The 144,179-nt window shown below is 39.6% G+C and overlaps 2 protein-coding genes and 1 long non-coding RNA gene across 5 annotated transcripts; all 3 read right to left on the reverse strand.

Moving 5' to 3' along the window:
* Positions 1-13,658: 13,658 nt before the first annotated feature.
* LOC149220155 (uncharacterized) lies at positions 13,659-117,210 on the reverse strand. Of its 3 annotated transcripts, none has more exons than XM_089384682.1 (8): positions 116,707-117,210; positions 114,029-114,153; positions 113,456-113,546; positions 112,780-112,904; positions 112,414-112,510; positions 112,025-112,134; positions 111,702-111,776; positions 13,659-14,224 (listed from the first exon to the last, which is right to left on the reverse strand). In XM_089384682.1, the coding sequence occupies exons 3-8, from the start codon at positions 113,523-113,525 to the stop codon at positions 14,174-14,176; spliced, it is 528 nt and encodes a 175-aa protein (XP_089240808.1). In that variant the 5' UTR covers positions 113,526-113,546; positions 114,029-114,153; positions 116,707-117,210; the 3' UTR covers positions 13,659-14,173. The 3 variants fall into 3 exon arrangements, with proteins under 3 accessions (XP_089240808.1, XP_089240807.1, XP_089240806.1); XM_089384681.1 differs by lacking the exon at positions 114,029-114,153 and adding an exon at positions 115,742-115,853 and having other exon boundaries at positions 116,707-117,209; XM_089384680.1 differs by lacking the exon at positions 114,029-114,153 and having other exon boundaries at positions 116,707-117,208.
* Positions 117,211-124,893: 7,683 nt separating this feature from the next.
* Positions 124,894-127,735, reverse strand: LOC149220156 (glyceraldehyde-3-phosphate dehydrogenase GAPCP1, chloroplastic-like). The gene is made up of 9 exons (XM_089387013.1): positions 127,509-127,735; positions 127,302-127,412; positions 127,156-127,263; positions 127,053-127,117; positions 126,793-126,890; positions 125,929-126,071; positions 125,597-125,680; positions 125,315-125,356; positions 124,894-125,074 (listed from the first exon to the last, which is right to left on the reverse strand). Exons 1-9 carry the CDS (start codon positions 127,733-127,735, stop codon positions 124,924-124,926), a joined length of 1,029 nt encoding a protein of 342 aa, XP_089243139.1. The 3' UTR covers positions 124,894-124,923.
* A 160-nt stretch (positions 127,736-127,895) lies between these two features.
* Positions 127,896-128,865, reverse strand: LOC149220157 (uncharacterized). The gene is made up of 4 exons (XR_016248737.1): positions 128,441-128,865; positions 128,233-128,300; positions 128,047-128,085; positions 127,896-127,928 (listed from the first exon to the last, which is right to left on the reverse strand). It is a non-coding gene; the product is annotated as an uncharacterized LOC149220157 (long non-coding RNA).
* Between the last annotated feature and the right edge of the window lie 15,314 nt (positions 128,866-144,179).

Below are 144,179 nucleotides of genomic sequence, written 5' to 3' on the forward strand. Positions count from 1 at the left end.
GAATGGCTCCCATTGATAGATGCAGCAGTTAATGCAATGAACTAGGCTCGAATTTTATTAGACAATTTGGCAAAGGCCATTATGGAATATAGAAGGAAAAGAAGTACTTCTTTAAGGATTTTTCCCCCTTTCTTTATGAGTGCTTTTGTTATGGATGCAATTTGTTTTAATTCTTAGTTTCTGAATATGGGATGGAAGTGGACTGTACAGAACCCGCTTCCCATCCATATATACCATAAAATTTTATGGGAATCCCAATTCCACCTCCATTTTTATAAAATCTGTCAGGGTGTTATGTTTCCTTTTCATAAAGCAATTTTTTATAGAACAACCCCTAGGTTTTCTAAAGAGGTCGAAGTAGATATCTTTTCAGTAGCCAGATGGTTTGGGGAAGATACATTCACCTACATTAGAGTTTTTGGGAGCATTGTTTCTCCGCATGTCCTCCCATATTATGTCCCCGACAAAATTTTAGCCAGAGAAATAGCCTACCAAACAGCAAGGGAAGGCGGTTTAACCAGAGGAATGAAAGAGCAGAAGAAAGCCATTTGGCCAACTTTCCCACTACAATGTGGTGCTTTCGCACTACACGATTATGGACATGCAGCAAAGGAAGCAGAGATTATTATGTCTCTGAAATTAGCGACAATTCCAGTAAGGCGATACGACCCAAATCACATTGTTAAGGAATTTACTACTATGGTAAAAGTCAAACAATTCACCCATGAAGAGGATGCCTTTGATGACCTCTTCCTACAAGCAAAAACATTTTCACAAGTTCTACATATGGCATCACTATTGTTGACCCCGAAAGATATTAATGCTTTCCATGTGTACAGAAATAAGAGATTGTCAAAGGTCCCATTGGACCTATTGCAGATTGAACCAATAAGAGAGCCAACTCCTAGCGTAAGCTTGGAGGGAAGTTCTAAAGAAAATTTTGAAGAAGAAACCCAAGAGAAGTCGACTCATGAGTCAGAGCACTCAGAGCGACAATCTCAAAATGGAGGAGGAAACACAAATAAAGAGTCTAAGAAAGACACAACTGGAAGTACAGAGGAGACAGTCGAGCAGGCCTTGGCAAAGAAGCAGGCAGAGGTTACTTCTACTTCAACTCAGTCAGGTAAAGCTCCAGTCATTGACCTGGAACAAGAATGGGAGTAGTTCAATAAAAAGCTCCATACATACATAAATCTTGAGCAAACATCTGAGTTGCAAACTCCCAAGCAAACCCAGCATAAAGAAAATCCAGAAACAACAGGGGAAGGAGCTACAGGTACCCAGGATATTGAGATTATTCCTGTTGTTCCTACTTCCGAAATTGTCTTAAGAATTGAGGAAATACCTCCATTAGATATATTCTACAGTCCTACCCACAAGGCTGTAGTGAAAAGACAAAGGAAGAAAAGGAAACTGGACACCACTGCTGTTACGACTCCGAAAAATGAACCAATGGATATTGTGTGGAAGGACACGCCTATCGACCCATTAAAGAATCTCAAAAAGTTGTCGCAGTTCGCAGGAGCTTATGCCACAGCCACCATTGACAAGGCGACGGAAGTTCGAATGTTGTTGAAGGAAAAGGAACAGAAAATTCTGCTACTAGAACAACAATTAGCCCAAGAAAAAACTAATCAACAAGCAGAATTACAGGTAGCCCAACTTCAAAGGGAATTCGAGCAGATGAGAGTACAGCACCAGGCCAATTTATCAGAAAAGGATGCGCAAATTCGTCAAATGCAAGCTATAGTGGATAAACTCAGAGACAACCCGCAAATTGACGAATTCATCAAAGAAGCAATCAGCGTCAATTCCCTACTAATGCAGCAAGAAGTATTCTACCAGAAAATCTCGCAAATAAATCCTTACTGCGAGACCAGTGATAAATTGACGAACCAAATAATTTATATGAGGTTTGAGTACAAAGAAATCCACAAAAGGGTTTCTGACTGTATCACCTGGCAAGAATCTGAGAATGGAAGAAAGGTTGGCCTACCAAAATTGGAAGAGTCCCACAAAGATATTATGTTTACAGATTGGGATTCTCGGTTGAAACAGGCAAAAAGGGAAACAGCGATAGCAGCATGAGCAACAAGCAGCATAATAGAGGCCGTAAATGAAAACCTTCATGGTGCCAACCTTGTCAAAGAGTGTGTACCAGGGTTTCTACCAAATGTCAAGCAACTAGAGCAACAATGGAAATAGACAGCGCAGGAAAAGGAAGAGGCTATTAAACAGCTAACCAGCCTGAATTGGGAGACATACTGGCAGTTTCTAATAAAACCACACAGCAAGTGGATGACTCTGAGGTGTTTAACAACCTCTACACAAAAGATGGTGCCAGCATTGACAGATGCCATATTTGTTGGGTAGTTAAAATCTACAATCAACCAGTCGCCTCAGCTCAAGTTAATGATTGATATTTGTGACCTCAAAGTTCAAGTTCAAAGGAGCTAGTCATTAATTTATTTTAGTTTTAATTTTATTTTTGCCCATTCTGAAGCAGGTTGTCTGAAACCTCCTCGGCGATTTTTGTAATAATCTATTTTGAGGCATATATTTTAGTATTTAAACCCCTCTCATGCATTTAAAAAGAGGTCCAGAAATTTTATTAAAAACAATTTTCAATACATTACACTTTTCTACTTTTGAAGAGGTTTTGATGAAATGAATGGAACATGATCTATTTTTCTTTAAATATCTAGCATGCTCTACTGAAATGCACTTGTTCACGGGATGAGGAATCTGCGTGATGGTCTGGACTTTATCCGGATCTACCTTGATCCCACTCTTGGAAATGATGTGCCTAAGGAGGTTACCCTCAGACACTCTAAAGACGCTCTTCTTAGGATTCAAGGATATCCTATACTTCTAACATCGCTCAAATATGTTCTTGAGATGGCGCAGGTGGTATGACCAATGTCTAGAGAATATTGTCATGTCATCGAGGTAGACCACTACGCTCTGTCCGATGAGGCCATGGAAAGCGATGTCCATTGCGCGTTGAAATATAGCACTTGTGTTTACCAACCCAAATGGAATTATACGGTAAGCGAACGTACCCCACTTGGTATGGAAAGTTGTTTTTAGTCTATCAGGCTCTGCTACCAGAACCTGATTGTATCCTAAGAAACCGTCTAGCAAAGAGAACATCTATGCTCCAGATATTATCTGTAGTATGTGCTCCATAGACAGCACTGGGTAATTATCTTTGTCTGAGGCATGGTTCATATTTCAGAAATCAACGCACAGGTAGATCTCCCCGGAATTGTTTCTGACAGGGACTAAATTTGAAACCCACGTGGAATGACAAACCTTGTAAATGATTCGAGCATCCAGCAACTTAGTCAATTTTTTTCTGTATGAGAGGCTCAATTGATGGATGTACCTTCCTTAGATTCTGTTGAAAAGTCTTGGCCCCTTCTTTGATTGGAATGACATGTTGGATTATTCGTGTGTCATATGTTTTCAAGTCATCATTCATCCACGCGAACACATCACGGTATTGTCTAAACATGCAGACAAAAGGTTGTCACTCTTCTGGTGTGCAATATGTATCGAGATTTGCGAACTTCAGATCTTTGTCCGTTCCCAGGTTGATATGTTTGTACAACACTGTGGAACTGTGGGTTTTGGCATTCACCGGTCCCTGAAAGCGGTTCTGCAAGTCATATAGCTTCTCGAGGGATACCACACCCTTGGGGATGAGGTTGCCTTTACTGTCATTAGTTGTGCTCTGCAGAGACTACTCATGTGTGTCTTCATCTATCGTTGCGTCTTTGAAGACGTCAGCGTTGGCCATGAAATGTATTATGTGTTGATCATCATCAAAAACACGTAAATTAGTGATGTTATCAGGGATAGATGGCTTATACAAAATTTCAACTGAAAATATATCCCTAAGTGGTGTCATCCTAGCAATTGCATTTGCCAGAGCATCTACAGCTACATTACGCATTCTTGGTACAGACATAATGTTGAAAGCTTGGAAGTTGGAGATAAGTTTCCATCCCTCTTGTTGGTAACTCTTAAGACGAGGTGAAACATAGTGTATGGTGTTATGTACCTGACATACCACAATCTTTGAATCACCTAACACTTTAAGCACAGCAACGTTGAGGTTGAACGCTTTCTGTAAGTCCAAAACGAGTGCTTCATACTCGGCGGTGTTGTTCATTCACTCGAACTCCAAGCAACTTGAGACTAAATGTTTCCTTTGCAACAGGCCCATCAAAACACAACCGGCTCCAGAGCCCTCTTGTGTCTTGGATCCGTCAAAATATAGGGTCCACATATTATCTATACAAGGACTACTTATTGCGCTAATACTACTGTCACTATTGTTGTTATTGTTACAATCTATGGTACAAGTTTCATTTTTTCCAATTGGGTAAGGAAGGAGACCCAACTGTGTGTCTGGTGGAGTTGGGGTTGGTTGTGCGAGATAACATCCCAGCTGCGTTTCTAGAAAGCAATTTCCAAACATAAGTTCTGCAAAAGCCAACGATTCATTTTGACCATCCAAGGGAGTAACATTATGTTTCATGTATCTTTCTGAAAACACCTAGATTGGTTGTTTCTGCCCTTGTGCGGAAGCCATAAGTGTGACCAGTGCATAGCAAAGTATCTGTTTAGCTTGTTGGACCAGTGTTTGTTGAGCAATAAGCCATATGCTTCTGGGATGTCCACAATCACAATGTTAATGCACTGGTGAACTCGTCCATCAAACGATAACCAGATGATCATATCTCGAAGTTCACCAATGGTTGGCACACATGTTCTGTCAAGTTGGGTGATTTGCGCGGTTGTACTACTCCATTGAGCATTGATCTGCTTAGCAATAGAGAGTGGCATGACATGGATTGATGCGCCAAAATCAACCAAACAGCTGTGGACATTGAAGTTAAATATTTCGAATGACAACAGAAACGGTGGGCAAAGCGAGTTCGCTTCCTCCAGGCGAAGCGTGTTGAGCACAGATGCGAGTGAGTCGGGAGACTTGCTTGGTCCCTTGCTAGAAGAGGCAACACTATTAATGGAGGTTTGCCCCAGTGCGTGCAAAAGAATATTCCGTTGACCTGTGATCTTGGTTAACTCATAAAGAGAGATGTTCACACAGGTCTTCTTCATGTCTTCAACAATGTTGTAATCCAGAGCGAAAAGATTCACCGAAATGTCCAGGGGTAGACTTGTGTTCGTGTTGCTCAGTGAGATGATTTTGTCTTGGCTGCTCACGGACGTACCTTTAGTTGTAGTTGTCTTCCCAGACTTGCTTTGTGTTTTCTATGTTGAGCTGACTAGCGGATCAATTGCTCTGAGCAGATGTTGTCTTACTTTTTCTCTCAGTATCTCAAAAACAGTGGAGGGCCCTTGCATCCTCAAACTGTATCGATTGTTTTTCTTTGGGGCAGGACAGTCGCTCGGAGGCTCCTTCTCGGTGGTTGTCTTCTGGGCAGTGTTAGCACATTGATACATGTTGATTACATGCTCAGCGATTGGAGCTTCATTAGATGCAGCATCTTCTTCGTCTTCATCCTCAGGCCAAGCCTGCTCACTGGTTACGAATTGGTCAGTCAACTGTGTAACCATAGCGCTCATTCCTTGGTTAGATGCAGCATCTTCTTCTTCGTCTTCATCCTCAGGCCGAGCCTACTCACTGGTTGTGAATTGGTCAGTGAACTGTGTAACCATAACACCCATTCCTTGGTTCCATCCTAGGCAAGTCTTCTTTGAATGTCGTTTGCCATGGAACTTGCAATAATGATTTGTTGTGATTGCATCCAGGCTGAGCACAAGGTTAGAGCTTTGCACAGTTTTGGTCGGGTGACTGTTGTTGTTGCTTGAAGTTGAGTTCTTCTTCTGCGCAAATCTGGGAGGCCTACTGTTCACAGTTGTCTCGTTCATCCGCTGCTTGAGTTTGGAAACTTTAGTTGTCAAGGACTTGACAAGACGAATAAGACTTTCAATTTCACTTGCTTCCTTTTCCTTTGTCTTACTCACAGTAGTCTGAGACCTCATGCCCGTGTCTTTGGAGTCCTTCACTGATTCCTCATCTACAATGACTCCAATAGCGCGCAGGTCTTTCTCCACGGCAATTGCCTCTTGGAAATTTTACAAAAGTGTTGGTTTCACAGCTCGCTTGGCAAACTACACAACGCTGGTAGGCAGTGCAAACGTGTAGTAGTTAACTGTGATGGAGTCATGAGGTTTGGTGTTTGCAGTAAACCTCTGGTTAAAATATTTCACCTTTTCTTTCTACTCCATCTTGAGACTACCCAACTCTTTTAACAACATGGCAAGGGTTTTGTCTTCAGCAAACTTCTCAAGGAAAATTCTCTTAAACACCGCCCAGTTCTAAATGGAGTTGACAGGAAGGTTGTGGTACCATACAGCGACTCTTCCATCCAAGGTACATGGAAATAATCTACATGCAACATCATCATAACGTACCTCGAGTGTCTACAGATGTAGGTAGAACTTGTCTAGATGATCTTCTGCCTTCACTACTCTATCGAGGCCATACTTTGTTAGCAGTTTCTCTGCGTGTCTTGGCATCTTGTGCAAGACACCAGGGAGAGCCAATGGGCCCTGTGTCATCTTCTGAATCTGACGGTTCAACCTCCGAATCTATTGGTTCGTCTCCACCTCCTCCATTGCCTCCGCCAAAACCTGAGCCCAAGAGTAAAAGGTTATCTTCTTCTCCTTCTCGGAAAATTGGAGGTTCCTCTTCGTTTTCAACATCTTCTATCAGCGCTTCAAGAGTGGGGAGGATTACTTCTTCCACAGATGAGACTACCACTCCTGTGGGAGTAGTCTTTTGCTTCCTCTGCAAATAGGGAAGAGTGTGCACTCCTGGAATCAGTGCAACAACTTTAGCAAACTAACGGCTGATGGGATGGATAGCGTGGATGTGATGATATGAAATTTCTTGTTTAGGTCTAAGAGGTGAGGAATAACCAACTTCAAAGTTGTGCGTGGGAGAGAGGGAGTTCATGTTATTGCCTTGACCAAATGATAGATAAGTGAGGTTGGTAGGTCATTCAGCGATGAACTGTTGGCGGCCCTCCTAGCACCAGAAAAGTTGACGGTGTTGAACCCGCCAACATTCAGGGATCTCCTCGGTATGAAGTCCCAACTAGACCTTACACCGTTTGGTGTAGGAGTCTCATCCGATACGATGATCTGGTTGCCATTATCTTAGAGATTTGCCTTAGCTCTTGTAACACATGAGAGTGTTATTCTTGTATCTTCAAAAAGCAAGGTGAGTATGTCTGGTGAGTGCTTAATGTGACTTGTGTCTGGGTTCTCTTACTATAAAGGAGAGGGTAAAAGTGAGCCTCTAGATGAGAGGTAGTAGTATCACCCAGGGAGAGACAACGCGAAACAAGGGTCTGACCAGCATCCAGCGGAGTAGTCCACAGCGGATGCGGCAATCGTTGAAACCAAAGGGCAAGGGAAAACACTTACACCATCCAACAGAGTAGTCCACACGGAGGTGACGGTCGTTATAACCAAGAAAACAAAAATGGTCTATCTAATGTCTTGCGGAGTAGTCCACACAGACGAGACAACAGTGATAAACAATACAACACATCTTCAACAATGTAAGTACTAAAATAACCAAAGTAGTTCAACTATCTTAGTACAGGTTAAGAAAACATGCATTACAAATGTTTAAAGAGTAATCTTACAAACATCTACAAAACATGTGTGAAAACATGATGGCTTGAAACAGGCTTCTGAATTAAGCAAAAGTCCCAAGACACATCTGTACACCATACATCACTAGTCCTAGTAGTGGGACATTGGAGCCACTCCTCACTCCTCAAAGAACAGACTACAGACTCTCAAGGCTATGTGGGAGGAGCCAAGGTGAAAAGTCATTTTCTCATACAATGGGAGGGGTATATATAGCCAAGGGTGATGCTTGACCCTTGTGACTTTTGGACTACTCTCGTGACTATTCAACTTCCCATGACTTTTCAACTAACATGACTCTTCAACTTCTGTGTGCATCCATTGGACTTCACTTTACATTATATTCAGTTACAACGGATATGGCCCATAATGGTGATGTGGCTGAGACAGCTCATGACACAACTCGACATGACACCATTGAGATGTACTGGAGGACTGTGGTGTCCATGTCAAGTTGTCACGTTGTTGAGTGATGGATGTACTCTTAGTGTGCTTTGTCTTCTCCTCTGCATGGCATAATCCTACGGGGTCTTCAATGGTCTTGGTCTTGCTTGATGGCTCAAAACATGTGTTCATTTTGCTTGTTGCTTGATATGCTTGGTATGTCCGTTCAACTGCAAGTCTTCTAGCATGTGCACTCATTTTTCATCCGTTCATCGTCTCACCATGATCTACCAATGTACATGTTCCTGCAATTCACTCATGACGGGACAACATCAAATCCAAAACCTCCTAGTCTAGCATGTTGCATTGTTCTCGTGTTCCGGGTGATAGGGAGGGAGGACAACTCACTAAGACAGCACAGAGCATAGCTTAGGCTAGAATGAGGCATTCCGAGAGAACCTACATTGCCGAGAAAAACTGCACAGTGATCCTAGGAGGCAGGATTGCGCAGTGAGTCACCAGTGTCAGTTGCAAGGTGGGACCCTGAGTGAGGTAGCGTCTACACAGTTTTCAGAGGGAAGACAAAGCGAGGCTGCAGAGGAAATGTTGGCTAGTTCTACGCAGTTTTCAAAGGGAGGACAGAGTAGGGCTGCAGAGGGACTGTTGGTCATGACTGTGCAATTTCCAGAGGGAAGACAGAGCAGGGTTGCAGAGGAACCTATTGATCATGACAACGCAATTTCTGGGAACAGTGCAGGACATGCAGCAGGGGAACTGCCATACATGTCTGCGCAATTTCTGGAGGCAGGGAAGAGCAAGGCAGCAGGGGTCAGTTGGGAAGCTCTGCGCAATTTTTGGGAGCAGTGCAGACCCAGGTCTCAGAGCAGTGTAGGCTTCTGGCAGGCAAGGAGGAGGGTTGATCACTGTGTTGTAGAAATGTGCAGTTCAGTTTGACAGGGAGGCAGTTTCTGCGCAATTCTGGGAGGCAGACAAGCTGCTCACCTCTTCGATTGCGCAGTGCAGCCGACCTAGAGGACAAACTCAAGTATTGTGTAGTTCCAGGCAGCAGAGCAGGGTCACTGAGGGCTGAGATTGTGCAGTGCAGCTCAAACGAGGTCCGGTGGAAGAGGGTTGTCCAGTCGGGCAAATTTTCAAGAAAATGGCTAAGTATGGAAAGGAAGAAAACTTCTGCAGACTGACATTGTGAACATACACTTAGCATACTCGACGACGAGACAACATAGACCACCATGACAACAAGACAAAACATGCCCTCAGTGAGACTATCTTGGAGTTGAGAACGACAAGTGCGACACTTGTGATAGACCTTCGGACAATCGCGATGACACTTGTGCGACATTGCTTACAACTTTGTGAGTGAGTACGACAGATGTTTACATAGCAAAAACAACCCAACACATAAAGACAAACCTACAAACTCACCAAAACAAGATCACAAGCATGACAAAGTAATCAACATGTCGAAAGATGACCGCTAGTTAAACAAGCAAAAAGGTGAAAAATACTTCACAACAGCTCATGGGGTGAGCTCAAGTGTTTGCAACCACCGAAGGAAAATCCAAGGAAGGCTCTGAAATTTGGATGCAAGCCAAAATTTTGGAGGGTGTTGCAGTCGTTACAACACTTTATTATATTAACAAATTGATAATACAACTGCCTAGGGCTCCCATACCCGGGATAATGGCCCTCATACATCCACTGATACAAGACAACAACAACTAGGGCTTGGTGTCAGTCCTTTTACAACCAATCTACCTTGAACAAAGTACATTGACCATCTAGCTGATGTAGAGCTCTTCACAGCTACTTTGGTCATACCCTGTACACATTTGTCGAGTCCTTCGACTTCTGATCTGCGGCAACACAACTCTACCTTTATCAATGAACAAACTCCATTAGGTCACTGAAATCGGCTCCAACTGCTCTCTCATTAACCGTTAGTCCTTCAACGCATCAACACATCGAGACTCATGTTGAGTTGTTCACAACTTCGTTTGTGAACAACTCTCAACTGCCCACTGTTGCTCCTCAACTCTTTTGGGACTTTCTTCCCACTAATTCCTTCCTGTGTTGCCCGATGAAGACACACTTAGGGTCAGAGGGCTTCCCACTATCATTGTTGAATGTCCCTCTCCAATAATGAACTTAGGGCATGGAGAACTGCCCAACCTCTGTTGTAGATGTCCTTCTCCACAAGACAAGTTTAGGGCTACAAATTGTTCCCAGCTAATCAGACCTTTGATCTCTTCTTCTGCCACTTCTAACAATCCCTTAGTCCTTCAAGAGACTTGTTCCTTAGGGCTTGAAGCAAGCCTCTACAACCCTCCACAAGTTGTTCTTTAGGTTGCTCCAACTCTGTCACTTCTAACAGGCCAAAAGTTCTTAGCTCACTACACTTAGGGCCAACTTGGTCCACTCTCACGATTCCCTCCAACAACCAATGAGCATCCAATCCAAATTCAATCAAATTGTTCAACATGAACACTATCCACTAGCAACCAAACATCAACAAGAGAACACAAACTCCAACACATTGTTGGTCTCCTCTTGCCCTCGAGATCTGTGTTACTTAAGCTCTAGTTAGGGCACACCAATAGCCCTAAACCCTGCTCTAATCACTATATTCTCTTGTCCAACTAGGTTGCTCCCTTCACTGTCCCTTTTAGTCATCTTCATGCATTGTTTTAGGCCTTGGGCACCTCCACAAGGCTCTCTACAGCCCTCGAACTTGCTACAACAAAGGATGTGGCCTTCTAGTATAAGAAAACACCTATGGTCCTCCTTCGCTACCCTTTGCACTCATATCGCTAGCTTCAGATTCACTGCACTAAGGGAGAAGGCCCTAAACTAGGCCTCTTGGCCCTCAAACAGTTCTCCACTTGTTGTTGTAGGTACAGTTCCTACCTGCGGCCTTGGAATAGAGGCAAAAGCCACACAAACATGCACAAAATATACCCTTACCTCATTTCAGACCTGTGGCCTAATCCAACAAAGAATTCCACACCAAAACAGTGAGAAACTCCTCCCAAATCTGTGCCAACCTCGTCCTCTTTATCTCCCTCGCTAGCTACCTCAAATCCGCACCTATTTCAAAGGTATCTTGATGTTGGATGCACATTGGATGCTCATCTTATGAGCCTAAATTGACTCCAATATATAGCCTTCATGTGGGTGACATAACATCCCTTGAAAGGGCACTTTGATATGTTGGTCGACCTGACCTTAAGGTCTTCTTCATCCACGTTGACCTTCATAAATTAATATCTTTCGCTTGACACATCATTTTTTCGTGGTTGAAGTGGCCCCTAGCTCCTTTAGGGCTGCCCCTTCTTCTACATGTGCCAAATCATCAATTTCCATCATGGTTTTGGCTCCACATCCTTGGGTACAAAACCCCTAGGCTTGGGTTCTAAGCCCACAAAACCATTTTTTGTGCCCATTCCTCCAAAACCCTCTAGCCTAGGGTTTGGAGCACATCCCAAGCTACAAATCTCAACAAAAACTACCTCTGAATATGTCACATCAACATACTTCAAGTTTGATCTAAAGGGTAGCGAATAGCCTTAGTGTTATCACATCAAATGTGCCTGACCCAAAAGAAAATAAGAATGCCACATTAACCCACTAATTGATGCCCTAAGAGTGCCAACCTGTGTAACAAAAGGTGCTTCATATATATTAATAAAAAAAAGTTCAGAAGATCCACAATCTGGTTCAAACTTTCCCTACTACAGGGCTGAAATTTCACAGTAAGCCTCGGGACATAAACTAACTGCCTCATATGATATGAAGTGCCAAGCAAAAACCAATAAACCAAAGTATAACCATAAGTCTAAAACCCTTTCAGACATTTGACCTCCTACTCAATATTTTCAAGACTGGTCCTGGCCTCAAATTGTTACAAAGAGAATTAGCACAAGATGAATGTTGAATTCTTGCAATTGTGAATGAGACAAGTGCCTTTATATATATTTTGAAGAGGTATCCTTGAGGGAGCTGACTTGGACAATTTGGAGGAAAAATAGATTGACATTTGAATTTCAAATTTCATTGGAGCCATAACACTTTTAGAACCAAATTAATTTATAAAATTTGAAACTGGTCTTTTGATGAATATCCTTCAATAAAATAAATTTCAACAACCATTAATTTAGTAAAACCTCCCATGAAAATCCTTCTAGGCCCATGAACTAATGATAAGATGCCACGTCATCTTATTTGGAGGCTTTGACCACATAGAGGGGGGCACTAATTTTTGATTGACCATATCTCCTCAACCGTGAGGATTTACAAGACGTACCATATATTGTTGGAATTGGCATGACGAGGAGCATGAATTGATGAAGGGCTCTAGAGAAACTTCACTAATCTTCATCCTCAAAATCTTCAAGTGTGAGGCATCTAGGGCTTCCAAGGCTTCTTGACCATTGCAGCTTCAATCAATGCAATCCAGACAAATATTAAGAGTGTTCAAGAACCAAAATTGACATCAATTACAACATCATTCAACATCGTACACAAATTTATGTTTCAATTTTCAATGCATAATTCCAACTATAATGCTGGCTTAAAACTTGTCTTGTACAACTTTCATCAAATAGAATATTTTCAATGCCTTAACCTCTAATAAATTATAGTAGCCATTCATAATGTCTTTAAATGAGACCATTCAGGAATTCCAACCAATAGAAAAACAACATATTTCAATTAGCACGGCATGAGACTGTTATGTTTCTTTGTTAGCTCTTCTTCACTTTCTAATGTCAGTCTTTTTTATATAACCCACTTCTACAAATTATAGCATTTCACGTGGCTTATTTGCACTCATTTTTCCTTTAACTACACTTCTTTTATTGCCATGTATTATCAATAACATTTCAATTCAATTTCAAATTTTAAAAATGGCTTATCAAGATCTTATGTGAAATGCACTGCTAATAAAATTGAAACCTAAACTCGTTTAACTAGCTAGTATTGAGACCTAAGCTCATTTAAGTAGCTAGTATTGAGGAATGGTCCACATAGACATAAGAAGACTTCTATCGTTCTTGTACTTTGCTCATTTATCATTGTTAATCTTTTGCCAAGGTGTATACAATCATTCGGAACTTAGAAGCAACTATGTAAACTCTCTCGAAAAATAAATTGTTCAATCTGCTTAATATCTAATCAAGCATTTAGATGTTGCAGATTCAATGAGAAAATTGGGCAGGTAGAACATAACAAACACAATAATTGCATGTTCAATATTCCATTTTAAGGTTGATTTTCCCAGCGCAGTCAAACATATCTTCGATATAATTTACCAATTTATAAATAAAAAAGAAAACTAACCTACATCTACTTGACAACTATGGAAACGCCAAACACCATTTATTTTCAAATTAATATGGTGTCCATAAATAAAACATCAAATTTGATTATAATGTAGTGACGTGAGTAGGAAACGTATATGAAATTGGAAAGCTTTATATACCTAAAATACCAATCAATATTGAGACAATCGTGGGATCATGAACAAATATTCTAGTTAAAAATGTAATCTGCAATCAAGGTAATATAAACAATCAGAAATTTAGCATATACTTCTCAACAGAGGATTTTCTGACAAGGTAACTTGGAATGGCATGTCAATTATCATGTTCGCTACGGAAACTTTAGGCAGGAAATATAATGAATTGTGAAGCATAGGTAATGTAACTATTCTCTTCATCTGAAAGCATGAACATCTTATGCCATAATTGCAATTTACAACCTCCCCTTCATGCATATTATTATTTATATCCAATGCCCTGATCGTGTAGCATAATATGTGGATTATAGTTCACATGAATCTGAGATGGATACTTTATACATTATATTCAATTCCCTCTCCAACAAATGTAGGTAACCCATCTTGGACAAAATAAAGAGGTTTTAGTAAGGTTGGGCAGGCATCACGCACACCTATATGCAACTTTGAAAGGAATTACAGTTTGCATAGATGCCAAAGCTGAGCTTCCGATTACAAAGTGCTAAAGAGACAATAAATGAAGAATATATGGAGCAACGTGGGCATGGCCACTGAGCTTCAATCCACCGGCACTTCAACCTCCATCTTCAATCCGGACATGCCAAGAATCTGCATTGAGAAAAGGCACCTTCGGGTTATTTAAACTAGTCCTCAGTAATGGAATAGGTATTTTCTATAAAACTATTATACCTAAAAATGGTTTCTTTTCTGGTCAAAATCGAAGAAAAACTCTAACTCTTTTCAACATCTTGGAAATAAAACTAGCCCTTAAAACAGTGTAGACACAACAGATGTGAATAAAAAAATGGCGAAGGATACAAGAGAAGCAAGCCAGTAATATCAATGAACTCAAAGTTCATAAGAGCAACTTCTCACTATTGACAAAGGCAAGAATCTAAAATGCTAAGTTTTTATTGAAATCTTCAGTTCACTGACAGTGCCGTGGAAATTTTAAGCTGTAATGGCCACAATCTCTCCTCAGTAAAACTTCAAGTAGGAAAATTGCTCTCCTTTATTTTTGGTTATAAATGTTCACATGTTCAGAGTTCTTGGTATTAGACCCAACCTGTCATGTTCCTACTTCCGCAGTTCTGGCAATAAGCAACTGGAATATTATATCTTTTGCATGTGGTTTCCAGAAATATCGATGTCCTCAAATTGATACTAAAATACAGTCAAAATGGTGTGAATGGTGATTGAATTGTTTGGACTGATAAAAAAATAATTTAGTCCAAAATATTAGTATCTCAAATTTCAATTATTTAACAACTGATAGAATTCTTGTGGGTTAATGAGATTCCTTGACAATGGGAGTTCCTTTGACAGTACATTTTCCTGTGTAGCATATATAGTTTAAAAACCAGAACCAGATTTTGAACCAGACCACCTATCAAACTGGCATTCGAACCGGAACCAGATGGAACTGGATTCAATGAATCAGAATTGAAAAAAATACATAAAATAATTAATTTGTAATGAAAAAAATTACTTATAAAATTTCAAACCATGGCCCATGAGGCATAGAATAGACAGTGACAAGGTGTTCTGTTAAGAGACTCCGTGGTGAAAAGGTCACCTGTTCAAAACTTTGTGGGCAAAAATCTAGTCATGCTAAGGACTGATGTGGCCTAGGCTGGGTGCGATCCCCGGGTGATTTTGACAGCTTATATGCCCTTAGGTTGCGGCTACTCAAGCCATCAATTAGGCATGCCAATCATCTCAGGACTCACATTACCTAACAAACAAACAAACAAAAAATTCAAACCATGATTCCAAACAATTAGACAGAACCTATATAAGGGTGCATATATCAAAATGGTTTAGTGCAATACATATCATCAACAAAGTACATAATCAATAAGACTCTAAAAGGCCTCTAGAGTCCAAAAACAATGTTACAACTCAAACTACTAGGTCACTGGCCTACTACAAATCACTGACTAACATGATCACTCATCAAACTTCTACTTGTATATCATTTTCCCTAGTCCTCACCTCAAACTTCTCAAAATTTTCAAGGTACTCTGCCCTAATAGACCTTATCACTTTATCTAATGATTAACATGGGGTTACTTGGCCTCTTATACCAGCCAAGTGTTGTTTCAACCTATTGATACCCACCTTCCCATTGGGTGCTTGGAATATTTGCACAACATTTTGCCATCAACAACATCGTGTTGAAAAGTAGCGAAGCAATGGATTGCTTGATTTGTGCCTTAATTCAAGGAATCGATTTAGTGATCTTCTTAATCATGCACGAGATTCAGTGATGTGCACGAATTCAAAATGCAATTTGACTAGTGCGAGTTTGTGGAGGACCGAGTTATCTGTCCTCTAGTGAGTTAAATTGGGCACTGAATTCTCAAGTGGAGTTAGCCTCTTAAATTTTAGGAGGATCCACTTAACTAAGTGTGTTGACTTTTGTTAACTAGAAAAGCTCCAGTTCATCTCCTAATTTAGAAAACTCACTAACAATAGCAAAATCGAATTACTTATAAGGAGATTGAAGGCATACTTGTTATTCATCATTCTTGAGCATGAGTTTGTGAGCAAGAGAGTTTGTGGAGGAACGAGCCAAGAGTTTCTTGTGCGATTTATTGTGGAGATCATTTCTTCTTGGAAATGTGCATAGGAATAGGGGAAATCTCTATTTAATAGGAGCTCATCCAACTCTAGGAAATAGGGGCCTATTTCCTAAGGATTTGCGCTAGGAAATAGGAGCATCTAGTGTGCATAGTGGGAGGAAGAAGGTCAGCATCTTGCAGGTTGTTTCAAGCCTAGAATAAGGCTGAGAGATCAGATTGTATCCTCTATTGAAGCAGGGTTATTTGTAAGAGATCTATTGCCAAAATTTTCCTCAATAAAATTCTAAAGCAAGCGTGGATTTTCCCTCTTGGGTTCCCTAGAAATTGTGTTGTTTCTTGTGTGAAATTGTGCATCTTATTTCTGTTCTATTCCACTGCTATTTGGTAGATAAATTGTGTATGTGAAAAGAAAATTTGTTTTCAGATTGTTCATACTAGAAGATCAGAATTTCATGGATATTCTACACATCACCATGAACCCATGCAGTGTTTTTTTATGACCATGGTAGATGATGAAATTTCAGATTTGAAGGTAAAAAGATCTGTAAGTAGAAAGAAAAAAATGCAACCAAGTAAAATGCAAAACTATGATAAATTTGAAAACATAAAAAGGCAGATTTAGCCTATGAAGAGGGCTCGTCTTTTATTTGAAAAGGGAGCAAAAAAATAAAAACAGGGACAACAATCAAATCTGGAATTTTAAAAGAGAGAAATCATACCCAAGGATGAAAACCAGCTGCCAAAACCTCCTCCCAAATACACTGACTCCACTAGACAGCTCCAAACCAACCCCAAGATGACAAAGAACCTCTAAATTTCTTGTTATTGCTGCAAAACTTAGTGTTATTGCAGAAAACTTGAAATGAGAAGCGTGAGGCAAATAAGAGCTCAAGGCTGTTTTTATAAGTTAAGGGGGGCACAAATTTTGGAGGAAAGCTACCCATGGTTTCCATAGAAACCACCTAAAAACACAACCCATAGGTTCTTGTCCTCGTCACATGCGCCATTAATGAACCAGCCAAGTTTTTAGTAGAACTGGTCGGTTTGGACCGGTTAGGTACCAGACCCACCTATGGGTCCACATCGTCGCCATGTCCACCATTAATGAACTGTCCCAATTTTTGTCGGAACTAGCCAATTTGGACCAGTTGGTATTGTTGCCTCAAAATATAGCAGGCCTTGTCAGGGGACTCACAAGGCAAAGCCCAGATCCTATTACAACAATGATGTAACAGCCCTAGTGAAAAGTTCATGTAATAAAAGTTGATAAAGCAAAAATAAGACCACGGGTAAGGGACACTTGTTCCAGGCTGAATGTTGGGCAAAGATATCCTAGTGGGCATCACTGGATGTGTGTTGGATAAGGAAATTGGCAAAAGCTAAGGCAAAGGCATTAAAAGGCAAAAAGGCAGTTTTGGCACATTTATTTATGAAAATAAAGAAAAATAGGAGAAAAGTAAGGTGAAAGGTCACAAGTTGCATGTGAAGAGGAAATTGAAGGAAAATAATGGAAAATGAAGAAATTAGAGGCCTTATGCATAAAAAGACTTCTGAGGATCTGTTCATGGCTTTTGCCAAGTTCAAGTTTGGAGCTCTCTCATTATTCTCTCTCTCTCTCACTCTCTTGGTCACTTAGAGTTTTCTTGGAGCACTCAAGCAAGGATCAAAGAAAGGAAAGCAGGATCAAGCAACTTCAGCGGGAATACTTGCAGGTAACCTTTTGCATGTGTGATTTCCTAGCTGGTTTGGACATGCATGGCTTTGCATGTTGGTGTATGGTTCTCTTGCTATCAGTGGCATTGTTTTGCCGGTTTATGACAGTGGATTTTAGCCTAGCCTATCCTTTTTCTGGATACCATGGTATGTTGGGATGTTATTTCGGTTTTTGAGCTATGGTTTGCCAGATGGATTTTGGAATCCAGGGCGGAGGTGGTCTCAAGGTTCATTCCCAAAGGCCCAGGAATCCCTTGACCGGTTTTGGTAGGATACATGATAAAGCCTGAGGGGGCAGTGTCGATTTAAGGCCTAGTGATTCAAGTTGGATTGCGGTAAAGCCTGAGAGACAAGGAGACGGAAAATTCCTCAAGGATAGTGATGGATTCTGGATGGCATTCCAAGTTTTGTTCGTTGTGATCGGAGCACTGATTTTGGTGTGATCAAGGTTTGGTGAGTGTGGAGGTGGTTTAACCTCTGGATTCCCTTGGTTGTCCTTGGATTGGTTGTTCTATGAGATCCCACATTCATGCTTGGAATATGGCATGGGGGTGACTGGCTAAAAGAGAGATTTGGTTCAACCATGTCTATGGTCTGGTGGTATGCGGAAGTCCTGAACCTGGTCGGATTTGTCTATGATTAATAAAAGCTAAGTTCCCTTAATTTTGCATTGATTTATATGTGGATTTAATGGTTGTGATATCTCTGAGATTTCTATGGCTTTATGCTGGTTATAAGCATTGTTGAATGATTGATTCATGTCATGGTTATTTCATGTATTTACTTGTAACTGTTAAATGGATGGATGCAAGACCTAATTGATGATGTATTAGTTCAATGGAGAAGGAGGTGATCTTTCTAGTTATGTTTCATAAGTTGTTTCAGTCGTTTATACTCTGTCTTGTAACCTAAACCTGTAGGTTGTATTGATGCCAAGTGTTTGACAGAATGTCAATCCCGGTTGGGATGCTCTGGCCTAGTCCTGAGGGTGATTTTTGTTTGATCAGAATTGTTATTATGTTTTTAATGAATTCTGGAAGTTACAACAAGTTCTGGGCAGAGGACAGGATCCTGGGCTAGAAAAGTGGCTTAAATCCCGAGGTCACTGGCACAGAACTAGCAATTTTGGTCAAGAGTCGCTGGCAGGTAGGCCTGTGAGGGTGACTTTGGGTTTCTGGTCACTCCCTTGCCCATAGCATGAGAGCAACTATGGCCTAAGAGCTACAGAATAGCAATGGGACCCATAGACAAGCTGTCTGAGTGGATGACTTGTCCCCTGAGGGTTCTGTATTTCCTCTCAGTATACTGTTCTCTCCATGATCACCTGTGCTCTGATACCATATAGAACTTTTTCTACAAAGCTAGCTCTAATACCATGTAGAAATTTCCCACCTGTAGATCACCTGGTAATGCAATGTACTAAAGCAAAACACTTGATCTACTTCTACAACCAATTTAGTGGAAGCTTAATCGAACATGAGCAACATCAATAAGAACACATATAACTGATATGGAGAAATCAAACACACATAACACAGAAGATATAACCAAGGGAAAGCACCAGCCTAAAATCCCATCTCTGTATTATCATACAAGTGGAAATATGTCCGGATTACACAAAGCCTTAGCTCAGAAGCTATCCAGCTCTCAGTACAATCCCTCTGTTGCTCATAGACAGTCAAAGGCTTCTCACAAACCTTCTCCTCTGCCCTCCAAGCCTCCTATTTCTATGCACAGTTTTCCTGGGTCCTCCAGCTGCAACCTGTGTGATTCTCACCTCACACACAACACTGACCTTTGAAATAACTGCACAAACCTGAAGGAGATAAATCCTCATCATGGATGAGCTTCCTTTATAGGAAAAATATTCATCCAACTGATAGTACATTGTCCCTTCTCTGATCTCAACTGGGTCTCTGACAGAACTGACATGCATCAGTTATCCATGAGTGAATACACAGTTATCTGAAAATAATAGTTGTCACATGCATGCAAGCATCAACAAACTATATCTCATTAATTTAACAACTTGTTAAATTAATCTAACTGAACTTGACTAAGTTAAACTAAGTCAATTGATCCTCTCAATATAGAACTCATCCTTAATTCCTCAATCAGTGGAGCAAATCAAGGACACATTCCCCAATTAGTGGAGAAATAATTATATGTTCTCACAAAGACTTCAAGTTTGCTTTTCCTTAACTAATTAACTCATGGAGAATTAATTAATTAATATTCCAAACCGCTGGTAAGACCAAATTCGAATTTACTTCCTATAGATAGACCAGGGACTGCTATAAATAGGAAGGGACCCAGAAATGCTATTTTCAGAAGATGTTACTTTTCGCAGTTTCACCTCTCACCCAAGGTGGCCAAAATGCTCATTGGCCAAGCTGCTATTTTTAGAAGTGCTATTTTTCGCAGTTCTATTTTTAGCACTTCCTAAATTTAGCATTTCTTGTTGCACACTTTTCAACACTCCCTCAACAAGAAAGGCTTCCTCTCGAACCTGATCCTGTAACTCTAGAATGTTCTGCATGCAACACATCTACCAAGTGTGGTTGCTCTAGCAACACTCGGAACAAAAAAACTCCCACCTGACCACTATATTGGGCTAGAAACATACTCTAATGCTGAAGCTCTACCTGCTGCTGACAAGTGCTCCCTCTCTGACCTCTGCGCTACTACAACATCTCCATGCATCTCGCACCGTTGCACCCTTCTCTGTGCTACCCAGCACTGTGCAACACACTTGTGTCTCTCGCATTGCTGCAGCCTGCATGCTCTGCGTTGTCCTGGGATTCCCTGCACTGTAGCTCTCTATGCCACTCCATCCGCATCTGTCTCTACCCAATCAGTCAGTTCCTGCTACTCCACATTGGGGCTCTCGTAGCAAGGTCTCATCCAAGAGGTTGGGTATCTCAAGAATCTTGCCCCTCCTCCTTGGGACGATCACTCTATATTGCCCCACCTCCTACCTGGAGGTATGGCTGCATGTGATCCCTCTGCCCACCTGGCTCGAAGTTTCCCCCTACTGGAGGTCTCTGCATGAGTAGATGTCTCTACTCGATCTCCACTCAGCTTTCCATGTTGTGGCTGCTCCACAACCTCATGAAGTTGCTGCACCAATCGTGGCTCCTCCACAATCGTCTGAGACTTCTTCTGGCGCTGCATGTTGAGAGGTAATTTACTCTCCCTCTCAACCACCAAGTATCTAACCTTTGCCTTGCTCCTCAAGGCTTTGCATGCATCTTATACCTCAAGTGCATACAGGTTCTTGGCTAGCACACCAATTTATTTCCACTTTCTCACCGTCACGAAATTTTCTAGAAAAAGAGCTGATTTTAAATCAGCGATATCTCCCTGATCCACTCTGCAAACTCTCAGCCCAAAACTCAAAACTTTGAAATCTCCTCTCAGTATACTGTTCTCTCCTTGATCACCTGTGCTCTAATACCATGTAGAATTTTTCTACAAATCAGCTAGCTCTGATACCATGTAGAACTTTTTCTACAAATCAGCTAGCTCTGATACCATGTAAAAATTTCCCACCTGTAGATCACCTGGTAATGCAATGTACAAAGCAAAACACCTGATCTACTTCTACAAACAATTTAGCGGAAGCTTAATCAACCATGAGCAACATCAAGCATGAACACATATAACTGATAAGAAGGAATCAATCACACATAACACAGAATATATCACTGGGGAAAGCACCAACATAAAACCCCAACACTGTATTATCATACAAGTGGAAATATGTCTGGATTACACAAAGCCTTAGCTCGGAAGCTATCCAGCTCTCAGTACAATCCCTCTGTTGCTCATAGACAGTCAAAGGCTTCTCACAAACCTTCTCCTCTGCCCTCCAAGCCTCCTATTTCTATGCACAGTTTTCCTGGGTCCTCTAGCTGCAACCTGTGTGATTCTCACCTCACACACAACACTGACCTCTGAAATAACTGCACAAACCTGAAGGAGATAAATCATCATCATGGATGAGCTTCCTTTATAGGAAAAATATTCATCCAACTGATTGTACATTATCCCTTCTCTGATCTCAACTGGGTCTCTGACAGAACTGACATGCATCAGTTATCCATGAGTGAATACACAGTTATTTGAAAATAATAGTTGTCACATGCATGCAAGCATCAACAAACTATCTCATTAATTTAACAACTTGTTAAATTAATCTAACTGAACTTGACTAAGTTAAACTAAGTCAACTAATCCTCTCAATATAGAACTCATCCTTAATTCTTCAATCAGTGGAGCAAATCAAAGACACATTCCCCAATTAGTGGTGAAATAATTGCATGTTCTCACAAAGACTTCAAGTTTGCTTTTCCTTAACTAATTAACTCATAGAGAATTAATTAATTAATATTCCAAACTGCTGGTAAGACCAAATTCGAATTTACTTCTTATAGATAGACCAGGAACTGTTATAAATAGGAAGGGACCCAAAAATGCTATTTTTAGAAGATGTTATTTTTAGCAGTTTCACCTCTCACCCAAGGTGGCCAAAATGCTCATTGGCCAAACTGCTATTTTTAGAAGTGTTATTTTTAGCAGTTCTATTTTTAGCACTTCCTAAAATTTAGCATTTCTTGTTGCACACTTCTCAACAATGTTCCGACGATTCCACTTCCTTAAGGTGACATAGGAGGTCGAATCTGATTGTAGTAGCATCTCTCCTCATGTTTACCCCGGTTGGCATGGTTACTTTGGGTAGACCTGGGAGGGGGTGTTACAGATTGGTATTAGAGCATGGTTACACTCTCTTTGGGTCATATTTGGTGCTATAGATATGGGTGAATGTGTTGGTCATGCATGCATGTCAGTTGTGTGTGTGGCTCTTACACTTGCATTCCATGTGCTTGTTGCACTGCATCATATTGATCATGGTAGTAGTAAGGTTATCATGAAGAACTTGATGTTGATTTTATGGAATGCATCGTCATGAGTATATGACTGGTTATACAATTATATGCAGCTTGATTACATCTTTGTACGTTGGGTTGCATTCTTGGTTATTTGATTACATGCATCAGTCTTGTAGGTTGATTACAAAAATTGATCGTTTATGCTCGACTACATGCGGTTATGCATATGTGTAGTTGATTAGACATTGCTTATGCAGGTGGATAGTTGCATGAGGCAATGTGTATAATGGAGTAATGGTTGTTGTCATGCATGAGGTCATAACATGCATTGTTGATATGGCCTTGCATTGATGACTGGACCCTAGTTAGTATGATGGTTATGCGTTGATGCACTTATTGATATATGTCTATATGTTATTATGGTTATGTTGTACATGCATCACGTTGATTTGATGATCTTGCAAACAAGGTATCCTCCCAAGTATGCTAAGGTACGTTGATTTATGGTGATTTGGTTTAGCTGACATAGTATGCCTTGTAGGAAAGAGATCAGATGGCTAGCAAGGTGGTAGACTACATAGAATCTCCCTATGCATCAGATGGGCAGCGTGGTGTGGGGCACTCTTCTGACTTGGTAGACACATTGAGAAGCCTAAAGGAAGAAATAAGGAGTTGCAAAGCAGACAATGACAAAATCATGCAAGCACAAGAGAAACAAGCAGAGGTGAATGCAATATTACTTCAGAGTTTGTCAGATTTGCAGCGACAGGGACCTCTTTGGATCAGCCATGGACATGAGGACAGAACTAATGGGGCATATGGCAGCAGGTCTCATAGTAGACATAAGTCAGATAGATCCAACACTGTCAAAGATGGCAGGATGTTGGACACTCCGGATAGGAGGGGTGGCAGACACAGATATTACTCTAGTTCTGGTTCTGATAGACATCATGATTGTCATCATTATCATCTGTACAGGAGGAATGATAGGGGATATTCGTCAGATGAGTTCAAAAAGGCAAAGCCACCTACCTTTGATGGAGAGATGAAGAAATCGCAAGATGCGGAGACTTGGTTGCTTGACATGAGGAAATTCTTTAGATTGCATGATTACTCAGAAAACATGAAAGCAAGGATAGCTCTTTTCAGTCTCAAAGGTAAAGCGGATATTTAGCGGAAAGACGTGAAGAATTTCAAGGACATACATGAGGATGATTTGACTTGGCATGTGTTTGAAAGGCTCTTCAAGAAGAAGTACTTGTCTGAGAGGTACTATGATGATAGAGCTAAGGAGTTTTATGAGTTGCGGATGGGTTCTATGACAGATGAGGAGTATACTAGCAAATTTTTGGAGTTGTTGAGATATGTGCCTTACCTCAAAGAGGAAAAGGCCAAGGTTCAGAGATTCATCAGTGGATTGTCAGTTGCATACAGAGACCAAATTGAGTTCGATGAGCCTAGATCGTTGGAGGAGGTCATCCGAAAGTTGAAGCACTGTTATGAGCAGTCGAAGCGCAAAGTTGAACCGAAACATGACTTGAAAAGAAATGACAAAGCTAAAGGAAAATGGCCACCAAAGAGAGGAAGACCTCAAGATGCAAGTGAGAAAGAAAATGCAGTTCCTTACAAAAGATTCAATACAACTGAGAAGGGACATGGAGAGAAGCAAGCTAGAGGCGGTGGTAGGGAACCATTGCAGTGTTGGATATGTGGTAAGGATCATCGTAAGAGGGATTGTCCGCAATATCAAAGTGGTGGTAGACCCCAAATCTACAATGCTCAGGAGGCGCATACAGTTGGTGATGTTGGTCATAGCATTCCTCGGATTTATGCAGCTATGGACAATAGGCAGGCGGATCATCAGGCATCGATCATTGAGATGGACGGTAAGCTTTGTGATCAAGTTGTTTCTATTTTGATTGATCTTGGATCTAACTATAGTTATATTAATCTTGACTTGGTGGATAAGTGTGGTTTGAGAAAAGAAGTGCATGCAAAAGCGAGTTCACCATTCGGTAAGAGCTTGTGCACTTGAGTTAAATGGTATCCCTACAGCAGCACATTTGAATGTATTGCCATTGGGTTCGTATAGTATGCTTTTGGGTATGGATTGGTTATACCTTCACAGAACCAAAGTGGATTGCTTCGACAAGGCCATTGAGTGTGTGGATGATAGTGGGGAAAAGATGACCTTGCAAAGAAAGAAGAAGCCTACATCAATGAGAATGGTTACCGCTATGCAGGCTAAGCGTAATTGCAGAAAAGGTTGTGTGATGTTTGCAGTACACATTTCCAGTGACAAGGGTAATGAGGTTGAGGATGTCGATGTGTTGAGCAGGTACTGAGTTTTGCAGCAGTGTCAAGATGTATTTTCAGGACATTATAGATTTGTCACCTCACAGGGAGGTAGCCTTTTCTATTGAGTTAGTGCTAGGGTCAGCTCCAGCATCGAAAGCACCTTACAGGATGAGCACATCTGAGTTGGTAGAGTTGAAGTTGCAGCTAAAAGAAATGTTGAACAAAGGATACATCAAACCCAGTGTATCACCTTGGGGTGCACCAGTGTTGTTCGTAAAGAAGAAAGATGGTACTCTCAAATTGTGCATTGATTACAGGCAGTTGAATAAGCTGACGATTAAGAACAGGTACCCATTGTCGAGGATTGATGATTTGTTTGATCAGCTAAAGAGAGCAGCAGTGTTCTCTAAGATCGACTTGAGATCGGGATACCATCAAGTGCGCATCAAGGAAGAGGATATCTTCAAAACTGCGTTCAAGACCAGATATGGGCATTATGAGTTTGTTGTTGTTCCATTCAGTTTGAGTAATGCTCTAGCTACATTCATGTGTTTGATGAATAGTGTGTTGCGTCTTTATTTGGACAAGTTTGTTAATGTATTCATTGCTGACATATTGGTATATTCTAAGAATGAGGAAGAACATGTCGAACATTTAGCAGTAGTGTTGAGATTGCTAAGAGAGCATCAGTTGTATGCTAAGCTTAGCAAGTGCAGCTTCTTTCAGACTGAGGTACACTACTTGGGACATGTTGTCTCCAAGGAAGGCATAGCAGTAGATCCAGAGAAGATAAGGGCCATCATGGAGTGGGCAGCGCTTAAGAATGTAGATGAGGTGAGATCATTCATGGGATTGGCAGGTTACTACAGGAGGTTCATCAGGGACATCTCACGCATCGCATATCCTATCACATCATTGCAGCGGGGGGTAAGAAGTTTGAATGGACAGCGGAATGCGAAGATAGTTTTGAGCAGCTTAAGCAGTTGTTGACACATGCACCAGTGTTAAAGATTGTGGATCCAGACAAGGAGTTTGTAGTGTGTACAGATGCTTGCAAGAGGGGACGTGGTGGAGTTCTCATGAAAGAAGGACAAGTAGTGTGCTATGAGTCGCAGAAACTGAATAAGCATGAGCAGAACTATCCAACGCATGATCTTGAGCTAGCAGCAATTATGCATGCATTGAAGATGTGGAGACATTATCTTATGGGCAAGAGGTTTACATTGATGAGCAATCACAGTGGGTTGAGGTATTTGTTTGACCAGCCGAATCTAAATGCCAAGCAAGCTAGATGGTTGGTTACCCTTAGTGAGTTTGACTTCAAGATCAGATACATCAAAGGGAAGGAGAACCAGGTTGCAGATGCCCTTAGCAGGAAGGTACAAGTAAACCATATAGCAGTTATAAGCTCCTATGGGACAAAGTTATAGGATAGAATCTTGCAGACAGGACAGTGGGATGACAAATACATGGAGATTATGCACAAGTTACAGTAGAGCACAGGTACAGATACAAGCACAGGTACAGGTGCAGGTACAGGTACAGGGGATCATGATGCAGACTATCGTCTCACGGAAAATGGCTTGGTGAGGTTTAGAGACATGATCTATGTGTCGAATTGCAGTGAGCTCAAGAAGCTTATCTTGAGGGAGTTTTATGTGAAACCGTATTTGAGGCAGCCAGGATATCAAAAGACATTGACAGCGGTGAAGAAGTTCTATTATTGGCCGAATCTGAAGAAGGAAGTGGTTGAGTTCGTGACTAGATGTTTAGACTGTCAAGCAGATAAAGGCGGAATGCAAGCATCCAAGTGGTTTACTACAGCCTATAGCGATTCCGGAGTGGAAATGGGAGGTCATTTCCATGGATTTCATCACAGGTCTTACGAGGACAGTGAGGCAGCACGATTCTATTATAGTCGTGGTTGACAGATTGAGCAAGGTAACTCACTTCATTCCGGTAAAGACTACATATTCAGCCAGTGAGGTAGCACAAGTGTTTATCAAAGAAATAGTGCGACTATATGGTGTTCCAGAGAAGATTGTGTCGGACAGGGATGCAAAGTTCACTTCCAAGTTTTGGAAGGAGTTATTTGCAGGCTTGGGTACAAAGTTGGGCTTCTGTACAGCGTATCATCCGCAGACAAATGGTCAGACAAAGAGGGTCAACAAGATTTTGAAGATATGTTGAGGATGTACGTGATGCACCAGCAAAGGAAATGGGAGTATCTTCCATTGGTGGAGTTGCATACAATAATAGTTATCAGGAGTCATTGAGGATGAGTCTTTTCGAGGCATTATATGGACGGAGTTGTAACACTCCCATCAGTTGGAGTGATCCAGTGAACAGGGTACTTACTAGACCGGACATGTTGACGGACATGGAGCAGGAAATGCAGGTTATTAAAAAGAATCTAAACGCAGAACAGTATAGACAGAAAAGTTATGCAGATCAGCACAGAGTGTTCAAAGGGTTTCAGGTTGGGGAGCATTTGTATTTGCGCATCAAGCTCAAGAAAAGCTCTTTGAGGATTGGTTCATGTGCCAAGTTGGCACCACGGTATTGCGGGCCTTTTGTATCGCAGATGGAGTAAGAAGGAGAGTTCCAGCCGAAGCCTTCGTGCATATTGCAACGGAAACATCTCATGCTTAGGAACAGAGCCATATAGCAAGTTAAAGTGCAATGGAAGCACTTTGGGCCTGAAGAAGCTACATGGGAGATGGCGGATCAGATGCGGGCCCTATATCCTTCATTGTTTGCTGGTTGAGGCAAAGCAGTTTTGGTTTGATGTTGGTTTATGTTTGGCATATGTTTTGCTGATGTTTTGATATTTGTATATGTATATGTATATGTATATGTATATGGATGTAAATACCTCCATGAGCTAAGTTATACAGCTCCAATAAGCGGTATGGGTGTTATGTTATTATGGTTGTTATATTGTCATGTTGTCATGATGTTTTTCTTTTGACCAGGTTCTTCATTGTAAAAATTGCAACGAGCTAAGTTATAAAGCTCCATAGACAATATGTTTGCTTTTCAGTGGTTTTGCTGAGGTCTTGTTGTGGTTTATCACCGAGGATGGTGTTCCCAAAGGGGAAGGGTTCTGTAACAGCCCTAGTTAAAAGTTCGTGTAATAAAAGTTAATAAAGACAAAATAAGACCACAGGTAAGGGACACTTGTTCCAAGCTGAATGTTGGGCAAAGATATCCTAATGGGCATCACTAGATATGTGTTTTGGCTAAGAAAATTGGCAAAGGCTAAGGCAAAGGCATTAAAAGGCAAAAAGGCATTTTTGGCACATTTATTTATGAAAATAAAGAAAATAGGAGAAAAGTAAGGTGAAAGGTCACAGGTTGCATGTGAGGAGGAAATTGAAGGAAAATGATAAAATGAAGAAATTAGAGGCCTCATGCATAAAACGACTTATGAGGATCAGTTCATGGCTTTTGTCAAGTTCAAGTTTGGAGCTCTCTCATTATTCTCTCTCTCTCTCACACTCTTGGTCACTTAGAGTTTTCTTGGAGCACTCAAACAAGGATCAAGGAAAAGAAAGTAGGATCAAGCAGCTTCAGCAGGAATACTTGCACGTAATCTTTTGCATGTGTGATTTCCTAGCTGGTTTAGACATGCATGGCTTTGCATGTTGGTGCATGGTTCTCTTGTTGTCTGTGGCATGGTTTTGCCAGTTTATGACTATGGATTTCAGCCTCGCCTAGCCCTTTTTCAGATGCCATGGTATGTTGGGATGTTATTTCGGTTTTTGAGCTTTGGTTTGCCGAATGTATTTCGAAATCCAAGGTGGAGGTGGTCTCAAGGTTCATTCCCAAAGCCTAGGAATCCCTTGACCGGTTTTGGTGGGATACACAGTAAAGCATGAGGGAGTAGTCTCGATTTAGGGCCTAGTGATCCGGGTTGGATTGCGGTAAGCCTGAGAGACAAGGAGATGGAAAATTCCTCAAGGATAGTGATGGATTCCAAATGGCATACCAAGTTCTATTCGGTTGTGATCGGAGCAACGATTTTGGTGTGATCACGGTTTAGTGAGGGTGTAGGTGGTTTAACCTCTGGATTCCCTTGGTTGTTCTTGGGTTGGTTGTTCTATGAGATCTCACATTCATGCTTGGAATATGGCACGGGGGTAACTGGCTGAAAGAGAGATTTGGTTCAGCCATGTCTATAGTCGAGTGGTACATGGAAGTCCCGAACCTAGTCGGATTTGCTTATGATTAATAAAAGCTAAGTTCTCTTACTTTTGCACTGATTTATATGTGGATTCAAAGGTTGTCAGACCTTTGATATTTATATGGCTTTATGTTGGTTATAAACATGGTTGAATGACTGATTCATGTCATGGTTATTTCATGTATTTACTTGTAACTATTAAATGGATGGATCCAAGACCTAATTGATGATGTAGTAGTTCAATGGAGAAGGAGGTGATCCTTTTGGTTATGTTACATAAGTTGTTTCAGTCGTTTATGCTCTGTCTTGTATCCTAGACCTGTAGGTTGCATTGATGCCAAGTGATTGACAGAATGGCAGTCCCGGTTGGGGATGCTCAGGCCTAGTCCTGAGGGTGATTTTTGTTTCATCATCATTGTTATTATGTTTTTAATCAATTTTGGAAGTTACAACAAGTTTTGGGCAAAGGTCAGGATCTTGGACTAGAAAAATGGCTTAAACCCTGGGGTCGATAGCACAGAACTAGCAATTTTGGTCCACAATAGCTGGTAGGTAGGCCTGTGAGAGTGACTTTGGGTTTATGGCCTCTCCCTTGCCCATAGCATGAGAGCGACTATGGCCTAAAAGCTGCAGAATAGCAGTGGGACCCAGGGACAGGTGGCTGACTTGTCTCCTGAGGATTTGGTTGATGATGTTGGATGACTGTGTGTGATGTTCCGTCGATTCCACTTCCTTAAGGTGACATAGGAGGTCGAATATGATTGTAGTAGCATCTCTCCTTGTGTTTACCCCAATTTGCATGGTTACTTTGGGTAGACTTGGGAGGGGGTGTTACAGAGGTAGATTGTCATTGTCACCTCAGCAATCTTCCTCCTGTGCTTTAGTGGAATTTCATCACAAGGGAGGCTTCCTAATGATTGATCACCTATGAGGATATTCTAAGTTATAGGGTTCAAGGTGATGAAGGCATAGGCTAGGTGAAGACACTCAAAGATGGACAAAAGGCTCAATACTTCTAAATAAGGAATAGTGTATCATGCACCTAAACTAGCAAGGACTTATATGAACTAGGGTTTATTAAGAGGCAACAATAAAGGAGTACCTAGACACATATGAGTCAAAGAAAGGGTTTACTAAAAGATAAGGTCCACAAAATAATAGATCTAACCCTCAAGATAAGACTCAAGTTGAAGTTAGGCTAGTGTTAAGGTTTCTAAGAAACAAACTTGTTTAGAGAAGGATGACATCAGCATTCAAAGGGGAATTTTTACCATGAAAAAGGCTAGATTTTGCATTTAAAAGGATTACAAGGATAAAAATTAGGTTTTTATTCCACAACCATTTATCTGCAAATGCCCTAAACAAACTGTCCTATGGAAAAAACCCAATAGCTTGCCTTAAAAGGCTTAGGAAAATAGAAAGGAAGAAAAATATTGAGTTTTTCAAGGTTTATGATCAACATAAAGCTTGCTCGTGCCTAATCCTACTCGGGTGATGGATTCTTTGGGTAATTTTAAGAGATAAATGACACATGCTTGGGGTAAGGGGTGGGGAGTGGAGGAACTCTTGTTTTGACTTAAACAAACCCTAACTATCTTTTTTGTGAGGGAATAAATTAAATAGGAGATGCACACTAAGATTTCTCCTATGGATTTCGAGGAAGAAATATTCAACATGAAAAAGTTAACCAAGATTTTCCATAAATAATTTGCATTTAGACATGGATTATAGAAAAACCCTAGCAATAATTCAGATACATGTAAAACAATGAAAAATCTACAATAAACTTACAATTCTTCCATGAAAAGACCTTTCAATCCTAAAAGAAATCTCCAAGAGGCCACTCTCCAATAGCAAAAAGCTCCAAAAAATCACATCTCCACAAGTAACGAGTTACACAAAGGATAAGTTGAGCTCTAGAAAAGAGGTTGAAACTCTAGAGTGTTGATGAAAAATGTCAAGTGAGTGATCCTCAACTTATATTATTATGAGGTCTATCACTTACTTAAATTAGCCTAGAAGCCCTATAACAAGTTTAATTTTCAGTGTCCATCAAGGGGTTACAGACCAACCTCATAGCTCATAATAATAAAAATATGCCATAAAAGCCCACAAGTGTGGGTTGAAAACCTCCATAAGCATGACATCATGCCTTTTTTGGGAAATAAATGTTGCGAAAATGCATGGATGGGCTAAAGGAATGTCCCATCGTCATAATCAACTCCCATCCTTGAGTGGAAGCCCTCAAGAAGCGCCTCAAAATGCCTCCAAGTGTCAAAACCATGCTCTGGGCACAATATGTCACCTTATCTCAAGTGTTAGAAGTATGACGTGGCATCATCACTCTCCAGTGCTGGGACTCCAAGTGCTAGTACAAGCCCTCACTTGTTATCATGGGATGACCATCATCATCTGGACTCCAAATCAAGTCATGCCCATCAAACAATGTCAAGGCCAGCCTGGGGGCATGCCAGGTCCACTGGGTACATCATAAAGAATCTCCAATGCCAAGCAAGATGAGCTTAGTGTTTCAATATCTGGGGGTGCTCAGAGGTGTCAATCATCTGTTGGAGTCACTAAAGGGCCCAACACTTTGCTTTGGATGGGAAATGCTACATCTGCAAGGTCATAAATGCTTTGTGAAAGTATGGAACGACCCGGGTATAATGTGCAGTGGAGACATGAAGTGTGCCCTCAAGGCCTCTATTGTTGTGTGAATGCCTACCTGGAAAAACCATCTCAAAATCAAGTGAAAGTTACCAATCATTAGGGGTAATGACCATAGATGCATCATAGTGGACCATACCTAATTGTGAAGGGCACAATAATACTCCAAACTACGATCACCTTCAAATATCTAACTAGACCAAGTCCCATAAAAGTGTTCCATGTCTGTGTTAGGGATGGCTAGATGGCCAACTTTATTACATGATTCCAGCCCCTAAGGGGAGGTGACATGTCCTAGGTCAACCCTTCAATTCATAGGTGCTTTTGATAATGTCGCAACAGAGGGTAAATGCTTCATGGCAAGGTGCCATGGCCACAGGACCAGTTGATGGAGCATCCTGAGTGTATAGACGTATGGAGGAAGAAATCATGGAGGCATGAGTTACCCCTTTTCTCGACCACTTTTTCCACCTCTCTAGTGCGCCTTTTACTCCTTTTTGATAATGCTTTGTTATGGAGCATAGTTTAGGTGTCCAAACTTTCTTTTAATGATATAGCATTTATTTACCCCTCAATGATAAGACAACTTCTTAGTTCTCGCTCATTAGAGTTGGGACATACAAGGATTCCTTTAATATGTGATGGAGCATCTAGTAAAGTTCCACCAAGACTCTGGGACGGGGGAACGCGGGTGTGGGGTACACACAGGGGGGCATGTGGGAGTACCCTCAAATTTTAGGGAAATCTAGGGGGGGACAGGGGGATGTCGAGGTATATAATTTTTTGTTTATATATATATATATGTATATATATATATATATATTCAAAATCATATTCAATAATGAAAGCATAAATACATAGATTCATAGTTAATTGAATGAAATAATGAAATACATTGATCCATACTCATCATTCATACTACTACATATATCATTCATTCATACACCACAAGATTCAATAATGAAATACATTGATCCATATTCATCATTCTAAAATCTACATTGATTTAAAAATTAAATTCATCATTAATCATTCTAGATTCTAAATTGATTTAAAATTTAAATTCATCATTAATCATTCTAGAATCTAATTAGTACTTAGCAATATAGACTATAGTAGATATTGAAGTCTGAAGACTGGAATAGTAAATTGATATAAATCAAACTCAAAAATAGTAAAGAGTGACAAGTCAAAATATATCTAAGGTCATTAATATCTAGAATCAAGACTCGAAAGTTGAAACTGAAAATTAAAAATGGACAATGAGCATTGAAGGAGCGCCACGGCGGAGGAGAGGCAACAGTTAATTGGTAAGATAGCATCGCATGGTAAGCCGACTAGAGGTAAGCTTGGTAAGTCAAATGAATGAGTTAGGAATAGAAAATTAGTTTAGGTTTTGATATTTGTTATATATTTTTCTTTTCAGTTTTAATTTTTTTATTTTTGTTTTTTAATATTTTTTTTTTTTTAATTTGAAGGGTTATTAGACAGAATTGAGGGGGACGTGTCCCCCCTTCAAAGGGGTGCTTTTGGGCTTGGTGTTGTTGATTAGAGGCTAGTTCCAGACGCTCATACATGATAGAATCTAATGGAAACATTGCAATCCCCCCAATCCTGAAATCCTGAAAACTGTTAAGTCTGTTGTGTTTTGAATGGGATCTAAAATTCTACTTTTTCCATATGAAGGCCAATAAAGTCAGAACCACTCTCAAACATCTCGAGTCAATTGATGGTAATGTTAAAAATTTACATAGAAGGATGAAAATGAATTACTTTAAGAATTTAACGTTACTAGTAGAGTCGAATATTAAGCTTCCCGCTCATAAATTATTGTTTTCAAGCAAAATTAAGTGGGAACTTCTAGCCCTTTCTAAGGGGGGACATCCACAAGCACCCCTTTTGGGGAGATGCATCCCCCGCACTAGGGAAACATTTCCTCCTGTGTCATCCCATGTCTCCCCAAAAGGGGGGCATGGGGAAACATTTCTCCAGGCATCCCCCCATCCCAAGTGCATGGGAAGCGTGGGGTGTGTGCAGCCCACCCCAGAGGATGTGTCCCATGGAACATTGGCATCTATTGCTCAAGAACTAGGTGATAGCTAATGAGGGGGGTTGAGCTCATTCTAGGATTTTGCCCACGCGCTAATTAATATCCCATCCATATTTTGCATTTTAACTTTTCATTTTCTTTCACTGTGTCCATCTTATGCTTTTACCTTTCTTTTAGCTCCATCAACCTCCAAAGCGAAGTTTCTGGACCAAACTCAAGGATGAGGGTATGAGGGTGCCAATCCCAATGAACAAATGACAACAAACCCAAAGGATGGACATCAAATCAGAGGAATGGTGAAAGAGTGGCAAGTATGGAAAGGTTATGGACAAACTACTTCAATCCAATTTTCCCAAGTAGTACCCATCCTATAACCCTAAGGCCTCAAAGGAGGTCCCACTAGACTAGGGCCAAAAACTATCCTCCTTGCTAAGGTGAGAGAACAAGTTTGCAATCAAAATTAGTCAATCATCCAGATCACTCCTTAATCCTTGTTAGAATGCCAAAAACATTAAGTAAAAGAACATGATTGCAAAATGGTGAAAATATATGTTGAATGGTGACCCACCTTCCTTCAAGAAGAATGTTGGACGATAAGAGATGTTTGACCAGTGCAAACGACGAAGGAATATGGCATATCATCATATACTAAGCAATGTAGGGTTGTTGGTTGGTTGGTTGTCCAAACTCCAAAGTAGGAGAAAGATTTCTCCTATGGGGTTACCCACTTTTTGGTCAGTAACAGGTACCAACTAGGTACCAAACCAATCCCCAAATCAGATTCAATGACTGGTTAGATACCTAAAGAGTGTTGACCAACTAGTTTGAATTGATAAACGGTCAAACTAGCCTGTTTCTAAAACTATGATAGCATGTACTTCAAGTATAACACTTATTCATACCTAAATGAAACCCTCTTACAAGGGATCCTATTGCATAAATATGGTTAGTGCCATTACTTTGGGTTGTATGTAGGAATTTTCGTGTTCCATCAATTGATTAAATTTCTTGCTTTTGGTTGGTTGACAGGAATTGGTCAACAGCTAAGGGGGGAGCTTAAATGGAGTGAGTAGGGATCAGAGTCACGGTCCCTACTTTGACCTACTTTGAGTGTTGACCTTAGGTGTACACTTTAGGCAACAACAGGTTGTATGGAAGCATTTTTGTGTTCAATCAATTCATTTCTTTCTTTACTTGTTAGCTATAAGTGCACATGAAAAGTCAAATTCCAACAAAACAATAGCATCACATGCCAAGAAAGGTAAGATTAGATATAATAATTTTATTTATGTCTAACAAACAAAGGACCATAATGGTAAGCCAATGGGATTCAAAAGTACAACCAATGTAAATATATAGTGAATGTGAAAACAACTCTTATCATTAATATAAAAAAACAAAAAAATCATTAAAAAAGAAAAGTAACATAGATGCAAACAACAAGATGCACTAGAACTAGAAGCAGAATTAAGAGGAAGAAGATGAAGAGGGCTCCCCATCCAAATCATCAATTGAAGCCAAGAGAGCCTCAATATATAATCTTGGGTGGATCCCTTGATCAAAGATGCCCATCTGTCCTAACATCTAAGATCAAGAAAAAGAAACTATGAACAGTAAACTTGTTGCTCATACAAGCTTTATTGGGCAATGCTTTGTACAGAGTTGGTCCAACACTAAGACCACCTAGCAGCAACATGTCTACCCCCCTAGTGGGATCTAGAACTAGAGATCCTTGAGAGTCTTTCAAAGTTTGATCAACCTGTCCAAGGGGGGGATTGGGGTCGAGAAGAGATCTAAGGTCTCAGTGACCTATAGTCTCAAATGATTTAGGGCTCACCTGTGATTTGCTACCATAAGCAGGTAGGGCAACAGGGAAGAAATAAGTGATCCTCCTTATGGAATCTAGCTAAGAATGGGTCCATGCAAGGTCTGTGACATATGTCCTAACACCTCACTCAAGAAAAGAGTTAGGCATCTCTATTCTCACTAGAGAAAAAGTGCAATGTTCCATGGGGACATGTCCCCCATGTTTTCCACACTCCTGAGACTAGGGGACGCATGGGAAAACATTTCCACATGTCCCCATTTTGGGAAAAAGTGGGGAAACACAAAAAAGGGGACTTTTGGGCATACCCCAAAAAAAGGGTGCTTCTAGGCATTCCCCCACGGATGGATAACTTCTTGGCATCTTCCCTAGAAAATGGGTGCTTCTAGGCATCCTCCCCAAAAATTTTCCTATGGAGGCTTAAAAAATGCAAAAATTTTAAAGGTTTAAAAAACAAAGTATAAAAACACCCCACCACACTTTTATTTTTATTTACGTTTTATTCACTTTCACTCCTTATGCTCATTTTATTTTCAATGTTCATTATCCATTATTAATTTTCAGTTTTAACTTTTGAGTCCTGACTTTAGATATTGATTACTCTAGACCAAATATTTGACTTGTCACTCTTCACTATTTGAGTTTGTGTAATATAAAGTTACTATTTCAAAATTCAGTATCTACTATTTTTCTTAGTACTAATTAACTTCTAGAATGATGAATTTAAATCAATGCATCAATATTTTATTATTTTTGTTTCATTTATGGTTTATGAATCAATGTATTTCATTACTAATTTTTAATCTGAATTAAGTTTACATCAATCACACATTTGAATTTAGTACTACGTTATTGTTTATTGTTTAGTATTTACATTGCACAATGATAAATCTGCATGGGATGAATTGTTGTTGTTGGCATTTATCATTATTTTTTTTTTTTTTTTTTTTTTTTGAGATGGGACCCCTATGCTAAGTGCTAGGAAACCAACATCCACCCCCCCCCCCCCCCCCCCCCGGTGCCCCCTAAATTTCCCTAAAATTTGGGGGTGCTTCCATATGTCCCCCATGTGCATCTCCCCACTCTTGTGCTCCCCCATTCCAAAAATTTGGTGGAACATTAAAAACATGTGGAGTGGGAACTGTTGATTTATGGGTAGTTGCGGGAAGTATTCCCTAGCTACTTGGGCCAGCTTAATAAAAGATAAAGAAATTAAATTTAAAGTAAATTTTCTTTAATCCGGCTCCAAAAGGGGACTTTTGGGCATACCCCAAAAAAAGGGTGCTTCTAGGCATCCCCCCACAAATGGAGGACTTCTTGGCATCTTCCCTAGAAAATGGGTGCTTTCCTCCCCCAAAAATTTTCACATGGAGGCTTAAAAAATGCAAAAATTAAAAGCAAAAATTTAGAAGGTTTAAAAAAAACGAAGTATAAAAATATCCCACCTCACTTTTATTTTTATTTACGTTTTATTCACTTTCACTCCTTGATGCTCATTTTATTTTCAATGTTCATTATCCATTATTAATTTTCAGTTTTAACTTTTGAGTCTTGACTTTAGATATTGATTACTCTAGACCAAATATTTGACTTGTCCCTCTTCACTATTTGAGTTTGTGTAATATAAAGTTACTATTTCAAAATTCGGTATCTACTATTTTTCTTAGTACTAATTAACTTCTAGAATGATGAATTTAAATCAATGCATGAATATTTTACTATTTTTGTTTCATTTATGGTTTATGAATCAATGTATTTCATTACTGAATTTTAATCTGAATTAAGTTTACATCATTCGCATATTTGAATTTAGTACTACGTTATTGTTTATTGTAAATTTTTTAGTATTTACATTGCACAATGATGAATCTGCATGGGATGAATTGTTGTTGTTGGGATTTATCATTATTTTTTTATTTTTTTATTTTTTGAGATGGGACCCCTATGCTAGGTGCTAGGAAACCAACATCCTCCCGTGCCCCCTGAATTTTCCCAAAATTTGGGGGTGCTTCTATATGTCCCCCATGTGCATCTCCCCACTCTTGTGCTCCCCCATTCCAAAAATTTGATGGAACATTAAAAACATGTGGAGTGGGAACTGTTGATTTTTGGGTAGTTGCGGGAGGTATTCCCTAGCTACTCAGGCCAGCTTAATAAAAGAAAAAGAAATTAAATTTAAATTAATTTTCTTTAGGTCGGCTCCAAATGTTCAAGTCTTCCCAGCAAGGAGACTTTCCCCTTGGGCACCACAAGAACACTATAAAAGGACATTTGATCTCAAGAAAACTTGGTGCATCTAAGGCATAAATATCTAGAGCAAACAGAGCCTAAGGAAGAGGAAATATTGTAGCATGAAGAGCAAGGATGAAGGTTGATTGAACATGCATCTTTCTGATCTAAATTAGAGATTAAATTTCTGTGGAAGCAAATTCTCTGAGTGCAAGACAAAACTTCTTTAAAGATAAATTTGTGGAAGATTAACTCATTGAACAGAGGACGAATTTGAGGCTCATCTTCGCTAATCTAAGGCCAATCTTGGGCTGGTTTGAGGCCTATCCTAAGGTTGATCCAATCTCTGACAGGTCTGAACTTCTAGGTTGAATTTCGGGCCCCTCCTGAGGCCAGTTTCTGAGGTGAAAATTCATCCCTGTTTAGGGCAGACCTGAAGAAAGTTTCAAAGGTCATCTTGAGGTTGATCCTAAGGTCATTTTTTGTGTTATTTTAAGCTTACTTGAGACAAAATGGTTAAGGGTTGGGACAGAATTGGTAACGGTTCAGAACAAGGCCTAGGGAAGGGCCATTGACCCAGGTTGATTTGTAAACTATCAGATTGTACCTTTGTTCAATTGAACAATTTCTCCTAGAAAAGATTTTTGGGTTTTCTCTCGAGTTTGGGTTTCCCACAGCAAAATTTTGGTGTATACTGTGCATGACTATTCTACAATGATCTTTATTGTTTCTATTGCATTTATAGTTAAATTTTTTTAGTGTAATTGCTTAATGATATTCTGGGATGTGCTAAAGTAATATCATACGTCATTGGAAGTAATTATCAGTTGCAGAAAATTGTGTTTGTCTAATTAGCACTAGAAAATTAACATGGTATCAAAGCTTTGGTGAAGAAAGGCCATTAAGTTCACCCCCTTTAAAACACCTATTCTGCAACCTGATTTGTGACCAGATCCTTTGACCATAATGCAAGATAGTTGAACCTCAGGATGATAAGGGAGAAGCCAACTATAAGAAGAATTGGACTCGTTCTAACAGCAAAAGGAAGTTACTCCAGAGCCAAAGGGAGCTAAGGAGAAAGCCTCCCTCACCTACTTTTTGTATAAACCAATAAATTCCAATGATCTTCAAAGGTTCAAGACGATATGATGGCATCTTGTAATGGATTAGTGTCAAATTCTTTTCAAGGGAGAATGATTGGTTCCATGACTATAGCGGGACAATTTGCACATGACAAGTTTGTTGGACTTGCAAAGGGTGTCAATGAAATTTGAAAGTCTTAGGGTTTGTAAACCTTAGAAATCTAGAAGGATGTGACTTGTATTGAAATATTGGTCCTAACGGTTTGTGAAACCATAGAATGAGACCTAGAGTGTCGAATGCCAGTGGAGTTTGTACTTGGTTCATCTTCCTGTTAGCATGAAGATGTCTTAGCTTGCAGTTGAGCCTTTGGTGTGGTTGGATAACTCAAGGATGAAGAAACCCTAGCTCATACAATTCATGCAAGGAAGGAAAGGAAAGAAACATGCATTAGTAGTTGATGATGAGGACGAGGATGAGCATTTCTAGCTTGATGAGATTGTAGATGGATTTCAGTGATTTCTGCAAGAAGGCAAGGATCAAGAGGGAGTTGACAATTCCATACAATCCTCAGATCAAAAGATAAGTACTTCATATCTTTCTTCCTTGATTATTATTACTTCATTTTTGGTCAACCTCTTGTTCTTGTATCTTTTGCATGGTTATAATTGTTTCTTCCATGGCCTCCTAATGAGGTTTGTAGGTACATCATGAACACTACCAAAGCAATGATTTTGGCAGCAAATGGAAGCATCGGGAAGAACGAAGCAAAGTTTGTGGCAAGAGGATTCTCCCAGGATCGAGCATAAACTCAGCAAGAGTGATTTGTGTTCGAGAAGGAGAAATTGTACAGACATCTAGAACAGTGCCAAATGACTGGAAGAGCTTCTAGTTCAGAGGGAGCAAACAATCCTGTAAAGTGAAAGGATGCAGCCTACTGGAGATCCAAAGGGTCTCTGATGATGATTGGGAGTAGGAGGCTCCCAAGGATGTGGGTTCAAGTCCTTTTGTACCTATGGAACATCCTCTAGATCATCAAGGACCCATTGAGCTAGTGGACCCACTTAAGGTCATTGTTCCAAGAATTCAAAGGGAGGCCAGCATGGCTACGATATACAATGCAGGATACAAAGGGGCATGCAACTCCCCATGGCACTTTCATGGAATGCAAACATCTTAAGAAGTGCTCAGGTTACACAGCACTGATGAGTCACATCATTGATTCTGAGCCATCCAACTATGAGGAGGCAGCAAGCCAGCAAATTTGGAAGGATGCCATGATGAGGAAATATTTGTCCATAATGAAGAATGGTATGGAGGAAATTGTGCGGATACCTGAGCGGAAGTCAGTGGTGACTTTCAAGTGGATCTACAACATCAAACATATAGTACATGGCAGCATAGAGAAGTACAAAGCGAGATTCGTGGCAAGAGGGTTCTCCCAGAAAGAGGGAGAGGACTATGAAGAGACATTTGCTCCAGTCGCCAGGTACACTTCTATTAGAACTATTATTTCTATTGCTTCTATTATGGGTTGGAAATTGCATTAGATGGATGTGAAAACCACTTTCCTCAATGGAGTGATTGAGGAAGAAGTGTACATAGAGCAACCTCAGGGCTTTGAGGTACATGAGAAGGAGTCTCATGTTTGCAGACTGAAGAAGGCTTTGTACGGACTCAAGTAGGCACCTCGGGCTTCGTATTCTCGGATTGATGGATATCTTATGAGTCTTGGTTTCACCAAGAGTGATGTTGATCCCACATTGTTTACTAAAAGGTTGTTAAAGGTGAGCTTGTCATCTTCATGTTATAGGTTGATGACTTGTTTTTTACAGGAGCAGAAAATCCCATTGATCAGTGTAACAAGGAGTTGACCTATGAGTTCGAGATGAAGGATCTAGGTTTGATGCATTACTTCTTGGGATTAGAAGTGTGGCAGAAGCCTGGTGAGATCTCACTTGGTCAAGGAAAGTATATTATTATGATCCTTCATAGATTGGGGATGATGGACTGCAAGTCCATGGCCACTCCCATGGTGACCAATCTGAAAAAGTTGAGAGGCTCTGATTCAGATTTCGCAAATCCTTCTATGTATTGACGATTGATCGAATCCTTGAAGTATCTAGTTAGTACCAGACCTGATATTTTCTTTGCAGTGCTTTGAGCCAATTCATGGTGGAACATAGGCATGTACATTGGATTGCAGCAAAGCAAGTGTTGAGATATCCACGTGGTACAATCAATTATGGATTGAGATATGTCTCAAATGGTGAAGTACAACTGCAGGGATACACAGATTCTGATTGGACAAGAAGTGCCAAAGACAGGAAAAGCACATCAAGATGTTGCTTCAGTTTGGGTTTTGTTATGATATCCTGGATGAGCAGGAAGCAAACATTTGTCGCACTCAACACTGCAGAGGCTGAGTATATTGTAGCTAGTCTGCCGAGTTGTGAAGTAGTGGGGCTTCGGAAGCTGCTTGCAGGATTGTTTGATCAACTGTTGGAGACGACCATATTACATTGTGACAATCAAAGTTGTGTAAAGCTTTCTGAAAATCTAGTTTTCCATGACAGGTCGAAACACATTGAGATCAAGAACCACTACATTCGAGGCATGGCACAGAAGGGAGCAGTCAGGCTCCAATGCATTTCTACAAACGAGCAGGTTGTTGACATTCTCACAAAGCCTCTGTCTCGGATGAAGTTTGTACACTTCAAGGACAAGCTTGGAGTGGTTGAGGATGCCTCGGCCTCAGGGACAAGCTGGCAACCATGTACCCGGCCTCAGTGGAGCTCAGTGCCATTGATCTCTACTTCCTACTGAACCAGGAAACAACTATTGACTCAACACTTAAAGCACAACCTGAAGTGCTCTTCCTGTCTACAGACCCCCTACCCAATCTGCGTCGGTGAATCCCGGAAGACTCACTCCATAAACCTACCTATACAACAACCCATAATCTGTTGTGCCCCTAAGATACCTCAACACGTGCTTGGCAGCAACCAAATGCACACTAGTCGGCTTAACCATAAACTGGCTCAACTGGTTAATTGCAAAGCAAATGTCTAGTCATGTGTTCACAAGATACATCAACGACCCTATGAGTTGCATGTATAGAGTGGCATCCACTCGCTCACCTTTGACATCTACCTTCTTCCAGTTTGTGACTAGAGGCGTGGTCATGGGCCTGCAATCTTGCATGTGGAACCTCTTGAGAATCTCCTGCGTGTATCTACCCTATCCCAAGAATATCTATCCAGCACCCCCCATACCTCCAACCCAAGAAAATAGTGCATCAGCCCTATATACTTCGTCTCAAACTTCTCTGCAAGCTCTTACAGTCACAGATGAGTTCCTTGTCCCCTGTCAATATCAAATCATCATCGTACAACACAAGAATGAGAGGCTAGCCCTCAACCACAATATAGTACAAGTTAGGGTCAGCTTCACTGTTGGTGAAGCCCAAACCAAGAAGTTAGTTGTCTATCCAAGCATACCATGCCCCACGTGCCTACTTGAGCCAATAAAGAGCTCTCCTTAGCCTACAAAAATGTGTCTTTGTTGAAAGTCTCAAATCCCTCATGTTGCTCAACATAAATCCCTTCCTCAATAACTTTGTTAAGGAAGGCGGCCTTCACATCCATTTGGTGGATCCTCCACCCCATCTATGTTGCAATCACCAGAATAGTCCTAACGGACGAATATTAGACCACTGGTGCGAACGTCTTATCATAGTATATCCCTTCAACCTAGGAGAATCCTTTGGCCACAAATCTAGCCTTACACGAGTCCACACTCCAATCAACAGCATGCTTGATCTTGTACACCCAACGTGATCCCATGACTAATTTTCCAACTGATCTTGGCAGTATCTCCTAGACATCATTTTGCATGGTGGAAGAGTACTCTTCCACCACAGCATCATGCCAAACTTGCTAAGAAGTTGCCTCCATATAGCAAGAAGGTTTTGAGTCTATCATCTCAATTATAAGTGCCACATACCTGGTATAACTATATAGTTGTTCAAACTGTATGAATGTGGAATTGGGAGCTCCAACTCTCTCCCGAGACTCCCTGATCAACCGGTCTTCCCACCTAGCTCGTCCTCTCCTTGCACTAGGAGTCACTAACTGAGTGGGCCCTTCTAACTCTACTATTTCCTCTTGTTCCTGCACTTTCTCCTCAACTATGTGTTGGTCGTCCTACCCAACAACTGGTTGTGATGAAGCCTGAGAAATTGGTTGAGCCTTCTACTTGAGAGCCTACTGCTCCTCGTCCTATGTTACACCCTTCTCATGCTCCAAGGACTTCCTGAGAGCCTTTTCTTCCTCGAACCTCACATCACATCTAATCACTATCTTCCTGCGTGTTGGAGTATACACCTTGTACACCTTAGATGTCTCATTGTAGCCCACGAAAAATGTCCTTCTCTGTTCTAGGCTCCAATTTCTTTCGGTTATCAAAAGACACATGGCAGTAAACAAGGTTGCCAAAGATTCGGAAGTGAGACACGTCAGTGTTCTTGCCTGTGAAAGCCTCCTTTTGTGTGATTATGCCTAACACTCTATGTGGACCCCTATTCTACAAAAAGACTAAAATGTTGCATGCCTCTGCCCAAAGAAACATAGGTAGCCCCTAGTCATGCAACATAGCCCTAGCCACTCCAACAATGCTTCGGTTCTTATGCTCAGCCAGCCCATTATGTTGAGGGTTATGAGGTGCGGTGAGCTCTATCCCGATGCCCTCCTTGGCACACAAGTCTCTGAAGGCATTGGAGATGTACTCCCCACCATTGTCTGATCTCAACGCCTTGATCCTCCTGCCAGTTTGGTTCTCCACCTAGGCTTTGAACTCCACGAAGTTTGAGAAGAACTAATCTTTCTTCTTCATGAAGAAGATCCAGGTCTTTCTCAAGTGGTCATCAATAGAGGTGACATAATATTTGTATCCTGTTGTCGCCCGAATTGTACAACCACTGCGACAACGCTCACGACAGGGGTTGCCACTTTGATCCCTACCCACTCCGTTCTAGCTATCTCCTAGGAAAGCTAAGGGGGGTAGTCCCTAAAGGTGAAAGATGAAGGGGAAACTTGTTGGGAATCAACAAGTTCTAGGAGATACACTTATTTGTCTTAGTAACTTGATTAAAATTTGGTAGCAAGTTAGATTTACGAGCAATGTGACATGAATTTGATTAGATTATTATGGATCTAAAGATTAATCAGTTAAGAGACCAGTGCCTTAAACAACAATGCTCAATGACTTATAAACTTGCATAACAAATGAAAATAACTTCAAGCTACAAGATAAATAGTGCTGCAAGGGAAAGTTAGATTGACAATTGGAGAAATGAGCAACAAAGGAAGACTGCAATGGCCTGGAAGAATAGCAACAATAGATTGCAAATATTAAACTCACGGTTCCAATTACCAATGGGTGTAATGCAAGATTATCCAATTAGAGATGCCTTAAAGATGTGCCCCAATGCTGACAAGATAACTTGTAACCAATATGTCAGATATCACTTATTAGACCGAGACACTAATAACAACTAGAGAAATACCTCAATGTAGCAATGATTATATGTGCCCTATTAGGATTCCTTTCTAATTTGATGATATAACAATCATAATAAGAGGAATCTAAAAAACATATATAAGACTTCCTAATAGTTAAATGAGATAATGAGATGCAACAAAAGTTTAAACTATGCAATGCAAGTGAGAGATAATGAATGTGAGGTGAAACAAGATCTGAACCAAGCAGCAATTGCTAATACCAATAATTAACCTTCCAAATACCCACCAGACATTTCAGATATACCTCTGTCAATAGAGAGATGAGTTCACTGTCGTAGCTAATGTATAGAAGTCCATTAGATCAAGCATAAGATGCCAAGAACAGTGCCAATGTTTAATTGCTAATGCTGGAAACAATATAAAAATGTCACTGTAATGTCAAGTTAGATCAGTCACGTGATTTGCTCATAATTCAACACCATATGTAAAAAATGGTAGCCAATATGTGCTCTAATGTTGATCACACTCAATGGACACTGTTATGATTATTCCAGTCACTGCTATGATTAACCAGCCACTGTAGATTTCAGATCAGATCTGTGCAACTCAAGATTAGTCACAAAATATAAGAAGCAATTAGGAACAAAGTCTCAGACCTTATGAGATACCACTGCCAACCAAGATCAGCCCTCTGAAATTTATATTAGACTTCTGAAACAACTCAAGACAGTCATTAATAGAAAAGCACAAGAGTTAGATTATGCCCTTGTTTGCTAATGTGATGTTTTTTAAGGCTCTTAGGCTTCTTTGTATTAGCTTTTAAGTGTATTAGGTTACGGCTTAGCTTGATTTCAGATATGATACTTTAATGTAATAGTCAAGAATATAGAGGGAAACAAACCTCAAGGGCTAGCAGCCCTCCTATAATAGCTGATTTGACGAGCATAGGAACCAAACCATAACATTTAGGCTCCAAAGAGCAGCGACGCTCCTCCAAAATGCCTGCAACCACAAGTATTAGTACTGAAATGCAATGCAAAGGTGCCACTGTAAAGTAATATCAGACCTCTGCAATCACAAGTTGTTGGCCCTCACTATGACAACAGTCATAGAACAGGCCCTGAAAAATGGCTTTGGCTAAGGCAAGTGAGGCCTTTAGGCCTTATAACCGCTCAAACTAGCAGGGCTCCTAGGAGGGGATCCTAAAGGGCAACAATGGAGCGATAGCCCATTGTCAACTCAACTAAGGCTCCCTGCTCTTTACGGACTTACACCGATGGGAGGAGACCCGGTATGAAGGGAATCACTAGATGAATGAGTCAATGAAGAGGTAAGGAGTGATTCCTTAGGCCTATTCACAAGAGAGACTCAAATGTATGGTTTACTTGCTTGAGAAGCAAGGTGTAAGGCTCTCTAAGAAGGGCCAAGGGGATTTCAAGGGCTAGGGTTTGCAAATAAGACTTATGAAGGAGGGACCTAGTCCTAGAAACCTTTGTGAAAACTTGGTTCCAAAATGGTCTTTGTGAAATTATCTTCAAAAAGTTGCGGGACCACACAGGACCAAGTGGACCCAAAATTAGGTCAAGTAAGAGGAATTGGTCACTCAAGGAGGGGCTTGACCTAATTGTGGAAGAGAAGAGGATCAATGGACAAATCTTCTTGGAATGGAATGCAATGATCTAGATGAGGTCACTAGCCAAGGGAAACCTAGGGCAAGAAACGGTCCTCGAGCTAGGGCTTGCAATATCTCGAGATCCCACCGTCGAATTTGCTTCAAATTTGGAGGGCCTCTAGAGCAAACTCCAACACAGTTGTGGACCAAAAATCAAAGTATTTGGATGGCTAGATTGTGAGATAATCGATGCCCTAGGTGACCTATGTAGGCTAGGCCTAGAGAGAAAGGTGAGAAAAATATGCTTTTAGGTGATCACCTATGGAGGATCAGTGCCTAATCCTTTGGGGGAAATGGAGTCAAGGAGATTCCAATGCTTGGGATGATTTCACTTAGTCAAGGAGGCCTCTAGAACAATTTCACATGGCAATTAAGACATGGGACAATTGCTTCAAGGTCTTTATACTTCGATATGCAATATATGATGACTTATCAAGATAAAATATATCTCTAGGAATATTCACTTATTCAAACATGGCCTATGACATGATGCAATGCTATAAAAAGACATTTCCACCATTTCACATGACAAAAGCAACAAATTTCAGCCTAGTATAGCGAAAATCCCTAGTAACATGCATGTGACATAAGAAAATGACAAAATAGCATTAAAAGAGTACTTACATGTGAGAACAAGTATATCCAATCATCATTACATGCCAATATAGAACCTCCAAGACAAAATGAAAAGATCCAAACATCAAAATTCATCCATTCATCCAATTTCGTCCTCCAAAAGAATGGCGAAAATCTCACAAGAGAGAATGATCCAATCCAAGTGATGATGAGAGAAATGAATCACCTCTCATCTATTTATACACTTCCTAATGAATTTGATTTAGCTAATTAGGCCTAATTTAGCACCTAAAAGAAAATAATGTGCATAATAACAAAACTTTTGGTGACAACTCGACCAAATAGCTCAATAATGTAAAGATAAGCCTCTCAAGAGGGTTGAATGATCAACAAAGTGAATCCTTGGGCCTTTGAGGAGGCCTGATGAAGTCAATGGGTGCCATGATTAAGGAAAAGACTCCAAACATAGTGGACAAGGGGTTGGCCCCTTGTTATCCAATCAAGAACCTGTTGTGCTCCCAAGTGGGTGTGGGGGCACAAGGACAACCTCATGGGTCTCCAAATGGATCAAATATGCCAATAAACGATCTGTAAGGGTCGGAGTGATGACATACACCCTCCATTTGTAGCAGGAGGCATCCTAGAACATCTGCCAAGTGTATGGTGCAATTGTGGAGTCCGTTGGCCATGGTGGGCCAAGTGCATCATCCTCATCCAAAAGGTGGAACACGAGCAATCAATGAACACTATTGGGGATCCATGAAGTAATATCTGCTATGGTGGAGACGCATGGCTCTCAACGCTCACCCTACAAGTACCAATGTGGCCCTCTAGAGAGTTAGGACTCCGTATAGGGAGACCAAGCCCTAAATGAAGACCCACCTGCAATACTGCATAAGATCCAATGCATCCCCTTGTCCTCCAATACAACAAATCATTAGAATAATCAAGTAATAATGCTTACAAGTTATGGGATCTATTACTGCTCAAACTAGCAGGGGACCTAAAGGGATTTCCTAAGAGGGAAACTGCTAGGTTAAGGGCAACGGTGGAGGCTTAGCCCACTGTCACCACAGCTAAGTCTCCTTGCTCTTTACGGACTTTCACCGATGGGAGGAGTCCCGGTAGTGTAGGGATCACTTGTAAAGTATATGTCAATGGATAGGTGAGAAGTGACCCTGAAAACCCTTTCCCAAGGATGGAGTGAAGAATGGAACTTGCTTGCTCTTTAAGCAAGGGACTTGGTCCACCAGGGGTAAGGGGTGAGGATTGGAGGGTTGAGGGAGAAAGGATAGGCTTATAAACAAGGTTCTCAATCCCTATAATCCTTGGGAAACTTGGATTCCCAAATGGTCCTTGACAAATAGTCTTTATTGTGAAGTGGGACCACACAAAGCCCAAGTGGACCCAGCCCAGGTTCGGGGATGGAATGCAGCAACCAATAATGTTCCTATCCTGGACAAGGTGAGGGGAAAGGACCAAACAAGAATATTTACTTCGAAAGGTTGAAATGATCCTGTTGACGTCTAGCCTTGGGGATGCCTAGGCAAGATTCCACCCTAGAGCTAGGGCTTGCTATTCCCGGAGATTCCAACGTCGGAATTGCCTCAAATTTGGAGGAGAGGGAGGGGACCCACCAGCGCAGTAGCCTATAGGAGATCAAAATTTTTCCTTGGGTCAATTCCCGGGAAATTGATGCTCTAGGTGACCTAATGGTGCTAGACTTGGTAAAAAGGGGGGAAATGGTAAAAGGAAGGTTAAAATGATCACCCTTTTAAGGGACTAGTGCCTAATTCACTTGGGGATATGGAATTAAGGATGGTGATGAGTAAGAACTTAGTTTCTTGATCAAGGAGGCCCAAAAAGTCAACTTCATCCAATGTTGAGAGAAAGAAAAGAAAAGTGACCTTCAAGCATTTATACTTCAAAGCAAATGATGCAAGATTCTCGAGATAAATAATATCTAGGACATTTCATTCATATAACATTGGCCCATACATTAAAATAGTTAAAACATGCTCATTTCCACATTTCAATAATGCAGCGACTAACCCTAATTTTAGCAATATGCAGCAACAAGAATAATAGCAATAAAAGTCACTTACAACATTATAGAGTATATCCAACCAACATTTCGTTTACACAATAAAGCTCCAAGACGAGATATAGCCCAAATCCATACATCAAAATTCATCCATCTCCAAAAAATATCCACCGAGGAAAAGTGTGAAATTCTCTATGATCGGAGAGATCTCAAGTCAAGTGATGATACAAATGAATGTATCTAACATCAATATATAGCCTCCTAAGGAGTTCGAATGAGCCTATGGGCCTACATTAGCCTCTAATGATAAAATAATGTGCAAATAAAACCCCTATTGGTGACAAGCTAACCAAACTAGCTCATAAGTGTAAAAATAAGCCTCATAAGGGGCCAAATAACAATATGTTCATGTCGTAGGGCCCTCCAAAGGCTTAATAATATCCTAAAGTGCCATATTGAGTAATAAATTCCTCGGAATATGAAGGACAAGGTTGTGGCCCCTTGTTCTCCAGGTAGTAGACCTGTGGTGCTCCCAGTGGGTCTGAGGGCACATAAATGACCCCATGGGTCTCCATATGAATCAGAGATGCTTATAGATCCTCTACAAGGGTCCAAGTGGTGGAATGAATGTTGCCATGAATGTACAAATCCTGGGACACCTGCCAAGAGTGTGGGGCTCCTGTGGGAGCCTGTTGGGCATACTATACCAAGCATATCACCATCATCTCAAAAGTGGATCGCTAGTAGTCTCTGAGTATCCATGAAGATCCGTGGAGTGATGTCTGCGGCTATGGAAGCCCATGGATCTCTATGCACACCCTACAGGTGCCAATGTAGACCTCTGGGGGTTAGGATCCCATATAGGGAAACCAAACCCAAATGGAAACCTCTTGTAATCCTGCATAAGATCCAATGCGTCCCCTAGGCTTCCAGTACAACCATTCATTAAAATAATCGGGTAAAAAGCTTACAAATCACGGATAACAATGTGGGCACTTCATAATGGCATGCCCTTCCGTAGTGGGCTCTGGCATGTGCTAATGTCTCCAAGCTCCAAAGGGGGTTAGCCATGTACCTTAATAGGTGGTTTCAGCCCTTAAATGGGATAGTATGTCCAAGGTACATCCCTCTAATGGGGGTGGCAAGTGACAAATAAGTGGAATGGAATAGGGAATGAGAGGGGCAATCTTGGGCCTCATAGTGGGGCATAGGAGTAGCTAGATAAGAGGAAGCCTACACCTGGGTATGTAATGTATAGGAGGGAGCAATTGTGGTACATGAGATGCCTCGGCCTTGATTTTTCCACCCTTCTTCATATACCTTTTGCCTTTTATGAATTTTCTTTATTTAACTACTCGGGGCTCAAAGGACAAGAGCATGGTGTGTAAGATATGATTGTCCCTCTAGGGGTTGGGACAATCATGGGTTCCTAAATGATAGAGGAGGCTCATCTAGGGCCTATGGAACTAGGGTGATGGCCAATGATTGGGGTAGAGCTCATGTAATGGTTTTTTCCCACGTGCTAATTATTTTTGTCCCAGCCATCTTTTGCATTTTGTGGTACAATTTCCTATTAAATGTGGCCATCTATGCTATTCACTTTTCTTTTAATTGCTTCAACCTCCTAGACATCATTCTAGGCCTGACCCAAGGTGTGGGCAAGGGGATAGGGAGGCTAGCCCTATGTTGACCCAAAATGAGAATGTGGACCCAAGTAGGAAAAAAGATGAATGGGAGTATAGTGACTGGAAAGGGAGTAATGTGCGGGTAAAGGAGCGGGACCACGCACCCAAAGTCGGGGTTTCCCAAGTAGTACCACCCTAGAACCAAATGGTCAATAAAGGAGATCCCACGAGACTAAGATCTAAGGGTAGCAACCAAAAGAGATCAAGGGGACAGAAGCACAAACTAAGCCTACCCTTTCTGCCAAATCCCCCCATCAATCCATACCCAGAAGTATTCATGATAAGTAAACCCAATACTTAATTACCAAATGACAAGACATACGTTTAGATTCGGGAGGCCCACCTTCAAACATACTAATACAAGTGGGTGAGGGACCACATGGCGAGCTCAAGTGGCAAAGAAATGGCACAACGAGCTAGTAGGAGGCATCAAGCGATTGTTGGCTATCGGCTGAGGCCCATCATGGAGAAAAAATTCTCTTGGAGATATCACCCACAAAGTGGTGGGTAACAGGATCAATGGAACACTTCATGGTGGCATGCACTTCCATAAAGGGATTTGACAAGTACAAGTGTCTCCAAGCTCAAAAGGGGGTTAACCAAGGACCCTATTAAGGTGGTTTCAACCTCTAAAGGGGATGGCATGTCCATAGTACATCCTTTAAGAGGTAGGTGGCAAATGATATAATGATGGAATGGAGGAGGGGTCAGGGGAATCATCCAGACCACATGTCAAGGTACATTGGGTACCTATAACAAGGGAAGCCCACACCTAAGTATATGAGTGTAGGAGGGAGCAAATCATGGTACATGAGATACTCTAGCCTTTGTTTTTCCACCCTTCTTCATATGTCCTTTTCCTTCTATTGATTTTTTCTTTTCATAAATGCTCGAGGCTCCAAGGGATGGAGAGCATGATGTCTAATATGTAGCAATGAATACCCCTTTGAAGGGGGGCAATTCATCACCCACCAGGGGTTGGGACAATCATGGGTTCCTTAATGATGGAAGGGGCTCATCTAGGAGCCATAGGAACCAAGGTTATGGCCATGAATAAGGGGTAGAGCTCATGTTCGGTTTTTTCCCACATGTTAAATTTGTATGTCCCAACCATCTTTTGCATTTTGCGGTACATTCCCTGTTAAGAGTGGCCAAATTATGCTTTTTACTTTCTTTTTAGCTGCATCAACCTCCCGGGCATCGTTTTAGGCTCGACCCAAAGTGTGGACAAGGGGAAGGGGAGGCTAACCATATGTGGACCCAGTGGACACAAGTGGACCCAAACGGGAAAAGAGATGACTAGAGCTCAAATGAGAGGAAAGGGAGTAGTGTAAGTGGTGTTAGGAAGTGGGACCACGCAACCAAAATCAGGATTTCCCAAGTAGTGCCAACCCTAAAGCTAATGGTCAGTAAAGGAGATCCCACGGGACTAGAATATAAGGGTAACCACAAAATCGGGCAATGGAGACAAGAATACAAACATAACCCACTCTTTATGTTGAATCCCTCCACCACTTCATACCCAAAAGTGCCCATGACAAGTAAGGAAAACTACTCAACTATACCAATGAAAAGTCATACCTTTGGGGTTGGGAGGCCCACCTTCAAACATACATTCATAACAAATGGGCGAGGGACCACATGGTTGGCTCAGGTGGCGGAGAAAAGGGCACATCGAGCAATCTGAGAGCTGCAAGGGGCTACTGGTTTCCGACTGAGAATCATCTAGGAGAAAAAATTTCTCCCATATACATTAGCCACAGGTGGTGGGTAACATCTGGATCCAACTGAGACATGAGCTCTTGGAAAAGTGTCGAAGCCACTCGAATAGGAGGTCATGAGAACACCACCAATCTCTTGGTTACCGTAGACTTGTTACCTGCACATATCAAAGACCAAACACACGAGGCGGCATGTTTTTGCGATGTCTTATGATCACCCATCCTTAGTGTTAAACAGTAAAATCAACACAAAAGTAAAAATATGCAAATTTAATCTATATGCAACTAATCTACTATGAGAAATATCATATGATGTTAGTTCTAATGAGAAAATCGGCATGCAATGCATCCTACCCTAACATGCATGGCCGCATTTCAGAATGATAAGTGCAATCAAACAACCAGTGCAACCAACAAATGATCATATCAATATAAATATGTCGGCATATATGATTACTCATATAGGAAATCTCAAATCGAATATGGACACAAACACATGGGGGATGAAGCGGGTGGGAGGTGAGACAATGTGATCTCCACTCAAGGTAAAAGGAAGATCTAGGGGGATAGGTCAATCTAGAAGTGTGGGGCTTTCCCTCTAAGTATACAATGACGGAATGAACGATCATTATCAAGAACTCCCTATCACAATCATTGCTTGTAGTATTATGCTTTGTGCATGACACAAGGTCATGATGAGAAGAGAAAGGAGACTTGGGACATAGAAAGGGGGAACATATTGGTTGCTCAATGGAGTAATAATGTCCATGATACTGAGGGTAAGAGATGGAAGGAGAGATGCATCTAGTGGATGGTTCTTTCTCAACCTCATACCAAGAAGGTAAACGGGCCCATGGTCACTGAAGATCATATGAAAAGGGGTGAGGGAATCATTTGATGAAGACTCAAGATGATGAACAATCGGAAAATGCAGAAGGGAAGGTGAAATATTGTATTCAACGGGTTTCTCGTCCCCAAAATCATAATCTAAAGGCTCAAGTGATTTGAATATAGAATCATACTAAGGATAGGTGGGAGCCTTATCGATTTCCTTAATATCGAAGATTGGATCTCTCTTAAAAAGAGAATCAATTACTTCCAACTGTCCCTCTTCATGCAAGGGAAAATAATAATTCTCCTTGCCAAGGGTATCAATGGATATGTCATCATAAATAATGCCTAAGAGAAACGGAAGACCAATCTCAGCTTCATCCTTCTTGTTAGTGTCGTAAATGGGAGCATAATTAAATTGAGGACCAACAATTTCCCATTTCTCCTTTTCAATGTGGAAGTAATCTCCAATGTCATTTTCCAAGGGGCTAATGGGTTCACCTTCCTCAAGGCTCTCAAAAGGAGAGTCATCAGGGATACTATCCTTGAGAAAGGTAAGGTTAGTCTCAGCTTCACCATCCATAGACTCATCCTTCCCAACACATGTGCTCTCAAAATCATATTTTTCGTCATGTGGACCCAAGGAGGATTCGTCTTCCTGCTCATTACTTAGATTCTCAATGTCTTGATTATACTCGATGAAGGCGTCCTCTTGGTTGCTTAATGCAGGTTATACTTGAAAATGTCTAAGAAAGCCATCAACGAACTCCTCAATAGATGAGATCCTCCTAGGTTCGTGATCATGTAACCATGAGTTATGACCACCGAGAGATCCCATGAACAACAACATAACGACATCCTGGTGAACCACTTTCTCTTTTGAAACATGTGCATTAAATCTTTCTACATGGTCAATTGTGGAGAGTGAGAAAGGTGAGAAAAAGATGCTTTTAGGTGATCACCTATGGAGGATCAATGCCTAATCCTTTGCGGGGAATGGAATCAAGGAGATTCCAATGCTTGGGATGATTTCACTTAGTCAAGGAGGCCTCTAGAATAATTTCGCATGGCAATTAGGGCATGGGACAATTGCTTCAAGGTCTTTATACTTCAATATTCAATATATGATGACTTATCAAGATAAAATTTTAACAATATATCTCTAGGAATATTCACTTATTCAAACATGGCCCATGACATGATGCAACACTATAAAAAGACAAATTTCCACCGTTTCACATGAGAAAAGCAACAAATTTCAGCCTAGTATAGCGAAAATCCCCAACAACATGCATGTGACATAAGAAAATAACAAAATAGCATTAAAAGAGTACTTACATGTGAGAACAAGTATATCCAATCATCATTATATGTCAATATAGAAGCTCCAAGACAAAAATGAAGAGATCCAAACATCAAATTCATCCATTCATCCAATTTCATCCTCCAAAAAAATAGCGAAAATCTCACAAGAGAGAATGATCCAATCCAAGTGATGATGAGAGAAATGAATCAAGTCTCATTTATTTATACACTTCCTAATGAATTTGATTTAGCTAATTAGGCATAATTTAGCCCCTAAAAGAAAATAATGTGCATAATAACAAAACTTTTGGTGACAAGCCTACCAAATAGTTCAATAATGTAAAGATAAGCCTCTCAAGAGGGTCGAATGATCAACAAAGTGAATTGTTGGGCCTTTGAGAAGGCCTAATCAAGTCCAAGGGGTGCCATGATGAAGGAAAGCACTCCAAACATAGTGGACAAGGGGTTGGCCCCTTGTTATCTAATCAAGAACCTGCGATGCTCCCAAGTGGTGTGAGGGCACAAGGACAACCTCGTGGGTCTCCAAATGGATCAAATATGTTTGTAAACCATATGTAGGGGTCGAAGTGTTGACCTAAATCCTCTATTTGCAGCGGGAGGCATCTTGGACATCTGCCAAGTGTATGATGCAATTGTGGTGTCGGTTGGGCGTGGTGGACCAGGTGCATCATCCTCATCCAAAAGGTGGAATACGACCAATCAATGAACATTGTTGGGGACCCATGAAGTAATATCTTCTATGGTGGAGACACATGGCTCTCAACACTCACCCTACAAATGCCAATGTGGCCTTTTGGAGAGCTAGGACCCCGTATAGAGAGACCAAGCCCTAAATGAAGACCAACCTGCAATTTTGCATAAGATCCAATGCGCCCCCTTGCCTTCCAATACAACAAATCATTAGAATAATAAAGTAATAATGCTTACAATTTATGGGATCAATGGGGCACTTAATGGTGGCATGCCCTTCCATAATGGGCTTTGGCAAAGTACAAGTGTCTCCAAGCTCAAAAGGGGGTTAACCAAGGACCCTATTAGGTGGTGTCAACCTATAAAGATGGTGGCATGTCCATAGTACATCCTTTAAGAGGTAGGTGGAAAATGATATAATGATGGAATGGAGTGGGGATCAGCGGAATCATCCAGACCACATGTCAAGGTACATTGGGTACCTATAACAAGGGAAGCCCACACCTAAGTCTATGAGTGTAGGAGGGAGTAAATCGTGGTACATGAGTTACCTCGACCTTTGTTTTACCACCCTTCTTCGTATGGCTTTTGTCTTTGATTGATTTTTTATTTTTTCATAACTCCTCGGGGCTCTAGGGGATGGAGAGCATGATGTTTAATATGTAGCAGTGGATACCCCCTTGAGGTGGGGTAGTTCATCACCCACCAGGGGTTGGGACAATCATAGGTTCCTTAATGATGGAGGGGTTTCATCTAGGGCCCATAGGAACCAGGGTGATGGCCATGAATAAGTGGTAGGGCCCATGTTCGGCTTTTTCCCACATGCTAAATTTGTATGTCTTGGCCAGTCTTTTGCAATTTGTGGTACATTTCTTGTTGAGAGTGGCCAAATTATGCCTTTTACTTTCTTTTTAGCTGCATCAACCTTCGGGGCATCATTTCAGACCCGACCCAAGGTGCGGACAAGGGAGGGGGAAGCTAACCCTATGTGGACCCAGTGGACACATGTGGACCCTGGCGGGGAAAGAGATGAATGGGGCTCAAATCAGTGAAAAGGGAGTAACGTAGGTGGTATCGGGAAGCGGGACCAGGTAACCAAAATTGGGATTTTCCATGTAGTGCCAACCCTCAAGCTAATGGCCAGTAAAGGAGATCCCACGGGACTAAGATACAAGGGTAACCACAAAATCAGGCAATGGAGACAAGAATACAAACCTAACCCACTCTTTCTACTGAATCCCCCAACCAATTCATGCCCAAAATTGCCCATGACAAGTAAGAAAAACAACTCAACTATACCAATGAAAAGTCATACCTTTGGGTTCGGGAGACCGACCTTCAAACATACATTCATAACAAATGGGCAAGGAACCACATGGTTGGCTCAGATGGCGGAGAAAATGGCACATCGAGCTATCTGGGGGCTCTAAGGGGCTGCTAGCTGTTGGCTGAGGACCATCTAGGACAAATGTTTTCTCCCATATACACTACCCATACGCGGTGGGTAACATCTGGCTCCAACTGGGATATGACCTCTCGAGAAAGTGCATGAAGCCACACGAACAGGAGGTCAAGAGAACACCAACGATCTCTTGGTTACCATAGACCTGTTATCTGCATATATCAAAGACCAAACACATGGGGCAACATGTTTTTGCAGTGTCTTATAATCACCCAAAGCTTAGTGTTAAGCCGCAAAATAAACACAAGTAAAAATCTGCAAATTTAATCTAAATGGAGCTAATCTACTATGAGAAATATCCTATGATGTTAGTTCTAATGAGAAAATCGACATGCAATACATCCTACCCTCACATGCATGGCCACATTTCAAAATGCTAAATGTAATCAAACAGCCTGTGCAACCAACAAATAATCAAAACAATAATTTGTCGGCCTACATGATTACTCATATAGGAAATCTCAAAGTGGATACAGACACAAACACATGGAAGATAAAGCAGGTGGGAGGTGGGAAAATGTGATCTCCACTCGAGGTAAGAGGAAGCCCTAGGGGGATAGGTCAATCTAGAAGTGTGGGGCTTTCAAGAACTCCCCATCACAATCATTGCTTGTAGTATTATGCTTTGTGGATCCCACAAAGTCATGATGGGAAGAGAAAGGAGACTTGGGACACAAAAGGGGGAAACATATTGGTTGCCCAATGGAGTGATAATGTCCACAATCCCGAGGGTAAGAGAGGGAAGGAGGGATAAATCTAGTGGATGGTTCTTTTTCAACATCATACCTAGGGAGGTAAAGGGGCCCATGGTCACTAGAGATCATATGAAAAGGGGTGAGGGAATCATTTGATGAAGACTCAAGATGATGAACAATAAGAAAATGCAAAAGGGAAGGTGAAGCACTGTATTCAACGAGTTTCTCTTCACCAAAACCATAATCTAAAGGCTCAAGTGATTTCAATATAGAATCATATTGAGGATAGGTGGGAGCCTTATCGATTTCCTTAATATCGAAGATTGGGTCTCTCCTAAAAAGAGAATTGATTACTTCCAACTACCCCTCTTCATGCAAGGGAAAATAATAATTCTCCTTGCCAAGGGTATCAATGGATATGTCATCTTAATAATGCCTGAGATAAACGGAAGACCAATCTCAGCCTAATCCTCCTTGTCAGTGTCGTAAATAGGAGCACAATCAAATTGAGGACCAACAATTTCCCATTTCTCCTTTTTAATGTGGAAGTAATATCCAATTTCATTTTCTAAAGGGCTAATGGGTTCACCTTCCTCAAGGTTCTCAAATAGAGAGTCATCAAGAGTAATATCCTTGAAAAAGGTAAGGTTAGTCTCAACTTCACCTACCATAGACTCATCCTTCCCAACACATGTGCTCTCAAAATCATTATTTTAATCGTGTGCACCCAAGGAGGATTCATCTTCCTACTCATTACTTAGATACTCAATGTCTTGATGACGCTCGATGAAGACTTCCTCTTGGACACTTAATGCAAGGTATACTTGAAAATGTCTAAGAAAGCCATCAACGAACTCCTCAATAGATGAGATGCTTCTAGGTTCATGATCATGCAACCATGAGTTATGACCACCGAGAGATCCCACGAACAACAACGTAAGGACATCCTGTTGAACCACTTTCTATTTTGAAGCATGTGCATTAAATCTTTCTACATGGTCAATTGCGCAGACTGCATCACCATCAAACACGGGCACCCCACGTACAATCCTTCCTGTGACATGATTAGAGTGCCCAGGGATGCTAGTGATGTCCAAAACTGGAAAATCATAGAAGAAAGGCACTCTATTTGTGATATACATGTAAATTATGTAGGAGTCACCAGGGTGAATTTAAAGATGCCTAGAAAAATTGCTTGCTTTACCCTACAAGCATCAACCTTAAAGTTCAATGAAGAACTAGGTCTTCGTTCTTCCAATGTAGTCGACAATAATGATATGTCAATATGTCGTATGGGGAACAAAACACACGTCTCATGTCCCCGACAACAACGCCAAAAAGTTACCACTCAAACTAGTAGGGGTCCTAGGCAGAGATCCTAAAGGGCAACTACTAGGTCAAGCGCAACAATGGAGCGATAGCCCACTGTCACTTCAACTAAGGCTTCGTGCTCTTTAAAGACTTACACTGATGGGAGGAGCCCTGATATAAAGGGAATCACTAGATGAATGAGTCAATGAAGAGGTAAGGAGTGATTCCTTAAGGCTTAGGCCTATTCACAAGAGAGACTCAAATGTATGGTTTACTTGCTTGAGAAGCAAGGTGTAAGGCTCTCTAAGAAGGGCCCAGGGAATTTCAAGGGCTAGGGTTTCCAAATAAGACTTAAGAAGGAGAGACCTAGTCCTAGAAACCTTTGTGAAAACTTGGTTCCACAATGGTCTTTGTTAAATTATCTTCAAAAAGTTACGGGACCACACGGGACCAAGTGGACCCAAAATTAGGTCAAGCAAGAGGAATTGGTCACTCAAGGAGGGGGTTGACCTAATTGTGGAAGAGAGAGGATCAATGGACAAATCTTCTTGGAATGGAATTCAATGATCCAAATGAGGTCACTAGCCAAGTGAAACCTAGGGAAAGAAACAGTCCTCAAGCTAGGGCTTGCAATATCTTGAGATCCCACCGTCGGATTTTCTTCAAATTTGGAGGGCCTCCATAGCAAACTCCACCGCAGTTGTGGACCAAAAATCAAAGTGTTTGATTGGCTAAATTGTAACATAACTGATGCCCTAGGTGACCTATGTAGGTTAGGCCTAGCGAGAAAGAGAGAGGTGAGAAAAATATGCTTTTAAGTGATCATCTATGGAGGATCAGTGCCAAATCCTTTGCGGGAAATGGAGTCAAGGAGATTCCAATGCTTGGGATGATTTCACTTAGTCAAGGAAGCCTCTAGAAAAATTTCACATGGCAAATAAGGCATGGGACAATTGCTTCAAGGTCTTTATATTTCAACATGCAATATATGATGACTTATCAAGATAAAATTTCAATAATATATCTCTAAGAATATTCAATTATTCAAACATGGCCCATGACATGATGCAATGCTATAAAAAGACAAATTTCCACCATTTCACATTAGAAAAACAACAAATTTGAGCCTAGTATAGCGAAAATCCCCAGCAACATGCATGTGACATAAGAATATGACAAAATAGCATTAAAAGAGTATTTACATGTGAGAACAACTATATCTAATCATCAGTATATGCCAATATAGAAGCTCCAAGACAAAAATGAAGAGATCCAAACATCAAAATTCATCCATTCATCCAATTTTGTCCTCCAAAAGACTAGCGAAAATCTCACAAGAGATAATGATCCAATCCAAGTGATGATGAGAGAAATGAATCACCTCTCATATATTTGTACACTTCCTAATGAATTCGATTTAGCTAATTAGGCCTAATTTAGCCCCTAAAATAAAATAATGTGCATAATAACAAACTTTTGGTTACAAGACCGCCAAATCGCTCAATAATGTAATGATAAGCCTCTCAAGAGGGTCGAATGATCAACAAAGTGAATCGCTAAGCCTTTGAGGAGGCCTGATGAAGTCCAAGGTGTGCCATGATGAAGGCAAGGACTCCAAACATAGTGGACAAGGCGTTGGCCCCTTGTTATCCAATCAAGAACCCGCGATGCTCCCAAGTGGGTGTGGGGGCACAAGGACAACCTCATGGGTCTCCAAATGGATCAAATATGCATGTAAACCATTTGTAAGGGCCGGAGTGATGACATAAACCCTCCATTTGCAGCGGGAGGCATCCTGGAACATCTGCCAAGTGTATGGTGCAACTGTGGAGTCAACTGGGCATGGTGGACCAGGTGCATCATCCTCATCCAAAAGGTGGAACACGAGCAATCAATGAACATTGTTGGGGATCCATGAAGTAATATCTTCTATGGTGGAGACCCATGGCTCTCAACGCTCACCTTACAAGTGTCAATGTGGCCCTCTGGAGAGCTAAGACCCCATATAGGGAAACCAAGCCCTAAATGAAGACCCATCTGCAATCATGCATAAGATCCAATGTGTCCCCTTGCCCTCCAATACAACAAATCATTAGAATAATCAAGTAATAATGCTTACAAGTTATGGGATCAATGGGGCACTTCATGGTGGCATGCCCTTCCATAGTGCGCTTTGGCAAGTACAAGTGTCTCCAAGCTCAAAAGGAAGTTAACCAAGTACCCTATTAAGTGGTTTCAACCACTAAGGGGGATGGCATGTCCATAGTTCATCCTTTAAGAGGTAGGTGGCCAATGATATAATAATGGAATGGAGTGGGGATCAGGGGAATCATCCAAACCACATGTCAAGCTACATTGGGTAGCTAACACAAGGGAAGCCCACACATGGGTATATGAGTGTAAGAGGGAGCAAATTGTGCTACATGAGTTAACCCGACCTTTGTTTTGCCACCCTTCTTCATATGCAATTTGCTTTTGAATGATTTTTTTTTATAACTGCTCAGGGCTCTAGGGGATGGAGAGCATGATGTGTAATATGTAGCAGTGGATACCCCCTTGAGGTCGGGCAGTTAATCGCCCACCACGGTTTGGGACAATCATGAGTTCCTTAATGATGGAGGGGGCTCATCTAGGGTCCATAAGAACCAGGGTGATGGCCATGAATAAGGGGTAGAGCTCATGTTCGGCTATTGCGCATGTGTTAAATTTGTATGTCCCAACCATCTTTTGCATTTTGTGGTACATTTCTTGTTGAGAGTGGCCAAATTATGCTTTTTACTTTTTTTTAGCTGCATCAACCTCTGGGGCATCATTTCAGGCCCGACCCAAAGTGTGGACAAGGGGAGGGGGAGGCTAACCCTATGTGGACCCAATGGACACATGTGGACCCGAATGGGAAAATAAATGAATGGGGCTCAAATGAGTGGAAAGGGAGTAATGTAGGTGGTGTCGGGAAGCGGGACCACGCAACCAAAATTGGGATTTTCCATGTAGTGCTAACCCTAAAGCTAATAGCCAGTAAAAGAGATCCCACAAAATTAAGATACAAAGGTAACCACGAAATCGGGCAATGGAGACAAGAATACAAACCTAACCCACTCTTTCCGTCGAATCCCCCCACCAATTCATGCCCAAAAGTGTCCATGAAAAGTAAGGAAAACTACTCAACTATACCAATGAAAAGTCATACCTTTGGGGTTGGGAGGCCCACCTTCAAACATACATTCATAACAAATGGGCGAGGGACCACATGGATGGCTCAGGTGGCGAAGAAAATAGCACATCGACCTATCTAGGGGCTGCAAAGGGGTGTTGGTTGTCGACTAAGGACCATCTAGGAGAAAAAATTTCTCCCATATTCACTACCCATAGGTGGTGGGTAACATCTGGCTCCAATTGGGACATGAACTCTCGAGAAAGTGCGTGAAGCCACTCGAATAAGAGGCCATGAGAACATTAGCTATCTCTTGGTTACCGTAGACCTATTACCTGCATATATCAAAGACCAAACATATGGGGCAGCATGTTTTTGCGGTGTCTTATGATCACCCATGTTTAGTGGTAACCCATAAAATCAACACAAAAGTAAAAAAAATGCAAATTTAATCTAAATGTCGCTAATCTACTATGAGAAATATCATATGATGTTAGTTCTAATGAGAAAATCAACATGGAATGCATCCTACCCTAACATGCATGGCCACATTTCAGAATGCTAAGTGTAATCAAACAGCCAGTGCAACCAACAAATGATCAAATCAATATAAATATGACGGCCTCTATGATCACTCATATAGGAAATCTCAAAGCGAATACGGACACAAACACATGGAGGATGAAACGGGTGGGAGGTGAGACAATGTGATCTCTAGTCGAGGTAAAAGGAAGTCCTAGGGGGTTAGGTCAATCTAGAAGTGTGGGGCTTTCTCTCTAAGTACACAATAATGGAATGAATGATCATTCTCTAGAACTCCCTATCATAATCATTGCTAGTAGTATTATGCTTTGTGGATGCCACTAGGTCGTGATGGGAAGAGAAAGGAAACTTGGAGTCAGGGCAGAAGGGGGGAACATATTGGTTGCTCAATGGACTAATAATGTCCACAATCCTGAGGGGAAGAGAGGGAAGAAGGGATGCATCTAGTTGGTGGTTCTTTCTCAACCTCAAACCTCGGAAGGTAAAGGGGCCCATGGTCACTGGAGATCATATGAAAAGGGGAGAGGAAACATTTGATGAAGACTCAAGATGATGAACAATAGGAAAATACAAAAGGGAAGGTGAAGTATTGTATTCAACACGTTTTTGTTCCCCAAAACCATAATTTGAAGGCTCCAATGATTTGAATATAGAATCATACTAAGGATAGGTGGGAGCCTTATTGAATTCCTTAATATCGAAGATTGGGTCTCTCCTAAAAAGAGAATCGATTACTTCCAACTGACCCTTCTTCATGCAAGGGAGAATAATAATTCTCCTTGCAAAGGGTATTAATGGATATGTCATCATAAATAATGTTTGAGAGAAAGGCAAGACCAATCTCAGCATCATCCTCCTTATCAGTGTCGTAAATAGGAGCACAATCAAATTAAGGACCAACAATTTCCCATTTCTCCTTTCCAATGTGGAAGTAATCTCCAATGTCATCTTCCAAGGGGTTAATGGGTTCACCTTCCTCAAGGTTCTCAAAAGGAGATTCATCAGGAGTAATATCCTTGGGAAAGGTAAGGTTAGTCTCAACTTCACCTACCATAGAGTCATCCTTCCCAACACATGTGCTCTCAAAATCATCTTTTTCATCATGTGGACACAAGGAGGATTCGTCTTCCTGCTCATTACATAGATCTCAATGTCTTGGTGATGCTCGATGAAGACTTCCTCTTGGATGCTTAATGCAGGGTATACTTGAAAATGTCTAAGAAAGCCATCAACAAACTCCTCAATAGATGAGATGCTTCTAGGTTCGTGATCATGCAACCATGGGTTATGACCATTGAGAGATCCCATAAACAACAACATAAGGACATCCTGGCGAACCACTCTCTTTTGAAGCATGTGCATTAAATCTTTCTACATGGTCAATTGGGGAGAATAGATCACCATCAAACACGGGCACCCCACATACCATCCTTCCTGTGACATGATTAGGGTGCCCAAAGACACTAGTGACGTCCAAAGTGGGAAAATAATCAAAGAAAGACACCCTATTTGAGATATACATGTAAATTATGTAGGAGTCGCCAGGGTGAATTTAAAGATGCCTAGAGAAATGCTTGCTTAACCCTACAAACATCAACCTTAAAGTTCAATGAAGCACTATGGCTTCGTTCTTCTAATGGAGTCGCCAATAATGATATGTCAATATGTCGTATGGAGAACAAACACATGTCTTGTGTCCTCGTCAACGGCACCAAAATGTTACCCCTCAAACTCGCAGGGGTCCTAGGACGAGATCCTAAAGGGCAACAATGGAGGGATAGCCCACTGTCACCTTAGGTAAGGCTCCTTGCTCTTTACGGACTTACATCGATGGGAGTAGACCCAGTATGAAGGGAATCACTAGATGAATGAGTCAATGAAAAGGTAAGGAGTGATTCCTTAGGCCTATTCACAAGAGAGACTCAAATGTATGGTTTACTTGGTTGAGAAGCAAGGTATAAGGCTCTCTAAGAAGGGCCAAGGGGATTTCAAGGGCTAAGGTTTGCAAATAAGACATATGAATGAGGGACCTAGTACTAGAAACCTTTGTGAAAACTTAGTTCCACAATGGTCTTTGTGAAATTATCTTCAAAAAGTTGCGAGACCACACCAAGTGGACCCAAAATTAGGTCAAGTAAGAGGAATTGGCCACTTAGGGAGGGGCTTGACCTAATTGTGGAAGGGAAGAGGATCAATGGACAAATCCTATTGGAATGGAATGCAATGATCCAAATGAGGTCACTAGCCAAGGGAAACCTAGGGCAAGAAATAGTCTTCGAGCCAGGGTTTGCAATATCTCGAGATCCCATCGTCGAATTTGCTTTAAATTTGGAGGGCTTCCAGTGCAAACTCCAGCGCAGTTGTGAACAAAAAATCGAAGTGTTTGGATTGGTAGTTTGTAAGATAATTGATGCACCAAGTGACCTATGCATGCTAGGCCTAAAGAGAGAGAGAGGTGAGAAAAATATGATTTTAGGTGTGTTGACCACTACGTGTCAACGACCCATAGCAATACACCCCCTTTTTTCGCAAAAGGGATAGCCCCTAATCGATGTGTTCCTGCCATCCAGCTATCATCATCGGCCTGAAGATCATCTTATAATGTAAACACAATCTACATGTGTATAATATAAATAATCTCAGCAGATCCGTGTCGTGTATGTAATCACCTAGGTAAACCTATTTTTCTGGTGACGATCCACATTCCGAGAGGTTTTTTGTCTCACCAATCCATTCTCGGATGGTCGGTAGAGTTTTCCTTCAGCATTACCCCAAAGCCGGAATGGATTTTGTCACTGGGATCTTAGGGGAGTCCTAGTGTTCTAGATCGAGTCTATGTAAAAGTGATTTGGGAGTAATCCTAACTATTTGGTTAGGTTATTTATTACAAATTGCTTGATCTGCTAGATTATATTTGTGACGCAGAACTAGATACTCTATGAAGGTTGTTTGTAAATGGGTTTTTTCCCTTGAGATGTAAAAAATGTAAAAATCATGATGTAAAGTGTCTTGAGGGCTAGAAAAATAATTTATCTCCTCATAGGTTAATTAATTAAAATCCTAAGACAGAAATTCAATTAATTATAGATCCTACGTAAATTTAAATTTTCTAAAGGCAAAATTCGTGGGTCCTTAAAATTCAAATTTTAAAAAGCCCAAGGAAGGTATTATTTTGCTAAATTTTAGGCCTTTGGTCCCTAGAGTTAAGTCAAAGTCAAAATTTTGAGGAAATTAATTCAAAAATTTAATTTTTGAATTAATTAAAATACATTTAATTGAAAAATTCGAAATTTCCTCAATAATTAAAATTTCGACGGATGAGATTAAAAGAAATTTTGATCCTCATCAATGGTCGAGATTACTTCGACAAGAATCACTTGAACTAGCCGTTGAAAGATTTATCTTTAAATAGGAGGTCAGTTGTTAGTTGAGATCATCCGATCTCTGGATCGTGTACTAAGCTCTCAAGCTCTCTTGTATACTTTTTTGAATTAATGCAAAAGTCTTTGGGGTTTCAACGTGTTGTAGTGTTCCTCTTCATGAATTTATGGTAACATTGTTTTAATTTCTACTTAATATTATGTGAAAACTATCAATCAATAACTCTCTTAGAATAATCTGAATACAGGGATCTTATTCAGTTTGTTGGATCTAGGGTAACAACTTTAATTTTGATTGAAGCAGCAGGTATCTCTATTTCTTCATAATTTTATTGTTGTTCTATTTCTCTACTTGATTTGATGGTTGATCTAGTGTTAGCAAAAGATCTCTCAGGTTCTCATTGAGCGTTTGGGGATAATTCTTGGTTGGACCAGCCAACTCTCAACACATTTTCTGCAGGGTGTTTTTGGGCTAGTACCTCTCTAAAATTTCAAAATCTTTTAAATATTTTGTGGAAATTTTGATAGATCTGGCTATTAAGAGTCTTAGATTATCAGATCTGGGAGCGGAGTTGGACTCATACTCCTCAAATCTGATAGATCTGTAAATTATTTGTATAGATCTGTAAATTATTTGTGTAGATCTGTTATTTACTTGTGTAGATCTAAAATTTTGTAACATAATTTTGAATTTTAACACTTGGGTTTTTTTATTTTCTCTATTTTTGTACATATTGGGTATTAGGTTTTTCTCTTTTCACTTGTGCAGGAATAGATCTAAGAAATCAGCCAAGAAAATCTTCAGATCTGACCTAGATCTAGACCTTGGAGAGCAAGATCTGGGCTCAAAAATTGTGTGCAGGAATAGATCTGAGAAATCAGCCAAGAAAATATTCAGATCTGAGCTAGATCTAGACCCTGGAGGGCAAGATCTGGGCTCAAAGATTGTTTGGAGGAATAGATCTGAGAAATCAACCAATTATCTGATATTTTTCAAGCAGATCTGGGGGTTTTGAGACATATCTAGGCCCTGAAGGGCAATATCTTATCCCAAATCTTTTTACAAGGCCAACCATTAAAGATTTTGCAATAAATCTGAAGATCTGAAGCAAAATAATTTTTTTCAGAACAAGAGTTTCAAGTTTTGGGGCTCCTAAGCCCAAATCTGCTTTCTCCTAGCCCAACGTCGGTTCTATTGGGCCTAGTGCTAGCTCTCATTGGCCCTGGATTCCCTTGCTCCATTTCTGATTTGAATATTTGATTTTCTGAAGCTAATAATTGGTGGGTTTTTGCAGAAAATTTGGTAAAATTTCGTGTTTCAGATATTGAAATTTTTTGGCAACTTGGGCAAATGATCTTCAAAGCCTAGGGCCTAAGAGTTTGATCTCTAAACCATCTTTTTCTTCATTGCTTCCTACAGCAGTCATATACCTTTCTAATAGTGGTGAAAAACGCATCTAAGTGGTTTGAAATTAACTAAAAAATTGCTAAATACATTAATAAGTCATTTATGTTTGATGTGTATCAAGAATTTGGCCTCGATCTACATTTTAGGTCACTGTTATCTCTGAATAATTCTGTTTCTGAAGTCTGAAATATAACAGTGGAAAAATTTCATGTGGGTTAGCCTAAAATCAATTCCTAAGTTGTTTAATACATTAAGGAATTAATTTCTTGAGTTTGGCATTCATCATTAGGCTTATTTCATGTTTTAATTGTTGGTTGTAATAAGTATATCAGATCTGATATAATCTTGGAAATCACATCATAACAGGCTGAAAATTTTGATAATTCATGTGGGTAAGTTTGGAAAAATTTCGGTAAATTTTTGACATAAAGATATCATTGATAGCTTATTGTTTTCATTGTCATATTGTTGTTGTCATAAACTTTTTCTTACTGTTGTCCTAAAAATTAATTTCTAAAAATTAAGTACTTTGTCATGGAATTGTGATAAAATGCATATCCTTTGTTTCATAAACTGAGTATTTTTTTTTGAGCATCTATTAACATTGATATCAAATTGCAAAGTTGTTTTTGTTCTCTTTGAGCTAAATTGTATCAAGAAGATTTGAAATAAGCTGATGTTTTAACTATAGTATCTTCAATAGTTTATTTTCTAAGTCTTCATCTAAAAAAAGGCGAGCATTTCATTTGGGTAATTGAAGGCTTTTGCGGCATAAGTGTTTTCCCATCCTCGAGTCTAACTTCATCTCATCTTCCAGTGTATTTGCATATAAGTTAACTTTGCATAGATAAAATTTACTTCCAAGCATAAGCTTGGTCGATAGACAAAAAGATCTCCATCTGTCTTTTTTTGAGAACCCTGTTTTAATAGTACTTAAAACGGTGACCTTGCAGTGGTCAAAGCCACAATTCTCTGCAGTGCCGGAGGCACCGGGTACGTTAGAATTTCAGGAGAGGTATCGTTAATCACACCTTAGTGTGCTTATCCTGATCTTCTCTCTGCCAATTACTACGAAATCAGGCTCAACATAGAAAGGATTGAAGGGTTCACATTTAAATAGGCATTTAACTAAAATTAACCAAGATTCTTGCATCTCACATTAGTTTTAGGATTTGCATTTCATATAAAATAGTCATTCATCTAAGCAGCAGTTGCTAATCGATTACTTGGTCTTAATTTCCCTAGCAAGATCGTTGACTCCATAAGCCACTAGTATCAATCGTTTAAAATCTAATCAAATCCTATAACTCTTGTGAAATCTTAATCAAGTACTTGATCGCTTCACTATGTCTCCCGAACTGGTTGCTTCCCAACTAGTTCTTCATTCCACTTTTCCATAGGGTCTACCCCCCTTAGCCTGTTGTAGGGAGACAGCTTAAACGGAGAGATTGGGGATCAGGGTGACAACCCCTGATCTGAGCCGTTGTCGCGGTGCCTAGACATTCTGTGCGACAACAAGGTGATCACCTATGGAGAATCAGTGCCTAATCCTTTGGGGGAAATAGCGCCAAGGAGATTCCAATGCTTGGGATGATTTCACTTAGTCAAGGAGGCCTCTAGAACAATTTCGCATGGCAATTAGGGCATGCAACAATTGCTTCAAGGTCTTTATGTCTTTATGATGACTTATCAAGATAAATTTTAACAATATATCTTTACGAATATTCACTTATTCAAACATGGCCCATGACATGATGCAATGCTATAAAAAGACATTTTCACCATTTCACATGAGAAACGCAGCAAATTTCAGCCTAGTATAGCGAAAATCCCCAACAACATGCATGTGACATAAGAAAATGACAAAATAGGATTAAAAGAGTACTTACATGTGAGAACAATTATATGCAATCATCATTATATGCCAATATAGAAGCTCAAAGACAAAAATGAAGAAATCCAAACATCAAAATTCATCCATTCATCCAATTTCGTCCTCCAAAAGAATAGCGAAAATCTCACAAGAGAGAATGATCCAATCCAAGTGATGATGAGAGAAATGAATCACCTCTCATCTATTTATACACTTCCTAATGAATTTGATTTAGCTAATTAGGCCTAATTTAGCCCCTAAAATAAAATAATGTGCATAATAACAAAACTTTTGGTGACAAGCCCACCAAATAGCTCAATAATTCAAATATAAGCCTCTCAAGAGGGTCGAATGGTCAAATGATCAACAAAGTGAATCAATGGGCCTTTGAGGAGACCTGATGAAGTCCAAGGGGTGCCATGATAAAGGCAAGGACTCCAAACATAGTGGACAAGGGGTTAGCCCCTTATTATCCAATCAAGAACCTGCAATCTTCCCAAGTGGGTGTGGGGGCACAAGGACAACCTCATGGGTCTCCAAATGGATCAAATATGCATGTAAACCATCTGTAAGGGTCGGAGTGATCACATAAACCCTCCATTTGCAGGGGGAAGCATGTTGGAACATTTGTCAAGTGTATGGTGCAATTGTGGAGTCGGTTGGCCATGGTTGACCAAGTGCATCATCCTCATCCAAAAGGTGGAACACGAGCAATCAATGAACATTGTTGGGGATCCATGAAGTAATATCTGCTATGGTGGAGACCAAGCCCTAAATGAAGACCCACCTGCAATACTGCATAAGATCCAATGCGTCCCCTTGCCCTCCAATACAACAAATCATTAGAATAATTAAGTAATAATGCTTACAAGTTATATGATCAATGGGGCACTTCATGGTTCCATGCCCTTTCATAGTGGGCTTTGGCAAGTACAAATGTCTCCAAGCTTAAAAGATGGTTAACCAAGGACCCTATTAGGTGGTTTCAACCTCTAAAGGGAGTGGCATGTCCATAGTACATCCTTTAAAAGGTAGGTGGCAAATTCCTTTGATTGCCTTGAGAGAGATTTTGATCATCGTCCCAGTTTGAGTCCCTTTTGTCAGGGCACTCCCTAGCATAGTGACCCGTTTTATTGCAATTGTAACATCTTCCTTTTCTTCCACCCTTTGGTCCAGCCCTTCCTTTGAATTTAGCCCCGGAATTGTTTCTTCTTTTAGCATGAGAAGAAAAGGCAGAGGATGACCTTCAAGTATAGGCATTTCTTGCTCTTCCATCCTTGTTTCTTCTTGAATGCATCTGGCCATTAATTCCTCAAATCCAGGAATTACATTATTGTTGAGAAGAGTAGTCCTGAATATATACCATTCAGATGGCAGTCCTCCAAGAGTTGTGAGCGTCATTTCCCTATCAGGAATTACTTCCCCAATAGATAGGAGATCATTCTTGATCTCGGTGATCCTTAAGAAATATGCTTGCATACTCTCATCTTTGCCCTTCTTAATTTCCTTCAGCTTATTTCCAAGAAACAAGACTTGATTTGCATAATTAACTTTAAATAAACTCACAAGTGTATCGTAGATTTCCTTGGAGGTGTTCAACTCCGAAACATAGGCCACCAAGCGCTTGTCGATAGAGTCCCGGATGATCGTCCTTGCTTTGACTTCTCCCTTGCTCCATTTGTTCCTAGCAGCAGCGGATGCATTTGATGGAGGCTCAACAATTCTGCCTCTCACATGGTCCAACACTTCCTGTTCTTCTAATGTTAGATCGAGAGACATCTTCCATCTGTGATAGTCAGACTTCTCATGGAGTCTGTGTTCAGCAGGGAAGTGTGTTGAGGACCCCATGATTTCTTTCAGATAACCTTGCCAACCTTCTCTTCGATGATTGCTCTTGCTCTTGCTTGAGCTTTGTCTTCACCTCAGCTCTGATACCATGTTAAATTATGGTATGTTCTATGCTTAGAGTAGTTTACTTATTTTTCTTCTTATTACCCACAGATTAGCAATCACATATACATTAAGTAAAGTGCAGATAGAACATTAAATGATCAACAGAAAGCAAGCCAAGACAAGAGACACAAGATGTGGCAGCTACCCAGGGACAAACCCCAATGCAGGGAAACCCCTTGATCAAATCTTCTTTTATCTTCAATAGTTCAGCAGAGAGAAATAGTACAAAATCTGAATTCTGTAATTTTATATCAGCAGCAACAAACCCTAGATCAACAAAGTCAAACTTGGTCAAACTAGCTGAAATTGACCTCTAAAATGCTTGGTCAATTTCCAATCAACTTGTCCTCGAACAGCCTGAAGAAACAGCCCTTGAACAGCTCCAAAAGTACAGTCAATTTGCAGATTTCTGAAGTCAACTGCAACCCTAAACTACGGCAATCAACATCAGTGAAACGAGAGGTCAAATCACCTCGGTTTTCGTGCCAAAAAATTGCGGCCTGCTTAGGAGAGGCAACCACACCCAATCCGCACTTTTGGAAGGTCAACGCTTGGTCAACGCTGGTCAAAGAGATGACCTGCTGCTCTAGCATCCTTCTCTCTGTGTCTTCCTTGCCCTAGGACGTCTTCCTTTCAGCCACACGTGTGAGAGAAAGAGAGGCTCCTTTTATGCGTAGGAAAGAGAGAGAGAAGATGAGTGAATTGAATTGTCCAAATGAGGAGAATGCTCCTTGTATTTATATGCAAACGTTGAGGATGAATAGATGTGACTGTTGGGCTTCTGAGCCTACATAAATTTGTTGGCCGACCTTGACAATTTGTCCATAATCAAAATAAATTCATATCTCCATAAATACTTATCGGAATCGGGTGATCTTTAGATCAATCCTACACCTCTCAATGAGAGGAATCTAGGAAAAATATTAGAAGCCATAAATACGGTGATCCACATGGATTTTGGCCCTAGTTACCAATTTTAACAAAATTTGAGTAGCTTGGCAGGTATTTCCGTGCCGAGAAAACCCACAAAAAGTGAGTTTGTGGGTAAAGTACCCAAGTTTGGGGTTTTTACCCAAAAGGAATGGGCCTATAACCCAAGAAAAGTACTTCTATATTCTAATTTAATGTTGAGTGGGTAAAACCCTAATGAACCAAGGGGTTCCCTAAGTAACCTACAAATAACTATATATACTAACCAAAGGAGAAGCTAGATGTCACATCAAGTGAGAAGGATTTCACTTGGGTGATAAGGCTAAAAGGACTTGTTGCCACACAATCTAGCAAGGGTCCTAGGAGGGGTACCAAAGGGGCAACTACTAGACCAAATGATAATAATGGGGCAAAGACCCACTGTCACCTCAATCAGTGTCCCCTGCTCTTTACGAACTTTCACTTGTGGGAGCAGTCTTAGTATGAGGGAAATCACTATTAATGATAGAACCAATGACTAGGTATGATGTGATTTCCAAGGCCCATTCAAAGGAGAGGCTCAAATAAAGGCTCAATGCTTCAAGAGAAGCAAAAAGGCTCTCCAAGAAAGACCTATGAGGAGACTTAGACCTAAGGTTAATGATATTCGATGATGACAACGAGAGCTAAGGTCAAGACTCCTAAGATGATTAGGACCTCTCAAGAAGCTCTGAATGAAGCCTATATGCCTTTAAATAGACTTTCGTTATCCATGAGAATCCTAGAATGGGACCAAACAAGACCTAGGGTTATGTATAATCTCGAGAGAAGACTCTTCATTGTGCTCTCTAGGTCAAGGTGGGATGGGAGAAAGGGTTTGAATGATTTATTCCACCGAATACTATGCGCACAAACCCTCAAGAAATCCAACACACTTAAAAGTTCAAGATGGGCTTCAAATGTAGAAAATCCATGAAATTTTGATCTGTTGATAAGAACAATCTGAAAAACACTTTTTTTTCTTACAAACACAAAATTTCTCTACTCAATTTGCAGCAAATTTAGGAACAGAAATAAAACACAATTCAAGACAATTTTTTTAGTGGGAACCCAACTGGGAAAAACCCTCTACTTGATGAGAAATTTATTGATAGCAAAATTGAGCAAATGATCTCTTACAAAATACAATTGTTTCAATATGAAAGGCACACTTATCTTTCCTACTTGTTCTAAGCTTGAAACCCTTGCAAGACTGTTGATCTCTACTGCCCTATACCAATCTATGCATGAGCTTCTCTTGCACACTCTTCCTCTCACAAGCTCCATGCACAAACTTGTGCTTCCTATTGCTTGGTCTCACCAACTCGTGCTCACCAAAACAATGATTAAACTTGTGTCTTCGTTCCTCCTTTTAAAGGCAATTCGAATGGTTAAAATTAGTGAGTTTTCTAATTAAGGAATTGAACTGGAGCTTTTCTAGTTAATAAAAGCCAACATAACTATTTAACTATATCCTCCTAAAATTTAGGAGGCTAACTCCACTTAAGCTTTTAGTTCCCAATTTAACTCACACTAGAAGATCAAAACTTGACCTTCAAGTTCAACACATCAGTTAATTGCCTCATGCACTCCTAATTTTTAGGGAAACTCCTAAATTTTAGGAACTTGACCATGCACAAGAAGGAACTCAAGTTTGAGTCCTTGAATTAAGGCACAAATCAAGGAATCAATTTCTCGCTACTATTTTCAATACTCCCTCTTAGCGAAGAATGGATTCCTAGAAGAACCTCGTCCACCTGGATTTGTCCACAAGACTACCAAGTTCTTCTTTGTTGCAGCTGCTCCCTCTGAACTAGAAGACTTCCATGCTTTCTTCTGTGGAACCTGCATTGAAGACCTATTCTTTCCCACCATGCTCTGCGAGTCCACTTTTTTAGTCACAAGTGCCATGTACCATGTGTACCTCTGTGGTTGCTTCTTGATGATGAGAGACTCAACTCTCTTCTGATCTCCCTTAACCAAATCCTTTGCCCAATTGGCTCGAACTCTCCCTATACTGGAAGTCTCTGACTAAGTGGCTGCCTCCACTCACCTTGGGCTATGGTCCTCATCATCATCATCCTACTGATCAGCGCAACTGCCAACTAGCTTAGGTTGAAACGGAGATACTGGTTGAGGCTCCACCTTGAGAGCTTTATCCTGCTCTCACTCAACCACCACTTCTTTATTCTGTGAACTCCCTACCTTGTTGCTCAAGGCTGCACCTGTCTCTACTTGCAACTTGTAGAGATTCTTCACCCTCACACCTAATTGCTTCTTACATCTAGAAGCTAAGTGTTAGAGGTACGCCTTACCTCTGCTAAAGATGACATCATATCCCTTGTCCTCAAAGGTAGCTACCGAAACAAGACTATGCCTCAATCCTGGAACATAAAGAACATTTCTAAGATGAAGGGAATTACCTGACTCCTTCTAAAAGCTGACAGTACCAACTCCTCTAGCTACATACTAACCATCGTCTCCTAGTTCAATCTAAACCTGCATGTCCTTCTCCTTCAGGTGGCTGAAACTCTTCTTGTTCTCGGACATGTGGAAGGAAGTTCTTGAATCAATATACCACATAATGCTAGCTGCTAAGCTTGCCATGCAAGTTATCACCGAGAAATCCTTCTCGAACTAGACAGAAAAGTCATCTACTTCCGTTGATGTAGCAGCATGATCCTTCCTAGTCCCCTTCTTCTTATCAGGACACTTAGAAGCATAGAATCCAAGCTCATGGCAATGGAAGCACTTGATCTTACTTAGATCCTTCTTCTTGCCCTTCTCATTGAACCCAACCTCTCCTTAGCCCTTCTTGCCCTTAGCCTTGCTACCCTTGCCTGCTAGGGTACATTTCTCCTCGTCCTCTATCATAATTGATCTCTCTTCTATGGTTCCTCTTCGGATCTCTTCCTTTATGCAGTCAGTCCAAAACCTTTCCCACTTTGGGAAGTTCCCTCTCCCATTAATAGCATCTTGGAACCCTTTCCACGACGTGTGAAGTCCAAGTAAGGCAAAACTCACAAGATCATGATCAAATACAACCTCGCTCACCCCACCTAGTTCATATCATACCTGAGTGAACCTTGCCAAATATGGGATGATGAGCTCATCCTTGCTCATTTGGATACTCCTCAACTTCTCCTTAAGAGCAAGCTTCTTGGTATCACTAGTACTCCGATACAACTTTAGGATTGTATCGTACATATCATACGTTGTCTTCTTCTCATGGATACGAGGCACTATATTATCTTTGACCCTTCTAAAATGATCCTCTTTGCCTTGATATCATTCTTATTATGTTGGGCCAATTGTTGAGGGCCTTGAGGTGATGCTATCGCCTGCTTGAAGTACTCTCCCACCCCATTATCTTCCAGCACTATCATGATCCTCCTTTTCCAATCTATGAAGTTCGATGCTCCCTCTATACAATGATATGCTGAGTGCTCTCAACCCTTGGTAAGCCATCCTGCTTCCCCTGAGAGCTCTCTAAAAACTTGCACACTAACAGTCTTGTAGTCCTTCACAAGAACTGTACTTAGGGCCTCTAAAACTGCCTCTCCTAACAGACCTAATAGTCCTTCACAAGTTTGCACTTAGGACTCCTTTTGACACCTGCTAGCAACCCTCCTCACTGCTCTTAAGATGCCAAACACACACTGTCCAACCTGAACAATATCCACTTAGCAAAACAACAACTTAAGAATACAAATACATACCTCTTTTGCCTGAGATTCAACTCGGTCTTGTGCCCTTGTTTCTTAGTTTTTCTGGCCCACTAGTTAGGGCTTTATGTACCACTGTAACAGCCCTCAACACGGCCTCAACCCTCCACAACTTTTGCGTTTACCTTCCTCCCTTCTAGCCTTGCCTTCCCACTATACTCGGCCTCCTTCTAGGTTGTTATAACACAATTGAATTAGCTCATAACTGCCCTAAACTAGGGCTTTGTCCAACCTAAGCTCACACAGAAATTCGGCTTGCTAAACAAAGATATAACACCTTCAAACTAGCACAGAATTAGTCCAAAACTTCTCCTTTTCTCATTGGCTGCCTTCTCCAATAACTCGGCTTGTCATCATGAGAAAATAGCACCACAAATAGTTCATTTTCCCTCCTTCTCTAGGCTTCCCTCGGTTGCAGCTATCATAGAAGTGTCTTCTACTATGAAGTGTTGCACTTGTGTTGGCCTTTATTCTAATCCTGCTCTGATACCATGTAGAAAATCCACGAAATTTTGATCCGATGATAAGGACAATCTGAAAAACACTTTTTTTCTTACAAACACAGAATTTCTCCACTCAATTTGCAGCGGAATTAGGAACAGAAATAAAACACAATCACACAATTCAAGACACAATTTTTTTTACTAGGGAACCCAACTGGGAAAAACCCTCTGCTTGATGAGAATTTTATTGATAGCAAAACTGAGCAATTGATCTCTTACAAAATACAATTGTTTCACTATGAAAGGCACACATGTCTTTCCTGCTTCTTCTAAGCTTGAAACCCTTGCAAGACTGTTGATCTTTGCTGCCCTATACCAATATGTGCACAAGCTTCTCTTGCACACTCTTCCTCTCACAAGCTCCACGCACAAACTCGTGCTTCCTATTGCTTAGTCTCGACAACTGGTGCTCACCAAAACAATGATTAAACTTGTGCCTTCGTTCCTCCTTTTAAAGGAAATTCGAATGGTTTAAATTAGTGAGTTTTCTAATTAAGGAATTGAACTAGAACTTTTATAGTTAACAAAAGTCAACATAAATAATCAACTAGATCCTCCTAAAATTTAGGAGGCTAACTCCACTTAAGCTTTCAGTTCCCAATTTAACTCACACTAGAAGATCAAAACTCGACCTTCAATTTCAACACATCAATTAACTGCCTCATGCACTCCTAATTTTTAGCCAAAACTCCTAAATTTTAAGAACTCGAGCATGCACAAGAAGGAACTTGAGTTTGACTCCTTGAATTAAGGCACAAATCAAGGAACCAATTTCTCGCTACTATTTTCAACATCAAAGTTGGAGCTAGGGCTTGAGATTTCTCAAGAATGAACCATGGGAATTGCATGAAACCTGGAGGATTGTTGAAAATTGATAGTTATGGGATGAATTTCCTTGAATAGAATTTCATTTTTGACCTTTCTAAAGTGACTTTCTAAGAATAGAAAGTCATGTATATCTTTGCAACCATGACTTTCCAAAAATAGTAAATCACCTTCCATCAATTCGTAATAATATATAAATGATGCATGATGGAAATTCACTTAACTTGTCTTTAATCAATCTCAATTGTTTAATTTTTAACTTAACTTAATGATCAATATTATTATTATTACTATTAACCTCTTTATGATATTATTATATTATTATTAAAAAGAAATTCAAGTCTTGCAATCATGAGACTCAATCATGTCATATGTAACCCCCTTAATTAATGCATATGTTACTCTCTCTCTTAATGGATTCTTTCCTCTCTCTTTAATGCTCTTACGCACCTCTTACACTCTCTTACACACTTTAATGACTCGTCATAAAAAATAAAATAAAAAATTCCTCTTACACCTCTTTAATGCGTAAGTTACACTTCTCTCCTAAATGCATAAGTTACACTTCTCTCCTTTATGGCATAAGTTACACTCTTATTTTAATTTTTGGCATATGTAAACTTCTCCTCAAGGCATAGGAGTTACTCCCTCATGAATTCGACCTCCTTGCTCTACCAGTGTATTTGTGCCTCTCATCCTCACTTGACACACTTACTTGTGCTTGTGAGATGAGAATTCAAACTTGAGAAAGACAGAGTTGGAGAGTCTAGAGGAAGATTGAGAGAGACAGAAAGAGATTCTTAAAGAGCAAGAGCAGATCTTGGAGAGCCAAAGTGATTCGGTGTTTGCATCAACTATTGCGATCAGAGATTTTCTTCAGATATGAGTGAACTTCTTCATTCTCTCAACGTACTTTGTATCTTTGTTGAACAATTGATTTCTAATAGAAGAAGAATCCAATTGGGTTTTGCCCTAGTCATTAACCTAACTTCTCTATGTGTCATTGAGTTCTTGGTTGTTTTCCATTGTGCATATGGTTTATATGGTTTATGTTCTATCTACAATTACTTAACTTATTTTGCAGCATAAAAAAGTTCTGGATTTAAGTGATTGTAACAGCGTAAAACATCAAAATTTCAACAAGGATCACTAGAGGAGACACCAACGCAATAGCCTATCCAAGTGGATTTGAAAAACTCCTCCCCTAATGAACTTCACAAGAAGCCCTAGCTAGGCCGTCTAGGTTTGGAGGCCGAAATTTTTGGAGGAGAAAAAGAGGAGGGAAGAAGAGGTCGTGACACTGGGACTGTGCAGTTAAGGTGACGCAGTGAGTGCACCAGGTCCAGTCCAAAGTCAAAATTTCACTGTGAAACGTGAGAAAATTGTCTGTAAAATTTCTCACAGAAATTCCTCTTCTATTCTGTTGGTTGTATCTTGTACATGAGATTTTGTTGAAGATCAATAAAGAAACCCTCATCTGTTGCACCGGTTTTCCCACATTGGGTTTTTCCAAGGACAATTGTCCAAAAATAATTGTCATTGTGATTATACTTGTGCTAGTATTTTTCCTTGCATTTAATTTCCAAAGTATTTTAATTATGAGGGTTGTTGTAGAATTTATTTCGATATTTGATGTAGAAACACTGTGAATAACTTATTTCTGAATTATTAAGTAGAAGAAATAATATCAATCACTGCAGTTGGATTTCTATTCAGAAATTTTCACATGGTATCAGAGCTAAGGAGAAGCAAGAGAATGGAGCCAAAAGAGCCAGCACTGAATAGAAGTGGGAGTTGCGTAGGCAGCGCATCGAATCCCCAGAGGGAATGCGCAGTCCAAGAAGGAAAAAAATTTCGTGGGAAAATCTCTCTCTGAGTGAGTCGACGGAAAGCAAGATTTCCAGATCGACATTTCCAAGGACAGAGGGAGCAGCACCGCAGTCTCAGCGCAGAGCAGTCTTCAGGTGGGACGCAGTTTTGCTGGGCAGAAAAGCGTCAGAAATCGATAGGAAAAATAGCACAAATAAGGATGGAAAATCAAGATGTCTCTGAATTATCTTCCAGATTGGAAGAAGAATTTGCATGCTTGTCAAGTTCAGCGTCAGTAGATGTTTGGTATATTGATAGCAGGGCTTCAGCTCACATGACTGGAGTACGAGAATACTTCTCGAGCTATCAAGAAGAGCAGATGGACTTCCAGATCACTATGGGAAATAGAACGAAGTGTACTCCAGTAGGGAGAGGCACCATAGCATTTCAAACGGAAGCAGGAACCAACATCCGAGCCACTAATGTCTACATATGCCCAGGTTAGGAATGAATTTGATTTCAGCGTCCCAGTTACAAGACAAGGGATACGATGTATACTTCATTGGAAGGAAAGTATACGTTAAACATCCAAGTTGGAAGAAGATGAGACAAATTGGAACTCAAAGCAACAGACTGTATAGATTGCAACTCGAGTCTCCAATGGCACTGATAGGCAGCAATCATAATGGTGAAAAGGAACTAAATGAACTATGGCACAGGCGAATGGGACACTTACACCATGGAGCATTGAGGATGCTCAGAGAGACTGTTACAAGAGTTCCAGTCCTCAGTATTGAGCATGATGATGTATGCAGAGGATGCGTACTAGGGAAGTACGCTAAGGCAGTTTTTTCCAGAAGTAACAACAGAGCGAAAGGCATATTGGGATTGATATACTCAGATATTTGTGGCCCAATGTCCACGAAAGCTCTTAGTGGTGGCGAATATTTCGTCACCTTTATTGATTATCACTCTAGAAAAACATAGATCTATTTCTTAAAGACCAAGGATGAGGTCTTTGATCGGTTCAGAGAGTTTAAGACTCTTGTAGGGAACATGACAAGGAAAAAGATAAACGTATTGCATTCAGATAATGGTGGAGAATATACGGACAAAGACTTCACAGATTTCTACGCAAAGGAGGGCATCAAAAGAGAATGGACAACTCCATATAATCCAGAGCAGAATGGAATAGCAGAGCGAAAGAATAGAACTATTGTTGGGGCGACAAAGGCTATGTTGTATGACCAGGACTTGCCTAGATTCTTATGGGCAGAGGCATGCAACACAACGGTGTATATTCAGAATAGAACTCCTCACAGAGCATTGGAGAAGAAAACACCAAGGGGTACCTCATAGGATATAGCGAGACCTCGAAGGCATACAGAATCTACATTCCTAGCAGCAAAAAGATTGTAGTAAGACGGGATGCAAATTTCATGGAGGATAGAGCCTTCAGGAAATCTCGAGAGATGTCAGTAGAAGATCAGTCAGCGAATGTTCCATTAGTCCAACAGCAGCAGGGGAAGCAAGGAGGACAAGCAAGAGGACAGACACCAGGATCGAGCACAGTGACCAGTACCAGTATTTCCTCAGGAGTAGGAGATCCTGGCAGTTCTCAACAGATGGAACAACAGGAGGAAGAATTGATTGAGCCTCCTACCACCAGTGGTAGAACCAGTAGGGAAGTATGGCAGACACTGAGGGATGCAGAGGAGTTTGTTGGAGCTCCTAGAATCGACAAAAGGCAGCGTAGACAGCTTGACAGATACCAAGCCTTGGTAGCATAGGTTGAAGAACCTTCCAGTTTTCAGGAAGCCGTACAACACCAAGTATGGGTGGATGCCATGGTAGAAGAATACAGTTCTATCATGACAAATGATGTCTGGGAAGTGGTAACTAGACCAGTGGATAGATCTGTTGTAGGATCAAGGTGGATCTACAAGATCAAGTACGTTGCAGATGGCAGTGTAGAGAAGTATAAGGCTAGGTTCATAGCAAAGGGGTACGCACAAAAGGAAGGAATAAACTATGAGGAGACCTTCGCCCCTATAGCTAGATATACCTCTATCAGATTTGTTATATCCCTAGCAACTCAAATGGGATGGGAGATTCACCAGATGGATGTCAAGACAACATTCTTGAATGGGGTGATCGAAGAGGAGGTGTATATTGAACAGCCCGAAGGCTTCGAGACTCATGAGAAGAGAACTCATGTATGCAGGTTAAAGAAAGCCCTATATGGGCTCAAGCAGGCACCCAGAGCTTGGTATGGTCGGATTGATAGTTACTTGCAGCAGTTGGGAGTCATCAAGAGTGATGTTGATCCCAATCTGTTAATTTTGTCAACTAGGGCCAAACTTCACATTGGACAGCTCATATGAGGTGGCTCATATTTTTCTTGGATTTCTCTCTCCAAGAGGTGTAGGATTGATTTAAAGATCATCCTATTTTGACATGTACAAATAGAATTATGAATTTATTTTGATTATGGACAATTTGTCAAGGTCGGCCAGCAATCTCATGTAGGCTCAAAAGCCCAACAGTCACGTCTATTCATCCTCAACATTTGCATATAAATACATGGTGCCTCCTCCTCATTTAGACACTTCACTCACTCACAATCTTCTCTCTCCTTCATTTGATTGGGTACGAAATTCAAAGGCTACTCTCCACACGTGCGAGGAAAAGGAAGGGTTTTCTATTCCAGTCGTTGACCAGAGTTGACCGAAATTGTTGAGGTTGTTTTTTACTGCGTTGACCAAGCGTTGACTTGTTTTGAGTGCGGTTTTGGGTTCTGTTTGAGCATACCGCAGTTCTAGGCATGAAATCCGAGGAAATCTGACCTCTGTTTGACCAGCGTTAACTGTGCTAGGGCTGGTTGCAGTGTTGACCTTTGTTGACCATGTTTGATTGGACTTTTTCAAACTGTTTTGGCGCTGATTAGACTTGTTGTTGGAGGTCGAAGTTGACTGGGTTTGACTGAGCTGAATTGAGGAAGAACTCTGCCCTGTTCACTAGCACTAACTTTTTGGTTAGGGCTTTCTATTTCCGCTGGTTGACTAATTAGATTTTCACTATAATTGGACAAGTGAATATTATACATTGTACTCTCTCTCTCTGTGCTGAACTTTTGAAGAATTATAAGAAGAATTGATCAAGGGTTTCCCCACATTGGTGTTTGTCCCTGGCTAGTGCCATATCTTGTGTCCTCTTGTTTTGGCTAGTCTTCTACTATTATTGTTTATGTTCTATTTGCATTTTACTATCATGCTGATGTGATTGCTAAACTGGATATTGATATTGGGCTAATAAAGAAATTGAAGTAAAATTGTTCTAAGCATAGAACATACCATTGTTATCCTAAAATTAACATGGTATCAGAGCTGAGGTGAAGACAAAGCCCAAGCAAGAGTGAGAAGAGCAATCACTAAGAGGAGCAATCACTGATCAAAGACAAGATTCAATGGCTTCCACATCCTACTTCAAGTCTGATGATAAGCTTCATGATAAGTCTGATTATCATGCATGGAAGATGTCTCTTGATTTGACATTAGAAGAGCAAGATGTGATGGATTATGTGCAGGGAAAGATTTCAGAACCTCCTTCTAATGCACCAGTTGCTGCTAAGACCAAGTACAAGAAGGGTGAAGTCAAAGCCAAGAAGATCATCAGGGATTCTATTCATAAGCATTTAGTTGCTTACATTTCTGATTTGAACACTTCAAAGGAGATATATGACAGGTTGGTTGGCATGTTCAAATCTAGCAATGCAAATCAAATTATTTTCCTCAAGAACAAGCTGAAGGATATAAAGAAAGGAAGAAATGAAGATATTCAATCCTACTTCATGAGGATTACTGAGATCAAAAATGATCTTCTTTCTATTGGAGAAGCTATTGCTGATAGGGAGCTTACCCTCATTGCCCTTGGAGGACTCCCTCGTGAATGGCACGTGTTCAACACTACTATTCTTAACAACGACAAGATTCCAGGTTTTGAAGAATTGCTGACTAGATGCTCTCAAGAAGAAACAAGGATGATGGAACTAGATATGCCTTCAAATAGGAATGATCCTACTGCATTCTCCGCTCATGCTAAAAAGAAGAACAATGCAGGTTCAAAGAAGCAATGTCAAGGAAGGTCGGGTTTCAAAAATGGAAGGAAGGGAAGATGCTTCATTTGCAACAAGTTTGGTCACTGTGCTAGGAAGTGTCCTAATAGAAGGGATACACCTCATGATGATGACAACCACAACAACAACAATTTCAAGGGCAACAATAATCAAAGGAATGGCAGATTCAACAACCAAGGAAAAAGGAATGCTCCCGCTTCTCATCAAGGAAATGGTCGCCCTCCCAAGAGATCAAGAAACACCAGGTATGATGAATCTAATGTTGTTGATAACAAGCAAAAAGAATTCTATCTTGTATCTTCCCTTTCTATTGCATCTCCTCTGGCACTTTGGGAAATTGGTTGATTGATAGTGGTGCCTCAAGGCACTTCACCGGGTATAAGGAAGCTCTTTCAAATCTGATTGAAAGGGATACAAATTTAGAAATTATCCTTGGAGACAATGCCACCTATCCCGTGAAGGGAGTTGGGAATGTTACTCTTCAATTGAATCAGGGTAACACCATTCATCTACAAGAAGTACTATATGTACCCGATCTAAAGAAGAACCTAGTATCTATCTCGGCGATGGAGGACAAAGGATTCAAGGTGGCATTCATCGATGGAAAGGTACGTGTGTGGAATAAAAATTTCAAAGATGCATTTACACTTGGCTTCAGGGTTGATAGCCTATATCAAGTTGGAGGAAGCCCATTGGGAGCTATGTCTTGCGACACATCACTTCAATCCGAATTATGGCACCGGAGGTTTGCTCATCTACATTATAAGGCTCTACATGATGCGAGGAAGATGGTGACAGATATGCCCGAATTTAAAGTGGAACATGAAGGTGTTTGTCAGGGGTGTGCCGAAGGTAAGCATACAAGGGGACCATTCCCATCAAGTGATAGCAAGACCACTGACATATTGCAATTTATTCATTCTGATCTGGTGCAATGCCCGTCAACTCATTGGGAGGATACTTATATTATGTTATCTTTATGGATGACTTCTCTCGCAAGACTTGGATATATTTCTTGAAGAAGAAGGACGAAGTATTCTCATGGTTCTATTCTTTCAAAGCTTTGGTTGAAAATCAAACCGGGAAGAAGATCAAAATATTGAGGACCGATAATGGAACCGAATATGAATCAAATGAGTTCAAAGATTATTGTAGAGAAGCTGGCATTAAGAGGGAGACTACTACCGCATATACTCCTGAGAAAAATGGTGTTGCTAAAAGGAAGAATCGTTCTATCGTAGAAGCCACACGTGCCATGCTTCATGATCAAAGCCTTTTGGAGTTCTTATGGGTCGAATCTGCAGACACTGTCGTGTATGTTCAAAATAGATGCCCTCATCAAGCGTTGGACTCCAAAACTCCGGAAAAAGTTTTCACCAATAAGAAACTTGATGTTTCTCACTTTAGAATTTTTGGTAGCCCCGTATATTTTCATGTGCCGAAAGAAAAGAGAAGCAAATTGGATGCTTCTGGAAAGACATGAATATTTGTGGGCTACAGTGAAACTTCCAAGGCATATAGAATCTATGTGCCTAGTCAAAGAGAAGTGGAGATAAGTCATGATGTCACTTTCGATGAGGATGTTGCCCTTGGGAAGATTAGTAACCTTCCTCTTCCAAGGAAGGACAAAGAAAAAGATTTCGGAAAGCAAGGAGAACGGTAGGATGAGCAAATCCCTGATGCTGAAGGACCACTGGATCCCATTGATCCACCCCTTCATGAGCCCTTCTCCTAAAAAAGGAGACCCTCATGACTTAGGGAGACTCTCGAAGATGCCGAGAGACATGTTGCACCTGCGGGGACATTTCGTGAAAGCAAGAAGCCGAATAGGTACCAAGGGTACTTAACTGCAATGAGCACCATTGTTCAATCTGAGCCTTGCACATTCGAAGAAGCTGCCAAAAACTAGGTTTGGAAGGATGCAATGAACGAAGAGTATGAGTCGATTATGAAGAATAATGTCTGGGATGTGGTCCCTAGACCCAAGGACAAATCCGTTGTCACCTCGAAATGGCTCTTCAAGATCAAGCATGGAGCTGATAGAAGTGTTGAAAAGTTCAAGGCCATATTAGTTGCTCGAGGCTTCTCTCAAAAGGAAGGTGTAGATTATGATGAGATATTTGCACCAGTTGCCTGCTACACCACCATCCATTCGATTATAGCCCTTGCTGCCTCAGAAGGATGGAATCTTCATCATATGGATGTCAAGAATGCCTTCTTGCATGGTTCACTTAAGGAGGAAGTCTATGTAGCACAACATGAGGGGTTCGAAGTTCAAGATTGTCAGACACATGTAAGCAGGTTGAAGAAATCCCTTTATGGGTTAAAGCAAGCATCCCCGGCTTGGTATGAGAGGATCGATAGCTATCTAATGAAGTTGGGATTTACAAGAAGTGAAGTTGATCTGAACCTTTACTTTAAGGTTGAGAATGATAGACCTCTCATCTTGGTACTCTATGTGGACGATCTCTTTCTGACAGGTGCAGACCCTCTTATTCATCAATGTAAGAGGGAGTTGGCTTCCAAATTCGAGATGAAGGACCTAGGATTGATGCATTACTTCCTAGGGTTGGAGGTCTGGCAAAAGCCAGGTGAGATTTTCCTTTCTCAAGGAAAATATATTGTGAAGATACTTGAAAGATTTGGGATGGTGGACTGCAAGTCCGTGACTACTCCGATGGAACTTAACTTCAAGAAGTTATGTGGAAGTGTTGTTGGGCCCGATTTGGGAAATCCTTCTGAGTATCGTCAACTCGTGGGGGCCCTGATGTTCTTGGTGAACTCTCGTCCGGACATATGTTTTGCAATCAATACATTGAGCTAGTTTATTATCAAGCCTCATCACATACATTGGATTGCTGCCAAGAATCTCTTGAGATATCTTTGGGGCACAATAACTTATGGACTGAGATACACCGCCGAGAATGTGAGGCTCCGTGGTTACTCTGATGCAGACTAGGTCGGCAGTGTGGTGGATCGTAAAATCACATCTGGATGTTGCTTCTCTCTAGGTTCTGCTTCGAAATCAGGGATGAGCAAGAAGCAGAAGTCAATTGCCTTGAGCATTGCTAACGCTGAATACATTGCTGCTAGTTTGGCCTCTTGTGAAGTTGTTTGGTTGGAAGCTCTTTAGTGAGCTATGTGGACATGTGTTGGATACCACCGTGATCTTCTGTGACAACCAGAGTGAGATTCTTCTTTCGGAGAATCCCGTGTTTCATGACCACTCCAAGCATATTGATACCAGGTACCACTTTATCTGGGATATGGTACAACGGGGAGCAATAAGGCTCCAACATATTGGGATTGATGATCATGTCATCGATATTTTTACGAAGCCCCTGGGCAAGGTCAAATTCTTAACCTTCCATGAACGGCTTGGAGTCGTGGAGAGACCCTCTTAGAGGGTCCCGTATGAGATGGATGTTGAACTCTGGGAGCTCCGGGGGGTTTGGGATACTTCTTGGAGCGATGAGCGACCATAGGGTGAGTTGTTCACCTTCCCCTAATGGTGTGCGATGTACAGGGTGAGTGGTTCACCGTCCCTTGTGATACCCCATGGTGACATATGCATAGGATGAGTAGTTCACCTTCTACTATGGCATATGAGCAGGATGAGTGGTTCACCTTCTCCTGCCAACACATACTACCCATGCAGTTTGGGACTCATGGGAGGTACCTCTCATCTAGCCAATGAGTATGGAAATGAGGATAGGGACCATAGTACTACCGATGGACACATCGTGTACTATCGTACCCCCTATGCTAAGATGTTGATATTGATCTAGGATCAACGGAAACTGACTTTGGGTCGGTTAAGAGTGGTATGACAAGCTCTCTATAATTGGAGATTGACTTCGGGTCAGTGGAGAAGGTATGATACATTCTTGATCATTTCTTCTTTCTTCGTAGTTCAGCAAAGCATAGCAGAGCAGAGACAGTGATGGTACAAATTGTAAAACAGTTTGGCAAGTGAAGTTCTCCCTAGTTGAGAGGGAGTGTTAATTTTGGCAACTAGGGCAAACTTCACACTGGACAGCTCATATCAATGTTACTTGGAAGCGGGAGCGGAAGCGGGGAGCGGGAGCGGAAGTGGGAGCGGAAGCGGGAGCGAAAGCGACCATTTTCAGAAGCTCCCGGTTTGGGAGCGAATCCCGGAGCGATTTTTTAAAAATATATATATATTTTATATTTTTTAATTTTTGATACATATATGTCAACAAAAACATGTAGAATGATGAAATAGACATAAAAAACATAAATTGATCATTGAACCATATCACATCAATCATCTAGAAATTATAATCGTCATCAACCTTAGTAAAATTAAAATACATATTACAACTGCAACATATTGAGTCTTATAAATCATGATTCATCAAATTCAATATTAAAGTTTCAACTTCAAGCTTTCAGAATTGAAAATTCAATAACATTTATCATCATTGATCACCAAAGTAACAAGTTGTACTTGTAAGCCAAGTTTAACCATTACAAGAAGTAATATCGAAGATATTTCTAAGTCCTGACTCCTAACTTCTAACTGTTAACATGATATGAAATGTTAAAAATTTATAAAATGAAACATGAATAATGAGATGAAATGAAACAACTTTAGTGACTAGTCTTTCACAAAGCATCATATTCATAATTCACAATCATTACCAATGAGTTATAATTGCCAAGGCCCAACTTCAAACTTCAAATTTTCATTGTCACAGTGATATAATGTTTACAAAAAATATCATAATGTCATAATGATATGAAAGAGTCAAGAGTCAAGGACTCAAAACTCAACACTGAACAGTTATGAAAACTAAAGTGACAAGTCTAATAGAAACTAAAAAAGACAAGTAAACTGTAAATCTACAAGTGGCCCTTGCCACGAGAGTCTCCAGGAGTATAAGTAGGTCGTGGTGGTCTTCTAGGAGTCTCCCGCCCAGACCGACGACCAGAACTAGAGCCTCCACGCGAGGGTGCCGATGGAGGTGGCGACAGCAATGGAACAAGACTCGGGCCCCGAGAACTGCTACTAGATGGTGGAGGTGGAGATGCCATGGCTGCTGCAGCTGCTTCAGCTTCATCCCGTACAAGCTCCTCTTCTAGTTCTTCCATATGTACAATACCATCCTCCAAATTGTCGTCCTCAGGGTGATTGTCCCAAATTTTATATGTGGGATCTTCATTAGCCCGATCACAGTAATGGCTCAACAACCTCAAGTTGTAGTGCACATAAACCAAGCTTTCTGCTCGGTTTTCGCTGAGCCTGTTTCTTTTCACATTATGTATATAACTGTAGGTGCTCCAACACCTCTCTGCAGAAGAAGAATTTACAACCTGTGAAAGAACTTTTATTGCCAATTTTCGCAAAAGTCCGTGGCCGCCATATGTTTCCCACCATGTGAGAGAATCAAATTTATCTTTGTCATCCATTGCATGGAAGTTACCATACAAACCACTGCCAGTGAAGTATCTGCCTATTTCAAGGCGCACAGCTGCACATTCCTCCCTGTCAGGCACCAACTTTTCTAATGCTTCCAGATATCCTCTAGTTACCTCTCGATCTAAATGGGGTTTGGTCCTAACACCACCCCCTGCTGCAGGTTTGCCCAACCAAGAATCTGAGTAGTATTTTGGCGTAAGGATATACGCCAAGCAATGTAGTGGAAGGTTAAGCCTATTCCACCGTTCACACACACAATCGTGAATCAGTTTGTACAAGTCGGGATCTTTGTTATGAACAATGTCTTTTATTTCCCCCAACATGGTATCCATTTGCTCATACACCTCGCCAATCACTGGTTTGTCTGTATCTGCAAACCGAATCATGTTATAAATTGGCTTGGTGAAATCCAATACCTGTCTCACAGTTGTCCAAAACTGCCCATCAAGAGCGGCCTCCTCCACTGTTTCAAAACCTGCAATGTCAGCTACATTTGTAGCCCTTTCCTTTAACACCTGCCAATGTGGACTTGATACCATGCTAGCTAATGCCTCTCTTACCTTCAAAAGGCGCCTGAAGGTGAGGTAATAGCTACCAAATCTAGTCCTCGCAATCTTCAGCAACTCCAATCTCGAGTGATTGCGGAAAAGGCCATGGGTATTGCTATGATTTGTAATAAATTTTATCATTTTTTTTCCTTTCTTGTACAAATCACCAATCCATTGGTATTGTTCATTTTTGTTTTTGACAATATCATGCAACAGAAGGTTCAATGTGTGAACCAAACATCCAGACCAAAATATGTTCGGGTATTTATCCTCAATAATTGCTCCCGCTGCCTTACAATTAGGAGCATTATCAGTGATGACTTGGATGACATTGTATGGGCCAATACGCTCAATTGTTTCAAGCAATGCTTCTGCAATGTTGATAGCGGTCTTGAACTTGTCTGAGTAATCATGTGCAGCTAGAAAGATGGGACCACTAACAGACACAGCAAGAACACTTATCAATGGCTTGCCTTTTACATTTGTCCATCCATCAAATACAATGGACACCCCATTGTCAGTCCAAGAACTTGTCATTTTATTCAAAGAATGTGATATTTTTGCTTTTTCATGATCAAGGCCAACAGTTCTTGCCTTGTCATACCCAGGGCTCTTGTATCCTTTAGGGGCATCATTTATGGCAGAAACCATTTCGTGCCAATAAGGTGAGCGTAGAACATTGAATGGTATCCCACATGCATAGAGGAACCTGTAAACTTTTGAATCCACATCATTCCTACACCCCTCATCAAGGAAATCTGATATGGTTCTACGGCGTAAAGATGATGACCCTGTGCCTCCATGTCCATATCCACTGCCTTGGGAGGATGCTGAAGGAGTTCTTTGTGAGCTTGGTTCAAAGAAACCCCTTGATCTTTTTGCTCTGTGTTGGGCGTCCTCCTCTTCCTTTATGTATTTGGCTCTATCTGCTGTTGACACCTTGTCACAAGTTTTGATTCCTATTTGTTTCTCTCCATCCCATGGCCTTTTCCCGCAGAGGTGTCTTCTAGCACGGGTGTATGAGCCTGTGTAGTCAGTGTTGAAATGGGGGCAATGAAATTTAGTGGTTCCACCCCCTCTCCCTGTTTCAGCCCTGTGAACATATTTCCACAATGGAGTTTGGTCTTGTTTAGTTTTTTGACCCTCATGTTCACCCTCCTCCACATCCTCCTCACTGGGGTTTTCACCCATTTGACTTCCTCCGGCTTCTTCATCCACCTCTTCAGTTTCAGGCCCCCTCCGTTTCCTACTCTCCACCACCATAATAACCAGAAAGGGGACCAGGAAGAGGAAAATGCCAATAAAAATGCTCAAGTCCATCGTGTTTGATGTTTGTAGGGTTTGAGTCTTGAATCTGCAAATTAATTTAGTTTATTGGGATTAATTCATTTAATTTATTAATTTAATTTAAATTAATGATCTTTAAACTCAAACAGGTAAATGAAACTAACCAAATTAACTACCTAACCAGCTAAACTAACTAAATGATTAAGTTACTTACCTCTGCAAGCTTCCTCCTCGCTCCTTGGCACTTGCTCCTCGCTCCTCAGCTCTGGCTCCTTGCTCCTCAGCTCTTGCTCCTTGCTCCTTTGCTCTTGCTCAGCTCTCAATCTCAAGCTCAATGAAGTTGAAATGAGTTTTTTTTGGCCCATTGGACTTATAAACAAAAAAAAATTAGTTAAATTTTTTTGATTTTTCGGGTCCGGCGGAATTTTTTTCCGCCGAACCGCTCCCGGCCGGTTAAAAATCGCTCCCGGAGCATTTTTAATGCCCGGGAGCGATCGGGAGCGATCGCGATCGCTCCCGGGCATTAAAAAGCGCTCCGGGAGCTCGGGAGCGATCGCTCCCTGAAACGCTCCCTATCAAAGCAGGGAGCGTAAATTTTTTTAAGGGAGCGCGCTCCCGAGCCGCTCCGGCCCGGAGCGCGCTTCGGAGCGAGCGGGCTCGAGGGGGGGGGGGGGGGGGGGGGGTTCGGGGGGGGGGGGCGCTCCCCCGCAACACTGGCTCATATTTTTTTTGGATTCCTCTCTCCGAGAGGTGTAGGATTGATCTAAAGATCATCCCATTCTGACATGTACAAATGGAATTATGAATTTATTTTGATTATGGACAAATTGTCAAGGTCAGCAAACAATCTCATGTAGGCTCAGAAGCCCAACAGTCACGTCTATTCATCCTCAATGTTTGCATATAAATACATGGTGCCTCCTCCTCATTTGGACACTTCACTCACTCACAATCTTCTCTCTCCTTCATTTGATTGGGTACGAAATTCAAAGGCTGCTCTCCACACGTGCGAGGAAAAGGAAGGGTTTTCTGTTCCAGCCGTTGACCAGAGTTGACCGAAATTGCAGAGGTTGTTTTTTACTGCGTTGACCAAGCGTTGACTTGTTTTGAGTGCAGTTTTGGGTGGAGGAATTCTGTTTGAGCAAGGCACAGTTCTGGGCACGAAATCCGAAACAATTTGACCTTTGTTTGACCAGTGTTGACTGTGCTAGGGTTGGTTGTAGCGTTGACCTTTGTTGACCAGGTTTGACTGGACTTTTTCGGACTGTTTTTGGGTTGATTAGACTTGTTGTTGGAGGCCGAAGTTGACTGGGTTTGACCAAGCTGAATTGAGGAAGAATTTTGCCCTGTTGACCAGCGTTGACTTTCTGGTTAGGGCTTTCTGTTTCTGTTGTTTGACTAATCAGATTTTCACTGTAATTGGACAAGTGAATATTATACATTGTACTCTCTCTCTGCTGAAATTTTGAAGAATTATAAGAAGAATTGATCAAGGGTTTCCCCACATTGGGGTTTGTCCCTGGCTGGTGCCATATCTTGTGTCCTCTTGTCTTGGCTAGTCTTCTACTGTTATTGTTTATGTTCTATCTGCATTTTACTATCATGTTGATGTGATTGCTAAACTGGATATTGATATTGGTCTAATAAAGAAATTGAAGTAAAATTGCTCTTAACATAGAACATATCATTGTTATCCTAAAATTAACATAATCTCTACTATCTAATGGTGGAGAATGAGCCACTTATTCTGGTATTATATGTAGATGACTTATTTCTAACAGGGTCATCCAGGCTCATAAAGGACTGCAAGAAGAATCTTGACGCAGAATTCGACCTGAAGGATATGGGGGTGATGCATTATTTTCTAGAGTTGGAAGTTTGGCAGAAGAATGGGGAGATCTTCCTCGAACAAGGAAGATATGCTACAGAGATTCTGAAGAGATTCAGAATGTAGGATTGTCGAACCATGGTGATGCCTATGATCACCAACTAGAAGAAAATAGATGCATCTGGAGACAAGTAAGTGGACCCCACCTTGTACATAAAACTCATTGGGTCGCTCATGTATCTGGTCAACACCAGGCGAGACATTTGTTTCGTTGTCAACACCCTTAGTCAATTCATGGTGGAACCGAAAAGGGTACATTGGGCAGCAGCTAGGCACATTCTTAGATATGTGCATAGAACAATGGAATATGGCTTGAAATACACCCGAGGAGATGACGTCAGATTGAGCAGATTCACAGATGCAGATTGGGCAGGTAGTTCAGTAGACCGGAAAAGTACCTCAGGGTATTGCTTTAATGTTGGGTCAGGAATGATCTCTTGGTGCAACAAGAAGCAGAAGTTGGTAGCTCTAGGTTCAGCAGAAGCAGAATATATGGCGGCCAGCACAACTACGTGCGAAGCCATGTGGCTTAGAAAACTGCTTGTGAGTCTATTCAAAAAGAGGATGGAAGCGACCAATGTTTATTGCGATAATCAGAGTTGTATCAAACTCTCTGAGAATCCAGTATTTCATGATTGGTGCAGCAAGAAGCAGAAGTTGGTAGCTCTAGGCTCAACAAAAGCAGAATATATGGCAGCTAGCACAGCTACGTGCAAAGCCATATGGCTTAGAAAACTGCTTGTGAGTCTGTTCAGAAAGAGGATGGAAGCGACCAATGTTTATTGTGATAATCAGAGTTGTATCAAACTCTCTGAGAATCCAGTATTTCATGATTGGTTGATACGCGTTGATATCATATGTCACTTTATCAGAGACTGTGTTCAGCGTGGGGCAATACAGCTACAGTATGTCCCCACAAGAAATCAAGTAGCATACGTACTCACAAAAGCTCTAGGAAGAGCTAAGTTCATCCAATTCAGGGAGCAGATGGGTATGGTAGAGAACCTGTTTCAGTAGCAGAAACAGATGGTTTCTCAGTTGCAGTAGCAGCAGATGAGAGGGAGTTGCAGTACATAAGCAGTTGGCAGCAGTATGCAGGGTCAGCAGCAGTACAGTTGAAGCATTTGCGCAGTGGTTGGTGGGCAGTGATGTCAAAAATCAGCAACGCAGAGGAGATGTTATAGTGTCAGAGTGATGCTTTAGCAATTTGCATTACTAGAGCACATTCCTCGCTAAGAGGGAGTGTTGATTTCTGGTAGCATTGGATGTGTTCTAAGCCTCAAAATTTGCAAGGAGGCTAGGACACATGTATTCCAAAATACCCAGAAACCGTTTTGGGAAATTCCATCCGAGGAGAGTTTTATTAAAATAATTATTTATTTTTAATGGGTGCCTAAGTCTAAAATTAGGAAATTAAAAAATTAAAAGGTATTAATGAAACAGGGTGTGAATCTTCTAAAAGAAGACAGAGATCGAGTCAATATGATCTAAGCCATTGATTAGAATCTAATATGGGCCGTTTATTACTCAACTGGAATATTATAAGACGGACTTTGATGGGCAGTTGGAAAACAGACCAGGCAGATACTCAGTTGCCCAAGCAGATCGATTTTCTCACTGGTTGAAGTTCGGCAAGAGAAAATCCTGTGTTGCACGGGTATCCGCACCCGGGGGTGGGGTTCTCGAACCCGTCCTGGGTTCCCGCACCCAAGTACCAGATTCGGGTACGGGTTCTTCCCAGACGAACCTAGAAGAACCGGGTTCTTCCATGAAGAACCGGGTTCTTCAAAAAAAAAAATGGGTTCCTTTCCTTTAACGGGTTCTTGGGTTCTTGGGTTCTTCGGGTGCTTGGGTTCTTGGGTTCTTCGGGTGCTTGGGTTCTTGGGTTCTTCGGGTTCTTTGGGTTCTTCGTGTGCTTGGGTTCTTGGGTTCTTTGGGTTCTTCGGGTTGGGTTCTTTGGGTTCTTCGGGTTCTTTGGGTTCTTCATAAAAAAACTATATTAAAAATTTAATTTTCAAATAATTTTTTTTATTGAAATTTAAAAAATGATATGCCATAGAATATAGAATATATGCCATAAACGAATGATATCATTTTTGGAGTCATTGATGGTCATTGGTCTAGATTGTCCTTCAGAGATGGTTGTAAGGTCTTCTGAATGTTTCTCAAGGAAATTTTCTGCCATCATTTCCAAAGATTACAGTTTCCAAAGACTGTCTTTGTTCACATGCCTTAGCATTGCTCTGTGGGCATGACGTGCTGCTCAAGGGTAATGAATCATTGTAAAAATTTATCAACAGCGATCAATTTTTCAAAACTTATGAGTGACACAGTATTCTGAAATCATATATGATTATGATATCTCAATATTATAAAAGGAACATTATGGGTGTACAATCCCACAAGCAGAATATCATATCATATTGGCTGTAGCTTTGTGGAAATATTTAATAAGGTGATGACCATAGTTGGAAAAAAAAGGGTAGTTGTTTGCACATTCATGAGTCCCTTCCTACCGCAGGAGACTCTTATGATCAGTCTCTCCATTAGTCTTATGCTATAAATTTATAAAAACAATTTCAAAACTTATGCCCAAGGTTTGTTAGAGTCTCAATGTAAATTATGAATCTCCTGTATTTGTGGATCTTCAATGCCTTTAATATTATATGGCATCGAAACCAAAACTGGAAAAGAGACCTCTTACTCTGTAATTTGAGCCTGCAAATTCTTGTAAATCAATTTGGAATGAATTTATGAAACATTCATTCCCGAGCCAAATAAGTTAATAACCATCAAATTATAAACTGTAAATGCACACATACAGGTTCAGACATTTTCGGTCAAATAGAAAGTAGGATTGAGACCAGCCATAAGTTCTAATCAGTTGATGCTGTTAAATGGCGAAGGGCTATTTGGAAAATGGCTAAATTAAGTATCAAAATCTGCCAATTTCTCACAGCATTCTGATAACATCATGTTAAGATTAAAACTAGGAAAATATGCCTAAATGAATAAGCGTGTTTTGTGGAAGGGTAAGGCTGCCACTGTTTTAACTTTTTGGGATTGCTCTACCACAGAGCACACCATGCATGGGGCAGGTGGATGATTAGACATCAAGAAAAGTCTAGACCACTATCAGGTTGAGAAGAATCTCCTATGAAAAAATTGTGTTTTTATATGGGAGAGACTAAACATGTTTAAATGGTTATCATTAAAATTTTCTTGTTTAAAGTTGAAAAAATATACAAATTCAAATTTCATATATATTATTAATTATAAATTTATAATTTATAAAATTTAATTATTAAAATTTAATATTATTATATTACCCGACGAACCCACGCACCCTGTTTCCAAAAATGTCGTCCCCGTCCCAGTCCCCGTCCCCGCACCCACGTTTCCTGGCAACATAGAGAAAATCGAATCAGAGGGAGAGTTGCAGGTTGGAGAGAGAGGGCATCAGCGATAGTCGGGAATGTAGGAAGCAGAAAAAAGAAGCAGAGCAAAGGAGGGACAGCGCAGACGCAGACACTGGGACTGTGCAGTTACTGCGCAAAAGGTGATGCAGTGAGACTCAGTGAGGGCAGCATGTCTTCTCCAGAGTCAAAATTTCTCACAGAAATTCCTCTTCTATTATGCTGGTTGTATCTTGTACATGAGATTTTGCTAAAGATCAATAACGAAACCCTCATCTCCTGCACCGGTTTTCCCACATTGGGTTTTTCCGAGGACAATTGTCCAAAAATAACTGCCATTGTGATTATACTTGTGCTAGTATTTTTCCTTGCATTTACATTCCACGGTATTTTAATTGTGAGGGCTGCAGTAGAATTATTTCGATATTTGTTGTAGAAACATTGTGAATAACTTATTTCTGAATTAATAAGTAAAAGAAATAATATCAGTCACTGCAGTTGGATTTCTATTCAAAAAATTTCACATGGATCAGCTGCCAAGTGTCAAGTGCAAGTGTAGCCGGCTGGGCAACGTGGTCCAAGTGCATCATCATCTCTGTATAACTAGGGCACAAACAAGCAATGTGGTGGTGCTGAAGAAGCCCATGGTGTGGCAAAAAATGCTCTGCATGGTTGGAGGCCCATGGCTCTCAACGCTCACCCTATAAGTGCCATTATGACCAACTGGGCGCTTGGATCCCATATAGGAAGGCCAAGTCTAGGATGAAAACTCACCTGCAATCCTGTATAAGATCCAATGTGTCTCCTCACCTTCAAGTACAATAATCCATTAGTGCAATTGAGTAAATAAGCTTGCTAATCAAGGGCAAAAGTGGGCACTTCATAGTGGCATTCCCTTCCAAATAGGGTTTGAACATGTACTAGTGGTACCTTCCTTGACAAGAGAGGTTAATGAAGGACCCTATTAGGTGGTTTCAACTTCTAAGGAAGGGACGGATCCATGGTACATCCATCAAATGGCAAGTGTTATGTGAAATAATGATGGAACGAAGTCGGGGCAAGAGGGAAGGTTGCAAGCCACGTTTCATGGTACAAGGGTAATTATGATGGAGGCCCACATCTTGGGTGTATGAATGTAAGAGGGAGCAATTGTGGTACATGAGTTACCCCGGCCTTTGTTTTTCCACCCTTCTTCATATGCATTTTGCCTTTTATTGAATTTTCTTCATTTCACTGCTTGGGGCTCCAAGGGATGAGAGCATGATGTGTATGATATAGCAATGATTACCCCCTTAAGGTGGAGCAGTTCATTGCCCACTAGGGGTTGGGACACTCATGGCATCCTTAATGATGCAAGAGGCACTCTTAGGCTAAGTCACCGGATTCGGCGTATTTAATCCAAAAAATTCGAAATTCGGCGTATTTAATGGTCATTCGAATTTATTCGTTTCAGTTCGCCGTATTTAATGGCGTATTCGAATTTAATGGCGTATTCGAATTTTTGTCGAATAAATTCGACATTAAAATCGATTAAATTCGTTTATATGCGTTCAAATTCGTTTTTTCGGGTATGCGTGTCGCTGTTTTAGGCTTTAGCTTAGGTTTCATTGTTGTTTTCATTGCCGCCGCACGACAGAGACAGAGACTACACGACTACACTTTGACGGGCTCGGGCTAGGGTTTCATTGCCGCCGCAGGCCCGCAAACGCCATAGAAGGTTATAACATTTGGAACATGCCCGTGTGATTCCATTCCTTCAAACACTTCGAACGCATCATCCAATCGACCTGTTTGGCAATGACAATTGATGACAATATTCAAAGTTATCAGATCTGGAAAAATGTTTGCATCAATCATAAGCGTGTAAACACAGAATGTCGATTCATGTTCATTTCGTCGGACCAGACTACTTAATAAAAGATTGCAAGTGCTGAGAGTGGGGATGGATTTAGGTTTGGGTAAAAGAAGATGCTTGAAGGTATCCACTGCCTCTGCAAGGCTGTTAGTGTGACATAATTCTCTAATGCGCGCGTCTGCTGTTGCATTGGAAGTGTGGAAGGAGTGTTCACGAATGGAATGGACGATTAACGTGTTCTTACATATGGAAAAAATTTCCCTCCTCGCCATCGCCGTTCTGTGAACGAGATATAAAATGGCCTTGGAACCTAAAAACCTACTGGTATATGAGGATTGTCTCTGGGATTTCCCTGAAGTGATTTTCGATCGTTATTCCATCATCTGTCAATGAGCATAAATTTATTTTAAATTTAGATTTACCAAAGGGCAAATACTTAAGATTTACCAAATCTCAAGAAGACGTGTATTATAAAGTTTTATAGTATAAACGTTTTTTAATTTAAAATTTAGAAATTTACAAGTTTTTAAAAATATATAATATTTTTTTTCAGATGGGATCCTCACGTGATTCATGATTTAAGTTAACATTTTATGGACAAAACATATAGAAATCTTAGGGTCTCGTGCTTGGTATCTTTTAGAAATTTTCATTATTTCTTTGTCAATATGGTTGACTCATTAGCAATTTTCATGTGCTACATAACTTGCTGATTTTTCCTATACATTTCAAGCTTTTCATCGAATTATGCTTTGACTCCATTATTAATATAATTTCTAACAATAAGATAGTCTTTATAAGTGTATAAATCTGCCCTCTATCTTTAATATACATTTTTTTTTCGAATTTCTATATGTCGAATTTTATCGACAAAATTTGAGTTGCCGAACTTTATTCGAATTTCAAGGTCCTCGAATTTGAACCTGGTGACTTAGCTCTTAGGGGCCTTAAGAACCAATGTGATAGCCATAATGAGGGGGTAGAGCTCATGTTTGGCTTTTGCCCACTTGCTAAATTTTATTGTCCCAACCATCTTTTGCATTTTGTGGTACATTTCCTGTTGTGTAAGGCCATATTATGTTTTTATCTTTCGTTTTAGCTGCATCAACCTCTGGGGCATCGTTCAAGGCCCAACCCAAGGTGTGGACAAGGGGAGGGGGGAGGCTTAACACCTTGTGGACCTAATGGACAAATGTGGACCCGAATGGGGAAATTGTGAAAGGGGTTGTGGAGAATAGTAGCACACAATGGTTGGCTCAGGTGATGGAGAAAAGTAGCACATCAAGCTATCATGTGGCTGCAAGGGGCTGCTCACTGAGACAAATCTAGGAGAAAAAAATTTCTCCTATAGGGGTCACCCACTAGGGGTGGGTAACAGGACTTAGCCTAAACAGCTAGAGAGAGGCCAAGTTATGTGAGTTACGGAGGCTACAAGGGCAATAGCAACAACTTGAAGGAGGTTGAGGTCGAGCCGAGAAGAGGCCACACTCAAGGAGCCTAGGCAAAGGTCTTTCAGAGGATGAAAAGAGGTCCAAGCCCTAGTCTGACAGCTAGACCATGTTCTGTTTTGGCTGCAGGAAGCACCAAGAAGGCAAAGGTTTGAGCAAGTCTATAAGAGACTCACACAGAGGCCTAGATCTGGTGACAGCTGGTGTGTTAAGGCTTGCTCGAGGGCACAGGAAAGTCACGGGTCCATTCTATAGTAGTCAAGGCCAAGGAGAGCGCCTAGCCAAAGTCTGAACAGAGGTTCTGTTGAAGCAGTTGGAGTTGTTAGGGCTAGCTGAGGCTATTGTGAGGTAGGTCGAGACCTACACTAGTAGCAAAGGGTTGTCCAAAAGGTTGTTGAAGATAGACCGAGAGTATAGAAAGGCCTGGTTAGGGCTAATCATGGGCACTTAAAGGTCCGGTTAGGGTTGTGGATGGATGATAAAGCCAAACCGAGGGTTTGTTGAAGGAAGAACAGATCTAACAGAGGTTTGTTAGGGCTAGCCACAAAGGTTCTAAGAAGCAGGCCTATACTAGTGCTTGCATAGGAGACATATAACAGTTGAAGGGACTTGTTGAGGACTACAAGAAAGTTAATCAATAGACTAAAGGAGCAGTCTACAGGTGGATAGCAAGAAAGTTCAGTGGACAAGATCTAAAGGAGCAGATCTTGCGGACTGAAGAGGACTGGATGCAGGAGGACTAGTTGCCAAGGACAGCAACAAGCCAAGGACCATGAGCTAAAGGTACAAGCTCAAGTAATTACAGTTGTATGTGTTGTTCATGCATTTGTATTTGGGTAGATGAGGACCTAAAGGAATTGGCCTCAACCCTAGTTGTAGTCAAAGGATTGACTATGTATATTAGCTTTGTATCAAGGTTTGTAAAGGGCCATGATCCCTAGTACAAGAGCCCTATGGTTTTCTTGTTAATGGGCAAATAAGAAATGTGTTTTGGGCCAAAATCTTGTGTATTGTTATTGATTTCACTACTGATATATTCCGATGTGCAAAGTGCTTTAAAGTTGTACATCTCTAGTGTGTTTGTGTTCCTAGCTAAGGCATAGACCTAACCTAAGGGGCATGGAAATTTCAACAAATAAACCCAATACCTATAACAAATTTGAAAAACAACCAACAAGAACATAGATCCTTGATCTCAATTGATCTTTTACTTCGAACTCATAGCGAAAATTAATTAGCCTCACACCTAGGGTGTTAATTTCTAACCCCAGCCACTAGCAATTAATTAACCAAGTAAATACCTTGTTGCAAATTAATTTAGTGTTGCAGGTCTACTGAATAAAAGCACTGTTAAGATTTTAACATGTAAATAAAAATATAATAATGGAAGCACAAATAACAATACCAATCTCACACACATACACACATAGATTTATGCTCTTCAAATATGTTGCTTCATTAATTTAATATTCAACATACAATGTCTCCTTTCCTGGGAAAACGGCCCTCTAAGGAAATATACAAACAGCAAAAACCTGGAAATTATCCAGTTAATCAAACCCTTAAAACCTATCCTTCGATCTTGTTGGCTGATCTAGAACCTTCTCCCCTGCTGCCCCTTGCTCTTTTTCCTTGGACTCTGCACACTTGGAGAAATGTTCTTCTTCACCCAATTGTTGAGATCTCACTATCTCACTATGTCTTGTGCTCAAAGATATGTCTTCTCCCTTAGCCTAGCCTTCCTTTTATGAGTTTGAATTATTGGCCAAATTCACAACCCTAACTCCAAAGTGATTGACAATTGAGATTAGATCTCAATGTCACTTCAAATCAATGGTTGAGATCAAGGTTGCGGGGGAGCGCCCCCCCCCCCCCCCGATCCCGCTCCCAATCCGCACTCCGGTCGGGAGTGACTCGGGAGCAGGTCGGGAGGGCGCTCCCGAAATCGCTCCCTTTCCAATCCGCGCTCCAGTCGCTCCCGACCCGCTCCCGACCGGAGCACGGATTAGGAGTGCACTCCCTAACAAAAAAAATCGCTCCCTGTTTTTTTCCAATTCGACTTAGGGAGCGTCGCTCCGGGAGCGATTTTTCCAACCCGGGAGCGGTTGGGGAGCAACCGCTCCCGAATTGGAAAAATCACTATTGTCCGGCCATGAGCGACGCCCGCACGGCATGGGAGAGGCAACGGCAGCGCGGAGAAAGGGAAGGGGAGGGGAGGGAAAAAACGGAGGGAGGGGAGGGGAGGCGGGGGAATAAATAAACCCTCTCCCTCTCATTATTCATTTCATTTCTAAGTGTGAGAGAGTGAGAGAGAGAAAGAGAGAATTTGGAGCAAGGAGAGGAGTTTGAAGAGCTTGCAAGGGGAGATTGAAGGCCAAATAGGTAGGATCTACACTCTAATCTAGCCAAAAAAAATATGTTCATTGCTAAATAAATAAATTAAATTTTTTTTCTATTTCCCATTCCATTTTTTTGCAGATTCAAATCTTCAAATTTCAAACATCATGGTTATATTTCTTGGCATTTTCTTCTTGGTTCCTTTCTTGGTTATTATGGTGTTGGGAAGTAGAAAAGGGAGGGATGAACAGGAAGAAGTGGGTTATAGTGGATTGATGAAAACCCCCGAGAGGAGTACCTTGGTGAGGAGGAGTTGGAGGAGAGTGAACATGATTCAGCACAAAAACTAAATAAGACCTAACTCCATTGTGGAAATATGTTACTAGGCCTGAAGCAGGGAAAGGGGGTGGAACCACTAAATTTCACTGCAGCCATTGCAACAATAATTACATAGGTTCATACACCCGTGCCAGAAAGCACCTTTGCAAGAAAAGGCCATGAGATGGAGATAAACAAATAGGAATCAAAACTTGTACAGGTGTGTCAACAGCAGAGAGCCAAATACATAAGGGAAGAGGATGAAGCCCAATACAAATCTAAAAGATCAAAGGGTTTCTTTCAACCAAGCTCACAATCACATGCACAAAGAACTCCTTCAGCATCCTCCTATGGCAGTGGATATGGAGGCACAAGGTCACCAAACATCTCCTTAAGGTGTAGAACCATATCAAATTTCCTTGATGAAGGGTGTAGGAATGATGTGGATTCAAAAGTTTACTGGTTTTTCTATGCATGTGGGATACCATTCAATGTTCTTCAATCACCTTATTGGCATGAAATGGTTTCTGCCATAAATGATGCCCCTAAAGGATACAAGAGCCCTGGGTATGACAAGGCTAGAACCGTTGGACTTGATCATGAAAGAGCAAAAATATCACATTCTTTGAATAGAATGACAAATTCATGGACTAAGCGTGGGGTGTTCATTGTATCTGATGGATGGACAAATGTAAAAGGCAAGCCATTGATAAGTGTTCTTGTTGTGTCTATTAGTGGTGCCATCTTTCTTTCAGCATATGACTACTCAGACAAGTTCAAGACCGGCATCAACATTGCAAAACCATTACTTGAAACAATTGACCGTATTAGGCCATACAATGTCATCCAAGTCATCAGTGATAATGCTGCTAATTGTGAGGCAACAGGAGCAATTATTGAAGATAAATACCCCAACATATTTTGGTCTGGGTGTTTGGTTCACACAATGAACCTTTTGATGCATGATATTATTAAGAACAAAAACCAACAATACAAATGGATTTGTGATTTGTACAAGAGAGGCAAAAAAATGATAAAAATTTATTACAAATCATAGCAATACCCATGGGCTTTTCCGCAGTCACTCAAGATTGGAGTTGTTGAAGATTACGAAGACTAGATTTGCTAGCTATTACCTCACCTTCATGCGCCTTTTGAAGGTAATAGAGTCATTCGCTAGCATGGTATCAAGTCCACACTAGCAGATATTAAAGGAAAGGGCTACAAATGCAGCTGACAAGCAAGGTTTTGAACAGGTGGAGGAGACCACTCTTGATGGTCAGTTTTGGGCACATGTGAGGCAAGTATTGGAATTCACCAAGCCCATTTATCACATGATTCGTTTTGCAAATACAGATAAACCAGTGATTGGGGAGGTGTATGAGCAGATGGATACCATGTTGGGGCAAAATAAAAAATGCTGTTCAGAAAGATGATCCCAACTTGTATACACTGATTCACAATTGTGTGTGTACACGGTGGAATAAACTTAATGTTCCACTACATGCCTTGGCGTATATCCTTACGCCAAAATACTACTCTCCAACTTGGTTGGGCCAACCTGCACTTGGGAGTGGGGTTAGGGTCAAACCCCATATGGATCCAGAGGTAGCTACAAGAAATATGGAAACATTAGACAAGTTGGTACCTGAGAGGGAGGAATGTGCTAATCTACGTCTTGAATTAGGCAGATACTTCAGTTGCACTGGTTTGTTTGGTTCTTTGCATGCAATGGAAGATAGAGACAGATTTTATGCTTTCACATGGTGGGAAGCATATGGCGGCATGGGACTTTTGCCAAAATTGGAAAAAAAAGTTCTCTCACAGGTTGTAAATACATCTTTTGCAGAGAGGTGTTGGAGCACCTACAGCTTCATACATAATGTGAAAAGAAACAGACTCAATGAAAACCGAGCAGAAAGCTTGGTTTATGTGCACTACAACTTGAGGTTGTTGAGTCATTACTGTGATCGGACTTATGAGGATCCAACATATAAAATTTGGGACAACCACCCAGAGGACGATAATTTGGAGGATGACACTATACATCTTGAAAAACTGGAAGCAAAACTTATGAGAGAGGAAGATGAAGCAACAACCATGCCACCCTCACCATTGTAGTATACCTAGGGGGGATAGTATGGAGTACAGAGGGAGGTTCCCAAGGAAATAATGTAATAATGGGATGGGCCATAGTTATATGGTAAACCCATGGCATTAGATATATGGTATTGAGAGAACCATGGTAATAACCCATGGTATTATATGTATGAATCATATATAGAGGCTAGAGACTCCCCATTGAGAAATGTTAAAGAATATTGTATGGACAAGCATATGGTTTGTGGAGTGTTCTCCTTCCTTAAGGAGTGATTGTATGGTGTTACCCTACCTTAAGGGTTTTGATCAATAAAGAAAAACATTTCTATATTTTGTGTTTGTAATTCTCTTGAGATTATTTACAGTTATTGGGTATATTGGCATCATTTCATATATTTGCAGGTCATATTTATTACAAGTGGTTGGTTCCTAGGTCACATTTTCTGGAGAGGTGTCTTTCCACTTGATGAGGACTTCCTTGATCGTGCGGCCGAACAGATGTCGTTCTCGCGTATCGAGGACCTGTTCCGGTTGGAGCTAGAGTGAAATTTTCATAAATTTTTGTGACGGCGGGACAGTTGCAGCGCAAATCTGAAATTCCAGTGCCTAGATCAGGATTTCTATCACATGGGAAGATGCAGAATGGCTATTCCATTTCTGAAAACAAGTCATAATAAGGATTCTGAGCAATATTGACTGAACTATGGCCATTTCAAATTTTCGCCAAGTGATTTCTTTTCAAAAGCCTCTTCATGGCTTCTAGCAAGAATTTTTTTACAGGGAACGATAATGGTCCTACTACTGAAAAATTCATAAAAAGACAAAAGTCATTATGGCCAAAACATTGGAAAGGTTTCGTAGTGGCTAATTTTAAAAAGGAGGCAGCCACATAGTGGGAATCACTTAACAGAAAGAAATGGTTAAACCTACCCGATGAAGAATTTGAAAAATTATTGTTAGACAAATGGTCTCATGCTGGAAAACAAGATAATGAGAAACATGTAGGATTATTTTCTACTAGTATCTCCTTATTACAGGTTCATGGATGTATTCAGAAGGAGAAGATCATTGTGTCTATGACTCTATAAATCCTAGTTGCAAGCAAAACCTTATAAATGTTAATTTGGCAAAAAAATTGCAGGTTCCAGCAAAAAACATGGAAAACACACAGGTTGATAATGAGGATGTTCAAGTTTATAAAAATTTGAAGATTTCTATGGATAAGTATGTATTACATTCTGATTTTTATGCTTCAGATATGGCTAATGTGGATGTTGTTTTGGGATACCTTTAGATGGAATCTGTTAGTACTATCAATATTAATGCGCAGAAGAAATTCCTAAAACTCTGGTATAGAAAGAAGAAAATTACGTTACAGGATATTTCCATCAATAAACAGGTAGAGTCCAAAGAGGCTGAAGCAGAAGATGTTGCAGGTATGGACACATCAGATGAGGAATTAGTTGTTAAAGTATTACTGGCAGATAAGCAACAATTGTAGGCACCACAACATGTACCAGATACCCATCAAGCTCCATTAGGTGGTGAATTAAAAAAAGATACATCGTTGGTTAAAACTTCAGCATATCAACAGCCACATCACCCAGCAAGAAAACAACCAACACAATGGCAACAAATTAGCCACAAGAACAACAACCCCCGCACAACAGATAGAGAGGGGCGACGATCCACCCACAACACATCAACACAAAAGAGCCGCCAGGTTCAACTTCCATCTCAAGCGAGCGAGGCACCAGCTAGATCGATGGTTCACCTTTCTCTTGGATGGATAAATGCACGTGCATGGTACCAATGGACTACTCTTTTGATTAGATCTTATTATTTGTGTTCTTCTTATGTTTCGAGGACGAAACATGTTTAAGGAGGGTGGAATGTAGTATACCTAAGGGGGATAGTATGGGGTACAGAGGGAGGTACCCAAGGAAATAATGTAATAATGGGATGGGACATAGTTATATGGTAAGCCCATGGTATTAGATATATGGTATTGAGATAACCATGGTAATGACCCATGGTATTGTATGTATGAATCATATATAGAGGCTAGAGACTCCCCATTGAGAAATGTCAAGGAATATTGTATGGGCAAGCATATGGCTTGTGGATGGGCAAGCATATGGCTTGTGGAGTGTTCTCCTTCCTTAAGGAGTGATTGTATGGTGTTACCCTACCTTAAGGGTTTTGATCAATAAAGAGAAGCATTTCTATATTTTGTGTTTGTAATTCTCTTGAGAGTATTTACAGTTATTGGGTATATTGACATCATTTCATATATTTGCATGTTAGATCTATTACAACCATCCAGTAGCAGTGCTCGAGTTCCAAGTCTTGCTCCTTTGCTGTCGCGCCTCCATGCACATCCTCATGTGGAGGGCATGCGCCTTCTGGTTCTGGACGTGGGACTGTGCAGAAGGAGACTCCTAGAAGACCACCACGACCTGCTCAGAAAATTAGACATTATTCGTGGTGGCAAGAGGAAGATGTAGATGATAGATTTACTTGTCTTTTCTAGTTTCTAGTAGTTTTTATAACTGTTGACTCTTTCATATTTATTATGATATTTTTTGTAAACAATATATGACAATTTAAGTTTGAACTTTGAACTTTGAAGTTTGAAGTTGGCAATTATAACTCATTGGTAATGAATTATGAATATGATGCTTTGTGAAATTTTTTTCATTTCATTTCATTTTATAACATTTCATTTCATGTTAGATATTATTTGTTGTTATGGTTACACTTAGCTTACAAGTACAACTTTGGTGATCAATGATGATAAATGTTATATATTGAATTTTGAAAGCTTGAAACTTTAAGATTGATGAATCATAATTCATGAGACTCAATATGTTGTATGTTACTAACTTGTGGACGTGGTTGTTGAAGATTATAACTTCTAGATGATTGTTGTTATATGATTCAATCTATGTTTTTTTTATGTTTTTTATGTCTAATTCATCATTCTACATGTTTTTGTTGACATATATGCATCAAAATATAATATATATATATATATATAAACTGCTCCGGGATTCGCTCCCAAACTGGGAGCTTCTGAAAATGTCACTCCCGCTCCCAAGAAACCTTGATTGAGATTCATCTAATACACTAATGCAAATAATCTTTGCATTTCATTATATTAACTCATGTTTTCCTATAAAAATCAATTACTTTAATAATTCCATTAATTAAACTAATTACTAAGGTTAAGGGTCCTTTTGGACAACTTTCACACATCAAGACACCTAAACCAGTGCAGAAGTACCTGTCTGATGCTACTATAATCAACATGGGGATGGTGAAAATTTGTCCTCTTTGCTTGAAAATAGGTGAATATGAGTCCATATAAAATATGTATGACTATTTATACCCAAAAATAATAATAGGGTTTTGAAATAAGACAAAATATGATATATTTAAATAATATAAAATATTTGCCGACCTCAAACTATTACCCTAAAAATTCACCTTTTGGCTATATTTCACCTTTAAAAAATACCCTAGAGTAAAGCGTTATTGGTAAAAATCAAGGTATGTTTGAATGCAATCAAGGAGACAAATGAATCTTATGCAATGATGTAAAGGAAAGCTCCTGGAGACACAGGGCATGAAAATGAAGCCAATAGTTCCAAGAAGAATGAAGCTCATGAGGAGATGAAGGATCTGCTAGAGGAGTATGGGGATATTGTGTGTAAAGAAGAACCAAGAGGTTTGCCACCAAAGAGGAAGATTGCACATGATATTGACTTGACTCCCACTTCAAAAATTCCTTATTGTGTTTCTATAATTTTACATGTGAAGATTTATAAGCTTTTTGATAATTGAATTTATATACAATCAGTTTCTTAATGCAACAAGTGGTGCATCTTTTGAAAGGATTCAACTCTGACTTGCCGATGCTACTCTTGTTCAATTTTCAAGTTCAACTAATTGAGAATTTTCTGTTTGGCAAAATTTGTTAATATCTTGATATGGTACATATTCAAATAGAAGCTTATGTGTGCGCTCTGACTCTCGACTTTGAAGTAGAGACTACTTCAACCCAGCTTCTTTGACGTGAGAGATCAAAATTTGACAAATAACAGTGATTATAGGGAGTTTCATTTCTAGCTTTGAATATTAGTAGGCCTACAACAGTTTACCTTAATTTATCCAAAATTAACTATTCTCCAGCATTATACATTTGAATGGTTTTACAAAGAGTCGACATTGTAGACCTGTACCAAACTCCGATAACATTTTCAAACATCCTACTTTCAAATATCAAAGAGACAACAGTTAAGGCCTGCTCCAATGACATTTTGGATCTCAATGACCTGATGAGCTGAAAGCACTGAAGGCACAACAATGAAAACCAATAATAACAGTCAGAGTTGCTGTTAAAATGTGCAACTAGGGCCAAATTCCACTTTGGGCAGATCATTAGCCTAAGTGATGTTTGGACAAAATTCATTTTTCCGAGAGGACCAAAATTGACCCTAGAAGCACTAAATATGGACAAGGAGAAATATGTTTTTGATATCAAGCCCACAAGAGCACAATTGGTCAAGGTCAGCTTGGGGTCAATTAGACAAATTGAACCCCCCTCCATCACATAGAAATAAAGGAGGCCCTCAACCTCATTTGGAACATCAACAACACAGCATTTCTTCTCTCTCCTTCAATGATTGGTTCGTACAAGTCTGAGGCATCCTATTCTTCTTCACAAGTGCGAGTTCCTGGAGCTGCTTTTGACCTGCGTTGACTTCTGTTTGAGGAGACTTTGACCAGCATTGACTTATTAACTTTTGAGGGGTTGTTTGACTGCGCTTTGACCAAGAGAAGACCTGTCCTAGCAGGCCGCATTATCTGGCACAAAAACTGAGGCAAGAGGAGCTGTTTGACCAGGGTTGACCGTAGAGTTGCAGGACTGTTTTGACCGCATGTTGACTTCATCATTTGACTGGGTTTGACCGCCATTTTGTTGACTGTTTTTGCTTCTGTTTGACCACCAAGGAAGGCCGAGTTTGACTGACTTTGACCAAGCTCAAGAAGGGAAGTTTGACTGCTGCGTTGAGCGTTGACTGCTGACTGGTTAGGGCAAGTTGACTGCTGTTGAGTTTTCAAAATTGCAGTCCTTCATCAAGCTGATCAGATTTGCATTTGGTTTGGATACTTTGCAAAAGTCAAGTCACCTTGACTTTGACTTTCATCATTCTACTCTATTGGATATTCTCTCTGCTGAACATTTAATATTTGATAATAAGAAGAATTGATTAAGGGTTTTCCCCCTCTAGGGGTTTTTCCTGGCTTGAGCCAAATATCTGTGTTCTCTTGTCTTGACTTGTCTTCTACATTTTTATTGTTTATGTTCTATCTACAGCTACTGTCAATGTGAATTAATGGTTAATGTGATTGCTATTGAAATCTAAGTGGAATTGTCATTGGGCTACTAAAAGGACATTGAAGTAATTGTTGCAAGCATAGAACATACGATTGTTATCTAAAATTAAAAGTTGCAGTGCTGGTTCAAAAATTTAAATTGCTGAAAATGGAAATAAAATTGCTTGAGAGCAAATAGAAATTTCATCGGACTCTTAAATTTCAGCAAACTGGAATTGCATATTTTCCTAAATTTCCACAATCTGGAATTTCATCTACTGCCCTAAATTCACCAAAATGGATTGTTACATAACACAGTGAGACACAAAGGATAGAAAGTAATTAAGAATGGAACCAGTGGTAACAACATTGGATGTTGGAAAAAGAGGAAGGCAGAAACAAGTGGTAAAATGAAGAAAACTTTAACACAATGTGGGAAAGGAGCTAAGGAATCATGAAGATGCAAATAAATGAAAAATAAAAAACGATGATGATAGTAACAAAAGAACAATAGTTGAAGGCTCATGCTCTAATATGTCTCAGTAGCACACTTGAGGAATAATAAATATTTAATTATATTAAATGTAATAACACAGAATACATTAATGATTAGGTGATGCAATGGCAATTTGATCTATACAATCAATGGAGTTGTATTTCTTAAATATACATACATGACTATAAGTTATTTAGTTTATTACTTGCTGAACTGTTGACAGACTGTTTTTGGGACTGTTAGTGAGATATGTTTGGACCTGTTGGTTGACATAATGAGGACTGTAAGGTGATGTTTTTTGGGACTGTATTTATATCTGATTTGTTGGGAAGGGTAATTCCAGTGGGATTGCTCCGTTTTTTTAATCTAGGGACCCTGACGAAGGCTTTGAAGACATGTTTTGTTAAGCATATAAGGAAGATAATTTTGTTTTATTTAATGAAATTATGAATTTTTTTTAGGAAAATGTTATATTGATTTATTGATATAATATATTAGATAGGTAACACCTCAGGTCGCAAAGGGGACACAGGTATGGATCTGGAGTATCTGGGCCTTACTAATGTGGCTTTTTAATTTTTGGATCATACATTCATGATTTAATTGCAACGCTTACAAGAAGCATATAGAAACAAATTATTTGTAATACTTTTACCAAGATAGCAATCACTTTGAGAATATAATTATGGACATATGAAGGCTAGTGGAAACTAAAAGCTAGCACAAAAACGGCTTTGTGAACAATTTAATTTCCTTTAAATGCCAATAAGAAATCGTAGCAGAGAATGACAACAAATTACCAGAGAAAATGAAAACAAGACGGTTCAGTTTCAAAAAGTGACAGTACATAATGTGGCAGGTGTAGTGCATGACACAAACTAGAAAGAAAAAAAATGCAATTGATATACCATTATTCAACTGTCAAAACTACCGCACAACATTCCTAATGCACACATTCAATCCATATCGGAGGTCAAGAAACATCACAAGAACTGAATTATTGAATTACATTAATGTTGAACTTCAGTATGTGATGTAGGAACATGCTTCTTCCACGATACAAGGAAAGAACATGTTATTACATCACATCGTAGAGTTTACAGTCCAAAGCAAATTGAAGAGAGAAGAGAAGAATTAATTCATATATTAAAGTTTGTTTATGATTTCAAATTGATTTTATAAGTTTTAAATATAGTTATGTGCTTGTTACTTAAAGGGTGTGATCCTTCACAATTAATTGATTATTATGACCTATTAATTATTATCGTTTGGGTTCAAGTTCTACTTAAATGATCAAATTACCAACAACTAGAACACAAAATCACCATACTTGACTCAAGACAAGACTCATTTTGACCAAAGAATCAAACTTGACTTAGTACTCAGCAAAGACCGGTGAATCAACCTGGCAAAGATTGCACACCATTAATAATACAGAAAACGTGGATTTCAAGGAAAACAGATGCTTTTTCTATTTTATACACGATATATTAAAATGAATAAACCGCAAAAATAAAATATCCAAACATAACGAAGTATATCATAATCATATAATGTACATGAGACAAACATGACTGTGAAACTCTAAACAAGCTTCAAATCAAAGTGGGAAGGTTAAAAATATCTCAAAGGTTGCAGTTGTAGCTGTCACTCAAAACCCCAGATGCCAATAAAACCCTAAGTTGTGTGCATATGTCCAAGACCCTAGTTATGTGCAAACAGTTCCAAACCCAAAGTTAGAAACCATTCTTAGCAAACTCAAGAAGAAATGAGCAAGAATGGTAAAACTGAAAAAAGGTTAAAATTACAGGTTGCTTGACTCAGCAGTTTTGCAGGTTGACGCAATGGATTTCTGTTTGACTAGGATGGTTTGGCAGTTTGGCAGGCTGACTCAACAGATTTGAAAATTTTCTAGCAGCTCTGGGCAGGTCAACCCAGATCTGGGTCAGACCCACCAGATCCAGGTCAAAACAACCCATTTTGACTGTAGGTTGGGTGGACTCAGTGACTATGCTAGAAAATTAAATCAGGTTAATGAATAATAAAGGTTGATTTTTAACTCACATGCTTGAACATTAAGCTTACTTGGAGCATTCAATGCATAGAAAATTAATTTAAGTTAATACGACTAATAAACGTTGATTTTTGACATGCATATTTGAACATTTAGCTTGGTTAGAGCATTCAATATGGCTTCACAGTTTGAAACGCTTAAATGTAAGTTAACAAGCATAAGACTACAATAGACACACCTTGACAAAATCTTCAACTGTCAAACCACAATCTTTTGAATATCCTGCTTCCTCCAAAACTTGACCCACAACTTGCTGCAATAAACAAATACATTGATAATTTCACTAGGCAGTCTATAAGATTAAGTTATTCCATAGTATCATACACTAATAGTGTCAGAAGACTTTCATTTCAAAATACATGAACTAATCTCTTTGACCAAAACATGAAACAATCTACACCAAACCCCAAACAACTTTCAAATTAACTGAATAATTATTGCAAAAAATCTTCTCTTCTAATGAAAAATCTATTAACACTACATAGAATAGAACTAAATGACCTGCCGCTGCTCTTCAGAAATAAAAGATCCTGTCAAATCCCGCAACACTTCGAGTATATCTTCGAGTGTCACTTTCCCATTGCCATCTGAATCATAAACCTTGAAAATGACTGTTACAGCGAAAGTCAGAACAAGGATGGGCACCAAGACTGCTATGAATAAATGTTTATGTATTTTAAATCACAAGTCACAAGACAACCACATATTTTTTTCCCTCAATTTGAGCTTTCGCAAAAAATGCTCCTACAGGCTATGATTGAAACAAAGCATAACTGACAAACCTATAAACCGCTTTATAGATGCTTTGTAGAAATCCAAACATAAATTGCTAGATCATGGATTTAACGGTAAAGGAATTAATTTATATAGGTCTTAAAGGAAGCCCATACATTCAATCTTTTGTCGAATACTTGCTCTGGAACTGAAGGATGATAAAAAAGCTAAGAAATCTTTGAAGTTCAAACCATCCAACATTCTCAGCAATCTCTGCAACATAAGCATTCAACATATCATATGGATTTCAAATTCTATATTTACTACAATACAACTAATAATCACAAACAAATAGCTCCCTTTTGCATATTGTTCTTCCTTGCATGATTGTTTCATTTACTAACATTCAGAAACATATTGCCCGAATGCCCCAGACAAGAATAAGTGAGAGTTTAAGAACAAAAGCATCAGTTGTAACTTGTAAGTCAACTAAATAGGAAATAATTCCTGTATAACAAAATTACAAAAGACATGTAAATTACCTGAGAAAGTGGATTCACTGCAAACTCTGGAACAGATAAGAATTCATCTGCTGAAATAAACCCCTTCCCATTACGATCAAGTGCACAGAATCGCTGATACAGGGAAACTATTTCTTGCTGTGAAACTGAGACATGAAGAGAAAAATACATTAGTACCAGATCAAAACACTAAGGTTAATTCCTCTAACAAGAACACAATGATGGGACAAACATTCGAAACTAAAGTGAAAGAGTTGGACAAATAAGCAATAGTTCTCATAACTAACAGACAAACAAAGGTTGTTTGCATGTTATTTCAAAAGATGCTAAAATAAAATAAGATCTGATAATTTATCAATGTCAGTCAATTGGGTTTAGCTTGGGTGGTTGGGACTCATGAGAAATGTCGTCATCCTCCCCTCCCAGGTTTAATTCCCGCATGTCACATATTGCGCTCATAATGAGTATTCCTTGCAATGGCTTTGAGCCTTGTTGTCTAAGTAGTCCCAGAAGAGCAAAACATATGTATTCCTCGTATGGAATATAAAGATATTTCTCATGAAAATTTAAACCAAAAAAATTATTATTAATATGCAACAAATGACCACAAAAGTAGGTCAATGGGACTAAAAGAGTACATACTATGCTAAAGAGAAGTAACTTAGACAACAGGAAGAGAAGATATTGTGCTACGTACACATGTTATTGCAGTGCTCTTGGACATCCTCGATGTCATACTGAGTAAGCATAGATGATGTATTGCCCATTTATGAAACGTATTGTTCCCCCTAACATTCACAGCAGCAGAAAATATAAGCATTAAATCGAAGATTTTAACACCAGTAATATTTGAATAATAATGGAGAAACACCATGGTTTAACATTGATGCACACAGCTCAATCTTATTCATTATGAAAGCAAATATTTATACATGAACCAGGGAGAGGTATCGTGAAACAAGAAGACCCTAAAATTATTCAACAAACAACCCCTATATTCACTCAACAATAACCATCTTAAGCTCAAATTACTCCTTCGAGAGCTGAGCACACTAGCAACTTCAACAAATCTCTAATTAGACTAAGGACAGTAACAAATTAATCATTAACCCAACATTTCAACCCCGTAATCTAATATGAGGGTGTGAATCTTCAATACACTCTATTTTTCAACCAAACTGAACAAAATGCGTACAATTTTTTCATTTTTTCTTGCAGAAAGTATACACATGTTTTTTTGGAGTAATCATCAATAGAGGTTGGGATGTACCTTGTCTTTCTAAAAGACAGTCTCCACTGGACCACACGAGTCTGAATGTACTAATGCAAGACATTCCCTAGCCTTCCAAGTTCTATTCAAGAATCTCTCCCTACGCTACTTCCTTAGCATGCATCCTTCACAAATTCACCATCAAAATAGGGCAGACCATTGGAGATCTTAGTTTCCTCATCAATACCCAAATTTGAAATTGAAATGTCCTACTTGCAAATGCCAAACCTTGCTATTCACTCATTTTGTAGCCTTTAAATTGTGCAACTAAAGATAAGATAGGTTTGAATCCTATCAAATGGTGGAACATGTATTGCTCTATATCACACCTCTGCATAAATTGGCAATGAGGATGCTTTCATAGATTGTTAACACTTCTTCTACAAAGAGGTGTTGGAGCACCTATAGCTTCATCCATAGTGTGAAGAGAAACAGCCTGAATGTAGACCGGATAGAAAGCTTGGTTCACATGCACTACAACTTGAGGTTGTTATCCCATTATTGTGAGGCGACAAGGAATGATAGAACATGTGACTTGGGGCAACGAAGCTAGTTTGGAGGCTGGATTCATAGTTTTAAAGTGCTTGGAGGCTAAACTTTTGAGTGATAGTGTAGTAGAGATGCCACCCCCATCCACCAGCAAGTGTCCAAAGGCAGGAGCTTTGCCTGTAGCTTCACAACCTCCAGTGTTATGTGGGGGCAGTGTAGCTCTTGGTTGTGTTCCGCAACCACTTCCACCTACTACTCTTGTTCATAGATCACGAGAAAAGAAATTAGAAGTTTCTTGTGGCAAGAGGAAAGCTTAGTAGATAACAGATTTATTTGTCTTTTTCATATTTGGAGTTTAGTTCCTAGAACTCGGAGTACTTTGTCTTCAATAAGGCCTATTTTGTAAACATTTACAACTCTTTGTTAATGAATATGATGCTACGTTTCATTTAGTGATTGATGTTATCTATTACAATCTATTGATGACAAGTGTTATTTATTGAAACTTGAAGGTTGATGTTATGATTGATCATTGATCATTCAATGGCAATGTTATAACCACTAGATGATTGACATTATATGTCTACTAAATGGTGGACGCTTTAATGCTCATCAATAATCCAGTAGCTAAATCTATTCCTTCATGTTTTCTACAGCTAATTCAACATTTTGCATTTTTTTTAATATATATGCATCAAGATGTATTAAAATATGTATTATATAAGAAAAATGCTCCAAGAACGCTCCACTCCCGGAAGCTTTGGAAAATTGCACTTCCTACTCCCAACAAACACGTGTGGGAGCTACTGGTTGGGTGAAGCTTCACCACGATATTCAATGTGCTTGAACGTTGTATCCACTCAACAAATTAATGGCTACAAAACAGCAACAAAATTAATGCAGTGTGTTTGGAAAACAGTTGATTCCAACGATTTTCTTTCGAAGGATTCCTGCAACAGTAATTCTATCGATTTTCTTTTGCTAGATTCCTACACCAACAATTCCACCGATTTACTTTCGACAGATTCTAACAGAGGGATTCAGCAAAGGTTCAATTATGCGGAGGCAATATCGATTGAGGCAAGGTAGATCAAATAACCGTAACAGATTTGTTGGCTGCTCGGCATGAAAACACCTATCTTCTCTAGTCTCAATGGTAGATCACCATGCCAAGAACAACAGGACAGAAACTTCTTTAATCCGTTAGCAGAAAATAAGTTTTACCTTTCTTCTAATTTCTTATAGTTCCTTTATCCCACAATTGTACGCCTGTGGCTGGTGTAAAGCTTCTTCATGTTTTGTCATTCCTTCTTAGCTCGAGCACATCGACTTAGCTCTGATAAGATTTTAACACCAGCAACATTTGAACAACAATGGAGCAATACCATAGGTTAACAATGATGCATACAGCGCAAACTTATTCATTATGAAAGCGCATATTTACAAGCCAATGAGATAGATATCCCATGAAACAACTAGCCCCATAAATATAATGTCATACTCCATAAGCTAAAGCATAAATTAGCTTGAGAGTAAAGTAGCGCAGTTAGATTATGTTCCTAGAACAAAATTAAAGAAAATTATCAATCAATGGATGCCCTTAAGCGTGTAATTATGTCAAAGTGTTGCAACAGCATTCATTAAGATAGTCAAGACCAATTTCAATCATCCATGGAAATGGCAAAATACTCCACAAGCAACATACTTTAAGCACTTATGCATATGATTGAATAATATGTGAAAGAAATGGTCTAGTCAAAGAATCATAATCTAGTGATGCAGTTTATAATAAATATGACCAAAATTTTAGGGCTGGAGAACAATGTATATGTTTTATTTCAAGCGTTTAAATTGGGTCTGGACTTTTGTTGTTTAAAAAAATAGTGAAAACCCAATTTATCTTAACCATATTGTTTTCATGAAATTCAAAGTGGGTTTAGGTTTCGTCATCCAAATTTTCTTTCAATTCTTACCAAACCACAAATGATCACTAACAGAGCTTAATCCTTGAACAGCCCAGAAAAATAAATGCAGTACATATGATTGTGTAGTGTTACTCTGTTGACAAACATTATTCACTACTAATTCTGATGATGAGGTTAAAACCTTGATTACCAAAATTAAAGCAGTAAAACAATTTCAAAAGAAATCCCCAAAATTTACTATAACGTTTGGTCAAGTGCCGGTACCTGAATAAAACCTTGAGTGAATTCGGACCTAAACACCATAGATTGGAAATGGTACAAAGCTATGTTTGAATTCTTCTACTGTTCAAACCAAGGTCCAGGTGGTAAGAACTCTGGTACTACTGAAAAAGGTGCGAGAAATCAACTCATTTTAAGAGTGCCCTAAATTCGCGCCACCGGAATAATGAATGGGGAATCAAGTCAGCAGTGCGATGGTCTTAGTTAAACACACCACCAAAAAAATGGCTTTTAACTTATTGGAGCGAACAATCCCGAAAGGAGGATACCGCGCGGGTTTGATTATCCATTTGGAAATGCAACTGAGATACACAACAATTAAATCTAAAACCTGCCGGTCCATGCATGGACTTAGACTGGCTGTGTTGGAAATGTGCCCAGGAAGGACAACTGATTATTATAAATTAAACACTGTTTATACATCTCGCATTAAAACACGTTTCCCCAAAGGCAGGGAGGAGACCTGGTCCCATGAGCTCCTACTATCAACTAAACTGAACATGACCAATTGAACTCATTCTCAAAACTATAATAAAACATAAAATAATAATATATCTCACATTATTATACTGGCTATGGTATTAATCATTCAATTTTGTTTTGATTGTATATTAGTTGGATCTTAATCAAAAATTTATGCCACTTATTTATAGTTTAATATTAGGAATTTAATTTTTATTATTTTTTATTATTATTTAAATTTATTTATTTGTAAGTTGATTGGTTGAAGTATTATTATAGGTTGTGTAGGACCTCTCATTTTTGTTAATTACTAATTTTGCATATTTTTTATTTCCTTTCTATTTAACTTTCTTATTTTTATTTTTATTTTTTTTATTATTTCCATTTTCATGGCTTATATTTTTTCTCCATATTTTCAATTTAAGGTGAATTATTATTATATTAATAACATATTTTAATCAATTTAATATATATAGAAAAAAGAAAGAAAGAAAAATTATTTTAACGTCTGTGGGGGCTAAAGATAACTTATGGGACAGATTGTTTCTTCATCTGCTTGATGTATTCGGCCATTTTTCTGTGAAGCTTCAAAATAAATGCTCTCAGCTTCTCGACAAACCCTCACTAAATAGATTATCCAAAGAGTCAACTCCCAGTATATCTGCATAATTTTCCCTGTTGTCTTTGAAGGCTTCGCATTCTAAAATGAAATGTTTTTTTGTTTCCACTTTTCCGGAAGAACAAAAAATGCATACTCTTTCCTCCCACACTTCTTTTGGCCTTTTCCAGCGTCCTGTTTCACAACAGAGTTGATGAGAAATAGTCCTTAACTGAGCAAGAGAATTATGGCTCTCCAAGAGATATTGGACTCTATGTATGCTTTTGGTTGATGACTATGAGTGGGGTTAAACACTTCAATATAGTATTTTTTCTTTTTTCTTAGTTCTTTATCCCAAGTAAGCTTGTGGAACTTTTCCATAACAAAAGTTTTTATCTCTTGGTTGTTTATGGGACACGCGTTCAAGCAAATAACCCATTTACTAAACCATTTGTTATTTTGTTGCATCCAAGTATTTTTTTTCTCTTGCACAATTTGTCATTAAAGACAACTTTAGGCCATCTACCCTATTCCATTTGTTCAATTTTTTTAAATACCTTATGACTCGCACCATAGCAATTGCTTCAATAGGAGAAGTCCCTCTTTCACTTAACAAGATAGCATAAAGAACAACACTTTTAATCTTGAATTTGTTTGTAATCAAACGCTTCTGAATTTTCTCAATTTGTCTCCATTGCATGTCGGATGTATTGTTGGCCCATAGTTCACAACCATAGAGAATCATCGGAATCACTAGAAGCCCAAAAATAGTTTGAGTGGTTTTCCAGTCCCATAGCTCTGTCTCTCTACACCTATTTTGAAAAACATAAAATGCTTTCCAACCCCCAAAGTTATTTTCTTTCTACAACCATTCCAGCTTAGATTTTTGTTGAAGTCAATTCTGAGATATTTGTAATCTGCAACTTCTTCCAAAATGTTGTCTTCAAAGTAGAACTTATGTTGGTTATGTTTTCTTTTCTTAGAGAAAACCACTACTTTCGTTTTGTTGATATTGACTTGCATCCCCACACTTCTACAAAAATGCTCAAGGGATAGTAAGTGCTCTTGCAAACCAAGAGCCAATTTAGCAATCAGAATAAGGCCATCTGCATACAAAAGAATCCTTATAACAAACTTGCCCAAATAGATAAAATCACCCCTTGCGAATTTAACCATTCCTCAAGCTTGTCGATATAAAAACCAAAAAGGGTAGGAGACAGTGGGCAACCTTGCTTGACCCCAATATCACTTTTGAAACTTTCATAAATGCCTGCTGAAGTTCTAATTTTGACTTTCACCTCTTCATACAGCCTATGCACAGTTGCTCTCAAATGTTTAGGAACCCCAAGTTCCTCCATTCTATGCCAAAGCTTATCCCTAGGAACCAAGTCAAATGCTTTTCTGAAATCAACAAAGCAACAAAAGGCTTCTTCATTTTTCTCCCAAACTTTTTCAATGATGTGCCTTAAAGTTATACAATGATCAATTGTGGAATGTTTAGGTCTAAAACATGCTTGCCCTTTAGCACGCTTATCTCTTTCTTCTGCTCACTTCCTAATTTTGTTTTCTAGTCTGCTTCCAATTAGCTTTGCAAACAAAGGGTTTATCATGATGGTCCTATAATTGGAGGGATAATCGACGTCACCTCTCTTGAAAAGAGGCATTGCCAAACTAGTTGTTCAATCTGTGGGGAGCCCCTGTTGTATAATATTGTTGAAAAAAATTGTAATGTGAGGTGCAAACATCTTTGAGCCCCACTTTAGATATTCTGCTTGGAGTTCAACTAAGCCTTTTGCTTTTCCATACCCAACTTCTTAATACCCATCTCTATCTCTTGCACCGTGAAGAGTTCAATATCAGTGTTGACCAAGGGGGAGGGTCACCCTTGGGATCCTGCTCATAGAGTTGCCTTGCATAGTCAAACCATTTAGAAGTTGTAATACTATTTCTAGTTTGTATCTTTTTCGGTTAGAGCTCCTTCCAAAATAATTTGGGATTATTTTTCCCAAGGAAGATTAGTTCTTCCCTCCTCGAAACCATGAAATTAGTTTTTTTCTTGCTTAATAATTATTTGTAAGCTTTGAGTTTTATGTTATCCGTGTTTGACTCTTTCCACATTCTCCTTGCCTTTTTTCATTCCTCGTCAAACCAAGCATTAATTGGAAAACAATTTGTTTCAGACTTCTTAATTTTTGCTCATTTGCACTTTGCAAGTGCGCATTGAATTAAATGTGTTAATTCATGAATATGAAGGCTGTGAATTGTGATTTTCTCCTTCACAAAGAGCCTCTCTAGCGTAATTTTGAAGGTATGATAGTTTTATGTGGTCAAAAGAATTCTGCCATGTGGGAGGTTTTGTTGGACATGTTGAATTTTTTACTCTTATTGTTTCTTTCCAGTCCAAGAGAAACAATATATATTAAAATGTATATATGTTACTATAAACAATATTAGTTAATCATATTTCTTTATTTTTAGTCATGGAATTCAACAATACAATATTTTATTAGTTGTTTTATTTTTGTGTTTATTATTTTTTAGTTTAATTAAGCTATATCTAAACTAAGCGGCAGGTACTAGCTACTATGTAGCCCTTGTTTAAACAAACCAAATAAAATTATATATTTTTTTTAAATTATTATTTTAAAAAAATATGGAACAAGATTAGTTCCATAAAGATTTATCTTAATGTAAATTCCGTAACAACCCCGAAATTAAAACATGCAACTAATTAGATCAATTATGCGATTTATAATCAACACACAATTTATCAACGATTTAACATCGAATTTCAAAAATATGAGCAAAGACAACTTACCTGTGGCGATGATATTCCTTACTTGTGATTTCGGAGTTGAACGCTATTTGAATCATGCTAAATGCAACAAAGTTTTGGGGACGACTCTCCACCCAACCGTAGGCTCAGTTGCACAAAATCTTGCTACAATTGGCCACCTCTGAGCCCTCAATCAACGTACTACTACCAGGGAATCCTTTGTCTCACAACACTTTTCTCCCAAGAGAATGGATGATGGAATCATTGAATGATCTCTCGTCTTCCTCACTGTCTACTAAATAGAGCAAACATTGAAAGGGGAACTGCATGCACACACTCCATGGGTCAACATGCAACTTTTATTTCTTTATTTTAAGTTTACCTTAATTTAGTAATTCTCTTAGTATAATTATTTCTTATTTTATTCCTTTTTACTTTTGATAGCTTTACTTATTTTTACTATTTTTATAGTTCTCTTAATTTAACTCTTTCTTATTTTATTTTACTTTTTGTTAACTTTACTTATTTTTACTATTTTTACAGTTTATTTTTATTTATATTTATTTAGAACTCTAGTATTGTCATTTATTATTTTATTTTATTTATTATTATTATATTTTCTTCATTATTTATTATTTATTTACTATTATTATATTTTCTTTATTGTTTATCATTTATTTTCTTATATTTTAATATTATATTGTATTATTTTTATTTTTATTTTTATTATTATTAGGGGACATTACATACTCCCCCTCTTTAAGGAACTTCGTCCCGAAGTTAAGTTGAATTATTTAACATTTTATTTATTTAGTTATTTATTACTTCATGTTTGCCCTACACCCTCTGCTGAACTAGTATAACCAGCAGGCATCGAAAGTTTTCACAACACCCGGGAAATCTCAAGGAATCTCTGTCATTTTTCCCACTTTCGGAACCAGGCATAAGCCTCCCCGGTCTGTATCCTAGTCCAAGGCTGGCCCCAAGGCTCGCGCCTGACTCAGACCTCATCTGCCCCAAGGCAGGCATCCGATACAGTACTCAATGACTCCGGGCATCTCGCAAGGCTGACCCACTCCCTCCACAACTACTAAGGCGCACAGCCCCAGGCATCGAAGTCCTTACACCCCCACCAGACTTCGACATCCCAATCCAATAACAGGCACCTAGCCTACAACATCAGGCACTTTGCCTCCTCAAGATGGTCCCATAGCCCCTCAAGAGTTATCCATCAAGAGTTATACAATACAAAGGAACCACTGGCATATGTAGTGTTGATTGAGTATGTCCCTAGCCCATATGGTGTTTCATATTCTCCCTCGTAAGTATGGGCTCCTACAAGATCATCAAATAAACTGGCCCTCTCAACCCATTTGTGGATTTCCTGTCAATCGCCACATCTCAACATGCAACCATGCATTAGTTATAACATCATAGTATCATAGAAAATAATCCACATGCCAACTCTTGCATGTCATCATGATAACATAACACCATTGTTAATCACCACATTCTAAATAGTAAAAAAATGCATACTCTTGTATGTCATAAAATCTACATGCAATTATCATATTGCTTCACCTTATTAAATACCATCATAAGTTATAACATCAACATATATATATCAAAGATGACATCACATAATAAATGAACCACATGTAAATATACATTATATTGTAACATCATAATCCCTATGCATATCATATCCATCATAAACATACAACATCATTATCATATCAAACTAAATGAATAAGAACCACATGTGCATCATTATTCTCATACCATCATATCATGAAACATCAACAATATCAAATATAAAATAATACACTATAAACATTCTTATCATGATTCATCAGAAAAATCAATTTCATTTTCTTGAACATCCATCTAGGATATATGTTCTCTCATTATTACTATCAAATCACTTTTCAATAATCATTTCTTGTTATTTTTATTAGGAAGTTGGCCATTTACACCATGGGTATACTCATCTAAGTACATCGTTAAATTTCAAATGAGTCTCCTCACCTTTAGCCTTAATCTCTTGTTAAATATTCTTCCTTCCCCAAGGACATTTGTGAAATTCATCATTAAGATATTACCAATTGTACAATCATTCTTTAAATCATCAATATCGAATTAAAATTCCATGATTACTATACATATTTTGTGTATCTGTTCGTGTACCCTTCTACTTAATGACATTCAAAAATTAGGTCATCAATGTCTATGTTTGTTGTCATGCTTAATCCACCAAAATGTTCCAAATGGTTAGTGTGCTTGGAAATAGCTTCTTTCAACAACAATATCATAAACTTGATGTGCTACTCCATATCAAGTCTCTAAGCCACAACTTATCATAAAATTCATCTTCTTTGTTAATGGTATACAATTGTTATCCTTTAATATTTTCCTATAAACGTTTTCTTAGTCTATCACTTGTCAACTTACACCAATATGAGTGTTCTAGTTCATACTTTCTATCTTGGCCATTTGAAATTGTATAGGTCATCACTATGACCCTCACTAATCATCCTCAATCATCATTCACTTGTGATATCAAGAGTGCCAAGCTATTTAATCATGATAATTCCTAAATCCAAAATCTTCCATCATGTTCTAGAGTATGCTATTGCAACTTGTTGATTTTTTTTTTTCTCAATCACCCTAAGTGTCTATCTAGTACTCTTTTCTATTCATGAACATCATTCCAAGTTGGTCATGGTTCTAAGGGATACCATTTATTGTCATAATTTTTTTTGTAAGTTTCTCCTTTGTCCTTCCTTCTTAGATAACTTCACACTACTATCATTGGACATCCCTCTTAGAAAATTTCCTTCATTTTGTAGAACTCTTATCTCTTGATAATTATTTTTCCAGTATATGAAACATAAATTAAAACATGTTAACATATAAATATGCTAACAAGAGAATCTCCTTCAATCAACCCTGGTTTCCAAAATCATAAAAATTTATTGGTCATTATGAACTACCACATCGTCCTAATAATAACTAAGTTCGCAACATTTTTATGTAAAAAAATAAAAAAAAAATAAATAAATAAAAATAAAAAATCCATGAATTATAATAAAAGCAAATTCAATATTTCTCACGAAATAACATTTCCAACCAATTTTAAGTTTATAAAGATCAAATTTCATTATAACTTGCTTAATACACAATTACACAAAACCTACTTTAATGTAAATTCTCATCTTTAAATTTCTTAAGTAACTATAATACTTTTAAAATATATACATTATTCCCAAATTAACTTTCCCATACACATTAATATATTAAATTAAAATTTTGAAATTTATGACATAATCTTTGATTTCATGAACAAAAATCATAAAAAAAATTATATATATTATGTATTATACTCTAACTACCTAAAAACATTAATATTTTAAAATTTCTAAAAACACATTCCACAATTACCTAATATTACCTAAAAACACTAATATTACTCTTTTTTTTAACTACCTAAAAACACTAATACAAATCTATAATAAAAATTTTAAAATAGAAAATCTTATTAAGTTTGGAGTTGTCTATAACGCGACTTTTTGGAGATTCCGGTGACGGAATCCGGCGGAAGAAATTGAGGTTAAATCTTGATTTGTTGCAGTTAAAATGGTTTTTTAACTGCATATTTGGATTCAGCACCCTGAAAAACCCCTGGGACGTTTTCATTGTGCAGAAACTAGCTATCAAACTTGCGATTCCAATAAATTCCTGCCGGATTTCGACCGGAAAAACCCGCCGAAAAGGCTTTCAAAAAGTCGCATTATAGACAACTGCATTAATTTTTATCTCAAAGCTTTCAATGCTGTATGCTTGTGTTTTCTTTTGGTTCGGTGTACTCCCCTATAAATTTTATACCACTTACATAAAAAAAAATAAGAGAGAATGTGTGAGAATGGCTTGGTCCAACACCCAACGTGATAGAAAACAAACAACTAATTCTTGTATTGTGTGCTGCATCCAACAAAAGAACCTTGAATTTGGTTGTGCATTTATATTCTATAAATTTGCGTAACAATAGCATAACAGCTGGTCACTCAATTAGATAAAAAATATCATGTGTACCATTGTATTTAAAATCATAATGCATACTAAATAACTGAATTCTGTGTAACATATCTATTAACAAGGAAAGCTGCGAGGCAGCAAGTCCCTGCATCAAGTTATTTAAGGTGTACTGACTCCCGGGCACATGAGTTTGTGAAGATGAGTTAGCACATGCTATCCTAAGAAATAGAAAGCCAAACAGCAGCAGCAAAAACAACTTGTTAAGAGTTCAAAACACTTTTGAAAAGGTAATGTTGGTTCAACTACTAAGTCATTCAAGCAAATGGTTTGTTTACATATGCCTTATGGTTTCAGCCACAGGAATCAAAACGAACAGATTATAACATAACACACATCGACCAAATGAGGCTAGACAGAATGTCAGCCAGAACCCAAGTAGGCAAACTAAAGCCATGTGTGAGATCAAGTCCACCACTCGGTTGCTGCAGAAGCAATGTCAAGCTTATTAGTCCATATCATTAACAAAACAAATCTCACACTGAAAATGCCAAATGCCTTGGCATCTACTAACAGATTACACGTGTTTCACAAATGTAGAACTCAAGGCTATACCAGCCTTAGCATCAAAGATACTTGACGTGTAAAGGAAAACTTGAAAATTCAGCCGTTTATCTAAAATACAAAACCAAAATTCCACTAAGCTATTTCATGCAAGTTCTTACCTTGCATCGCCTACAAAATCATTCGAAACGACAACTCGGTTGCTGCAGAAGCAATGTCAAGCTTATTAGTCCATATCATTAACAAAACAAATCTCACACTGAAAATGCCAAATGCCTTGGCATCTACTAACAGATTACACGTGTTTCGCAAATGTAGAACTCAAGGCTATACCAGCCTTAGCATAAAAGATACTCGACCTGTAAAGGAAAACTTGAAAATTCAGCCGTTTATCTAAAATACAAAACCAAAATTCCACTAAGCTATTTCATGCAAGTTCTTACCTTGCACCGCCTACAAAATCATTCGAAACGACATCTTCATCAGTGTATCCAAGGATGCCTTTTAGCGACCCTTCAGATGCGGCCCTGACCATGTATACAACACATTATAATACTAATCAAGGCTTTAAAATATGATACTAAGAGTGATCAGAGAAGAAGCATAGTTAAGGCTCCAAGATGATTAAGAGTAAAAATATGACACTAAGAGTTATCAGAGCAGAAACCATAAGCCATAATCAAAGCTTAATTAAAGATGACACTAAGAGCACTCAAAGCAGAAACTATTTTGGAACAATATAATGTTTTATCGTGGCAAGGTAAAAGGACAATACTTCATTGCTGCTTTTATATCATTGTAAGATGCTGGTTTCTCAAGGCGACATGTCAGATCCACAACTGAGACATTGGGTGTTGGTACACGGAAAGCCATTCCAGTTAGCTTTCCATTCAACTCTGGAAGGACCTTCCCAACTGCCTGTAAAATATAATGTCGAAAAGTCACCATAGATATCCTATAATCTCCATCATTATTCATTGCAAGCCTTACAAACAGCAAATTCCACTTAGTTCAACAGATATAAAGGCAATAAAACTAAATGAGAGAGAGAGTCGAAACAGGGGAATTAGAAAACAACTCTTCCCAAGTGCTAGCTTTTGAGTTTGAAGAAAGATCCTGGCTAAAGGATCTTATATGACTCTTTGATTCTGACAGAGGAGGATCTGATGTAACTACATCTTATAATAACCCTGGACAGTGTTATGACCTTCTAAGCTTAAGTCTGAAACTCTTTTACTAATGATTTGAATTGGCCATGATAAAAAGACGAGAAGAAAATTAACTAGCTAGGACAAGGTTAAAGTGGATACCGATTGCGCATGAATTGCTTTTCTGACATAGGGATTATTTGCCCAAATGTCCGAAAGAGAATATTTGTCCTGTTTTGCAGTATGAACCATTCTGTTGGTAGAATGTGTTAGAAAAGATCAAGTATAACAACTGCAATTATGAAAAAAGTAGAATGTATTAGAAAAGATCAATTATAACAACTGCAATTATGAAAAAGGGGATGAAATGTGTAACTTTACACAAAAGCATATCAACGTTACAATAAGGAAATACTCAGGCAACTTGAAACATATCCATGAAATTTTCCATCAATCTATATATAGAGGCCCTTTCAGTCAGATATGCATACCTTTGCAGCACCAGTTGAGCTTGGAATGATATTTTGTCCAGCACCACGACCTCCACGCCAATCCTTCATAGATGGACCATCTACTGTCTTCTGTGTAGCTATTTATAGAAATTTCATTTCTTTGTCAGATATATACATTTAACAAAAAACAAATTACAGGTACAAGAACTGAATACACATCAGATAATAACACAAGAAATTCATAACAACTTTATTATCATTTTAAATTCAGGACTTAAAACAAAGAGGCCCATGCCTACCTGTTGTTGCATGAACAGTGGTCATGAGGGCCTCAGCAATACCAAATTCTTCATTCACCACCTGTAGCCAGTCCATGAGTATTCGTTTCAGTTTTTACGGTGAGCTAATTTTGACACATAGTTATGACTCAATGACAATGTTTGCAGGAAGTACATTTGTCGATGGAAAAATATAGATGCAACAATCTTAAGTACATTTGTCGATGGAAAACTATAGATGCAAACAGAAAAAAATACAAAAATTACCACAAAAAATATACCTTAAGATGTGCAGAAGCCTTCTCGGTTGTTGTAAAAGCTCCAGATGATTCTACAACATACTCAACTCCATAGTTACCCCAGGGAATCTCTGAAGGATCCCTGTAGCAGTGGTTTCCAAGAGATCATAGCATCATTATTCTCTAAATCATAATTATCAGTGTTTATTTACACATTGGTTAATGTTAAGGGGCATACCTTTTAGAATTGACAGTAATACTGTGACCATCAATTTCAAGAGTCGTATCATCAACAATATTCAAGCTCCCTTTGGATACCCCATGAGTTGAATCATACTTAAACATGTAAGCCTGCCAGCCACAACCGCAAAACAGAAGTTTAGTCAAATTTCGGTCAATAGGAATGCTACAGTAATGCTGTAAAAAAAAATTCAGAACGGTATAAGGCACAAGAACAAATTCCATCAAGTTAAAGTTCAAAGTATGCACTGAAATTAACCCAAGGAACTTGCTCAACGTAGAGAAATTATCCTACAACAATTGCTTGCATGCTAAGTAACAAATTGCTAGAGTCAAGCACACCTTAGAATCCAGAGAAATAAAGTCACTTAAACAAAAACATCGTCATGCAAAAGCAGCCTCCCAATACGACCAAATCCTGTACACAGAACAGTTTTGATCTTACTTGTTTGATCGTGAATATTCTCAGTGTGGGTTACATATCACAATCTGATTAGAATATTTATACATAGGAAACAATAAGTAAAGGTACTCACCATTTATTCTTATCTTGGTCCTCTCCTTTCCCGAGGATCCTGCAAAAATAATGAATGATTAATTTTTTTTAGTAATTACTGAATCCAAATGCAAGACATTGCCCACGACAAAATCTGTCAATCTGATTTATTTCCTGTTCTAGTTCTAAAGAAGACAACACAGAGATTGGGCTTGCTAGTACTTACTTTGAACTCTAGGAGGGGCCTCTGTTGCAGTAGCTCTAACTGGCTGCAAAGTCCTAGCACTCTGACATCTGTTAAGAGAACACGAAAACACATTACCTACCCGTAAAGCATTGTGAGAATATTGCTCCCTTTAAGGTGAAGATGCCAGTCTTAACATTAAAGAGCAAATTTAACACCGTAAAACTATCACTGGATCTTCAGAACCCACTGCAGCATTAAGCGCCGCACCCGAGATTCCGTAATACCAATAACATAGTTCCAACTTAAACGTAAGGATACAAACACGCAATCTTTACTGTTTCAGCAACAACTCAATGTATGCTTACAACTCAGCCCATGGCAATCAACCTGCCGAGATGGATTCAGCAGATCTGCTCAAAAGAATCAATGAGGGTGTGTTTTACACACCCATGGCAAGAAACCGAGAGTCTAACGAGAGATGGTCGGATCAAGACTGGGCAAATACGGACGTGGTAATAAACAGGCTAGTAATAAAAAGAAAAAACGAATAATTAAAAGTTATATAAAAAATTATTAAATAAAATAATATGACAATTAGAATATATAAATATATAAAAGTCGCCACAGCTGGACCGCTGGACTTCATGCTACCGCATGGATACCAAGTGTCGCGTTACCTGCACCCTAAGATCGCCATGATCGAGCGACGAAGCTGGAATACGTTGTAAGTAAAGATAAGAAATCAAAGAACCATCCAGTATATGCCGTATAGGAATACCTGGGATGTTTCAGCCTGTGTGTTGATCCTGACGGTACAGAAAAGCCAGAGACATATCAATCTGTGGTGACTCAACCAATTCCCCCATATCTTCCTCTTCTTCCTGTTCTGGGTTCATCTTAATGACTTGGGAGTAGGTAGGTGATGTTGTGAACGGCTTGCTTTCTTTGCGCTGTTAGACAACAAATTCCATGCCTTCAGAAAGATGGAATAATCTGTGAATTGCATGCAGTGTTTAGCAGTGGCTGAGCGGTTTTTTTGGCTCATTCTGATACCAAACCCATTGCTGCTTCGATGATCTCTTCAGCTCCGGCAATTGCAGTTACCTTGGTGGACGAAGACGACTTGCAGAGGTTTGGCAATTGGGTTGAACGCGGCGCATTCTGTGAAAGAGGGCAGGAACCATGGTGCGCAGCACCATTCTGATAGGTAATAGCCCTGAAAAACCTGCTTCCGTTCTGTTCAACAGGAAAATGATTAGCTAAAATAAAAGTTAAAATGCTCATTTGTTTGCTGAAAACGTAGGATTATACAAATATTACAGACTGGTAGTTATAACTTAATGCAAAAAGAAAGGACTCATAACTGAATGAAGTCGGGCTCCTGGCTAGTAATTTCACCTTAAGAAGCAGGCCTCCATCCAGGAAGCAGACCTGCGTCACGGGAGTGCTTGGAACCTGTTTCCCTGTGGCTATACCTTCCGCTTCCGCGGCTTCTCAGGTTTCAGTACTTCATATGTTCTGCTACGATGCCCTTTCTCTTTCGCACTCCTCGGACAGAGGGCTGAACCTAATTTCTCATCATCACCATCCGCTCAACTGTTTCAGGAACCCGACTCATTGGCATCGTGACCTGACAGACATGAAAAGAAGGCCGCTGCCCATCAGAAATGCGGGAATGGAGTCCCTGACGACCACGCTCGACGCAGTCGACATCGAAGAGAAGAAGGAGCCAAAGATGTCCAAGGCGTCGAAGCCCAAGAGGAATCTGGAAGACATATGGAGGGAAATCCAAGGCGCCAACAACTGGGAAGGGCTGCTTGATCCCATGGACGGCATACTGCGAAAGGAGATCATCAGATACGGAGAGTTTGCCCAGGCCTGTTATGATGCTTTCGATTTCGATCCCTTCTCCAAGTACTGTGGTAGCTGCAAGTATCATCGCAAGGATCTGTGCAGAAGCTGTGGAGTACTCACGCCAACTGGATGGGCTTCATAGCTGTGGCCACGGACGAAGATGAACAGAACAGTTTCGATATTAGTTTGCCACTTGTATCCCCATGCATAACCATGCCACTTGTTTTATTTTCTGTATATCTATGAGATCACTGAAAAAGCAATATTAATCTCTAGCATTTGTACCTATCGAATTAATGCTAACATTAAAACAAACCCGTTGACGGTTAGCGAGAATGCAGCAGGCGCGTAAAATCAATTTAAGCTATGGTCGGGCCTCTTCCGCCTCGGGAAGAGGCCAAATAAGATGGCAAAAGTTAAGTTCGAAATAAAACTTTGGTTATCCGGCACAGCCCGTTTGAGAGCGTTTGAAAACTTTGTAATAAGCACAGTATAACACAGTAATAAAACTTGAAACTAATGCTATCTCGGACCCGATCGATTACAATAGTCCCTGCCGAATGCCAGATGGCAGGGACTAATAAGTTTAAGAATAATACGCATGCTAAATAACTGAATTTCGTAAAACATATCGATTAATAAGTTTAATACTAACTACAATCTATCAACTTGTAGATATAGATTATTGAGTATCTCTACTAGAAGTGAAACCAAGTGTTAATTAAATATTAATTCATTCACCAAAATATAATATATAATTATATTAATTGGATTACACTATAGTTAATTGAGCATGCAAAGCAAAGGTACTCTTTGTGATTAGAGGCATGGGCCAATAAAAATAAAAATAAAAAAAGAGACCGAAGTTTTAGATTATAAATCTTTTGGTAATTGTTTATGAAAGTTCTAAATTATATGGTAAACTTTCCATATTTTTGAGACTCTTAATATATTTTATAGGGAAATAAATAATAATAATGTTTAATTTTTACAATATAATGATTATGTATAATTATTTGATGTTTATTCTATATCAAAAGTAACTAATCATATAGTTTTTTAATTGGCTTAAAAATGTACGAAATATGTCTTGGGTAAGGAGCATGTTTGGATAAGGTTCTTATTTTGGATGAAGCAATTTCCGTAAAAATAAGCATTTTTTTTTAAAGAAAATTTAATAAAACAAAAGATCTATGTGATGTTATTACTGTTATTTTCTATGATATTATGATGTTATTTATAATACATGGGATAGATTAATGGCCACCTTCTAAGAGTTGGATTAAACACAAAGATAAAATTTATATATTAGATCAATTTTTTTTTGTGATTTCTACATTAAAATGCCTGTAGGCCCTAAGGGTTGAACCTAAGCTCTGATACCATATCTAACAACCCTGAAATTAAAACATGCAACTAATTAGATCAATTATGCGATTTATAATCAACACACAATTTATCAACGATTTAACATCGAATTTCAGAAATATGAGCAGAGACAACTTACCTATGGCAATGATATTCCTTACTTGTGATTTCGGAGTTGAACGCTATTTGAATCATGCTAACCGCAACAAAGTTTTGGGGACGACTCTCCACCCAACAGTAGGCTCAGTTGCACAAAATCTTGCTACAATTGGCCACCCCTGAGCCCTCAATCAACGTAGTACTGCAGGGAATCCTTTGTCTCACAACACTTTTCTCCCAAGAAAATGGATGATGGAATCATGGAATGATCTCTCATCTTCTTCACCGTCTATTAAATAGAGCAAACATTGGAAAGGGAACTGCATACACACACTCCATGTGTCAACATGCAACTTTTATTTTTTTATTTTAAGTTTACCTTAATTTAGTAATTCTCTTAATATAATTCTTTCTTATTTTGTTTTTTTTTTACTTTTTGATAACTTTACTTATTTTTACTATTTTTATAATTCTCTTAATTTAACTCTTTCTTATTTTATTTTACTTTTTGTTAACTTTACTTTTTTTTTCTACATAAGACTATTTCTATTAACAGAGTAAAGGTCAATTTACATCATGACCGAAGTCAAGAATTTTGCTCCGGTAAGAGGCAGAACTATCCAAAAAAAACATATGTGAAAACTGTCTAATTTTATGACCCACGTAGGGGACCGATCTGAGATTCATATGACAGTGCAAAAATCTCCAAAAAACTAAGAAACACCGAAGATCCCAGGAACTATTTGCCTTACAATCATGCCTAGTGGTGAGGGGCACACTACCAGAAGAAGAGGCTTGGGTGGACGAGCTAATCATCAGGGGACTCTTCTATAATACGACACCAACCCATATCTGGCAAATCCTCTGCTTGAGCCGCGTTCTGAGCAAAGGGGCCCGGGTCAACCATCATCGCATCCTAAGCTCTGCATGTCTGTTCATTTGTCGCCTGCCGAGGAGCATTTTCAGCATTCAACTGGAAGGAAGAAGAGCGAGCCGGGATTGCCCTCGAACCCCCTGGCTGAGTCCTTGTATCTTCGGCTTGGCTTTCTTCTTGAAAAACCACCGTGAAATAGGCAGTGATCCTGGGTCTGTTCAATGCGCTATCAAAGGTAAAGATGGCGGAACCAGAGGTTGGGACAGGCCCGGGACGAGAGTTAGTGGCGTGGGATCTCCCTCTTCTGCTTCGAGTTAAAGGGCGACGCCCCCCTGACAATTCACTGGAAGACGATTCGGTTGGTGCGCGCCTCGGCTGTCCTCTACGGCAGCCCATCCTTGGTCGCAGACGAGGCATCTTGAAAATAACAACAGCCGAGGTCCAGGAATGCAGCACCCGAGCACTAACCAACTGTTGGCAGCAGCTTTGCCTTCTAATCGAACCGCCTTTGCTGAGATTGAACCCGTCCTCCTGGTGAGCCAAACCTGGTTCAGAGAAATCCCTGCTTGTATCCGATACCAACAACCAAAAAAAGAGATGAATTACCGAGATATGGAAATGAAAACAACAGCAGAACACCGAAAAGAAGCACTGAGAGGAGAAGATTTTGCTTCGCTGAGAGGGTCGAGCCAAGCGACAGAGGAACCCGATTCCCCTCAGGCGACCTGAAGTTCGATGCGAGACCGGAGGCGAGCGAGAAGAGCAGATAAACCAGTGTAGTTTCCGCCTCCCCAGGACCTCCCCTGACCTTATCATTCTTTGTCACGCCTCGGGAGGCTCCTCCCATTACTTCTGCATTGATGGAGCTCGCCTTCTGATGCAGGGTGGTGTGTGCGGAGGTGGTGTCCATAACTCTGAACCTGATGTGGGAGTCGAACCGTTTGTAATGAAATCCCATAAATCGATCTTTGCGCTCATGCCATGCGCCAGATGCCGTATCCCTTCTGCACTTCTTGTACTGGTCAGGCAGGTGGCGATCTGCCTCCCCCAAACCCTGTCCCGTCATTTTAATATTCACCGCAAGCACCAGCATCCGGGATTTTGTTAAATTTACTTATTTTTATAGTTTATTTTTATTTATATTTATTTAGAACCCTAGTATTGTTATTTATTATTTTATTTTATTTATTATTATTATATTTTCTTCATTATTTATTATTTATTTACTATTATCATCTTTTGTTTATTGTTTATCATTATTTTCTTATATTTTAATATTATATTATATTATATGATTTATCATTTATTATTTTTATTATTATTATTATTATTAGGGGACATTACAAATTCTTAATTTATAAATAGGTTTTGTTATAATACCATGGCTTATCAATACTACATGCCCAAAAAATTCATAAGCCACTTCAAATGACACTTGTTTATATGGCATTTTTTTAATTAATCAATTTAATTAAAAGGAAAAAATGGGCATAACTATTTTGGAAATAAATTTCAATCTTTGATTTGTTTACACTGATGAGAATATTTTGTTGAGGTCAAATCTCTACCATCCACCAAATAATTATTGATAATTAAATTAAAATTTTGGAAGCCCTATTCCAAAATAGACACACCTATCTGTGTAAAAAAAGATTTGTCAATCAACATAATTAACTAATTTTGACCTTAAAAAAAAAATGAAATAAAATAAAGAAAACTATATTAAATGTCAATTGAGGTTATCAAGTCCCACTAGCACAACAAGTTGAGGATATGCCTCGTTAGCAAGACAACCCGAGATCAAACCTCACAAGGGTGGTTGTGTCTCTGCTAGGGGGAGGAGACATGCTAAAAAATCTAGTCAGCTCAGGGTTGGTGTGGCCCAGGCCAGGTGTGATCCTCGGGTGACTTTGACAGATTAGATGCCCCTGGGTCGCAGTTTCTCAAGCCATATGTCAACCCTGGAGGATCACAAACAACTTGACAAAAAAAAATTGTCAGTTGAGGTTATCTTGAGTGGTTCAGCAAAATGGGTCTTATCTTCCCCACCTAGGTTCAAATCTCGATTAGTGACATGATGAACACTGTTGTGATGACTTTGTGCCTGTGAATATGTTGTATTGACTTCATGCCTTGTGAACTCTTAAGTGAGTATACTTGTGGGTTGGCATGGGTGCTAGCAAGCTCACTCTAGCCCTTACATTGAGAGGGAGGTTGGTTTCTTTCCTATAAATAAATAAATGAGGGTGATATCAGGCAATGGACTAATGAGCAATAGGTCGTGTATGGTTATTAGTCTTCACCCATCGCTATATCAAAGAAACTACGAACACAGTACAGAATTGAAACCAAGAGAAAATTTGTCTCGAGCCGAAAGGGGTAAGCACCGAACTCTATAAGGATGATGTGTTAGGTAACTGTGTATTTGCATCTCATAATGCATCAAAGGAGAAGTGTCGATACCCTATCAATTGAAGCCCAATCAACCTCCAATAGACAAGGTCCCCAAATTTTCGAGCCATAGAGGATTGTGGGTTGAATAAGGGAATCCATTAGAGACATCTTAGATGAAATGTCCTGAAATCAATGACAAAAACATTATCTCTCAAGAGAAGCTAAAAATTGATAACCTTTGTTTACACGAGGTTGACAAGCATGTCAAAGACTAAATCGAGGCCCTAAGAATTATACTTCCAAATAAGTTTGAGTGTTGATGAACTAAATGTCCCCTCTGCTTAAAAAGAAATAGTGGTCTAATATAATCTTCTTCAATGCATTAAAGATCATTGAGTTGGTTTTACCCAAGTTGATCATCAAATGTCAAAGATCACCAAAGAGTGCTTAGGCATCTAGCTATCTCTACAAACCCTTCAGGTTGAGGCCAAGAGCACCACACAATTAGAAAATAGTAGGATAGAGATCAAGACTTGGTATAGTAGGCACCTATTATTGTCCTAGATATGATCCTGCAAAAATGACTCAAGCTCATCTATGTAGATACCAAAAAGGGTCAGGGACAAGGAGCACACATGTTTGACCCTAATGGTACTTCTAATAAAAACCAACATCCCATGAGCAGTGTGGTGGCGACCAAGAACCAACTCATACAAATGAATGATGGTAATCATAAATGTCTTAGAAATTCTAATGACTTTGATGCATGTGAATGGAAATTACACAGAAAAGTAGAGAACAACAAAATAATCTCAAACACGCACACATAAGACACAAAATATGCTTTGGGAAACCCTTCGGGAGAAAACCCAGCTGGAAGGTGAGGCTGCTTCGCTCTCTTTCTTTGTCTGGAAAATAAGGTTGCAGGTACAAAGAAGTAATGTATGTGGCCCGTGGGCTACTACGGTGCATAGATCCTTTGTGTGTGCTCTACCTCATGTCTCTCCTGACTATCTTTGCTCAGATATGGAACAAAATGCTCTCGAAAGAGTGGCCTAGTTATAACACAGCCTGATAACCTACTAGTGGTTAAGTTTGACTATATCAACTCTTAACTAGAGTTACAATATAGATTATTCTAGAGTCTTTTACATAATAAAAAAACACGTGGCTAGCCCTTTCTCCATGAATAATGGGGGCTAACACGCTATCCTCCTCAACTATAGGTGTGAAAATAGAAAGGTCAACTTCTGAGTGACATAACTTTTGCATATGGACTCCAATTGATGGGCTCCTTGCATCGTCGAAAAGATCTCTATGTGTAGAATAACATGAAAAGGTGTGCACTCAAGCGACTTAGTTTTAACCCAAAAAAACGTCATTTGATGCCTCAAAACACTCCCGGAAGGTTTCAAAGTATGTTTCGCCAAACTAGGCCTCGCATGTAAAAATGGTCCATGAGCTGATTCCTCCATTTTTTCCACTTTGAATGCATCAAGATGGATGACAAACAATATAATGATCTAATATGGATCACATTTTATTTATAAAATAAAGGAAATTATGAGAAAATGAAGGTGAAAGGTCACAGGTTGCACGTGAGGAGGAAATTGAAGGAGAATAGAGGAAAATGAAGAAAAATAGAAGCCTCAATAATAAAAAGGCTTATGAGGATCAATTCATAGCTTTTGTCACTTCATTTTTTGAGCTCTCTCTCTATTCTCTCTCTCTCACATACTCTTGCACACTTAGAGCATTCTCGAAGCACTCTAGCATTGGAGAAAGGAAGGCAAAGGGAATCAAAGATCAAGCGAGGAAGGCTTAAATCAAGCGGCTATAACAGGATTACTTGCAGGTATCGAGTTGTATGATTTCCTTGCTAGTTTTAGCATGCATGGTAAATGCATGTGTGTATTTGGTTCTCTTGTTGTCACTGGCAGGGGTTTCGCCAGGTGTGACAATGGTTTCAACTTTGCCTTGCCATTTCTAGATAGTCATGGTGTGATGGGGTTCTATCATGTGGTTTGGCTTTGGATTGTTAGATGGTTTTGGAACTGGGTGTGGTGGTCTCAGGAAAATTCCCAAGGGTTTAGAAATCCTTTAAGCGGTAATGGCGGGATATGTGGTAAATCCTGAGGATGGAGATGGGAAAATTCCTCAAGGTATTGGTGAAGAAATCTAGAGGCATCCAAGCTTGTTTAGGCCTAGTGATCCTTTAACCAGTTTTGGTGAGATTGTGGTAAAGCCTAGTACTGTATGTTTCTTTGTTTGGGCCTAGGAATCCCTTGACCATTAATCACAGGATTGCGGTAAAAGCTGGTTGGGTAGGTGCTTGCTTCGAGCCTAGAAATCCCTTAACTGGTAATGGTGGGATATGCAGTAAATCTTGAAGAAGTCCTGGTTGTTTTTGTTGTGAGTCCCACATTCATGCTTGGAATATGGTTTGAGGGTGATTGGCTGAAAGAAAGATTTGGTTTAGCCCAATCTATGGTCGGGTGGTATGTGGAAGTCCCTAACTTGGTTGGCTTTTGCATATGTTAATAAGAGCTCTTTTTCTCTTGTATTTCATGAGTATTTATACTTGTTAGTATGTGGCTTTGATGGTTGTTCTATCATTGCTATTATTCTGATTATATATTAGTTATAAGTATGGTTTTATGACAGACTTTAGTTATGGCTCTCATAATGTATGACCTAATAAATGATAATGCAACTATTGAGAGAAGGCATCAAACCTTCCTGACGATTCTCAAATAAGTATGAGACCCCTATGTTCAGATATGTAATTATGACCTGTAGATCTCATGTTCACAATGTGTTTAACGAAATGTTTTTCATAGTTAGGTCTGGTTAGGTTAAGTGCTTTACTAAGTTTTGTATATATATATTTGTTTTGATGTAATTTATCATTTTATAAAGTTCTATCAAGTTCTGGGTAGAGATCTGGATCCTAGCCCTGAAAAAGTAGTTCATATCTCAGGGTCGCATGCACATAATTGAGTAATTTAGACTGCAATCGCTAGGAATTCGGGTTATCCATGCGACTGGAGGCTTATAGTCACTGACTTTCCTTGTTATGCAAGCGACTGGGATTCCAGGTCAGTGAAAAAGCAAGTTAACTTAGGGTTTGGGCACCTAGAGTAGTTGTTTGGCTCTCGAGGGTCTTGCAGCTCCTCAGGAAGGTCAATCGAGTTTTAGTCTGTTGGTTTTGTTGACCACTCTGTGTCAGCAACCCTATAACATTACACTTTTTTCGCAAATGAATTCCATCATGTTCGAGCATTCAGATCATCTTGGATTCATCATCATCAGTCATAAGTTTATCAAAGTTGTAAACCCATTCTGCAAGTTTGTAATGCAAATGATCCTAGTAAGACCATGTATGTATGTAACAACCTAGGTAAACCTATTATTTTGGCAACGAATTTCATCCTAGGAGGTTTTTTGTCACACTAATTCAATTGTGTTTCTAAACACAGATGATCCACAAAGTTTTTCCCTCCAGCCTCACCCCAAAGCTAGGGTGGAATTTATCGTCAAGGTCTTAGATGTGTCTTAGTGTTTTAGTCGAGTCCTTTGTAAAAGTGATTTGGGAATAATTTAAGCTATTTGACTAAATTATTTTATTACAAATCACTTAGTCTATTAGAGCATATTGAATCACGTAATTGGGTAAAAAATTGAGGGTCTATAATGAACGAGTATTCCCCCTTTGAGAGTTGAAATTGTAATATCTTGATGTAAAAAATATTTTGGTGCATGGTCCCTCAAATTTAGACATCATGGCTAAAATATTAAAGAGTGGAATAAGTATTAATCTCCTCAAGTGTCAATTAATTACATTTTATGGAAAAAATAAAGCATAAATTAATTAATTAGAGTCAAAATTAAAATCCTAAGTCATAAATTTAATTAATTAGAGTCAAAATTAAAATCCTAAGCCATAAATTTAATTAATTAGAGTCAAAATTATAATCCTAGAGAAATTAAATTCTCTAAGTGGAAAAAGTCGTCGGTATCAAATAAATTAATTTTTGGACGCCCCCCACCAAAGGAATATTGGAAATTTCAAGAAAAATTGGACCCTTAGGCCTTGGTGGTTAAGTCAAAGTCAATTTTTTTAGAAAATTGACTCAAAATAATTAATTTTGAGTTAATAAAAAATGGACTAAAAGAGAAATTCGAAAATTCCTCAAAAATAAAGATTTTCAACAGTGAAGATTAAAATATGATCAAATATTCATCAACGGTCGAGATTATTTTGATGGGGATCAAGCCAATTAGCCGTTATTTCCACTTAGAGGATTTATTTATAAATTAGAAGTCATTTTGCTTCTCAGGATACAAGATTTTTTTTGAGAAAGTTCTTAGTCAAGCTTTACTACTATAATATTTTTCTTGAATTAATAGAAAAGACTTTGGAGTTTATTCATGGTGGTATTCCTCTTCTCTCTACTAGTAATATTTTTTTGAATCATTTGCCTAAATGCTTTATTGAATTAAAATTTATAAGTTTTTCATTTCATTAGCCATCTTTCGGATTATCTATTTACACAGGTATCTTGCATTGGATATTGAGTTTTAGAAAAATGTTCTAACTTGATTGATCTAACAAGGAACTCTAGATCTTGAGGGGTTTAACATGGATTTGACCCCTTTTGAAGCTAAAAACTTAATCTTAAGTGTGCAAAGATCTAATCAAGACTCATATCTTGGGCATGAGGGGAAGTCTTCAATTGGACTAGCCAACTCCCAAGCCCGGAGGCGTAAGAGCCCACTATGTTGAAAATTTTAAAGTCTATCTGATTTATTTTGTACATATCTTGTATAAATATGATTTATTTTGTACATATCTTGTATAAATCTAACGTGGGTTGTCTAGATCTAGTATTTAGTGATTGCGATCGTGTACATAAAGGTTCCTTTATAGGTGAGAACCACAACGATTTGGAGGAGAAGCAAGTTTATTTGAAGATCTAATTTATTCTGCCATAATACAATGGTTTCAGGGGTTTTTTCTCCTTTTTTGGGAAACGTTTTTATTTGGGCAAGTATTTGATGGGGCTTCAAAACATTTAGGCCCTTATTGGGCCTCGATCTAAAAAAATCACATCTTCAATCTTGGATGCAGAGGCTAGAAGTGAAGGTCACAAACCTTCGAGGGCTACACAAGCCCTTTGGTACGAGTATCAAGCAAGAAAAATATTTGGCCCCTTTCCAATCACATTTTCACCATAGATTTTATTCATTAATGAACTGATTTGGCTTATGAAAAATTTACAGATATAACATCTATTTCTTGATCCAAGCATTTTCTTTGAAAAATTGGCTTGTGCCCATCTAAAGGAGGCTTTCCGCACTTCCTTAAGCGTTGAATATATGCCCTATCAAAGCATCCTTTGTTGAGCGTTGGCCTAACTTGGCTTTCAAAGTGCCTCTCCTAGGTCACTGTGGTGTAATTAAAAAAAATCCAAGCTAAATCATCATCTTGTGCAGAGAATTTGGGATATGAATTTGTTTTGCAGGTAGACCATTTTTGGAAGGATTTTATTGACAAGTTTGGCAAGCGCATCCAAGACCAAGGGGTTCACTGATTTGGTCTCTTAACTCATTGTTTCCTTACCATAGTCCAACAGTAAATTAAATATGAGTATCATAAGTGGAAAAACTTTAGCGAACTTGGCATCAAAAGTTATCTAACACATTTGTAAATCAATATTACAAACTTGGAATGCATTACAAGCTTGTTTTATCACTGTCATATTCTCTTTAGGATTGTGTTTTAAGATGTGATCTAAAAATAGCAATGGCATCATAAGGATATAACCATTGATAAAGTGATCTGATTGCAAGTAATTCATGACGTTTTAATGAATTTAGATAGTTCATTGTTATGCTCTATAATGTTGTCATAAAATTACTTGTTGATGTGATTGGAACGTCATCGATCTAGGGTTTACTAAAATTTGATGTAAACAATGGCATTTAGTTCATTCAATTGACATAGAAAGTTAATCGTACATTTTCAAGCAAGTTAATGAGCCAATTGGGTAATTTGATCTTCAATTTTGATTAAGTCTACAAGTTTTTGGGTGATTGTACTCACTGCATCAAAAGGTCTGAAATACATCAGTGACACAAATTCATTTATCTCTATTTTCTATCTAATTTAAGCAAAGAAAAAGAATTAAGCAATCTAGGATTGGCATAAGTAGCTTATCTCTGCCATATTGTTCATTGTTGTCTTATGCTGTCATAAATTTACTTGGCAATCACTGAATTCATGCTCTCATAAGTTTACTTGAGAAGTAAATCTAAATTGCTCGCTGATGTCATAAATTCATAAGCAACTTATTATTGTCCTAAGTTACTTGGAATTTGAATACATAAGTGACTTTAAGGCTCTCGCTGGTTTATAATCGTGGAAAGGATTTATTTTGTTGATTTAAGGGATACTAAATTTGGTGGTTTATTGTGAAAGTTTCATGCACACAAGATCACTCCTCAAAACACATTCATATCATGTCATACGTGAATGACTTACTTAACGCAGTTGAATCCCAAAATGATATCTAATATAATGCACTGCGTAAACCCCCCATACTTAAATTCAAAAAGAGTCAAGGGATCTCTACTTGAATGGTTCATGAGGCACAATACTTGCTAAGGTTTTGCAAATGGGGTAGCAAGCTAAGTGGGCTTGATTGTGGGGAAAAACTCCACAGTTAAGCGCGCTTGAGCCAGAGGAGTTCTGGGATGGGTGACCTCCTGGGAAGTCCTGGTTACCGGGTGCAAGCCCCGGAAGTGATGATTGATGCTATGTGATTCGTTCTCCACATTTCACTAGTTTCAATCCCACTTCTTCACCCCTGTGAGCATCACCCGATGCAATGAGTGCTAAGTGAACTATTCAAAAATCATGAGAAATTAGTCAGTTACGACTACCTCTCATGGAAATGGTCATACGTGAATGACTTACTTAACGCAGTTGAATCCCAAAATGATATCTAATATAATGCACTGCGTAAACCCCCCATACTTAAATTCAAAAAGAGTCAAGGGATCTCTACTTGAATGGTTCATGAGGCACAATACTTGCTAAGGTTTTGCAAATGGGGTAGCAAGCTAAGTGGGCTTGATTGTGGGGAAAAACTCCACAGTTAAGCGCGCTTGAGCCAGAGGAGTTCTGGGATGGGTGACCTCCTGGGAAGTCCTGGTTACCGGGTGCAAGCCCCGGAAGTGATGATTGATGCTATGTGATTCGTTCTCCACATTTCACTAGTTTCAATCCCACTTCTTCACCCCTGTGAGCATCACCCGATGCAATGAGTGCTAAGTGAACTATTCAAAAATCATGAGAAATTAGTCAGTTACGACTACCTCTCATGGAAATGGTCATACGTGAATGACTTACTTAACGCAGTTGAATCCCAAAATGATATCTAATATAATGCACTGCGTAAACTCCCCATACTTAAATTCAAAAAGAGTCAAGGGATCTCTACTTGAATGGTTCATGAGGCACAATACTTGCTAAGGTTTTGCAAATGGGGTAGCAAGCTAAGTGGGCTTGATTGTGGGGAAAAACTCCACAGTTAAGCGCGCTTGAGCCAGAGGAGTTCTGGGATGGGTGACCTCCTGGGAAGTCCTGGTTACCGGGTGCAAGCCCCGGAAGTGATGATTGATGCTATGTGATTCGTTCTCCACATTTCACTAGTTTCAATCCCACTTCTTCACCCCTGTGAGCATCACCCGATGCAATGAGTGCTAAGTGAACTATTCAAAAATCATGAGAAATTAGTCAGTTACGACTACCTCTCATGGAAATGGTCATACGTGAATGACTTACTTAACGCAGTTGAATCCCAAAATGATATCTAATATAATGCACTGCGTAAACCCCCCATACTTAAATTCAAAAAGAGTCAAGGGATCTCTACTTGAATGGTTCATGAGGCACAATACTTGCTAAGGTTTTGCAAATGGGGTAGCAAGCTAAGTGGGCTTGATTGTGGGGAAAAACTCCACAGTTAAGCGCGCTTGAGCCAGAGGAGTTCTGGGATGGGTGACCTCCTGGGAAGTCCTGGTTACCGGGTGCAAGCCCCGAAAGTGATGATTGATGCTATGTGATTCGTTCTCCACATTTCACTAGTTTCAATCCCACTTCTTCACCCCTGTGAGCATCACCCGATGCAATGAGTGCTAAGTGAACTATTCAAAAATCATGAGAAATTAGTCAGTTACGACTACCTCTCATGGAAATGGTCATACGTGAATGACTTACTTAACGCAGTTGAATCCCAAAATGATATCTAATATAATGCACTGCGTAAACCCCCCATACTTAAATTCAAAAAGAGTCAAGGGATCTCTACTTGAATGGTTCATGAGGCACAATACTTGCTAAGGTTTTGCAAATGGGGTAGCAAGCTAAGTGGGCTTGATTGTGGGGAAAAACTCCACAGTTAAGCGCGCTTGAGCCAGAGGAGTTCTGGGATGGGTGACCTCCTGGGAAGTCCTGGTTACCGGGTGCAAGCCCCGGAAGTGATGATTGATGCTATGTGATTCGTTCTCCACATTTCACTAGTTTCAATCCCACTTCTTCACCCCTGTGAGCATCACCCGATGCAATGAGTGCTAAGTGAACTATTCAAAAATCATGAGAAATTAGTCAGTTACGACTACCTCTCATGGAAATGGTCATACGTGAATGACTTACTTAACGCAGTTGAATCCCAAAATGATATCTAATATAATGCACTGCGTAAACCCCCCATACTTAAATTCAAAAAGAGTCAAGGGATCTCTACTTGAATGGTTCATGAGGCACAATACTTGCTAAGGTTTTGCAAATGGGGTAGCAAGCTAAGTGGGCTTGATTGTGGGGAAAAACTCCACAGTTAAGCGCGCTTGAGCCAGAGGAGTTCTGGGATGGGTGACCTCCTGGGAAGTCCTGGTTACCGGGTGCAAGCCCCGAAGTGATGATTGATGCTATGTGATTCGTTCTCCACATTTCACTAGTTTCAATCCCACTTCTTCACCCCTGTGAGCATCACCCGATGCAATGAGTGCTAAGTGAACTATTCAAAAATCATGAGAAATTAGTTAGTTACGACTACCTCTCATGGAAATGGTCATACGTGAATGACTTACTTAACGCAGTTGAATCCCAAAATGATATCTAATATAATGCACTGCGTAAACCCCCCATACTTAAATTCAAAAAGAGTCAAGGGATCTCTACTTGAATGGTTCATGAGGCACAATACTTGCTAAGGTTTTGCAAATGGGGTAGCAAGCTAAGTGGGCTTGATTGTGGGGAAAAACTCCACAGTTAAGCGCGCTTGAGCCAGAGGAGTTCTGGGATGGGTGACCTCCTGGGAAGTCCTGGTTACCG

The sequence above is a fragment of the Pinus tabuliformis genome, chromosome Q (genome assembly GCF_031772625.1).
Source record: "Pinus tabuliformis cultivar Carrire ecotype Pingquan chromosome Q, CPIR1, whole genome shotgun sequence".
Lineage (NCBI taxonomy): Eukaryota > Viridiplantae > Streptophyta > Pinopsida > Pinales > Pinaceae > Pinus > Pinus tabuliformis.

Coding starts and splice junctions, on each gene's coding strand:
- LOC149220155 (XM_089384682.1), bottom strand. CDS start 113,525: ATGGGCAATACATCATCTATGCTTACTCAGTATGACATCGAGGATGTC. Junction 112,905..113,455: donor AGAGCACTGCAATAACATGT/GTACGTAGCACA, acceptor TTCATGTCTCAG/TTTCACAGCAAGAAATAGTT. Junction 111,777..112,024: donor TTTCTGAAGAGCAGCGGCAG/GTCATTTAGTTC, acceptor TGTTTATTGCAG/CAAGTTGTGGGTCAAGTTTT.
- LOC149220156 (XM_089387013.1), bottom strand. CDS start 127,735: ATGGAATTTGTTCTTGTGCCTTATACCGTTCTGAATTTTTTTTTACAG. Junction 127,413..127,508: donor ATTACTGTCAATTCTAAAAG/GTATGCCCCTTA, acceptor CCACTGCTACAG/GGATCCTTCAGAGATTCCCT. Junction 125,357..125,596: donor GATTTTGTAGGCGGTGCAAG/GTAAGAACTTGC, acceptor TTGCTTCTGCAG/CAACCGAGTTGTCGTTTCGA.